This window comes from Anopheles arabiensis, chromosome X (genome assembly GCF_016920715.1).
Source record: "Anopheles arabiensis isolate DONGOLA chromosome X, AaraD3, whole genome shotgun sequence".
Lineage (NCBI taxonomy): Eukaryota > Metazoa > Arthropoda > Insecta > Diptera > Culicidae > Anopheles > Anopheles arabiensis.
Genome location: NC_053519.1, coordinates 1,936,766 through 2,080,944, shown reverse-complemented (window position 1 = coordinate 2,080,944; position 144,179 = coordinate 1,936,766). Strand labels below are relative to the sequence as shown.

At 46.1% G+C, this 144,179-nt stretch overlaps 1 protein-coding gene and 2 pseudogenes across 6 annotated transcripts; all 3 read right to left on the bottom strand.

Annotated features, from left to right (window-relative positions):
* Positions 1 to 34,676: 34,676 nt before the first annotated feature.
* Positions 34,677 to 36,063, bottom strand: LOC120905503 (annotated as a pseudogene).
* A 2,777-nt stretch (positions 36,064 to 38,840) lies between these two features.
* LOC120905493 lies at positions 38,841 to 39,813 on the bottom strand (annotated as a pseudogene).
* A 20,604-nt stretch (positions 39,814 to 60,417) lies between these two features.
* On the bottom strand, positions 60,418 to 114,413 carry LOC120906363 (carbonic anhydrase-related protein 10). 6 transcript variants are annotated; one of them, XM_040317969.1, is made up of 10 exons: positions 114,235 to 114,413; positions 107,424 to 107,428; positions 106,648 to 107,359; positions 85,287 to 85,334; positions 71,879 to 72,015; positions 67,689 to 67,880; positions 62,084 to 62,246; positions 61,782 to 61,936; positions 61,085 to 61,225; positions 60,418 to 60,857 (listed from the first exon to the last, which is right to left on the bottom strand). In XM_040317969.1, the coding sequence occupies exons 3-10, from the start codon at positions 106,706 to 106,708 to the stop codon at positions 60,729 to 60,731; spliced, it is 1,026 nt and encodes a 341-aa protein (XP_040173903.1). In that variant the 5' UTR covers positions 106,709 to 107,359; positions 107,424 to 107,428; positions 114,235 to 114,413; the 3' UTR covers positions 60,418 to 60,728. The 6 variants fall into 6 exon arrangements, with proteins under 6 accessions (XP_040173903.1, XP_040173900.1, XP_040173902.1 ...); XM_040317966.1 differs by having other exon boundaries at positions 106,648 to 107,428; XM_040317968.1 differs by lacking the exon at positions 107,424 to 107,428 and having other exon boundaries at positions 106,648 to 107,374.
* Positions 114,414 to 144,179: the final 29,766 nt, after the last annotated feature.

Sequence of the window (144,179 nt, the reverse complement as noted above, 5' to 3'; positions counted from 1 at the left end):
CGGTACACTATTCGAAAATCGGAAGAACTACAGATCAATACTTTGGTCTGATTGCATGCAAAGCAAACCAATATTCACAATCTATCATTTCACACAAGAAAGTGATTCACACAAAAACTTTAAAATCGACCATTTCTTGTTTTTACTCTAAATTTGCGAATATTGCGTTCTTTTCTTGTGAACCGGTTCATTAATTTTTTCACGTGAACTGAACTCTAATCTAAACACAGGCTTTTGAATTCGCTCAAATCGAACGGGTGAACTGCCATCGGGGAATGTTAGAGAGGCGCCATCCTCCTGCCGTCTATTCGTTAAAACTCGTTGCAATCGCCGGTTCATTAATTTTTTCACGTGAACTGAACGAACCGTACGGTTCTGGTTCATTTAGCACACCTCTAATCTAAACACAGGCCTTTGAACTCGCTCAAATCGAACGGGTGAACTGCCATCCCTCCTGCCCTCTATTCGTTAAAACTCGTTGCAATCGCCGGTTCATTAATTTTTTCACGTGAACTGAACGAACCGTACGGTTCTGGTTCATTTAGCACACCTCTAATCTAAACACAGGCCTTTGAACTCGCTCAAATCGAACGGGTGAACTGCCATCGGGGAATGTTAGAGAGGCGCCATCCTCCTGCCGTCTATTCGTTAAAACTCGTTGCAATCGCCGGTTCATTAATTTTTTCACGTGAACTGAACGAACCGTACGGTTCTGGTTCATTTAGCACACCTCTAATCTAAATAAAGGCTTTTGAACTCGCTCAAATCGAACGGGTGAACTGCCATCGGGGACTGGTAGAGAGGCGCCATCCTCCTGCCGTCTATTCGTTAAAACTCGTTGCAATCGCCGGTTCATTAATTTTTTCACGTGAACTGAACGAACCGTACGGTTCTGGTTCATTTAGCACACCTCTAATCTAAACACAGGCTTTTGAATTCGCTCAAATCGAACGGGTGAACTGCCATCGGGGAATGTTAGAGAGGCGCCATCCTCCTGCCGTCTATTCGTTAAAACTCGTTGCAATCGCCGGTTCATTAATTTTTTCACGTGAACTGAACGAACCGTACGGTTCTGGTTCATTTAGCACACCTCTAATCTAAATAAAGGCTTTTGAACTCGCTCAAATCGAACGGGTGAACTGCCATCGGGGACTGGTAGAGAGGCGCCATCCTCCTGCCGTCTATTCGTTAAAACTCGTTGCAATCGCCGGTTCATTAATTTTTTCACGTGAACTGAACGAACCGTACGGTTCTGGTTCATTTAGCACACCTCTAATCTAAACACAGGCTTTTGAATTCGCTCAAATCGAACGGGTGAACTGCCATCGGGGAATGTTAGAGAGGCGCCATCCTCCTGCCGTCTATTCGTTAAAACTCGTTGCAATCGCCGGTTCATTAATTTTTTCACGTGAACTGAACGAACCGTACGGTTCTGGTTCATTTAGCACACCTCTAATCTAAACACAGGCCTTTGAACTCGCTCAAATCGAACGGGTGAACTGCCATCGGGGACTGTTAGAGAGGCGCCATCGTCCTGCTGCTCGTTGCTGTTCCGGGAACACTGAAGACTCCGCCGAATGTGGTCGCACCAGGGGTCAGCACGGCGGCGCAAACAGTAGTTGTGCTCGTATGCTCACCGGAACGATCTATGTCTTGCTGTTGCGGCTGGCCGCTCTTGTTAAATAATACACCCAATTCACACCTTAATGCATCGATTCGCTTGGATAGCAACTATTTTATCTTTTAACAAATAACTTTATTACTGTATTAACTGAATTGCTTGTTCCGGGAACAGTGAAGATTCCGCCGAGAGCGATTGCTCGCCAACATGTTCTACGTTCGTGCTTGTTGACACCATCTTCGCTAGAAATTTCCGCTATCAGTGCTACCTGCTCTTTCCCATCGCGATGCAGATGTACTACTGCCGGTACCTATCGCAACACACATGTAACACAACACAGCGTAACTGCCACGGCAAATCCAGAGGACAGCGTGGGACACACCATAGTTATGTTCGCTACCTTTATGTTCACCGGAACGCTCGATGTGTTCGTCATTGCAACGTTGCTTTGATTTACTGCTCCTTGCCCTTTACTTCTTTCCACGATAACTAGGCGCTGCGTTATTTGTATTGCCATCCAGTAAGGTTATATTTAAAGAAACGGTTGTCAAACGTGTACCTCGACGTTCTAGCTAACTGTTTTTTAAACATCAATTTTTTTACGTGCAAACTGTAATAATGTAACATAATTATGACTATGCTTTAAAACATTGTAACAAATTGTAATCACTTGCCTGTGCGGCTCTATAGTCACATTCTGCTTGTAATTTGTGCGTTAGATTGTTGATTCCAACATCATTCTTAAGCGATGATGGGAAATCCCAAGCGCTTGATTGGTTTAACCTTCTCTTAGCTACGGGTTTTTCAGTGCCAATCCCTTTCCCCGGCCACTGCCAAAGACCGAAGGTGGTGCAACTGACCGGGCTTAATAATTGTTCCAAACGCGCGTACTACAACAGCTACCAGTTGTTGAACAATGGTCCCATTTACACACAAACTCATACCCGCTTCAGGGCTCTTTATTAGTGTGACAGAGATAGGCCAACGTTACCGCCCCACCCGCTCCCCGTTGTCCGTTTAGGGCATTGACGGCTATGCTTTCTTTTCCGCTTGTTGATTTCCCAACCCCGGTTATGGGTGGGAGGACGTGTGAAGCGAATACTACATTAGCCCGGGCAGTAGTACTGCTGCGGGTGCTACACCGGGCAGCGCAATAGAGCGAGATTCGGTCGTTTATTTAGCCAGTGTGTGCAGCCCGCTGGCCGCCCCGTACGCGTCGTACCATGGGGCATCATAAATATTTCACAAACACTGACCACAGCGCGTGCGAGCGGAGATGGGGAGGGGGATGGGGGGCTGTGTATAACAGTGTACAGGTTGAAAGTCAACCCGGTAGGCTCATAAATATAAGTGACCACCCATTGTGTATTGGTGTGGTGGTGTACTCTGGTGGTGGAGCATGAGTTCCTTTTCCCTTCACACAACATCGTTTAGACAAAGTTCCCGGACCCGGAACGCTTCCAAAGACGGTTGCTGCTGCCGAACACCCGACTCGATGGACTCGGTGGACAAGGGAGAGGGGGGGTGGGTAGGTGTGATGTCAGTATCAATGATCGGTGGCAATGATTAACGTTTAGTCCGGTAATTGTTCGCTTGTCTGTGACTCAGCAGTGCATGCATGTAGGTACGATTCCTTTCCCGGTCGGCGACCAGCGTGCGATGACACGAGTTCGGTTGTCAAATCGCCAACCAGGCAACCAACCAGGGCTTTTTTTATGACTGGTTTTATTTAGAAACCAAAACCCCCTTCCACCCTTATATTCGGTGCCCGCGAGGGCAGGCCGATCGATCGAAGCGGCGCCATGTTGCCAACTCCGAGATCAGGCCACTCGACCGGCGGATGAACCGGGAACAAGGCGTCGACAATTCGCCGCAGTTCTGCTGGAGCACGTTCCGGGGCTGAGCGGGCCCCCCTGGAACCAGTGGAAAACTTTCCGGTAAAAAGTTTCCGATTTCGTCCTCCCTGATTGTCAGCAAGAACCGGTCGAACGCCTCGTTCTTACTCAAACGAATAGCCTTCCGAAGGCTCTCCCTGGCAGCTTGAAGTTCCGTTAGGAGCTCTTGTTCCAGCGGAATGGTCCTCATCGCCGTTTGCTCCTTCCTGGAGAGTTCGTCGATCATCGACTGGATCGCCGGAGTCCACCAGTAAGCTGGCCGACCTGTGTGGTCCTGCGCTGGGAAGACCCGCGATATTGACTCGACGGGCGAAGCCCGTTACAGTCAGTGTTTTTTCAGCGAGCTGGAAGTCAAACTGACTGGTCTTCTGGTTGGCATTAAACTGCAGGACGTTCAACATTGTCGTTGCGTGCCTGAACACATGGGGGCGGCGATTCGGTGAGGGCCGCCACAAACGATGCACTTCGGGTCCTTCGTGCACGTTGCTGCGCGATGGTCGGCAGAGACCCGAACGGTCCTCATCCCGGCAATCCGCTGTGGTGTGGCCACGCTCCAGGCAGTGGAAACATGTCATGTCCTAAAACGGCGCACTGCAATAAATTATTCTCCACCAAATACATACTCTAAAGACGTCTGTTCTTCCTAAAGGTTTTATTACAACTCCTAATATCCCACCCTTTTTTTTACATTACGTGGGCCACCGACTCGACCGACCCTGCGCACCTGGGACAATCCGGGGACGGAGCGAACCCGAACACGTGCAGGAACTCGTGGACGAAGGCGTGTCCACTAAGAACCTGCGAGAGGTAGAAATCTACCTCTCCGTGCTTCCGTCCCGTCCACAGGTGCACGTCTGGCACTTGTCGGTGGGCCCAACGTAAGTAGCGGCTGGTGTTGTTCGCCGCCACGTCGTCCCACTGTTGCTGCCACAGCTGCAGCGATGTCTCCTTCTCCTCCTGGCGAATCGCCTCTCGACTGCTGTCCGGGCTGGGCTGCTGTCGATTGTAGCAGCGGGCGTCTTCCTTCGCCAGGAGGTGGTAGGGCAGTTCTCCGGCTAAAACTACCGCTACCTCGCAGCTCGTGGAGTGGAAGGCGCTCGTGATGCCCTGGGCCAGGGGGCGCTGCACGCGATCCAATATCCGCCTGCACCACTGCAAGTCCGTGGCGTCCGCCCAGACGGGTGCGCCGTAGCGGATAATGGACGCGGCCACTGCGGCGAGCAGCTTCCGCTTACTTACTTGGGGGCCACATCTCGACGTGTGGGCGCCACGATAGGTGGTCGTGTAGCATGACCCCCAAGTAACGAATCGACCGTTTCTAGTGCACTTCCAATCCGCAGATGTTAACCGGGATATTTCTATATCCGCTGCGCTTGCTGGAGATCATCAGCAGCTCCGTCTTCTCCGGAGCCAATGAGAGTCGATGCCGCACCATCCAGCTGTTGACCGCTGCCGCTGCTCCGCAATCGTCGCGGCGTGTTCTGGAGTTGTCCCCGCTGCCAGGATCGCAAGATCATCAGCGAATCCCACGATGGAGGCGCCCTCAGGGAGCTTTACGGCTAGCACGCCGTCGTACATGATGTTCCACAATGTGGGGCCCAATATGGACCCCTGTGGAACACCTGCCGATACTCGGCGGGTAACCGGCCCGTCCGCCGTGTCGTACGTGAGCTCCCTGTCGGCGAAGTAGTCCTGCAGTATGCCCTAATATCCCACCCTGATGGTGGCTTTCCGCTGGACTCTGCATCAACCGTCGACAATCCCAGCCTTAGTCGTAATGGGAGCGGCGTACCGCATCACCGACTCGGCCACATAAGCCAAAAACCCGGACATAGCCGTCCTTGGACTTTTGTAACGAGGCTCTGGACTAGTGATGTGCAGGTATGAAGCGCACCCACGACTCCGATCCAACTCCGACTATTGTTAGTTCGATTCCAACTCTGGCAAAATGGAACCGGACGACTCCCACTCCGGGCGACTCCCAACGACTCCGAATGATTCCGGATGACTCCGACTCCGGGCGACTCCGGGCGACTTCGGGCGACGGATTTTTGCCAACGTTACCCATCACTACTCTGGACCATTTCAGATAGTCGTGCACCAGGACACGCAGGTAGCGGATGCTATCGGATGACTGCACTTTCATTTCATTCTTGCAGAGGAATATTGCACGTTACTTTTCCGATTACTTCAATGATCTGGAACGTTGTACAGCTCCTGGGACATGTTCCGCTTGCCGCCTCGAATCGCGCGACTGAGCTTTGCTCTTGCCCCGTCCTGTGTTGTACTACTGGTACGCTGCGCTCCTCCAGAGGACACTCGTCAGCAGCATACAGACGAATCTATCTTGAGGCGAACATCAGAAGCTGTCCCGATGCGGGGTCCTGATGCAAGCAGCTGATTCGTTGCATCATCTCGTCGCAGGCTTTGAGCATAGCCGCGATCATACGCATAGTTCGTTGGTTATAGTTATAGTATACCACGAGAGAAAGTGTGGTTATAGTTGATTCGTAGTAATTATTCGTTTGCATACAAATTGACTGTTTTCGGGTGGTTATAAAAGACCATCAACATGTAGGCATGATCCTCCAATGATCTCTTCGAGCTGTGCCGTCATTACCAACAGCTCCAAAGCTAAGGGAGGCAGGTCTAGGTCGGACCTCCGCAAGTCTACAGAACAAGTTTGATTAATTCTTGTAAACGAACGAAAATTGAAACGCAGATGAAGACAATCTTTTACCACTGACGATGTTGTATTTGAGAACTAATCTTCAATGTTCCGGATAATACACTTGAATGAGCTCCGTTGAGCTTCTCAGCCTCGCTTGTTTTTATTAAATGAGGAAGCTGATAGAGTGCCGAAGATAGCGTGCCCAGACGGTACGTTAAAATTGAACTCCACCAATCCATTCCTTCTCTTCCTTTGTAAGCTAAGGAAACATGTTTTTCCAATTTTATTCCATAAATTAATTCTAAACAAATATGCGGTGGAAAAGTCCCCCCTACCCCTCCCAGGACACAAACATGCTCGAGCGCACTGAAGAAGAGAGAGACTGCGAATATCCCATATCATGATGTTTGCAATGTTCTATGGCGAAAGCGTCACCAACGCGCGCCACGTTACACGACGATCATGCGGAGAATCGGATAGCTCCCAGAGTTGTTTGCCTTCTATTGCACGCTTTCTTTGTTTGGGCTATTTTCATTTCCATCCTGGGGCTCGCCGCACCGGAAGTGCCATTCTCTCAGCACTGTTGCTCTGAGGCGCGTGGAAGTGTGTGTGTTTGTGCATTTTTAGTTGCATGGTTTGCCGGTAATAGTGGTATGGTAATAGTGAAACCACACACAGGATTGTGTTGCGCGAGTCGGGAAATGGCTGTGTGCTCCCACAGGGACGGCTGTATTTGTATGCAAATTTTTGTTCGTCTTTGTTTGCATTGCTGTGATTTTTAAAACGAGGACTCCCAGTTCGCCCTGTCTAGCTGTAACGGTTAGAGGTATTTTTGTTAAATAACTCATATTTTGAAATAGAATTGGTTGAAATTTCGGTAATGGTTAAATAGTACATAAACTGTGTTACATTTGATGTCAAAATAGCTCTGTTTTGTCACTGTTTCACGCTCTTTTCAAGTTCACATTTTCTGACCTGTATTCACCACTGCGCGTGCCAAGAGTGCAGGCACCAACTCAGCATCGCCGAGCCGCTCCAATAGCCCTCGCTGCCGTTGTCTACGCGCACCCCGGTTGCGTATCTCGCGCCTCCGCTGGAGTCTCCGTTCTTCCTCCGCCATGTCCTCGGGCGGGCCTGGAGCGGGGATTGGCTGTGTTGCTTCAGAAGCTGCCAAAGCAATTTGCTCTTCCCGCCAATCCACCTGAAGAACGGAGAAGATAATGATGGAATTTCAAATAAATGGTGGACACAATTTAAACTGTTATGTATAGATTGAAGTAACACAGAAAACTAAACTCTTTTATTCTATTCTATAGACTATTTAGATGCAACAACACAACGTTGTATACTATGATATCTAACAGAAGATACGCCTGGCAGCTTGCTGGATGCGGTCCCAGGCCTCGGCACTCTCCAGCAAACGGCTGCAAAGATCGTCCACATTGTCGTCCTTGAGCAGCTCGGCACGGAGGAGGTGATAGGGCAGTTCCCCACCTTTCCTTCTCTATGGGCTACTCCTACTCCCTGGACGTTTTATCTCCCTTATTTCTCTCAACCTTATATAGTGCCCACAATAGTAGTTGGAAAACATTTGCTCTCAACATTTTCGGTGGTAGCCGAGTGAAGCCGATTTTAATGATTCCAGATCTTCCCGATGTGTGGAAATGATGTACAAAAGCTAGACAGGTAGAATGTGCGTTGCCGTACGGTTCAATTGAGGTGTATTGTCTGTCATTTGCAGCAGTTTTCGTTTCACACACTTCATGCTTGTGATCATTCATACCACAGTCTGTGTGGCGAGGCACCCGTTAATTATGCAAAAAAAAAAATGAACGGAAAAAGATTGGTCCCTTCGTCGCTCGCTGCCTACGGCGTGCGTGCGAATGTCTCATTTCGTTTGTATGTGTCTGTGTTTGTGCGTGTATCTTCAAGCTTACGTTAACGACTTTAATGAAGGTTCCACTTGAAGTACCGCTTATGGAGTAGGTAGCACGCCCTCGCGCGCCTTCCCCGGAGATACTTGAGAAACAATCCTTTACGTGCGAGCGCTGCTCCGGTGCTGTATTGTTCGCTACTGGTCCTTCGAGCCGGATTTTTGAGCTCGGAGACATTCAGGTGCATCCCGTATGTTGCGAGTGCTTGAAATCACGTTGCGTCACAAACGCACATCACTTAGGCGTCCGTCTCACTTCAGCGCCTAGGGGAATTTAACTGATTTGTGTGGATTTGGTGTGTACTCCGGCCATGCTTAAATGTCTGGCAATGGCATTCAATGTTCGAGCGGGGTACGACTTTTGGAGTGTACCTCCATCACATTGCTCTCTCTCTCTCGCGTCGAAATTGTCAACGAATGACTTCCGTAGTGCGGTCCGCCGTTACATTGCTGTCCCATTTCGGTGGGATGGTTTGGACAGCGGGCGTACTTAGTATGGTTTCCGGTGGACGATCGAGTAGCTTGTCAAATTTGCCCTTCGTTCTTGCATTCTAAACAGACACATACACACCCACACACTTATGACGAATGTTGGTACGCGCGGGCTCGAAGTTACGAGCTGCCGGAAATACCCGGTGGGCCCGTTAACTTTTGACCCAGTAATGCTTCCCCCAGAAAGGTCATAATAATTCTGGGCCGTTTGCTGGCATGTCGGAAAAGTTGCGCAACCCTTCTAGGATCCATCCTAACCTCCAGCATGTGTGAGTGGGTCTTTAATTCAGCGTTGACTGTGTGCTTAACTGCAAGCACACTTTAAGCTGTAGTATGAAAACTAGTTTAACATTATTCTATATTTCCGTGATGAGATGTCTGTGTGTTGGTCCAGTCCGTTCCGAGCGATTGCGTTGGACGATCTTTTAAGCGAGATAGTGTATTGTGGGTAGGTGAACCGGCATACATCACGGTAACTGAGTCTCACCCATTTGTGAGTGTTTGTGCCCGTGTTCGCACGAAATTTGGTACCGGGCGGATGTGTGTCATGTGCATGAAACTTATCCTCGATTATCATTGCACCCAATGGTGCAATCTTCGGTCATCATTTCGGAACTCTGAATAAAATGATACGGCGGTGGGGGCCTGCACGACAAGCTTTCTGATAGTGTTAAATAATGATAGAAAAATTGTTAAGCGTGTGCACTGAGTTGAAATCGCCGTTGTCGAGAATTGCCTGCAATATATTTATTTGGTACTAAAGTAAAAGAACATTAAAATTTGTCTGGTCTCGGTCGTGTTCGCTCTCTACCTGATGGCCGCTTATTGTGCCAAACCCGACCTGCATTCACCCTTGTACTGTGGGTTGCGATATTACTCGATCTTTTGCATGCAACGCTAGTTTTCTCGATCTTATGTAAGCCTATCCTTCACATCATATAGTAGCGCCAATCTGCGCTTGGTGGGGAAATCGCTCCGGTTAATCCGTTCGCTTCGTGGCGCTGACAGGTCGTCTGTGAATATGTGTAGCTGTACAAAATAGCAGGCATTTGGAGAAGTAGCTCTGAAATACTATCCTGGGATTATCAGCGTTTGTGTTTCGAGAAGCAAACCCGTCCACCGTTTGTTTTGTTGTATATCAGTCAGTTCGTCATCCCGACCCAAAGTTGTCACGCCATACGTCTTGCATCATCATTGTACCTTGAATAAGTACTGGCGCCACAAATCCTAACGGGTCAAACAGGCTCATGATAGCTCTCAGGGCTATTAGTTTTAGTTGGTTTCTTGACTCGGTCGATGTGTGGTCTCTCTCTCTATATATTAATCCTACTTCTATCGCTTGTCGATTCCTCTTAACTCTGAATGGTTGGTTGCTCGCCCTATTTCGCCGGGCTATTGAATCCGGGCCTGTGCGTGTATGTGTTTTACCTTTTTCACCCTCTGCAACGTCTTTTATATCGTATCGTAACTATCAAAGTATTCGTCCGTAGATGTTTAGTTGATAATGGCAACTGACGCTTTGAGACGCTTTAACGTACTCTTCTGCATTTGCCAGTTCCCCAATTCACTGAAGGTGAATAACTCCCAAATTTTGATCGAGCAGACGCCACACGTATAATCCGGCAAATTAGGTTTTGGGTTGATCTCAAACGAAAGTACACGCTGAATCGCTGTTTACAATGATTCGTTTTATATGCAAAAACTGCTATTTTCCGGAGAATATGGCTCGAGGCAGATTCGGCACGTCGCCAAGCAGTCCATGCGTCTGACGTGATCTACGATATATTTTCATCATTTACAACTTTACCAATTAGCCTGATTTTTGTTTTGAGGTCGCTATTACTTTTCGTGAATTTTCATGTACCTTGCCTGTTTACAATTATCGCTTCGTAATAAGCCTGTATTAGAATGTTCTACGAAAGTACACGCTGAATCGCTGTTTACAATGATTCGTTTTGTATGCAAAAACTGCTATTTTCCGGAGAATATGGCTCGAGGCAGATTCGGCACGTCGCCAAGCAGTCCATGCGTCTGACGTGATCTACGATATATTTTCATCATTTACAACTTTACCAATTAGCCTGTTTTTGGTTTTGAGGTCGCTATTACTTTTCAAGAATTTCATGCACCTTGCCTGCTTACAAATTTTCGCTTCGTCTTTTTTTTAAATTCATCTAGTTCCTTATTGTAAGATCTTAAGCATCTACTTACGGAACTCGCACCTACCAGCGGGGGGTTACCACTACCGGACTCCCCCCCCCGCAGATCTGGACCATGCGGCACAACTGCACTGGGACACCCTTCGCCTGGAGCGCCTCGGCGATACTCTGCCAGCTGGCCGTGTTGAAGACGTTGCGGGGGTCCAAGGTGACAACCATGAGGCAGCGCTGGGTACGATTGTTGGTCCTGCCAAAGGACTTTGCCTCTCGTCCCGCGTCTACGACCTGCAGGATGGTCTGCAGAGTAGATCACCCTCGCCGGAATCCGAACTGCTGCTCCGACAGTACTTTCAGTTTCCTCGATATATTCGTTGAGCCGGTTCAACAGCAGCCGCTCCAAAGCCTTGCCCGTTGTTTCGAGCAGCCTGTATTAGAATGTTCTATGATATGTCCAAACTACTCGGACTATTGCACACAGGCTCTAGTTTTAAGATATGTATTTGTAAGTCAACTTAAGAGTGAATCGGTGATGAGCTATCGAGCTGCTTATATACCACATGGTTGCTAAGTGTTACTATGTGTTGCTATGTGTTATCCATTATCCCTGTGGTAACTAGGATCCATCATTCTATTTATTTTACGACAATTGCGTACATAATTTGTGATTTATAAATATTTTCCCTGCTGCCAATCCCAATCTTTACAATTTCGTTGCAAGGAAGGAGCTGTACTGAGCATACCATCCGAGGAGCGAAATGTTGCTAAAGCGTAGCGAAGTGCGTCGAGAAATTCTTGATTCACGTTCGGAAGTGAACAAACTGTTCGCGTCTGCTTTACGGTAACTTTTCAATTTGCGTAACTCCCGGTTCGGAAGCCACGACCGAATTCTGAAGAAGTACTTTCCAAAACGCAGTCCACCGCACACTTCCAAGGATGCTTGAATGTAGCCGGGGAGCTGTCTAAACGTACATTCACCGCTTACAGTGGTGACCGAGTAGTGCAGAGAGGGACATGGTTGGTCATCTAAATGCGTAGTTGCGAGTTGCATCGTTTGCAGTCCGCCAACTCACCACTACCAGCAACCACTCGGTAAGTGGCGGCCGAGTACTCGCCGATTGGTTTCAGCCCTTGCCTTTCGGGTTCGGGCTAAAAATTGAAATTCATGCATCATGTGCATGTGTATGGCACGGCGCGACGTCGTCGTTGCGTAGCGCTGCTCAAACCGATGAGCCTCCGGTCACCACAACCGTCCCTGTGTCGTGGCACTAGTATAAATGGAGCGACGGCACAGAGCACACCAGCAAGCGAGAGCGTCTGCCGATGCCGGTGCGAGTAACACTCATCATCTCTTCCCTTTGCCGTGCTACCTTTTTGCGCTCCATCAGCGTGCCGAGAGCCCTCGCTCTGTGTGTGTGTGTTTGTGTGTGTGTGTGTGTGTGTGTGTGTGTGTGTGTGGAAATGTGTAAATTATTCCCAAATGATTTGTTATTCAAATTTTTAGCCCATTGCTGGTGCAAAAGGATGTGTGTGCGGATGGATTTCATCGCCCTCTTCATTTACCAGTGCCACCAGCGAATACAACCTGCTTCTTCTCTCTCTTTCTCTATTTATACCTCTGTCTTGCTCTCTGTGCTGTGCAGTGATGTGTCGTTGGGAACTGGTTGCCCCCTCCGCACGGGTAGGTAGTGTCTGTGTGGTTGGGTGGATCATGCAGATTCGTGTGCGAAGGTGATTAGATAGTGATATAACCGGCGTCCGTCGTGTCGAGCGGTCGAGTTCCACTAGGACGGAGAAAGTGAGAGTGAGGGACAACTGGCAGGACGTCGTTTAGTTTAGGCTCAAATTAACATCTACACTTGTTTTATTACATGATGTGGTTTCTCGCCCCTTTCTCCCCTCCCCGTCCTGCCTTTGTCCTCATTTTTCGGCATGGTCGCAACGTGCCACGGAAGCCGTGGAAGAAGTGAGCTGTAAATTGAATTTGCCTAACGCTGCACTATGCTATTCTCTAGGCGGCTTTTCCGTTTCCGTCTTAGCGGGTTAAGTTGAAGCATAATCACCGACGGGGTACATACTCCCACATGGATGTGTATGTATGCATGTGGTGCCGAGTTGGATGACAAGGATTCAGCTAAATAAAACGCAACATGAACTGCACACTCGCAAACGGTGACATTTCTACAAAAAATACAAAAAATAAATAAACAGACATATCTGAAGTGGAGCATACCATGATATGTTGCCTAATATGTGCATTTTGAATCAACTACCTGCGGTGCCATCAGACTAAATAACCAGCTTCATTTAGTTAATAACTATTGTTGATGGGAACTAAAACTAAGGCGGATTAAATTTCTTGCCAAAACGATTTATTATAACAATGTAACGCGCCAAAAAATTGTCGGTTTTAAAAAGGGCTCGTTCCTATCTTGCGTCCCTTTTTAAACCTTTCCTTCGGTTACGCTTCGTGCCTTGTTCGTTTTTCGCCTACGCTCGTTTTAAACGTCCCGTTTATGACAGGTAGTTGGAGCTTAGGTGCGAGGTTCCAACATTGTCCCCGCAAGTGTACCACAGCTTATCTTATCTGCCTTTTGTAGCAGATTTACTGCTAACAGTAGGTCACATCTAACTTAGCATTGCCAAAAGCCAGGTAAAAAGACGTTAACCACCAGAAGCGCAAACGCATAGCCAGCAGCCAGGTAAAGAAACGTTAAACACCAGAAGCGTAAACGTTCTCGTGTTTTACCCCAGAACATAAATAAGGAAAACGCGCCACAGATAAGCAATTAAACTTCCGTAAAACTCAGGCATAAACAGGAAAACGTTCGCTACATCCACAATGCACGGATAGTTGATAAAACACAGGCACGCTAGGTATAATTTAAGAAACACCTGTAAAAACCCAAACCCGGAAAACCAAATGAAAGCTCACATTTGACAAACATCTGGTTGCCAAATGTGTCACAACTTTCACACCATCTTTCTTATAAATAAAGCTCGAATTGATGGCGAAGTCAGTTCACCTTCCATAGACACGTAGATCACTCGTGTTCTGGTGCATCTCACCAATTTGCAGATTCCGCCGAAGGCTCTGCTCATATTTGATAATCATTTTTGGTTATCAGCTGTTCAGTCAGTTGACCGATCAGCATTACCCTCATCGAAATAAAGTGCACGTTTGCACTAGTTCCACCCAACTTCTCCCACGGTGTCCGATTCCGCCTCGGTCATCAACTCGACGCGCAAGGTCCATCCAGTCCGCGATTCCGCCGACGTAAGCAAGTGCTTCTTTTCGGACTTAGCGTAAGTGTGAACAGGTTGACGTAACCGATACGCGACGAATGTGTTTACATTTTGGTGTCGCGTTCCGTACGATCCCCTTCCTCGTCCCACACCCTTTCACTGTGCTCCGCGCATTGACTCACCGAAACGGTTTGAGAAGCGCGGCCGAACCTACCACACTTTAATCACTTCGCGTTATTTTAGCCGTGGCTTCACTTCCTTGTTTGGCCTGTTTGATAAAACCGCGTGCATTTGTTTACATTCTGGCTCCTTATTGTAAAGTACCTCGTGGTATGCCGTGGTCCCGTGTGGTTTTCGTACAATTATTTTCCTGTGCTTATCAAAATCATCGCGTAAGTTACTATTGCAAGCCCTTGACTTGTGCACCGGAAATATGTGCACACGATTGCCGAGACGGTAGATCGTTTTTCGGCCCTTCCCTAGCAGAGAGTTTTGCAGTTTCCTCGCAACTGCTATGTGCGGTGGTACGGCGTTGCGGACTTCCAAGGTAACAACCATGAGGCAGCGCCGGTCACGGTTGTTCGTCCTGCCGAAGGACCTCTCGTGCCGCGTCTACGACCTGCTGGATGGCCTGCAGAGTAGATCGCCCTCGCCGGAATCCGAGCTGCTGCTCGGACAGTACCTTCAGTTTCCTCGATATATTCGTTGAGCCGGTTCAACAGCAGCCGCTCCAAAGCCTTGCCCGTGTTGTCGAGCAGCCTGTATTAGAATGTTCTATGATATGTCCAAACTACTCGGACTATTGCACACAGGCTCTAGTTTTAAGACATGAGGTAACAACCATGAGCCAGCGCCGGTCACGGTTGTTCGTCCTGCCGAAGGACTTTTCCTCTCGTCCCGCGTCTACGACCTGCTGGATGGCCTGCAGAGTAGATCGCCCTCGCCGGAATCCGAGCTGCTGCTCGGACAGTACCTTCAGTTTCCTCGATATATTCGTTGAGCCGGTTCAACAGCAGCCGCTCCAAAGCCTTGCCCGTGTTGTCGAGCAGACAAATCGGGCGAAAGGACGACGGTTCGCCCGGGGATTTGCCTTGCCTCGATTCTGCTGGATCTTCTCGTATAGCGCCTTATACGATATTCCCTCGGCTGGCTCGAGAATGAGCTGGTCCTGACGAGGGTGCGCTGGACGCCGTTACTCGTGCCGCAGCTGTTCACGGCGCTGTGCCTGTGTAGCATTTGGCTGCTGCTGGTGTTGTTGCTGCTGCTGCTGCTGCTGTTGATGCTGTTGATGCTGTTGCTGCTGTTGCTGCTGTTGCTGCTGCTGCGTGTCATCGGCCGGCCTTTTCGGCCTTCTCCGCCTGTATCATGAGATGCAGGCGAATCTCCTTCTCTTCATTGGTTTTGGCAGTCATGGACGTTCGTCCTGTGTCGATCTTTGATGACACTGCGGTCTTTTTTGGGACCGCTCCCAAACTGCAGTCGACGGACGGCTGCCGAGGTCTCAAGCTGCGATCCATTGTCACTCGCAAGGTTTTTTTTCTTTTTCATACGGCATTTCCTCCTCAACATCATCATGGTGGATGGTGTTGATATCCCTGTATCTGACCAAACGATTAGAACTGATGCGATCTGATTCCATCTGGTTTTATAATAGCCCACACTTTCATATCCACAATTGCACGCAATACATATTGCGAAATAACTTACCTCAAACATCAAATATTGCTTCAGTTTCGTCTGAAACTTTCTTCTCCTAGCGTTGATTTGTAATATTCCTTCAATTTAGTATTTAAAGACGTCTGCTCTTACTAAAGGTTTTATTACAACTAATTAATCCGTTATGCGTTCATAGACTACTGTGATCTACATAGAAGTTTGACAACGATTGCTAGATTACAACAGTACTCCATAATGCTGATTGCTGCTCCGGGACCAGGTAGATTAAGGGGCCACTTCACTTCACAAACACATGAACCATCCCTTGTGAATATTTCATACCTTGGAAGTATCTGCGCTACTTTTGCTCAATTCATTTAATTTCCCGCTGTGTTGCCAATTTACCGTCTTCATAAATTGAAGCTCGCAGAATTTCAAAACTAACGCGACTGTTGTGACAGCTTTGCTGTGGGTAACCCAATGCAATGTCACGCTTAACTGAGTAATGTCAAGATGCTTAGAAATATTTTTTTTTGTTTTTTTTTTTTTTTTTGCGCATAGAACCTTGCTCTCGATTCTAGCAATTATTAATCTACGCTTATTATTTGAATATCTATTTTTATACCACTTCCAGAGTGCACCGCGAAAGGATATTAAATACTCAAATCTGTGCACGAATGTCCTTGCTTGTGTGCGTTTGTGCGATGTTCGTTTGCAAACAAACAATTGCTAAGGACACAAATTCAGTTTTAATGATGTAGTCAGCATGCTGTGGAGGGAAAACATGGAGGGAAAAGCTTTGAAGCGAACAACACTCAGACACAGCATTGCACGTGTGTGTGTGCTATCGCTTTATGTTTGCAAAACACCGGATGAAGGTTTCTGAAGAAGTGAAGCGAATGCTTCGTTTGTGCTTCGTTTGTGTGCTTTGTGGCAACGTGTCTCTCACACAGGACATCTTCTGCCGCAAATAGACCGTCCACAGAGCGCAGCAGTTGCTAATACCGTGTGTGTGTGTGCTGCAAGCTTCGATCACATTCCAATCAACATTCCAAACAGGGGGAAAATAAAGTTTGTTTTTTGTTTACGTTTGAACGTTTGCCAACGAAGATGACAAACGTCCAATCGAAATGCGCTTACAATCGTGACGGTTCGTGTAGTAGTAACTTCCAGCCGGGAGCATGATTTATTTTAATCCACCTCGTTGTTTTCCCACTCTCATCGTTAATTTCCCCGTACAATGATTGGACACAGGTTCTTTCCCCCGTTTGTCTGGCGGTGTGCCGCAATAAAAAAAAAAAGGGAAATCCCATCAGTGAAAATGCAAAAAATAAAAAATAAACAAAAAATACATTTAACCACCCCCTCGCTACTGCCGCCACCTCTTGTATCAATAATGATACCAACCCTCATCCCACTGCCCGCACCCGAGTGACAGCGTGGCGGTGGTGGTGGTTATTTGGGCTAGATTTACATCTGTTGTGACCCTTCTCCGCATTTCTCTGCCCCCAATGCAACTTATCTTTGTCACCGCCGACAGTCAATATTGATAGTCAATTAATTATACCCTATTAGCCATCGTATCGGATGTCTTGACACACCCCTTAGCAATATGGGGGCAGGTGGGTGTGGGACGGGTTGGGTCCGATGTTAAGGGTGGAATGGGAGAAAGGGTATTGCTGCAAAGTGGCGCCCTTCCTCTCTCCGCACAGCATTATTGTAATTATTGATATAGGGTTTTCTCTCTTGCTCTCTCCCCTGTTGCCCCAAGCTCACCACGGTCAGCTTTCTTTATCGCTCCGATTGTGTCCATTGTTGTTGTTGCTGGGTTATAGTTGATCGATAATAATTTGTATAGTCCGGTGGGGTTTTTGCTGTGGTTGGCATTGGTGGGAGTGCAAACCACCGTTATGATGTAAATGATGAAAATGGTGTTTTTGATACTTATTTTCGTACCATTTGCTGAGTGATGATTCATATTTATTTACTTTAAGTTTATCGTTGCGCTGCACGGAAATGTGCCCGTGAAATAAGGCATTGATATTTTGATGGAAATTTCATTGAATGCTACGAATTTCCAATTGGCATTTTATAGCCAGCGAAAGCAGAAGTTTGCCGTTTGTTGTTCTATCTTTTCGCAGGTTCCAGGGGTTTACCTTTCAGAGATTCTCCATATCATGGGCTAATCTTCGTTGTAGCCGCACATGTTGGTAAGTCATTTTTTCTTCTTTTTCTCTCCATTGTCCATTCCAATTGCAATTTCGATGGTATTTCTTCCTGAGCTACATTTCTAATAATACTGATTAATACTAAACTAATATGATTAATATGTTTAATATGTTTATTGATCAATCCAACGGGATCTTGAAGATCCTACATGAATGTAATTTATGTTGGAGTGAGTGGTACAATCGTTTTTTTTTTTTGTGTAATACAAATATACCGTCCAGTGGCATTAATCGAATTGAATCAGCTCTCAGAATTTTTCATAGTTGTTCTCATTACGGGTTTGCGTTGAAAAAGGTTTTAAATATCAGTGACTAATTTGTTTACCATTACTAGCTAGCACAATATTATTAGCTCATTTTATTGTACAATTAAACTCACGACACGAACCACATAATGCTAAGAGTCTTGTCCTTTTGCAACTGTACCATCACCCGCTAACGGTGCCAATCGGTTTAACTGGCTGTTTATTTATTTATGCATTTATTTATGAAAGTTAGCAATCATAACAACGCCCAACTACCCCATCGGTGGGGTGTGCGGTCCATTGAAACGAACTACCGTGTTGCTTGCGGTGTGGATGAAGCTGTATTTACATACGGGTTGAGTTTTCCATTTTATTTCATTAATTAAGCAGACTGTCGCCACACTGCTTGTGCGCTCTCGGAGACGCTGGAGCCGAAAAACCAAACAAAAAAAAAAAGCACAAACACAAAAAACAAGGAGGTTAAGACTGACTGCTCGACGCGGTAATAAAGAGGCAAGAAAAAGCTAGTGACACTTTCTTAGCGTCTAGCACCCCACCTCGCACCCCTCGCACACACTGCGCCTGCCTGCAATGTCGCTTCGGGATCCACTTAATAGGCAACTAAAAACTTTGCGTTCGCGCTTTTAGCCACAGCAAAGACGATAAATTGCATGGCCCAAAAGGTAGTGGATGGGACGGTGATGCTGCTGCTGCTGCTGCTCCTGCTGCTGCTCCTGGGGTTGTGGGGTGGAAGGGAGTAGAAGGACTGACAAAAAATAGGTTCGGAAAGGGGGAATAGTTCGGCGGAGTTGAAAGTTAAATTTGTCTTTTAACAAACACACTCCCATCCCCATCGCCGCCAGTAGCTTCGGAACTCTGGCCCGCTGCAGTGTTTCGCTTCCTGTGGCTGCGCCAGAGTATTACCGGAAGCACGAAGTGCAGCTGCATATTGCTAACAGCACAGTGCGGGGTAGAGCAAAAAAAAAATAAAAAGGAAAAAGTAAACGGAACCAAGCTGCCAAGATGAGAGAAGAGCGAGAAGCGTAAACGGAGCGTAACGGAACGCTTGCTTCTTATGGCCCGGCGTTCGGCTGGAAAAGCTTCGGAAGAAAATCCCATCACCATTGGTGTGTGTGTGTGTGTGCGCATCCTGGTAAGGTGGGTGGGACGGCACACTGAGGGTTGTGAAAATTGTGGTTCAACTTTAGAGTCAAGTCCTCTGAACTTGCCGTTTGGTAATGGGTTGGGAAAGAGAGAGAGAGAGCGCGCGGTCTGCTCAGCATTTTCCTAATAGAGAGCCCCGGAAACGTCCTCTGTAGACCGAAGCTTGCGACGCAAAAAATCTGGTCGAATGAGAGTAGAAGGGCAAAAAGGGGAAGGTGTGATAAAAAGTAAACAAAACTTTTACACTGACAAAAAACAGACTGCTTTGCGCACGGGGGGAAAGAGAGGTAGACTTGGGTAGGTGACCTTTCCTGTCGAAGGATCGTTTTTGTCCCCCCCCCCACCCCACGGATGGATGGGGTATGCGGGCATTTCTGTAACTAGATGAGAAAAATAAAATAAAATAAAGGAAAGTGAAAGGGGCTTGAGGGGCGAACGCACCAACAGCCACGACTTTTTCGCCGCTCGATCGTCAGCTCATAGTCGGCATGACATTCTGACTTCGTCGTTGGCAGCGCACTGCTTCGCCCGATCCTCCTCCCAAAACTCCCAACTCGATTGCAATGCAAATAGTAAATGTGCAGCAACCGGCAGGAGAAGCGCAAGGCTCAGCACGAGTGGATCGAACGCCGTACAATCTGATTGGAAATTATACTTTCAATTTTCAATTCCACAGCCTGTACAGCGCGGTTGGTTGGCAATTTGTAGCCGCTGCCCGAGCACACCTTTGCGCCACGGCAGGAGTGTTTGGGTGTGACCAGGGCCAAGGGGTTTATTGCACGCCGGTGAAAGGACAAATAATTGCTGCAGGAACTTTGCTTTACGGCGGTGGGGACCTAATGGTGCTTGAAATTGATTCCCGAATTTATTGGAATTTTTTGATGCTATTTGAAAAAGTGCACTGGAATACTATTGGATTATAGTGCGCTTTCAGCTATTTAATGAGATTTTTTTTCTGTGACAAATTGTATGCAAGCGCTAAGCAAAACTACTCGATTGTTGCTTGTTATCAGTATTATAGCGTTGTAATTAGTAGCATACAATATTATAGCAAATCCTTTGTTGGGTTTCCTATTCAGGTTTTCTCAATTCTCAATTAATATAAGCATGGTCAATCATACCGAAACACACACAAAGTATGCCGAGATCGTGTAACGTTGCAAATTCTGCACTTTTCTGAAACTACTGCAAACACTACTTGCCATTTGTCTTACTGTTGCTACTTGTACAAATCATGGCTCTAACAATCATAGGGAAGAAGGTACAGGTTGGCTCAAACGGAGGAGTTCCGCCTTACAATACAGTGATTTGCATTTCCTTCATTTTAGCGAACTTTCTCGCTTCTTCAACTCAGCCCGTTGTGCTTTCTTTCATTCGGTTTTATCGCACTCCCCCCCCCCTCCTGCCGGAATGCTGCTGTGTGGTAACCAGCATCGGCTGTCTCGTGTTTTAAATGGAAGAAGTAAATGCTGCCTTAACACCCCGAGCGGTTTTGCATGCCTTCCCTGCGTTGTTTGTCCGTCTCACTTGTCTACCATCTTGCAGCAGATGGAATATTTTACCTCCTGTCCTCCCCGCTATCGGTCTTTTTATTTTGAGGTTAGGTTTTCCATTTTGCATTTTAATTGTTTAATTTTGCACAATTTGAGGACACCCAGAGCGCGCCCCATCCACCAGCACAAGCGCTGGTAAAATCCTCCCGAGCGTAACGGGATTCGTCGTCGTCGTCGTCGCCGCCGCCGCTCACAAACTCTACGGAGCAAAGGCGTTTTCGGGTATATGGCGGAATGTCGTAACGATGAGATAAGCAAGCGAGAACAATTCCCTGGCCTCCTTACCGAGGCATGGAAAAAGGGGAAGAAGGAGGGAGGGTCGCACAGAGCGAGAGCGAACGGCCAAAAACTTTAAATTGAGATTGATCTGTTTCGTTTAGCCGCAAATTTCCATTTTCTCGGTGTGACTTCACCCCCTTCGCACTTCTGGTGGGAGAAGGCTCGGTGCGGTATATTGAGACAGAGCAGAGCGGCGTACCCTTAGCGAGCTGAAGTGTGTGCATTCAATAGCGGGAACACACCGTCTCGTCGTCGTCTTCGTCGTCGTATGTGCGCCCTTGCCTCCTTCCGCTGTAACAATTCTTTTAGAGCAACTATGGAAAACGGCCCGCCCAAAACCCCTATAGGGGGTGGTTTGTGTTTGTCGTCTCTGCCTGCCTCGCGCACCATCATGCCCTGAGATTGCCTCGGCTGCTTACCTTTTCGATTGAATTAATCCCCTTCCTCTTCAGCTCTACAATGCTTCGCAAACGGAGCAGCGGCAGCCTCAGTGGTGACCTTCAATTTATGCAAATAAATCCATTATCCGGTTCAATCGGTACGTTTTTAACCCCAAACACACGAGGCTTTGAGTGAGATGGACTTTGTGCGGGGTGTTGCTGTATAGCATTATGTCTCCCAATTCTATTTCGCCAGCGGGTGGAAAATCGAAGAGTTGAATTATAACACTCCCTGCCGTCTATAGGAGAGACTTAGGAATGTAGGTATGTGCCTTTTAATCGACAGGCGATAACCTGCAAATTTTTCCATTTACAAAATCTCAGACTCCAATTATAATTATAACAATAATTGGTTTGCTTTTCATCAGTTTTTTTGCGAACCTGAGTTTTCGCTATAGGATCATTCATTCAAATACTTTTAACTTTAAAGAGGCCTGTACTAAGATCTTGGCAGATGATCATATCCTGATTCTTGCATCCATAATTCGATCAATCTTTTTGTCCAAGTTTTGGATCTACTAATATCAAAGCAAGTTTCAGTATTCTGGCTTAATCGAAAGCCACCTCTTCATCCATCTTTGGGGGCCTTCAAGATTCTAGTTAGTTTTTTGTATGGAGTTTGACAGTTGGAGGCTGAAATCATGTAAACAATCCATACAAAACCACACAAAAAACTAGCCTGCAATTTTCAGTCAAGAAAAATTTTAGCCTAAAAGCTAGAATTAGATTCGAGTACCTGCTCGAAAACACGGGTTTGTTTACATTTATCCCAAGGTGCATTTAAGAAATCAGGTGATCGAATCTGGAATCAAAGTGTATGTAGTCCAGGTGGTCTCATAGCATTTTTTATAACCAAATTTGAATATCACTTTTTGACAGAACGAGTGAAAACTTTTGCTCCAACGAGCTTTCTGGAGGCTTGACGAATACTCAAAACACTTACAATCTTTATTCAGAAGCAGAAGCGATAAAAATCAGCCTTGGGATAAGCCCACCTGTATATTATACTCCCTCAGATAGCTGCTCGAAAACTGCTATACAATGCAAACAGCTGACAGGCTGAAATTTCAGCCTACGAGCTTCAAACGGAAAGGGCCCCTTTATCAGACTTTCAGTTAAAGACCATATATGGCCGAATTTTTTCTTCTTCTTCTTGGTTTAGGACTGTCTTAGCTGCTTTGCTACCTGGTACCATATTGGTGTGCCCAAAGCAGGGGTCCTACGTTTGAGAGACCCGACCCATACGGGGCTTGAGCCTATGATTAAGCCACGGTGAATCGTGCAAATGTGCAAAATCAAATACTATCCTTTAAATTGCGCACCTATGGCTGGTTTTTAAATTATGTTTTAAACATTAGCTGCTGCCATACATAGTATGTGAAAGCTTTATTAGAATCAAATCGGCTACTATCAATCAATCAGAAAAAATAAATAAATTAAGCAAATCGTCCTTATGGCAGAGAGCAGATTACAACTTGTTACATTCTGGCACCGTTAATTTTTGTGATACTTCGCAAACAGTGAATGTTGTTTCGTTGTTTTTCCTGCTTTGCATGTTTGTTGTAAACTCTTTTGTGATTTTTTTGTTGCTGTTTATGGTCTTTTTCGCCGATTTCAATAAAAATCATTAATCGCCATTAATCGGTTTTTTGTATTTTTCGCTAACTGCTTTCCTTCAGTCATCGAAATGATGAGTGTGCTGATGAGGATGACAAATTTATGTCCGCTTGCATATCCCCTGGTTAGCCTCTCGCACACGCCCATCGCATGATGCGGCAGAATGCGAGTGACTTCTTCCGAGATTAATTTCTGCCGCGGTCCTGATCTCTTCCTTTCACCAAACGTATGCTGCTGACTCGCAATTACAGTTGGTCAGTATTGGGAGAGAAGGATACAAAAAAAGGAAGAAATAAAGAAACATTTACGTGATCATCAAACCACCACCCCCGGTACGCTTCGATCAATCAATCCGCGTGCACATTGGCATTGTTTGCGGTAAGCGGCAGAAGATGATGAAGGAGGAGGGAACGGGAGGGAAATGAATCAATGGGGACGAAAAAAAAAAACGAATGATCAAATCTGCGCGAGAGTGCGTGGGTGTGCGGTGCAGGAGGAGCTTTACAAGCCTCCCAACCGGAAGCTAGCGATGCAGCCATCACACCAGAATTCACCAAATTCTGTGTGTCTCTCTCTGTGTATGTGTGCTCGTTTTTTTGTCCCCCCCCCCCCCCCCCGAATGTGCCTTTGTGCGGGAAAATGTGTTGCGGTTTTGTGGTGCGGGAAACGCGGAAGCACGCTGGCTATTGCATTCCATTCCGGTCCCTAACCGGGGGAGAGAAATGACGCTGACGACGATGACGGACGGACGGTGTGTTGTGATTGGAAACTTCCCGCGTACAAATCGCAAACCGTCAAAATAATTAAAAAAAAAACAGGTACCGCCCGCGTCCGCTGAAAAACGGAAGCGGTCGAACAGGAAGTACGGAGGCGTGTGTGTGTGTGTGTGTGTGTGTGTGGCGAAAAACAGGGGCAATCAAAACAGTAGTAGTAACACGTGGAGCAATTTCATTAACGAGTCTCCCTTCCTCCTTAGTTGAAATGCGTATTGTTGTTGTTTTATTAAATTGATAGGGGTGATAGTGTTCGGGGTGCGTGATGGTTGGCCGGACAAAAAGGTTTTGTTTTTACTTCGCATCGCTTTTGAGGGTAGGAATGCGAATATTCACTCGATTGTTGCGGTGCGGCGGGGTTTTGCGCGTACTCTGATCGATGGATGATGGTTTGTAAATTTGACAATCTGCCTGTCAGTTAGGTTGGCGCCCCTTTTTTCGAGCAGTAATGGAGCGAGTTTTGGAAAATGAAAGAGAGCGACAGAGAGGAGAGGAGTAGCGTGATAGAAAGGAAAAAAACAAACGTTCGCTTTCGTCGGTAGAGGTGTGTTCCGTTAGTGAGGAAGTGAGCAAGAAGAGGCGCAGTTGGTGGAATCAATTTTCAGTGGAGAATAGTGGGGTTACACACACACACAGCAGCTGCAATGTGTGGTAGGAGGTACGCGCGCGCGCCCTCGACTGGTTAATCGGATTACGACGCTGAGCGTGTGTGCGTGTTGCAGAAAAGGAATTGGTAATCGTCTGGCAGACAATGTGTATTAGTAATGCACTCTTGCATGTACTCTCGTTTGACAGCTTACTGTGGCTAGTTTAATAGTAGTTGATATTGCCATTTTGAAATCATTTGCGTACCCATTTTACTTGCACATTCTTCATCGTTTATATTAGTACAGCTTCTATCTTAAGAAAATATTCCTACAGAGAAGAATTGGTTTCAATATGCTTTGTTTTAGCACTAAACAATGAATGAGTTATTATCTTTTTGCATGTCTTGAAGTACCATCCTGGAACCATCTGTCTACTAATGCGTGAGTCTTCACATATTAGATAAAAAATGCCAGAACTTTTACTTGGATATATGATAGAAAACAATGTGACGGTGCAACATATTGGAGGCGAAGTATAAAAAAAATGCTAGTAACTTGCCTCATCAGTTAGTCAGCGACAACAGAAGTTTGAGACACGCGTACGTACAAGTGAACAATCGGATAACATTTGGAATAATTCACTGTCTGCATACAGTCTGGGAGGTCTGTGAGGCCCCAAACAATAGTTAGGACATTGGTCCTATTGTAAGCGGTCAATTCCAGATACGTTCGGTTCTCCTGCTTCGGAAGGTAGTACCCTGGTACCAGCTGTTGGTGCCAGAGACCCTGGAACCAGCCGGGGATATCAGCGGAACTGGCCATATGCATGTCGCAGTTGCGCCCTGATGAGTAGTGTCGGTTTTTATCGAGCTACGTAAAGGATGCTAGAGATACCATTGTATTCGATGGAGTAAGACTCGTTTTGCATTGCTGAAGCTACATATCCAGGACGTTTTGGGTGTGGGTATGATTTATTCCAGATACATTCGGTTCTCCTGCTTCGGAAGGTAGTACCCTGGTACCAGCTGTTGGTGCCAGAGACCCTGGAACCAGCCGGGGATATCAGCGGAACTGGCCCTATGCATGTCGCAGTTGCGCCCTGATGAGTAGTGTCGGTTTTTATCGAGCTACGTAAAGGATGCTAGAGATACCATTGTATTCGATGGAGTAAGACTCGTTTTGCATTGCTGAAGCTACATATCCAGGACGTTTTGGGTGTGGGTATGATTTATTCCAGATACATTCGGTTCTCCTGCTTCGGAAGGTAGTACCCTGGTACCAGCTGTTGGTGCCAGAGACCCTGGAACCAGCCGGGGATATCAGCGGAACTGGCCCTATGCATGTCGCAGTTGCGTCCTAATGAGTAGTGTCGGTTTTTATCGAGCTATGTAAAGGATGCTAGAGATACCATTGTATTCGATGGAGTAAGTTGTGCCTTGATGAAGCTATATTGGTCGTCATGAGTGTGGGTATGATCCGTTCAGTACCTTTGTATGTTTTCCGATTTGTCACTACTTGCTTTCGTACAATTTGTCAAAACAACCTCAGAATAATATTGTGGCAAAGCTACTTCCGGCCTTCTCAAACCTTTGTTGGGATAAGAGGTTAAATTTACCATGATCGTCATTTTAAAATCTGCACACACAACATTACTTCGCTCTAACACTATCCGAATCGAGATCAAGATCGAGCTGTCGAAGCAAAACATGTGCAAAACGCGTGCTCTCGCAAGTGTGCACTAAGTGTGTTGAAAAACATCTCGCGAGCATTGTTTAATACTATCAACATTGGAAACTGTCCCGGAATATTGTGCAATGAACCTGATACTTAACAGGTAGCAAGGAAGCACTAAATCAATACTCTTGCCCTTGTGATAGTATTATATAATGTGATAAAAGATGTTCCTAAGAACTTATACTATTTCATACAATTTAAAGATACACAGACGATTCCAGGTGATGTTCTCAGACGAAATGGTGTGTCTGTTACGGGGTAGACATCGTTACCTGTTTGCCTAAAACAGCATATTGAAACAGGTTCGATTGTTCTGGTTTCAGCACAAGATGACACGGTTGCTTAAAATAGTGCAGTAAAATGATACATATATCTACTCAATCTTTTAAATTTTGTTTTAAGGGTTTATGCGCTACATTCCATATTGCATTGCTGCCAAACGTCTCATTTCCGCATCTTGAACACTCACGCCACTGTGTCAATTAAAATTCCGTTTTATTAAAATAGCGATTAGCGATTACGGGCTTTAAACAGAGGCTAGCTTGTTTAAGAACTAACTTAATCTTAATAATTGAAAACAATTTTTACAATAGTAACAACAAAAACATTTATTTAGTGCGGTTTAGTAATGCTCAATTCTCCGCTGAAGTTTGACCGGCCCCGCGTTTTAAAAAACGAATGTGAAACATGTTTCGATATTAAAATTCGGACCAATTGGATATGTTCATTAGATTTGATTTGATTTTGTTTTCATTTTCCAAAAAGATTACTCCTCCAGAAGCTCTTTGATGGAAGCTATCCATGATTGCTACCGATATATCGCAAGGAATAGGACTTGTCAATAAAATCACAACCGCTTTTTTACTTAGTTGAAAAAGCACAAGAGATTCTTCTAAAACCATTCGAATGAAATAGTGCAATTTGCAAAAGCAATTGTTTAATGCGTTAAAGAGAATTTTGAATTAAAATCCACCGATAAACTCAGACTGCCTACTCGATGCATGCGATGATCCAATAATTGATGGTCAACTGTTACTTTTGTAACTAAAAACATAATATTTCGACTAATTTCTAGTGATTTTTGGGTGATTATCCACCCACATTTTTACTTTCTTTGAGGTTGTTTATTTGTTTCCGATGCGCAGTGCCTTCCTTGTTGGTGGATGAATCTATAAACCTTTCAATTATCCTTCGATGAAATGGTGTCTTTGCGTAGGCCTTTTTTCCGCGATTGGTTCAACCTTCGAACCTTCTTTTCGTATTCTTCCTCTCCATTTGAATCGGAGTCCAGCATTTGATTCACTTGCTGCGTTGAGTTTGCACAGTAGTGTCATCTGGATAGGGTTTTTTTTGCACCAGCATTAATCACGTTACTGCTCTATGAGCCATCTTTTATTCCAGGCAGCATCGTGCGTCTGGTTCCAAAGTTTGCCCGCTCTATTGTCCAGTGGCGCCGCTGGTCGTGGCGCCATTTGTGCGGTGGCGCGCGCGCGTCACCGTGTCCGAAAATTGTGCCCCGCTTTTGGGACTCTTTTATAGTTTTGCGAAACTACCGAACACACACACACACACACACACACACACACACACACACACACACACACACACACACACACACACACACACAACAACGATAACAACTTCTCTGCCTCCAGCACTTTCTCCAAAGCAGAGCGCCCCTTTCAAACAAGAGCGAACTCAGAACCATGGCGACGATGCTGGTGATGCTGCTGATGATGATGGCGGCTGCCGTAATGGTGCGATGATTGGAAGCGGGTTTCTCACTACCCTCTACATTGCCGTTGACCCTTCTAGCAGCCGTTATTGAAGTTTTTAAAAACTTAACTTCCGGTTTGGCGGATCGGCAACCGGTCTCCTTCCCTCTTCTTTTCGCACTCCTCGCGTTGAAGGGTTTGGTAGTACCTTTTTGTGGTTGTATGCCCCGATTTTTCCACCCTCCCCCTGGCATTCCAAGCTCTGACCGTTTTTCCTGCCGCTTACGCCCGCCCTGTGACCCTTTGTCTCGGCCACTGTTTCAATAATAAATTTAATACTTTAAGTTTCTTTTATTCTGTCCAAACAGCAGTTGGCCGCTGCAATTGCAACAACCCTACCAAACCTCCGTTCGCGTTCAGTTACACGGCTTCCCTTCCCCAACCCCACCTTCGTTTTGTGTGCCGTGGCCGAGCACAGGGCAATATGCACTTCGAGTTTTTCGTCGTCAGTTTCAAGTTTCGAAGGATTGTTTTTTTTTTGCTGAAAAATAAATTTATGATTATTGCCGTCGGCCAACCTCTCTGTCCGCCCGCGCCCTCTCTACCCGGTCCATTGCGCTTGTAACTGCGTTTAGGGCTAGTAGTGATGTGGAACACGGTGCTGTGTCCGTGCTATCGGTCCGTTTGTGACAGTAAAAATATAAAACACTAATAACAACACAATCGGTTTTTGCCCAAACATGCTTGCTTGGGTATGTACCTAGGAGCGATGTGTTTCTAATTATGACACTGGCGCCCGTTTGCTGTGCGGCACCGCCAATCAACAGCAGCTAGGGCGGGAAGCACGAGAGAGGCAAGGGAGAAATAGTTTATGATGGTTTTCACTGTTTTTTTTTTAGTGAAGTGGGGTTGCAATTCGGCACAATGCATTTGGCTAGAGCGGGCGGATGCATGTTTGCGTTTCGGATTCCGTTGGTGGTGTGCGCACTGTCATAGGCATGTTTTACCACAATTTGAAATAATAATGAATTGCGCTGGTGGCAACTAATCTAAGGTTTTTGGGGTATGATGACAAATGAAGTAGTGCCAGCGATACTAAATGTAGTGCTAGTTGACTGTAGGTGGAGCTGCGACAGGCAGCTGTTTCCGTAACCAGGAATTACCGTGCTGTGATACGCTATTGTGGAAGGTTTTTTTTTGGTTGTATTAATTTTAATAAAAAAGAACAAATTGAAAACATTCGTCACTTCGAGGTATCTCTGAAAGCAGCTTGAACGACCCACAAAGTACGCTATATGATATGTCCGATTACTTCGTACTTCAGACGAATACAGGAATTATAAAAAGAGCTAGATTTATTGAAGTTAACTTAGAAATGAATCGTGCGGTGCTGCTCAACCTGCTGTCATACCCAACCCAAAGGTTACCACGATTTACCTTCCGTTATCCTGTGGCAAAGACAACTGGGATACAACGCTATGTGAACGCTCTTCGAACGCTTTCCTTCCAAAAATTGTGTGATGGGATCTCTTTTAGGATCTTCATGATTTCTTCGGGCGTTTGCAGAATCATGTCAATTGTTTGCATTAAGCATTACTTCTCCAAGTTTTCAGCTGGGTTTCAGCTGGGTAATAGTTGCTGCGATTGATAATTTGATGAATTTTCAATCCATATGAACCGTTTTGAACAACCACCTAAATTTCTAATGTCGCCATATTTCATTTTCTTCACTGATATTGCCGATGGAGCACTTCATGAACTTTCAGTACTGTTGGCGATAGTTTTACTTTTTTCAATAGACACAGTCGTAGATCTATAACTGTGTTTAGTTGTTATCCAGTTAATGAAACGACCACTTAAATTTCTAATATCAAAGGATGTTGATTTCGACCCCCTCTTTGAAGCGGTCCCCCGTCGTGTCCGTCTGTTTCGAGCGCTCCGAGCCGGCTAGATCGACGAGATGAAACTTTGAGCGCGTCACCACGGCCAGATCGTTCCGGGCGGTATGGTGCAGCGTGAGCGTGAAGATCGCTATCCAGTTAAGGAAACAACCACTTAAATTTCTAATTTCAAAGAATCCCGGGCGGTTGGTGCCGGCCGGCTTCTCCGCCAGCAGATCGAACACCTGGTCCTGGTATACCTTGATTAACAAGCAGGTGATCCCGATGTGAGCTGCTTTCTCCTGTCAACCGAAATTGGATATTTAGTGCTTATAGTTGATATCATGCTCTGCAGTGTGTTCTGGTCTTCAGTGTTCTTGGTTCTCCTGGCTATAGTTCTCACATTGCAGATGGGTTGCTCTTTTAGGATCTTCATGTTTTCTTCGGGCGTTTGCAGAATCATGTCAATTGTTTGCATTAAGCATTACTTCTCCAAGTTTTCAGCTGGGTTTCAGCTGGGTAATAGTTGCTGCGATTGATAATTTGATGAATTTTCAATCCATATGAACCGTTTTGAACAACCACTTAAATTTCTAATGTCGCCATATTTCATTTTCTTCACTGATATTGCCGATGGAGCACTTCATGAACTTTCAGTACTGTTGGCGATAGTTTTACTTTTTTCAATAGACACAGTCGTAGATCTGTAACTGTGTTTAGTTGCTATCCAGTTAATGAAACGGCCACTTAAATTTCGAATATCAAAGGATGTTGATTTCGACCCCCTCTTTGAAGCGGTCCCCCGTCGTGTCCGTCTGTTTCGAGCGCTCCGAGCCGGCTAGATCGACGAGATGAAACTTTGAGCGCGTCACCACGGCCAGATCGTACCGGGCGGTATGGTGCAGCGTGAGCGTGAAGATCGCTATCCAGTTAAGGAAACAACCACTTAAATTTCTAATTTCAAAGAGTCCCGGGCGGTTGGTGCCGGCCGGCTTCTCCGCCAGCAGATCGTACACCTGGTCCTGGTATACCTTGATGAACAAGCAGGTGATCCCGATGTGAGCTGCTTTCTCCTTGTCAACCGAAATTGGATATTTAGTGCCTATAGTTGATATCATGCTCTGCAGAGGGTTCGGGTCGTTAGTGTTCTTGGTTCTCCTGGCTATAGTTCTCACATTGCAGATGGGTTGCTCTTTTAGGATCTTCATGATTTCTTCGGGCGTTTGCAGAATCATGTCAATTGTTTGCATTAAGCATTACTTCTCCAAGTTTTCAGCTGGGTTTCAGCTGGGTAATAGTTGCTGCGATTGATAATTTGATGAATTTTCAATCCATATGAACCGTTTTGAACAACCACTTAAATTTCTAATGTCGCCATATTTCATTTTCTTCACTGATATTGCCGATGGAGCACTTCATGAACTTTCAGTACTGTTGGCGATAGTTTTACTTTTTTCAATAGACACAGTCGTAGATCTATAACTGTGTTTAGTTGCTATCCAGGTAATGAAACGACCACTTAAATTCTAATATCCAAGAGTCCGGGGCGGTTGGTGCCGGCCGGCTCCTCCGCCAGCAGATCGTACACCTGGTCCTGGTATACCTCGAGGAACAAGCAGGTGATCCCGATGTGAGCTACTTTCTCCTTGTCAACCGAAATTGGATATTTAGTGCTTATAGTTGATATCATGCTCTGCAGAGGGTTCGGGTCGTTAGTGTTCTTGGTTCTCCTGGCTATAGTTCTCACATTGCAGATGGGTTGCTCTTTTAGGATCTTCATGATTTCTTCGGGCGTTTGCAGAATCATGTCAATTGTTTGCATTAAGCATTAGGGTAACTGTACCTATAGTGGTGGTAGTACCAATAGTGGTGGTATTGCACTAAAATGCGGTTCATACCGCAAATTACAAGTAATTACGTTATTTACGTTAGTGTAAAATGTTCTTTAGCCTTTTACAAAGGTTTTAAAAGTTAAATGGGACCATTCCGTTATTTAAAGACCGAAAAATCCATTATTTTGTGAAATGTGTCAACATTTTTCCAAAATCCTTAGGATTTCATAACGAAACTCATTTTTCTGTTAACGTTCTAAATGACCACATAACCACGCAATTACCAGTTTTTCAACATAACTGTTATGAAAACTTATTGTTTTACTAAAATTATTTGCCTTTTGCCCATATTTATGCATTTTTAAGTGTTTTTCACCATAGTGCCATTATAGGTACACAAAACAGGCATGTTCCTATAGTGGTTATAGTTATAAAATCAATGAAAACAGCTTGTTTTAGATTTTTTCGAGGATATTTTTGACATGTCGTACTTTTTTCACTAAAATAAGCAACAGAAATGAGTTTTATGTTGGTAATTTACCAAAAAACAGGCCAAAATTCGCTTATATGGCTGAATAAAAATTGACTTCAAATCAATCACACTCTTCCGGGTGTAGGTTGACGACAGGTGTGATGCAGTACTTTTGTCAATAGTTTCATTGATCAAATCTATACATTTTTTTACGATCAAATTACGCAAGAAACCTATATTATGGCAGTAAGCCTTGCTATTCATACAAAAACAGCTTCGAAACTAAGTTTCATTGATATTATACACCGTTTTTGATGCATCTTTGTTTACCACCACTATAGGAACACAATACGACGACTATAGGAACCATACCACCATTATAGGTACAACGAAGCAGTCACAAAAATATGTATTTTTTCGTAAATTTGATGTATTTCATGATAAAAATGGTTGTGGTTGCGTAAATAAAACATATTCCAATTGGTATGTGTTAAAATATTCAGAAATTGTCCTTCCTGACACTTTAAATCCATTAAAACACATCGGCACCACTACAAATTGCACCACTATTGGTACATTTACCCTACTTCTCCAAGTTTTCAGCTGGGTTTCAGCTGGGTAATAGTTGCTGCGATTGATAATTTGATGAATTTTCAATCCATATGAACCGTTTTGAACAACCACTTAAATTTCTAATGTCGCCATATTTCATTTTCTTCACTGATATTGCCGATGGAGCACTTCATGAACTTTCAGTACTGTTGGCGATAGTTTTACTTTTTTCAATAGACACAGTCGTAGATGTATAACTGTGTTTAGTTGCTATCCAGTTAATGAAACGACCACTTAAATTTCTAATATCAAAGGATGTTGATTTCGACCCCCTCTTTGAAGCGGTCCCCCGTCGTGTCCGTCTGTTTCGAGCGCTCCGAGCCGGCTAGATCGACGAGATGAAACTTTGAGCGCGTCACCACGGCCAGATCGTACCGGGCGGTATGGTGCAGCGTGAGCGTGAAGATCGCTATCCAGTTAAGGAAACAACCACTTAAATTTCTAATTTCAAAGAGTCCCGGGCGGTTGGTGCCGGCCGGCTTCTCCGCCAGCAGATCGTACACCTGGTCCTGGTATACCTTGATGAACAAGCAGGTGATCCCGATGTGAGCTGCTTTCTCCTTGTCGACCGAAATTGGATATTTAGTGCTTATAGTTGATATCATGCTCTGCAGTGGGTTCTGGTCTTTAGTGTTCTTAGTTCTCTTAGCTATAGTTCTCTTATGCATATATTCATATATTCATATTTATTTGTCTACCTTTTGGTTACACAAATACTTAAATAATACGTATTACCTATGTTCTTAACCTATCAAAATTTACACAAATTATAAAAAATTTGAGAAAAATTTTTAGAAAATTAGAATTTAATAATTAAAAATTAAGGCAGCACGGGATTATGGAGGGTTCTGATGCGGGATCGGAAAGAGGATAAGGGAAGGTTGAAATCAAACATATAATATACACAGTTAAATCGACGAATTGCACGAAGAAGGGGGTCATTACGGCCCACTGCAGTTCGGCGGGAAGGGATCACTAGGGGAGGGCGGTTTCGAAGAACACGGTTAGGGGCGTAGAAAGGGATAGAAGAAAGAAGGGAAGGAGAATCAATATTACCAAGGAGTGATGCGGCAATAAAGGTGGATTGGGCATGGGAACGGCGGTTTTCCAATAGTTCCAGGCCAAGCTGCCGACACCTGCCCTCGTAAGGAGGTATGGGGGAGGACAATACTTGCACTTGGTACGGACATCATTAATAAAAATTATGAACAGCAAAGGACTTAGGACACTACCTTGCGGTACGCCTGCACTACATGAAAAGGGAGTCGAAAACATATCATTAAATTTAACACTATAGGAACGATCACATTGAAAAGAACGTAACCAAGATACAAAAAGATTATTTACGTCAAGTTGTGAAATTTTATTTAGAAGTAAGGAATGAGGAATACGATCAAATGCAGATTTGAAGTCAGTATAAATAGTATCAACTTGTTTAACTGACTCTAACTGGGATGATATGAAAGAGGTGAAGGACATAAGGTTAGTTGTTGTAGAACGGTTAGGAAAAAAGCCATGTTGCTGAGGGATAATAGTAGAAGAGGTGAGTTTAAACACATAGGTATGGATAATATGCTCAAATACCTTGGTAATTGCGCATTGTATTGAGATGCCACGGTAATTGCAAACGACAGACGGGCTACCTTTTTTGTGTATGGGAACTAGCCATGCTCGCTTCCACAATAAAGGGAATGAAGACGTGGACAAAGATAGGTGAAACAATTTTACCAATAGAGGGACAAACAGAGAAGGTGACTTTTTTAAAACCGAGGCTGGTATTCCATCCGGTACTGGGGAGAAGGATGGCTTAAGTTTTTTTAAGAGCTTCAGAGACTGTATTAACATTGACAATACCCTCAGCCCATGCGACGGAGTTTAAACCAGGCCATATACCCTCAGACTCTGTGAAAGGTTGACTCTCCGGTCTAGACAGACCATTAGTTATAGTTTGGTAAGTTTGGTGGTTCTTGAGTAATTTTTATTTTTTAAATTATTTTGTTGAAAGTCCAAACCACCAATCGCTAGGTTTTAGGAATTATTACCCTTAAAAGCTAAATCTACATTTAGATCCTGCTCGCGTAAACCTTTACAAGTCGCTGAAGCAGGAGATACAAACAGCGTTTCACCTCGATCTCGATATTAACCCAAAAATGAGCCAACTTTCAATCACCGTAACACAGTTACCTTGAGGTATGTAGCCAGATATATGATGTGTGTGAAAACCATCTCTAATAGCTCTAATAACCTCTTTCCCTGAACACGATCATCCCAGCGACGGTTGCAATCGCCTTAGCTGTATCCGGCCGGCAGATCCTCCGGACCATCTTTGGCGGTGTGCTGGCTTGCTGAGGATTGCTGAGGACTGCTGATTGCTGTCGTAATAGGATACGATTACTTTAGCTTATTAACAGCATGCTGGCCTTATATCCCAGCAAGAAAGGTTACCACAATATTTCTCAGTTCGGCACGACGTTAGCTGGATGAATTGTAGCATAACTTGTCTGCGTTACGATGCATACTTCGCTGTTGAGCTGCAGCCAGGATCCGAAAACTTTGGCAACTTATAACAATGGCAGGACTGTGAAACGGAAGTGCTGAATCGAAGGAAAGTGAAATGTGAAATAGTTCTATTATATCTATTTAAAATCCGTAATTTACAATTGTTTATACTATCACTAAAAGGAAAGGTTATTGTTTCATACTGATGCCAGAATCGTTCGATGAGCTTGCCTGCGACATCTTTGTAATGGTTGCTAAATTAAACGAATTGTTTGCCAAAATTGCCTGCGACATTCTTGCCATGTTTGCCATGTAATTAAACGTACTACTGTTCGCCGACTTTGCCTGCGACATCTTCACACTGTTCCGCAGATTCTCGTACTTTCGTTGGGTTTGCATGACTTGGTTTTTGATTTCGGACTCGAGCTCATCCAGCCGCTTCAGTGATTCGCGTGTCTTCATTATTGATTCGATCAGCCGCTTGCGTTGCTTGTGTTGGAAGAGCAACGTTTAGTAGGACATTTGATACAGCTTGACCGGAAACGAGTGGTACAGCATCTTTTCCTTCCCGCCCATTGAACTGTCCCAGCTCGGTAAAGTGCCGCAGAGAGTTGTTGCATACGGGACAGGTAGTGCCACGGTTTGTTTTCCCCATACACGTGCGGCACAGCACGTCCAGGCAGGATAGATGGTAGAACTTGGTGTCTTTATTCACCATCTGAGCGTTGCACAGGTTGCAGTGAATCCATTGCTGGGCGGACATGATGTATTTTGTTATCTTAAACACACTTTTTGGCACACAAAACTAGGGAATTGTTCTGGAACAATGCGGTCGGTATGGTTGTTTGACATTTGCCGTCTCGATAATTGCCTACTTGATTGTAAATTATTCCAATGGTATCTGCGCTTGTTCAATTACAGAAGTGTGCCATCAATTTCAAAACGGCCGTTAACCGTTCAAAACTTAAAGAAAATAATGCAATACAGTAAACGCCAGAGCCATTATTTTCAATTTAGCAAGAGACTCGACGAAGTCAACGGAACAGCCCTTTTGCCATCTTCTTCCCAATCTTGCCACTTTAAATATTATGATTATTATTGTATAACACGCCCCTTGCACACATCTCCTCATTACCGGCGGCCGTCTCGCTTCTCGCTATTTCACGCACACCCTGTGCCTCGATTAAAACACGGCCCGATAATGGCCGCTCTCGCTGTACATCCCCAGCTACGGCAACATCGTCGTTCGTTGTTTATGCGGATTATTGACATTTTACGGCACGCGGCCGTTTTACGCGGTGGGGGCAATATTTTGACATTCCGGTAATTCGATAATTGATTTTCTCACATTGCAGATGGGTTGCTCTTTTAGGATCTTCATGATTTCTTCGGGCGTTTGCAGAATCATGTCAATTGTTTGCATTAAGCATTCCTCGAGTTTTCCGCTGGGTTTCAGCTGAGTAATAGTTGCTGCGATTGATAATTTGATGAATTTTCAATCCATATGAACCGTTTTGAACAACCACTTAAATTTCTTACAGCGCCATATTTCATTTTCTTCACTGATATTGCCGATGGAGCTCTTCATGAACTTTCAGTACTGTTGGCGATAGTTTTACTTTTTTCAATAGACACAGTCGTAGATGTATAACTGTGTTTAGTTGCTATCCAGTTAATGAAACGACCACTTAAATTCTAATATCCAAGAGTCCGGGGCGGTTGGTGCCGGCCGGCTCCTCCGCCAGCAGATCGTACACCTGGTCCTGGTATACCTTGATGAACAAGCAGGTGATCCCGATGTGAGCTGCTTTCTCCTTGTCGACCGAAATTGGATATTTAGTGCTTATAGTTGATATCATGCTCTGCAGTGGGTTCTGGTCTTTAGTGTTCTTAGTTCTCTTAGCTATAGTTCTCTTATGCATATATTCATATATTCATATTTATTTGTCTACCTTTTGGTTACACAAATACTTAAATAATACGTATTACCTATGTTCTTAACCTATCAAAAATTTACACAAATTATAAAAAATTTGAGAAAAAAATTTAGAAAATTAGAATTTAATAATTAAAAATTAAGGCAGCACGGGATTATGGAGGGTTCTGATGCGGGATCGGAAAGAGGATAAGGGAAGGTTGAAATCAAACATATAATATACACAGTTAAATCGACGAATTGCACGAAGAAGGGGGTCATTACGGCCCACTGCAGTTCGGCGGGAAGGGATCACTAGGGGAGGGCGGTTTCGAAGAACACGGTTAGGGGCGTAGAAAGGGATAGAAGAAAGAAGGGAAGGAGAATCAATATTACCAAGGAGTGATGCGGCAATAAAGGTGGATTGGGCATGGGAACGGCGGTTTTCCAATAGTTCCAGGCCAAGCTGCCGACACCTGCCCTCGTAAGGAGGTATGGGGAGGACAATACTTGCACTTGGTACGGACATCATTAATAAAAATTATGAACAGCAAAGGACTTAGGACATACCTTGCGACGCCTGCACTACATGAAAAGGGAGTCGAAAACATATCATTAAATTTAACAATATAGGAACGATCACATTGAAAAGAACGTAACCAAGATACAAAAAGATTATTGACGTCAAGTTGTGAAATTTTATTTAGAAGTAAGGAATGAGGAATACGATCAAATGCAGATTTGAAGTCAGTATAAATAGTATCAACTTGTTTAACTGACTCTAACTGGGATGATACGAAAGAGGTGAAGGACATAAGGTTAGTTGTTGTAGAACGGTTAGGAAAAAAGCCATGTTGCTGAGGGATAATAGTAGAAGAGGTGAGTTTAAACACATAGGTATGGATAATATGCTCAAATACCTTGGTAATTGCGCATTGTATTGAGATGCCACGGTAATTGCAAACGACAGACGGGCTACCTTTTTTGTGTATGGGAACTAGCCATGCTCGCTTCCACAATAAAGGGAATGAAGACGTGGACAAAGATAGGTGAAACAATTTTACCAATAGAGGGACAAACAGAGAAGGTGACTTTTTTAAAACCGAGGCTGGTATTCCATCCGGTACTGGGGAGAAGGATGGCTTAAGTTTTTTAAGAGCTTCAGAGACTGTATTAACATTGACAATACCCTCAGCCCATGCGACGGAGTTTAAACCAGGCCATATACCCTCAGACTCTGTGAAAGGTTGACTCTCCGGTCTAGACAGACCATTAGTTATAGTTTGGTAAGTTTGGTGGTTCTTGAGTAATTTTTATTTTTTTAAATTATTTTGTTGAAAGTCCAAACCACCAATCGCTAGGTTTTAGGAATTATTACCCTTAAAAGCTAAATCTACATTTAGATCCTGCTCGCGTAAACCTTTACAAGTCGCTGAAGCAGGAGATACAAACAGCGTTTCACCTCGATCTCGATATTAACCCAAAAATGAGCCAACTTTCAATCACCGTAACACAGTTACCTTGAGGTATGTAGCCAGATATATGATGTGTGTGAAAACCATCTCTAATAGCTCTAATAACCTCTTTCCCTGAACACGATCATCCCAGCGACGGTTGCAATCGCCTTAGCTGTATCCGGCCGGCAGATCCTCCGGACCATCTTTGGCGGTGTGCTGGCTTGCTGAGGATTGCTGAGGACTGCTGATTGCTGTCGTAATAGGATACGATTACTTTAGCTTATTAACAGCATGCTGGCCTTATATCCCAGCAAGAAAGGTTACCACAATATTTCTCAGTTCGGCACGACGTTAGCTGGATGAATTGTAGCATAACTTGTCTGCGTTACGATGCATACTTCGCTGTTGAGCTGCAGCCAGGATCCGAAAACTTTGGCAACTTATAACAATGGCAGGACTGTGAAACGGAAGTGCTGAATCGAAGGAAAGTGAAATGTGAAATAGTTCTATTATATCTATTTAAAATCCGTAATTTACAATTGTTTATACTATCACTAAAAGGAAAGGTTATTGTTTCATACTGATGCCAGAATCGTTCGATGAGCTTGCCTGCGACATCTTTGTAATGGTTGCTAAATTAAACGAATTGTTTGCCAAAATTGCCTGCGACATTCTTGCCATGTTTGCCATGTAATTAAACGTACTACTGTTCGCCGACTTTGCCTGCGACATCTTCACACTGTTCCGCAGATTCTCGTACTTTCGTTGGGTTTGCATGACTTGGTTTTTGATTTCGGACTCGAGCTCATCCAGCCGCTTCAGTGATTCGCGTGTCTTCATTATTGATTCGATCAGCCGCTTGCGTTGCTTGTGTTGGAAGAGCAACGTTTAGTAGGACATTTGATACAGCTTGACCGGAAACGAGTGGTACAGCATCTTTTCCTTCCCGCCCATTGAACTGTCCCAGCTCGGTAAAGTGCCGCAGAGAGTTGTTGCATACGGGACAGGTAGTGCCACGGTTTGTTTTCCCCATACACGTGCGGCACAGCACGTCCAGGCAGGATAGATGGTAGAACTTGGTGTCTTTATTCACCATCTGAGCGTTGCACAGGTTGCAGTGAATCCATTGCTGGGCGGACATGATGTATTTTGTTATCTTAAACACACTTTTTGGCACACAAAACTAGGGAATTGTTCTGGAACAATGCGGTCGGTATGGTTGTTTGACATTTGCCGTCTCGATAATTGCCTACTTGATTGTAAATTATTCCAATGGTATCTGCGCTTGTTCAATTACAGAAGTGTGCCATCAATTTCAAAACGGCCGTTAACCGTTCAAAACTTAAAGAAAATAATGCAATACAGTAAACGCCAGAGCCATTATTTTCAATTTAGCAAGAGACTCGACGAAGTCAACGGAACAGCCCTTTTGCCATCTTCTTCCCAATCTTGCCACTTTAAATATTATGATTATTATTGTATAACACGCCCCTTGCACACATCTCCTCATTACCGGCGGCCGTCTCGCTTCTCGCTATTTCACGCACACCCTGTGCCTCGATTAAAACACGGCCCGATAATGGCCGCTCTCGCTGTACATCCCCAGCTACGGCAACATCGTCGTTCGTTGTTTATGCGGATTATTGACATTTTACGGCACGCGGCCGTTTTACGCGGTGGGGGCAATATTTTGACATTCCGGTAATTCGATAATTGATTTTCTCACATTGCAGATGGGTTGCTCTTTTAGGATCTTCATGATTTCTTCGGGCGTTTGCAGAATCATGTCAATTGTTTGCATTAAGCATTCCTCGAGTTTTCCGCTGGGTTTCAGCTGAGTAATAGTTGCTGCGATTGATAATTTGATGAATTTTCAATCCATATGAACCGTTTTGAACAACCACTTAAATTTCTTACAGCGCCATATTTCATTTTCTTCACTGATATTGCCGATGGAGCTCTTCATGAACTTTCAGTACTGTTGGCGATAGTTTTACTTTTTTCAATAGACACAGTCGTAGATCTATAACTGTGTTTAGTTGCTATCCAGTTAATGAAACGACCACTTAAATTCTAATATCCAAGAGTCCGGGGCGGTTGGTGCCGGCCGGCTCCTCCGCCAGCAGATCGTACACCTGGTCCTGGTATTCCTCGATGAACAAGCAGGCGATCCCAATGTGAGCTGTTTTTTCCTTGTCAACCGAAATTGGATATTTAGTGCCTATAGTTGATATCATGCTCTGCAGAGGGTTCGGGTCGTTAGTGTTCTTGGTTCTCCTGGCTATAGTTCTCACATTGCAGATGGGTTGCTCTTTTAGGATCTTCATGATTTCTTCGGGCGTTTGCAGAATCATGTCAATTGTTTGCATTAAGCATTACTTCTCCAAGTTTTCAGCTGGGCTTCCTTGTTCCATTTTTGAAAATGAAGGATGTGGTTTTAATTTGCGTATGACGTGTTTTTTCATATTGCATCGGGGGATCCTGCGGCACTATCGTCAAGTCTGCCGACTTGACAAATTGTTCATCCCATAGACCGTCGCCCTAAGCAAGGATTGACTATCCGGCTACGGGGTACTTAATTAGCATCGAAAGCCTGTATAGGCCGGCATGACCCGCTACCCTCAAAAGAAAGTTATTTGTTTCAGTTACTATCGAAAGACTTGAAATATAGACACGCGCGAAGCGTGAGTCGAAGAGTAACCACCAAATAAAGAAGACCAAATTGTGAACCGAATCAAACCTCCTCACTTCATGTGCTTCAGTGAAAGAATTAATCTCCTCTCATCCAACAGTCCACTGCAACCAAAGCTTGTGTTGGACTCTCCTCGCAGTCCAAACACATACTAGTGTTCATCGATGATAGTTTACATGCATGTTTTAGCCATCATTCAGGATTAGTTAAGATGAGTTGTATATTTTGAGATTTTTCTAATCTAGCACGTCGGGCAATGTTGATGATGTGATCATGTGAAAATTCCGAGTAGCGTCAACGCATTCCAGTAAACATGAGTCAATCAACATCAAGCAAGTGGAACGGTGGAATCTTCAAAGCGTCCCGTTGTCCCTCTTTTTACGATCTTACCTCCATGTGCAAGCAAAGTAAATTGATAAGCTTTTTTAATTATGTGTACCAGGGCAACATACGGCGCACGCAGTTACTCAGGCCCCCCTCAGTCGCGTAATTCTGCGGTTAACCTCCAAAAACTAGGGTAGCGATCACGCGGCTTCCCTCGCACACATGATCTGCATGACCGCGCAAGTCAAGCAAAAGGGGAAGTCTATTAATGCAAATTGCGTGTTTATTTGCGTGTAGTCGTGCTGAAACTGAGAAGCCTCCCCGGAGCGCTGGGAAACCGTCCACAGTGCGAGAGAGAGAGAGAGAGAGTGTGGGAGTACGCGCACGAACACACACACCCGCGTGATACGGATTTGTTTATCCCGGTGCTGCAGCGCCGCCCTTGTGCAAATCGGGCCCTTGTGCCACCACCCGTCGTCATGCTTCAGTGGGCAAATAGCCGAGAAAGAAAACACCGCAAGATGATGATAGCGGAACTTTTTCGCACTCCCCCCCCGTCTCCCCCCGATTCCTATCGCATTCTTTCTCTCAATCGAGCATAAAACACATATCAACTCCCCCCCCCCCCCCCCTATTCACCACTTGCTGCGTGGAAACAATCCGCTGCGGCCGCGTTTAATGCTTTATATATGCTGGCGTGTTATCCCCGTGCTAAGCCACATGTACACACATACACACTGCCAAATTGGATACTGGGTAGGCGTTGGGGGGGGGGGGAGGGTGGTTCATCGTCGTACCGTGCAACCCCAGCCCGAGCATCCTTTCTTCCTTCTGCCCCCCCTTCGCGCTTCCCCTTCGGTTGCGAAATTGGCAAAAGAAATGAAAAGAAATTAAAGAAGCAAGCAAAGTGAATGGGAAAACTTTTCTCCTTTCGCGCGGGCGGTCGTCCCTCTCGTGCTTTTCCTCCGCCTCGGCGTGTGCATGCGTTTGCCCCGGGAGGAGAAATAAACCGGGCTTAACCTCGTTGCCTCTGTGCCCTGGTGGTCCGGTTGGAACTGGCTGGCGGGTGTGTGTGTGTATATATGGAAATGTGTGTGTGTGTGTGTGTGTGTGTGTGTTAGGCGCGTAAGGGCCGGGAAAGGTGTAGTGCTGGTCGGGTCGGTGGGACGGGGCCCATAAAACGTAAAAGAAAAAGGGATAAAAACTTACGCCACAACTTCCCAACAGTTTCACACTCACGCTGTTTCGTTCACTCTATCTCTCCATTTCACTGTTCAGCTTCACGCGCACTTCGTCCAGATACAGTTGGCTGCAGCTTATATGGGACGGTTGATTTTTTTTTATTGTTTACTAATTTTACGAACTGTTTATTCCACACAGATAAGATTGCATTTCTCTTTATGGCAGATTGCTTGGCTGCTTCGCCGAACGACTAAAATTCTCAAACATCTGACGGCAGCAAATTAATAGAAACATAAAATATTTGTCTCTCTCAGATGAATGTCTTCCTGAGACATTTCATGTTTTATTTTGTGATCTAAAGTGGTTATTTTCTAAGACCTTCATTAGAAACGTGTATGCTAAAATGGAATGAAATTTTCGTTTTACTTCGCGATACTTACGCTTGGGCCGGCGTTTGGACCCTTTTTATTTATTATTATTTATTTACCAACAGATGTGTTTTGCAATTTCGAGGCTGAGACAAACTGAGTACTTAATCGCTATGCTACGCCAAATCCCTAATTTATTCCCCTATCATTTGCCTTGATCCGGTGTCGCCAAAATTGAAAATTAATAAAATTTTCACCTTGAATGCATTGTTCGTTAAATTCAAATTAAAGTGATTCGACCATGCATTGAATTGCCTTGCCATAGATAGTAACGGTTCGTTGTATCCATCTCATCGTTGTCTCTCACCAACCAGTTAGTTACGAGAGCGTAGAGGTCTCGAAGGCACGTATATGTTGTTCTTCTGTAAAAAGGACTAGGTCCTCTGAATTGGTAGCATTTTAAAGCAAGTCTTGTAAACTTCCGTCGTATTGCCTCTATTCTGTTAATCAATGTAGTGCAATTTGGGAACCAAAGTACTGAGCAGTACTTCACGCACGAGCGCACAGGACTGGTAAACAACGACTAAAGACATGAGACATCACTACATTTACGGAATTGTCGAAATATAAAACCTAGCTTCTTGTATGCCATTTTAACAGTGTTGTCAATGTGTAAACAGACATTTAAACCAGAGTCCAGTATAATACCTAGATCACAAACATCCTGACGACGATCTAACGCACTTCATAACAACGAATACTTTTAATTGATCGCTGTTTTAGTCTATGGAACGATAGAATTAAACATTTATCAAACCCATTCATAATATTTTGAAGGATAATGCAATCGCTAGGACTTTTGCTCGGTAAAACGTTTGACGTTATCAGCATACTTATCTGTGAATGGTAAGATGTATGCATGAAGCGTAGACGGTGCTGTGTCCCATGCTGGAGGAGAGCAACTGTAGCATTCCCAACCCGCGTCTCTGCGTGCGGTTTTCGGTAGGCTTTCGGAGGGAGGGTTCTGCCCGTGTTGAATGCTGGATGTATGCTGGCGACTAGGGGTAGTGGAAGACGGAAGTATTCTCACGTACGGTTTCTTTCAGCGTACACTCCCCCCAACTCCCTCCATTAGCTTTCTGTTCAGTTCCAGCGCGCGCAGTACCTCACGAGATATAGCTATGTGACTTGCATAATGCTCTCCGGGCTGGCAAAGATTGGCACAAGTCCGTTCTCTGGTGTCCGGTAGCGGCATACGGTGTAGAAGAGAAAGGGATGGGGAAAGGCAGTAAGGGAAGAAGATAAGGCGTCGAATATGTATGTGTGTGTATGGTAAAACTTTTTCGATCAACTTTGCGACCTGCTCTCCCGCCTGCTTCGTAATAGCGAGCAGTGTCCGTGCTGTTGCTTTTGGTGGATGTCCTTAAGCAACCCATCACAGAAAATATCTTAACACTAGAACCGCCGATGGGACTTTTTTGTCCCCCCATCGCACTCGAAAAAGGTGTGTTATTCCGCTTGCCGCCGTGACAAACCATTGAAGCTTTCTGACTTTTTTTTATTTTGAACGATCTTTCCAATGCGCTCATAAAAATAATTGTATCCCATATGGCTCTTTAAAAAAAATCATTTTTATCCTAGAACCGCCATATGGGACATTTATGGAAAATACGTAGTGGTGACTGGTATATCTGCTGTCAACGATTGACGGATGTGCTTCTGCAAGTTTGGCAGCACTGGGTAGAAAGTATGAAAGTATTTATAGCTATAAGCCTGTAAGTATTTATACTCCCAGCTTTTCGGGAAAGCACTGGCTATGATTGGGTTCGCCCGTCAAGCTAACAGCGTCGAAAGCTTGGTTGAGTCGCTGACCAGCGTCTGCGACGAGACGATGTCGCGGGTCAGTCCCAGCGCAGGACCACACAGGTCGGCCAGCTTACTGGTGGACTCCGGCGATCCAGTCGATGATCGACGAACTCTCCAGGAAGGAGCAAACGGCGATGAGGACCATTCCGCCGGAACAAGATCTCCTAATGGACCTCCAAGCTGCCAGGGAGAGCCTTCGGAAGGCTATTCGTGAGAGCAAGAACGAGGCGTTCGACCGGTTCTTGCTGTCGATCAGGGAGGACGAAACCGGAAACTTTTTCCGGAAAGTTTTCCACTGGTTCCAGGGGGGCCCGCTCAGCCCCGGAACGTGATCCAGCAGAACCGTGGCGAATTGGCGACGCCTTGTTCCCGGTTCATCCGCCGGTAGAGTAGCCTGATCTCGGAGATGGCAACATGTCGCCGCTTCGATCGATCGGCCTGACCGAGCTGGACCAGATAGCAGCCAGCATGCACCCGCGGAAAGCTCCTGGGCTTGATGGAGTACTGAACGCCGCTCTTACGGTAGCTCTCAGGCAGCAACCGGAGCAAATCACCGGGCGAACCGTCGTCCTTTCGCCCGATTTGCCTGCTTGATAACACGGGCAAGGCTTTGGAGCGGCTGCTATTGAACCGGCTCAACGAGCATATCGAGGATCCAGAGAGTCCGCAACTGTCCGAGCAGCAGTGCGGATTCCGGCGAGGGCGATCTACTCTGTAGGCCATACAGCAGGTCGTAGACGCGGGACGAGAGGCAAAGTCCTTCGGCAGGACGAACAACCGTGACCGGCGCTGCCTCATGGTTGTGGCCTTAGACGTCCGTAACGCGTTCAACACGGCCAGCTGGCAGAGTATCGCCGAGGCGCTCCAGGCGAAGGGTGTCCCAGTGCAGTTGTGTCGCATACTGCAGGACTACTTCGCCGACAGGGAGCTCGTGTACGACTCGGCGGACGGGTCGATTACACGCCTACTATCGGCAGGTGTTCCACAGGGGTCCATATTGGGCCCCACATTGTGGAACATCATGTACGACGGCGTGCTAGCCGTAAAGCTCCCTGAGGGCGCCTCCATCGTGGGATTCGCCGATGATCTTGCGATCCTGGCAGCGGGGACAACTCCAGAACACGCCACGGCGATAGCGGAGGAAGCAGTTGCAGCGGTGAATGGCTGGATGGTGCGGCATCATCTTTCTCTGGCGCCGGAGAAGACGGAGCTGCTGATGATCTCCAGCAAACGAAACGGATACCGAAACATCCCGATTAATGTCTGCGGAGTGGAAGTGCACTAGAAACGGTCGATTCGTTACTTGGGGGTCATGCTACACGACCACCTATCGTGGCGCCCACACGTCGAGATGGTCGCGGACAAGGCCCTCCGTGTGGTGCGAGCGTTGCGTGGCGTTATGCGCAATCACAGTGGCCCCCAAGTAAGTAAGCGGAAGCTGCTCGCCGCAGTGGCCGCGTCCATTATCCGCTACGGCGCACCCGTCTGGGCGGACGCCACGGACTTGCAGTGGTGCAGGCGGATATTGGATCGCGTACAGCGCCTCTTGGCCCAGGGCATCACGAGGGTTGAACCTGTAAGCAATAATTATCCGTAATATAATTATCATAAGGAGTTTATCACTAGAAGCTCTGTAATGTTATATTATTCTACAGAAATTGCTTTGATATCTTTGGTATGCGGTTCATATGATCACAATTCTATTGTTTCATTGATTGAGTTGCTAATAAAGCTTCATTATACCTAATTATAATGTTTATTCATTATCTATCCACAAGAAATCCTTAGGTAATAATAAACATGTCTAAATATTTACACATAACTAATGGGACAAAATTGTCCCATCTGGCGGTTCTAGTGAGGTTGAAAAGCCCGGTGGTTCTAGTGTTAAGCTTGCGCTGGAGAAGTCATGGAAGGAGGTGAGCTCGGACGAACGGTGCAGTGTAGTGTTAATGTTTGTAATCTGCCACGAAACTGTGCACGCTGACCAGTGTCGTGTGGTGAAATTCTCACTAAGCTGCTGCCGCTGCCAATCTTGCAGGGAGGGCAGCGAGGAGATTTTGCAATGGTGCAAGGGCTTTTGCGGTAGAGTTATTAGCATCTAGTGTCACACTTGACAGGGTCCGATTGACTCTCGACAGGACCGTTTCAATGTGGCTATACTCAACGTACTCAAACATATAGCAGGCAGATGTTATTATTTGTTTTTGGTTGTGAGAATTATTGTTTGCTTCCTGTATGTGTTGATGCTGATCTCTATTTAGTACGAAAAGATGATGGCATAAACAGCTGTTAGACAAGAATTATAGTTTTGGATTTCCGTTTGTGTTTCTTAATACATATCTTGGCAGTATGCTTGTGAGTTTGTGTTTCGTCAAATTTTTTTTTCCAACACACAACACAAACGGATGTCATAATACAAATCTTCCAATTTTGACAACTTGTCTTTACAATTTGTGTTTAATAATCGGGCCTAATGCCTCGCTGCGCGGCGGCATGACTGCGCGCGACGTCGACGCGCGGGGCTGCTCCTGCTCGTGCTGGTTCCGCTGCTGCTGTTGTTGCTGCTGCAGCTGCTGCGCAGAGGATCGGCGCGGCAACGGAGTTGGAGGTTGACGCAGACTAGCTGACGGTTGTCCGCCGCCAACATTTGCCGCCAGAAGAGAGTTGAGCACATCTCGGTCTCGCTGATGTGCGGCGGCGAGCTTCTTCATCTGCGCCTCATGCTTCTCTTCTCTGCGCTTTGCCTCCTCCTTCTCCTCCTGCAGCAGTTGGCACATGCCGGTTATCTGCTCCAGCAGGTGAGCATTTTGCTCCTTCATCTCGGAATTTTGTTCTTCTAGCCGTTGGATCGTTGCCTTGAGCAACTCGAGTTCCGGTGCCGGTGTTGCTGAGGCAGCTTTTGGCGGTGCAGTGGGCATGCTAATGCGTGTGGCGCTCTTACCCTAGGCAGCGCAACACGAGGCTCGGCCGCAAACAGCTTGGAACTAGGTGCCAAGCTGGTGCGGCAGTCCACCGACGTCGCCCTAGCACCCGAGCGGGTCGATCTCCCGGGTGCTTCCATCGCGATTTACCGACGTTCGCGATGGAGATATGCGGTAGAATAACCCTTGGGGGTCGAAATGACCCTGGGGGTCGATGTGACATCGGGGGGTCCGGATGACCCCAGGGATACTACGCCGCCTAGCTGATGTTCTTCCTGCTCGCTGCTGTTGTAAGCTGCTTCACAACCACTTTTTTTGACGAAAATGACCAAATTACTACCCCCCCTGGTGGGCGGAAATTTCAAATTTTGCCCCTTGGGCGGCCCCTGTCCGCGCGTGGAGTAACATCGATGGCTCGCTTGCGACCGTTTTCTTACTCAGCACCTGTATCATAGCGCGTAGCGCATGTGTACATATCTCCTCCCTCCTTAAACGTCGAGAGCGTCCTCGATCGACTTACCGACGTTTGCAGTGGGATGATGTTGTGAATAGCTTCGGTAGACATTTTCTTCTCTGCATGTTTGGTTTTGTGTTTGTAGATGCAAAATGCAGTTATAAGAAAGCCTGTTAGAACATCAATTAATATCCCTCCTGCAATTGTATGCGTGCGTAAGCGGAGTGTTATTGTATGGAGTTGATGTATGTTACTAATATGCATTGTGTGCAGATCTTGTATACTTGGCTTGCTTAGAGTTATTACTGTTTTGCTGCCAGTTAAGGGTAGGAAGTAGTCTTCTTGGTCTAACACATCAATATGCGCAGTAAATGTGCTATTTAAGATTTTTACGGTGCAATTGCCGGTTTCAATTAGTGTGGGTACTGCTATTATTTGGCTGTTTGAACATGAATCAATGACTGGCACTCCAAGGGTGGTATCGATTAGAATGACTCCTGGTTTCATTTCTCGTATTATCGTATGCTCGGAGCTCGTTGTTTATTTGTTGATGCAACATCGGTGGATCTTGCGATAATTACTGACCATCAGGCTATGTCAGGGGTCTCTAAACTACGGCCCGCGGGCCGCATGCGGCCCTCGAGAGCCTATAATGCGGCCCGCGGTGATGTTGCAAAGTAAATATATTATTAATGTCACAATTTTCATCAAATTTTTAATTTGTACCAAACCAAGCCAAAAATCAAGGTACTATAAAAGAAAATGCAGTGTTTTAAAAATATTCATTTAGTATTTTCATATAAAAACGAGATTTAAACGTTCTCATTACCAAAAGTAACGTCAAAATATGGCCCTCAACAACGTTATTTACGAAGCAATGCGGCCCGCGAATTGAAAAGTTAGGAGACCCCTGGGCTATGTGATACTAAGGTTGTGTGATGTGTGAGTCTGTTTAGTCCTATAAGTCTTTATTTCAAGAATAACTTTTTTGATACAAGAATATTAACGGAACGCTTTTAAAAAAGAACTAATTTTTATAGTCAAAAACCAAATTAAATTTTTATCTTTATTTAAACTGAACAATTCTGAGCGAGAAAAATGTTGCCGTGACATTTTTATAGCGGAATATATTAAAATTTTCCCAGAAGCATCGGAAAGTAACGAAATAAAAATTAATCTTTCCTTTCTGCGCAAAGAACTTAACACTTAGTCATCTTACTGCATACATCCTACGCAAAAAGTAATCTTACAGCCGCAGGAAAGTAACTCAGCGTCAAATTTCACTAGAGTTTAAGTAAAGAGATTATGAAAAAATAATAGGTACTGGAGCAAAATGGCTTTGTTGTTTCTCTTTTTATTTTTTTATTATAATCCTAATCACTAGAAATGATAGTGAAAGTATAAATTTCAATTAAAATCGAAACATTTCAAGCAAATAACCGCCAACGAAAATTTAAATTTATATTTCAATCGTTAAACGCCATATCTTATGCAATCCGCATACACGATATCGGGGTTTGCGTATGTGCTAAGCAATGACCTCACCTGACTATTGTACAACATTCCCGGGGCCTTCTCTACTCTGTAGCCTGTAAATTTAATATCTTATCTGCTCTTAGTGACTACCATGACGGGCAAAGGTTATTGTTGCATCACATCACATCGCCATCTCCCATGTACGAAAAAAATCGTAGCATTCCGAATCGCAACATTCTGGTTCTCACCCACCTTTGCAGGTCGCGTCTTGTCTCGCCGGGCTAAAGATTCCCTCCGTTAGGCTATTAAACAATCTCATGCCCGGAATGTAGCTCCAACAGTCGGTGGAAGGGCTCCAGTGGCTCTTTCACACCGCCATAAGCTATCTTAATTTCCGCCCACACTTGGGGGCTTGATTTCATCCATCATTTCACACCTAGTGTTACATCTCCTTCGACCGCCGCCTTCCGGTTTCGCTCCATACGACCTGTGCGGCCTTCCTTACAAAGAAGGAAGTCTGCTGTCCTTTGCTCCGTAATGTTCCTTGCCGGTACTGTTCCTTGCCCGTTCTCAGGTAAGGCTAAAAAGCGGGTCGGATTTCGTCTACACGAGCTCTAGCAGGGAAGCAAAAATAAAAGACAGAACGATGTGAGACGATCTGCTGCTCTCGTTGCTGAATGCTACAAAAAGTATAACAAGGCTTAATAGAAATCTTACCATGGGGCCACGCCTCTGCACACTCCTTGCCGCCATTGCCCGTGTGAACCAGGTGGCAAAGACATGGGGCATGAGAGGCGATGTGCACAGAGAGGTTCATGCATTTTATCTTTCATCTCGTTTTCAAGGCTTCTTGCAAACTTGCTTTCTCTCTCTCTCTCTATCTCGCGTTCCGCTCGGTTCGCACCTTGCAGGCTTAGCTTTAGGCAACTTTCCTTCACACGGGTGCCACATCCAGAACGCTCAGTGTGTTACTACTCCGTGGTGTGGGTGCGCAGGGTGGGTGTTTTCTCTCCCCTCTCGTCCAGCAGGATTGTTCAGCTTTGCTGCTTCTTCCCGTCCAATTTGTACATCAAAGATACGGTCACCGTCCCCGGCACCGGCGGTCGCTCACATCGGTTTTCGGCCGTCTCTGGGGTGAACTTTAAACACCTGCTCTGGCTACCAACACTGGTTTTGGTGGTGCTGTGTTTGGGAGGCTAAAATTAAGTCGAAAGCAGTCGGGCACAACCGACATTGTGTTGGTGTTTGTGGATAGTAGGTGACTGTAGTTTTGGGTGGCAAAAAAAAAAGTACACGGGAATTTACGGGAAAGAGGATGCAGGCGGAATTAAAATTCTTGCTTCTACCACCCCCCCCCCCCACCAGTGGTGTGATCCCCCAAAATGTGTGGTTTGAATGAGCGTGGGCATTTCCGTGAAGTTTTGTGCCAACTTTAAATGCAGCGTACGATGGAACGTCGGCTAGAGAAGGTTAATAAGAACAGCAACAACACACAATACAAAGCCCCCACTCACACCTACCCATCTGCTTCTTTCGAGTTTGCTGCTGGGGTATTATCGAAAAACTATCTTAAGCTACTTTGGTGCGATAATAACGCAAAACTGGGATTGGGGTGTGCCCGGGGAGTACTCGCCAGAAGAGATAGTTCCAGCTTGATAATGCTTAATCCCCTTTCTGCCAGGGCTTCCAACCCCTCGACGATTGCTTTTCCCGTGTGGGCATTGCGGTTTAGAGCGTAGTTCCATCTTTGTTTGGGTGTGTGTGTGTGTGTGTTCTAGTCTTAATCTCTGTCTCCCACACCACCGAGGAGTCCGTCTCGTTTTTATTGGGAAAGGAAGAAAGTCTCTTTGCACCTTAATGAAGGAACCTTTTTCCTGCATGGGGTGGGATCGGGTGGAACTGCGCTGCGATGGTGGTAGTCACGCCAACCGCACACACTTGGACAGGAAACTTTTGACGAGATAAAGAACTCTTTGTGGCGTGGGAGGGAGGGAGGGTGATCCAAGAGGTTATTCCAACTCTGTGAAGGCAGTTGTTGCTATATAGCGTGCGGTGTAAAGTCGTCGTCGTCGTCGTTGTCATCGTCGTCCTGTTGAAGTCCCGGTTGGAAGAACTGCACGGGAATGGGGGGGGGGGGGGGCAAACCGAAAACAGCAAAAAGCAATAAAACCCCTTCTCCCGGCGGGTACTCTTTCCTGTGGGCAGCTCTGGATGCCCGTTTTTATCTCGCTGCAGCCCCCGTGTGACCTGTGGCCGATTTGGTGACGATTGCTCGTGAAGATGCGGGTAGTGGCTAAACTTTTCATCCTGTGTAGGTGAACGAGTGGTTTTTGTTTTTTTTTGCGAATCTGCTTCATTGTCTGCAATGATTTTGATTGTCTCGAACCTGTTTTCTGTTCCCTGTGCAAAAATGCGCCTTGTTAAGACTCGTCTTACGTCTTAATATGAATGCTGTGTAATGCAAATAGCATATATTTGGGCGTTTTTAAGACGAATTCCATTTTTTTGTTCAAAAAAAGAAAAGCAATGTTTCCGCTTGACAAGAGCTAACTCACAGAACAATCGTGGACAGTTCCTCGGCACACTGCTTGGTCACCCGGGAGTTGCTAACCACTGCACCGTGTACGCATTAAACTTCATTCCTTGGCGTCATAAGCGTTGCCGGTCGCTCTACCTGAGCTTGAACTTGCATTTTTCTATTCGCTCGCTTGGAAACAGCACCAACCGATGCTGGTGGACGCCACTTGTGGGAGCGGAAACCACATCATTGGATAAGAAGTTTGCCAAGTGCGCTCCAGCTACTCATACAACAAAGCGGAACAACATCAGGTACTTTTTGCTCCCGTTCGTCTCCTGCTGCCCGTGTTTGCTTCCTTCCTTGTTTCATTTTAATGTTTCTCGCTTGGTATTTGCTTCCCTCTGTCGCTCTGCTCGACGGCGATGTGTCGGTTAGTCGGCATATGGCTGTGGGCAAGGCCAAGTTGATTCGCCACCAACTGTTGTGCTGCCCTCGTAAACCAGCTACGCGTTCTGTTTCGGCTCTGAAAGGTGAAGCGGATGTCCATGCGAACACTAAAATGAATGATGGCTGGGTAGTTTGTGGGGAGTTTGTTGCCGAAATCGTGATCCTTGGAGCCCATATAGTTAAACTTCATCTCGAGTTGAATCAACCTGATCATGAACCTACCGACGTTATGGTCCAGTTCGGATCTGGGATCCTAGCGGTCGTGTCAATTCCTATATACCTGTTTGTTGTGACCTGTGCTGCCAATGCTTAGGCCCTCATCGCTTCGGAAAGCTTTTGTTAGCCTCAAAAGCTTCTTGCCCATGCACGATGTACGTGTTCATCTGCACGATAAGCTAAGCTTCGTGAAGATGATCGCGAACATCACCAACATTTCCCAGCACGTTATCTGATTCATGTACAATGGTGACGACGTAGAAACAAGGCTGGACGTCTCTTTATCGTTTATTCTGGCCGTGGAGGAGGCTCTATTTGCCCTCGACTGCCTAATCTGCCTTGCACTGGGCTGGGTGGGACTCTTCTTGTTCAACCTCAACCTGCTCAACCATCGATCTGGAGCAGCCTGGCACACCTCCGACACAACCTAGCTCGAATCGTATCGCGACCAATCGCTTATGGCCAGTAGGGCATCCTGGGTTTTAGTATTGTTTTTTGAGAAAGTTTCTAGCCCGTGCTTCCTTCCGCCCAAACAGTCTGACCAAATTAGAGAGAGCGCTACCTGATGCTGTAGTCCTTCTTTTTAGCTTTTACTTGTTACCACACATTCCTCCCGGATGGATAAAACAATCATCCAACTGCTGGTGCAGCGCCATGTGCGCTGCATTAAACTCTGGGAGTTTCTCCTTCCCCTAGTTGTACCGCAACCAGGGGATGCTTACCTACCTGCGCACTCTTCTCCCCCTTGCAATAACAGTTTGTTAGGAAGTTGTCTTATTTACCGTCAATTTCAATTGCTTTTTTGTAATGAACCTTACCTTTTTCGCGCTGGCTGCTGTGTGCAGGGTGTTGTTTTGCAGCCGAGCTCAACAACAAGGAACGTGCCTTTAGGACACACACACACACACACACACATGGTCGGGGTTAAAGTGATGAGATGGTGAAACTTTCGTCTGCACTTACCCGGCACCGTATCACCTCGTTTTTATTTTTTATTTTAGTTTCCGGAGAGCGCATAAGAAGTGTATTGTTGGACTGTATCCGGTGTGGAGAGCATGCTGGTAGCGCACTGCTAGGATGGGATGGGTATAGTTTCGCAAAGCCAGTATTAAAGTTCATGATTAACTTAAGCGTTCTTGGTGGTGTGGTGTGGGTCGTAGTATGCTTGGTTTGCCGGGATAGGTGTGCCCAGACTGAGCAAACTGCATCGTACTGGCCGAGTGGTGCAATCCTTGTTCCCTATTCGGCTTCGTGTGTGTGTGTGTGTGCGTCGGTGTAATGATTTATTCGCTCCAATTTTTGCGCTCTGAAATCCAACACTGGGTGCAAAAATGGGTTTCGATGTTCATGTTGGACGATCCAACTGAGAAGTTTACATGCACAGACTAATCGAATTTTAAAGCAACAAATACTATCCTCTAGTGTGTAATTCTTAATTTTCCACTGCGCCTTTACGCCACTTTCTTTCTGGGGGATCATTCCTATGTAATTTATCCGTTTCGTGTTATTGCTAGTTAGGCTTACAAGTTGTCAGAGAATGTGGCAATCAGAAATATCTCCACATCTTGAAGAATGTAAGAAGGGTTTGAGATACTTCTTCCAACAGTAAACACATAAACTACATATTTTTTCAGCAGTTTCTGCGTTTTACATACCAACGTTGCTAAGAACAATTCTGGATTGTTTTCTTCATATACTACTACATGGACTACTAATCTTCGACTCCTATCAATGTACAAAAGGTCTCTTATCGAGATTCATTAATCGTGATGATGATCGCAGATTGGTTGTCGCAGAATATTGGAACTGTTCTCACTTTCGCAAATTCGGGACATCAACAATTCCACCTCATGGCCTCTTGAACACTTCCAGAAAGAGCTATAAATTTCGCTGCTCCTCCCCATCCAGCCTCAGGATCTCCTCCCCATTCAGCATCGGCGTATCCTGCTAATTTTACAGATTCTACTTCTATCGCAGCTCCTATCTAATTTTCTATCGGCAACATTACATTGTCTGTAAACAATTCCACCAATTGCCCTTTTTTCACATCACAAGGATATTTTGAAACTTCATTTGATTCTCCGCTATTCACTACAACGTGAAGACTGAATTCGAATGAGTTCCTTTCTGGTTGATACACACATATATCCTTTCGTAGCCTTAGAATATCATGCAAAAATAGCTCACGTTAGCTTCGAATCGAACCATCAAAGCAAGTACTGTATGAGTCGCAGATCAGGCTTCTTATGACTCCAAACTTCTTCATATGTCTATCATTCTGCAATAGGAGTTCTGTCTCCAATAGATTCGACATCACTTTTACCCTATTTTCTGCTGTTAAGTTGCTCTTATGAACTCTGCGAACTCTCTTGCAAATGACACTTATCGACAGAAGGTTCGTCACTAAATCTGGGACTCGCAGTACCTCATGTACATTGATGTTACCATCTGAGAGCCGTACCAGGTGCCAAAGCTGCTGCTGATGTTTGCAGTTTCCTGTTAGACGTTTGTCATCAGTTCGTTAACGTATTATTCTACACTAGCACAAGCAATTGGTTCTTCTAGCACCAAACCTATCTTCCTGGTCAATCCAGTATCTTGAAATGTTGTGGTTTCTTTCATACCGTCGCTGCATCCTCTGCGTCCTGGTCGATATACTGTAGTTGTACCTTTCCAGACTTTGACAGATCGTCGCCAACGCACGCATTTACACATCACTTCACACTACATGGCACGGCAAACTTGCTTCGCCAATCAAGATCATTCGCATCGCAAATTCCCAAGTCGAGTAGTTTGGTAAACTTTGTGTGTGTGTGTGTTTTCTTTCAGCAGTACACTTCGTCCATAGCATTGGACGCCCAGTGTTTGGTAAAGGGTACGTTCCTCCCCTAAAGCAGCATCGAGGTCTTTTGTGCATGCGACAAAAAAGGGGAATTTAAATGTTAGTGTTCCCGTTGGTTTCTTTCCTTTTGAACGCTCTCCGTAAACGAAAGATTGTTTAGTTGATTAGTTATTTTCCTGTTCTCGAAATAAAAGGGTAAAACGTAGGAGTTCAATAAATTAAAAAAAAACTGCAATCATAACAACAGTAAGAACAATATACGCTGGTAGTAGTTTTATCCACACGGCTTGTATTTTTCAGCTGCTGCTGCTCCTCTTCCATCCGCTCATTACACGTTTATTGACCAGTTTGGTTGCAGTTCAATCTAATTCGTCGTTTTAGCTAGTGCCCGTTCGGCTATTTTCCCACCCGCCAATTATTTACCCATCGTTACTATCGGGGTTACCTTTCCGGTTGGAAGTGCTCGCTTCCCGTTTAAGGGCTTCCTGATTTTAGCGCTCTTCTTCTGTTGCAGCCTGTTTTTTTTTTACTCGAAAAAAAGGCCCGGTTGATATTATATTAAGGAGAGTAGAGGAGATAGGTAGTTTTTCTTTTGCAAATGGCGTACCCTCATTGGTTGTTAGTTGCGTTGATGTTTGTTTTTGTTTGTTAGTACATTGTTTTTTGTTTTGTTTTTAGTTGTATAATACCAGAGTAAGTGTTTAGTAATATTTTTGTTTGTTTTTTTTTTCATTCGGTTACCATATTTTTATATGGGTTACTAAGGAGCTCTCCTGCTCTCGCTATGTTTCTCTGTTCCCTTTCTTGTCTGCCTGTCACAGCAGTTTCGCTGTGCTGCCGCTTCCTTAGCTCTCTGACAGGGCTAATCAACAGTCGGCAGCAAACACACTTCACTAGAAAGCCTCTTGCAGCATGGTGCGTTGCACACCGCGGACGCGCGCTAGATACTGCCGCCCTGTTTGAGTAACGCGACCAGCTGAGGAAAACAATTGCGTTTGGTAGCTGTTTGTGTTCACCTGCTGCTGTTACGGTTTTGCTTTGAAAGAATACTACAATCAATTCTATCCGCGCTTGTGGGAAGTAGACACCACCGGGGTGGCGCGTGTGACGTTTGTGCCAGTGACGTTTCGGTTTTACCCGCTGGAAGCACTCATAATATGACAAACATTTTCGTACAAAAATTAACGCACTTACACCGCGAGCAAACCCTACTTTTCCGGGTTTTCTTAGGTTTTTGCCCTTGCTTCTACACACACGTTGGTTTGGCATCGTTAGCGGATGTAAATGTGGTGGAGCAGGGGCGCTGGGTAAACGAACATCAATTGCTTCGGATTTGTTCACCATTGTCCGTGAAACATCCATGAAATTGACCAAAGGTAGGCAATGGAATCGTTAAAAGGATAGATTTGTTTGGTTTTGTTTCCTTTTTTTTGGAGCCTGCTGTTTGCTTTCATTGTTACCAACTATTGTTTACTTAGTTGTTCGTTCAAAGTATGCATTGCAATTAAAAACTAAACACTTACTTACCGAGCAAAACGACTTTTCTCACATAAAACCGTTTCTTTGATTGGATGCTTCTGCAGGCGCTAGATACGGTTCAACAGTAATTTGTCTACTTTACAAGATAGCATTTGTGGCGTACAATGTTTTACTCTTTCAGCACCGACTAGGTTCGGTGCGCATCCCTCCCCTGCGTTCTATTAGCATTGCGCTGCACCATCAAACCGAAAGAGAGCAAAACAATTTTAATAAATAAAAAACACGATACACAAACACTCAGCTGCTGCGGTGCCGTTTCAACACTAAATAGTGGCCAGCGCAGCAGGATTCGCTTACCAACCGCTATCTCTTTCTCGCTCGCTCGCTCGCTCTCTGTCTCTCTATCCTTCGCTTTAGCTCTCTCGTGGCTAGACTTTAAGTAATACTGCTTGATGGTATAAATATTAATCGCCTGTTTAGCTCATTCCACTCATTGCTATCGAGCCTGTTGCTTATTACACACACACACACACACACACACACACACACACACGCACATAGACACACGCATACACACATACATTCTCACACAGTTTTCGTAAGTTATTGCTTCTCGCTACGCACTGTGAAGGGGAGGGAGAGGATATATGTACAGGTGTGTATGTAAGCTGCTCCGTTCAATTTTCTAATATTGTTTCTAACACCAATTTTCTCTCTCTCTTTTGCTCTTTGCCTCTTTCTATCTCTCTCTTTCGCTCTCTCTCTCTCTCTCTCTCTCTCTCTCTCTCTCTTTCGCTCTCTCTCTATCTTACTCACGTAGTCATGGTATGTGTGGGTGTGTGTATATATGTGAATGTGTGCTATGCAAATACTGTTTTCGCTAAGTTTTCACTTGTTTTAGTAGTAGGGTGCAGTTTTGGGTTTTGAATACTATTTCTGATGCTGGCTACTATTTCCCCCCTCTGCGCTCGCTCCTTTTACCTTTCCTCTTCACCCTGTTATCTCTATTTTTGCGTATCGTTATATTTACACTTAAAAGGACCATGGAAGACGTCCTATGCCTTTCGACTGCGGTGTAGTACATTTGCGATCCCAGCATAAGCGTCGCTACGGAAACTGACAGTCCTTCAACGACCATAAACAACCACCAACCACCCACCACGTTATTAACTGAGAGAAATGGTGAGATGCGTGAGGATCCATCGGTTATATAGGGATCGGTAGGAAAAAATAAAAATAAACGCGAATTTGTCTATACTGATTGCAATAGTCTCTTTTAAGCGTTTATACTCGAGTACACTGTTACTACCGTACGCGGGTGTGTTTGGTGCTATTTACCGCTAACCATCCTCGATCGCCTGCCCAAATGTATGGTTCTATGTAGTTATCAGCTCGTTAATGTTTAGTGTGAGTGTTGGTGTGAATCCTTCCCGTCGACACCTCGTCGTGCACTTGTGCAGCAAACCGCCCACAGGTATGCAATCCGCACCGCAAAAGCCACTTCTTATCGTACTAGAAATGCGATTGACAACTGCTAACAAGATCCTGCCCTGACCGTCAGCTGTGTGACACCACCACCACCACCACCACCACCACGACACGCAGTGTTTACATTTTATTTGTGTTTTGTGTGTTGTGTGTGCGTGTGTGGGTATGTTATCTGTCATTGCCATCTTTTATCGTCTCCGTCATTATTGTCCACTGCAAAGAGGCCTCCGGCTTGACACCGCTCCTGTTGCGCCCTTTGTCTGCTACGTCTTCGGTTTTTACTGATTACAAGCAGCCCGTCTGCCAACCCTTTTCTCGGTGGCTTCTCAAAAACAAAACAAAAAAGAATCCCTGTTTCCTTTCGGCTTACCACACACACACACACGCACACGACCGATCTGACAGTTGACGGAGGGGGAACGAGCCAAATCTCCACAAATGGTTAGCTGTTTTGTTTTGTTTTTTTTAGTTGACCTTTTGCTTCATTTTTGTTACATAATTTTACGCCCATGCGTGCAGATGGAGTGTGGTAGTTTCTTGGAGATTCTAGGAAGCGGTGTGTTAGGGGTGGAAAAGATATATGGCGGTGTATATAACATCCCGTTTACACCTGCTTTTGCTATGGCTCCAGTTTGGCATCCCCCTTTCGTAGACAACATCATAAGAATAATTATTTGTTTTACAATTACGGCTGCTTTCGAAGCAATGGAGAGCGATCCAAGCGCGTCTTGTTGTTTGGTTGTTTTTTTTTTTTAATGTAGTGTAGCTTCATACACACTATCCCCACAAGCATTACAGGGGTTTTCAGGGATTCTCATACTTGTAGGAAATATTTTCATGACTCTTTCTTATACGAAATGAACTTTATGTGAACTCCATAGCATCCTTTTTTAGCAAATCCAATGAGTCTGTTCAAAAAGAGTGCCATAGAGTCCAATTCTGAACTTTATATAACATCTCCCGACGTAGCTGAAGGTCTAAAGTCATACATACTGATCCAATTATCATCATATATAGTTCATTTCCTATAAGAAAGATACAAGAAAGTATCCCACACTGCTATGAGAATCTCAGAAAACCTCTGTAGCGTAGCATTGGTGGTATGTGTGCCGAAGAAGAAGATGACTTTGTTTCGTGTTTGCTAGAGCTACACTTTTTTTCTCATTTGTTTAAGTGTATGGGTGTGTGTGTGTACGTGTTTATTAGTACTACAATATTCGCTAGTTGGAGAGTAGGCTTTGCTCTATTCATACGTGTATGTATATTTATAATTATATGTATATATATGCTTCTTTGTTCTGTTTTGTATATAGGCAATGGGTCAATTTTGTGCTTACGCCTTTGCTTCGCGCTACCTTTTGTCAACTAAATCCGCTCAATGCTCGCATCGGTGCGTGGGCACGGTCTTGGACTTGCGAAAAGAAATGATCGCTAGAGTGAAAAATAAGCCCCCCCCCCCCCCCCCCAAGAGCTGCAGCTCGCAGAAGCCGCGTTGGAACGGTGTCTGTTGAGAACCATAAACAAATATCAAACCCAACCACTCGCGGCCCCTGAAAGGTAGGCAACAGACGCAGCAGCAGCAGCAGCAGCATCAGCGGTAATTCGGTGTGAAGAGGCCACGCGCGCGCCCGCCCGCTTGGCGTGTGGTGTTCTTCTCGTGTCAGTCTCATCCTGCCGCCTAAACCGGTCGCCCGCACAGCACCCGGTTTTGGTTTTAGCCGGTGATGGCGGGCGGGCGGCTCTGGATCTGTCCGGCCTCGGAACGGACCCGCTGGTGCCACTATGGAAGCGAATGGAACACACTCTCGATGTCGGGCAGCCCCCGTTCGCGGCCCCGCGCCGATATCTCGGACGTCCAGCGGTTCGCCTTGTAGTACATGTCTTTGTACATCGTCGGGCAGCTCTGCGTCTGGTCGGGACGAAACGCAGGGAGAAAATGATGGAGAGCAGGAAATGAAAAGAAGTAAAAATGCAAGCGAAAAGAGATTAACATCACAGCACGCACAGCAGCACCGGGACGGTCACACACACACACACACACACGCGCAGCATGGGGAGCTAATTCGAACCGTTTCCTTGCGAGATTAATCCCGCCCGGGACTTTAATCGTAGGGCCTCCCCCCTGATCCCCCTTACCTTGCTGACGCCCGTGTTGGCGAAGTCGATGTTGGTCCGAACCGTGCGGTGATGTAGCGCCTGGAGCGGCCGCGCATTGTTGCCCAACGGTGCTTTGGGCGTTTGTTCCGAGCCCTGCATCAGCTTCCGGAGCGCGTACAGCTACGCGAAGAAGTGGCGTGGGAATGAAGTGAAGTAGTAGGTAGATAAAGAGAGAGATAGAGAGAGAGAGAGAGAGAGAGAGAGAGAGAGAGATAGAAAGAGAGAGAGAGAACGAGAGGTTATGAGGTTGTGCATTCTAGATACAACTGTGTTCAAAAGAACAGCACAGAGGCATTTTGATTCATAGAGTAAAAAAAAACTGTATTCCAACTGGATAAACTAAATTATTATTGGATGAACGTAATTCAATTGGATTCAACATAAATAACATAAGACTATATGTGACCATACATTGATGGTTAATTTCACTTGTTCTTGCTGAAACTTCCTTATTAGGATTTACATGTTTTGTTTATTTTCGAACGTTTGCGAACGGCGTTATTTTCAAGTTAATTACACAAACAAAAAGCAATTAAGACAAATTTTCAATTTACTCCGCTAATGTACTTAAATTTCGAAGCTACATCGCGGTTACAAATTTGAACATCACTGTGCATTGTGGGTGGCCTACCTTTCAGGCGGCAAACGTTCTCTCGCTCGCCCATCGCTTACTTACCTCCTGCTTGGTGATGTAGATGGGCTTATTGAGGATAATCCAGACCGTGCTTTCCCAGCAGCCGGGATGGGTGGTCGAACCCTCGTACGTCATGTACTGTTCCGTGTTCGGCAGCAGCGATCGCAGCGAGATATGCCGGATCGGTGTAGAAGATCCTAAACCCAAAAAAAAAAGAGGAAAAATGACGTGATACAGCTTTGGTGGTGGTACAGAGTGGTGGAGAAAGGGGCGTGTAATTGGTGTGTGTGTGTGTGTGTGTGTGTGTGCGCTGTGGTCGGAGTCTTCGGGCAGGCCGAGCTTACCTTTGTACAGGACTTTATTGAAGGCGCTGGTAATTATCCGCAGCTCCGGATTAGGCGTATCGCCGATCTGCAGCATTAGCGAAATGCCGACGATGCCCTGGGCCTTGTGCTGGGCCTCGGACATGTTGTGGTACAGCTCCTTGTTGAAACCGTACAGCTGGATCTGTGTGCGTGTGTGTGGTGTGTTGTGTGGGCACCGTTGTGGTCCACGGTACAGCACCACGGTGGACCAGGTCCAGCAAAGTCGATCGATCCCGCGAAGAGCATGTCGAAACAGTGTGAGTGAGAGAGGAAGAGAAAGAGTGAGGGTGTATGTGTGTTAAAGAATTGACGGCGCATGAGTGTGTGTGTGTGTGTGTGTGTGTGTGTGTGAAAAGATAATAAAAATGTAAAATGAAAACAGCTGCATCGGCAGGTTTTCCCATTGCCTCCGCCCGGAAGTTGATTGCGCCGGGAGCTATTGTGTGGCCCATCAGAGAAAGCGCTTTTGAAGTCGGGGTGGTGGCATGGGGAAATGGAAAGCATATGAAAAGAAGAAGAAGCAGAAAAAAAAGAACGAACAAAGCACCTTCCTACCAAGTGCCTTTCCCAGTCGTGTCGCCCTTTCCGTTGTAAAAAATCACCGCTCGTTGGAGAGCCGAGCCGTTCGTGGGTCCGTGTCGGCGGTGGTGGTGAAGAAATCAACGTTAGCGAAAGCGATAAAAAGCCACCGATAAGCGGGAAGTCATAATCGTTAAAACAGTTTTCTTTTTGCGCTCGGTCCAAAAACTGGCACACAAAAAAAAAAGAGCAGCAGCAAAATAGGACGAGAGGCAGGCGCCGCTGTTTTCCGAGTGGCGACGACCTGATGCACCGTGTTGTTATGCTCCAACTGGCAGGCAGTTGGGTGGACAAGGACTGGGGGAAAGAGAAACTACGACAGCGTCTGCGGAAAATGGCAGACATTAACTGCCGCCTTGCACGTCGCAGCATTCCTCCTCTTCTAGTCGTATCCTGTTTCTCCTGTTTTCACATTCCCATAAGCACGCAAAGCATATAGTGCCTCTAACACCGATCGCGTTATCGAACAAGATGACTGGCTTGCAGTAAATTACACATTATTAACATTGGGTATTGGCTTTCCCATCGTCCGTTTTCCGCAACATTTCCGGTCACTCAGAACGGGGCCCGTGCTTGGCTTCCGGGCTTTGAACTCTTTATGAGCTATCGGCGTTTTTTTTCGGCATGATATTGCTTTTTCGTTACACTTTAGACATTTGCATTTTAACATGAGGTTATATTATTTTAAATAATTCACACGAAAAGTTTGCTAACTGCTAGCTCCTTCTGAACAAAGCTTCACCAGAAGAACACTTCCTCTTGAGGGCATCAAAAAGCTGCTTAAAATCAATGCTATTCTTCGTTGACTTGTTTCCCTCCTATTTCCAACCATTTTTGAATGATCCAGTGGAAAGAGAAAGGCGTTGCAGAGGAAAACAATTTTAACCTTTCCTCGCTTTGCGTGTTCTACATGCAGCGCGGGAGCAATACAAACAACAACGCAAAATCACGATAAGAAACGTGCAACGTATGTGCAACACGCGACAATCACTTACAGCACACATACTTCTGCACGGGGGCCGGCTAATTCTTACCGTGTGTGTGTGTCACCGTGCCGCGGAGAATGTCATAATGGTGTGTCCCATCCCCCCCCCCCCGCGCGCGCACTCCCCGATACAGACCGACGTGCGGCATACCCTCTCTTTCTCTCCGCTTTTTTTTTTGCCGCCGGAAGCAGTGCCGGAAACGTGCGAACGTGAAACTTATTTACATAACGAGTTTATACGAGGGATGCCCGGGTTCCCCCCCTTGTGAGGAGGAAATCTGACGGGGTATCTTTAAAAGTTTCCTGCGCGACACCTAAACAAAGCGAAAACCGTGCACGAAGCGTCGCGCACCTCGCTTTGTTTGTAGGGGTTTTGGTGTGAGATAACGGGCTGCAGCGGATGCAGAAGATGGCAAAACCAGGGGCAACTGCAACGGCACACACAGGCACATACCACACGCCAGATAATGAAGCATGAGCAAACCTAGTGAGCGTTCGATTGCTTGCGTGCGTAACGTCAGAGGAAGACTAAAATGGAACAGCGGGCAGGTCAACCAATAATGCACACCAACATAAGAACAATGATAGGATGTGTGGTATAACAAACGCATCTAAAATGGAGTCCTTAGCGTTTGTTTATCTTTGGTATAATAGCAAGGTTGCAGCTGCTTTCCTACAACTCAGGCTCTCGTTTTAAGCTTCCTGAGAAATTCCTCTAATGTAGCTTAAATGTCTTAAGAGAACCCGGAACAAATCTAGTTATATAATACACAGTCATGCAGATCATCGTCTACGATCGAAATGTATGATACAGAGTTGTTTAAGATCTACTGTAATACATTGAGAAAGAACATTGTCTATTATAAATTACAATTAGAGAATCCCTGATAGTCGGTGGGATCGCGAATAATAGTCGTCAAAACAAACGACAAACGTAGATTTTTCGATGCCAAATTTTGTGGCTCTCCAACCCCGATTCGTTTATATTATTTATAAACTCTACTCTAGATTATATGTTTTGCTATAATCCAAATTTTGTTTTTAAATGCTGTTGTTGAAATTGTAAAAAAAGAACTGTAAATAAACTCCGAAGAAAAATAAACCTTTTTAATAAACTCAGCTTTGCTGTGATGCTCTAAAGCTTTTAACCCTGACAAACACGGTAAACAGCACCTCCTGTTAGATTGTAGCTGCTGCTGGCTCTTGCTCTAAAGCCATTAACTGTTGACCGGATCATTGTTCGCGCCTTCCTCACAAACACACCATCAACATAAATTACAAGATACGGGGCACAGTATGACCACGCAAAATTAGTCTCAACATCATAGCGCGCGTGGTCGCAGAACTACAAGCAGCTACAGCTTTTCTAAAAAAAAGCACACCATCGGCTCTTTTCAGAGCCACCGATTCAATTGCTTAAGAACTTTCTAAAAAAAAAAAACATCACATCGTAGGGCACCGTACTAAATAGTACATCGGAAGGAGTTTTCGAACCATGCAACAAGAAAACTAAAATACGATTCAACGGATCATGTAACATATATGACTCGGTTTAGGGATGAAGCTGATGATAATATTAGCATCAAAATGTGTATCTAAGCTATGTTTTTACAGTCCACAAGAAAACACCAATCAATGTTTGTTTCATAGCGAAGAATTGTGACTGTCTAAGCGTTTGTGACTTATAGAAGTTATAGAGGGCTTTTGCTTCGAGAAAATATAAGACATATGAGCAGCACACCACGAGCAGAACAGGAAGACAAGGTACTGCAGTACTATATCTGATCGCAAAGTACATTTTTAGATCTTCGGCATATATAATCATTGAAGATACTGGTAGAGTCAAACCAATATTGGGGCCCTTTCCGTTTGAAGTTCGTAGGCTGAAATTCCAGCATGTCAGCTGTTTGCATTGTATAGCAGTTTTCGAGCAGCTATCTAAATGGGTATAATATACAGGTGGGATTATCCCAAGATGTATGAATTTAGAATTCTGACTTTTATTGCTTCTGCTTCTGAAGGAAGATTTTAAGAGTGTTTTATGTATTCGTCAATCCTCCAGAAAGCTCGTTGGAGCAAAAGTTTTCACTCGTTCTGTCAAAAAGTGATATTTAAATTTGATTATAAAAAAATGCTATGAGACCACCTGGACTACATACACTTTGATTCTGGATTCCATCACCAGATCTCTTTAATGCACCTTGGGGTAAATGTAAACAACACCGTGTTTTCGAGCAGGTACTCGAATCTAATTCTAGCTTTGAGGCTAGAATAATCTAGACTGAAAATTGCAGGCTAGTTTTGTGTGTGGTTTTGTATGGAGTGTTGACATGATTTCAGCCTCCAACTGTCAAACTCCATACAAAAAGCTGACTAGAAACGTGAAGGGCCCCATTAACAGACCTAATTCTCTTTCCAGTGGTACATATTTCACATGAGAGACCTCTTACGAGATGCTTCCTTCAATCCTACCGATTAAGGTGCGATTGTGACGATCCATTGAACCAGCATGACAAAACAGTGAACGTTCCCTTCTAGATGTCATGTCATGTCATGAGTATCACGAGATTTTCACCAACGAAAACAATGAACATATCCGTGGTAGCTTGAGGCGCATTGCTGATAGTCAATAAAAGTGCGTCATGGCATGCTCAACGCGACATGTGAATTCTTGAGTCCAACGCGATACTCTGACTGACAAGCTTAGCTTGATGCCCCTTGATGCTTGATGCCACTGTTTCAGTCATCAACACTCATGACTGAAACGAAGCTCAAATCAGATCACGTACACAACTGAGATGATCAGTGACGAGATCATCTCAAACAGTTGGAGGATCAATCACATGCTTGGTGACATTTAGTTTAGCACCCAACTTTTGGTCACTCACTTGGTCACGACATGGTTGTCGGCGATAGTCGCGACATTCTTGGAATATACTTGGCGCGTGGGCTCTAGCAACAAAATGAGCATGCTTTCTCCCTCTATCTGTTTTGATTATCCGTCGGGTCAAACAGAGCGAGAAAACATGCTCATTTTGTTTCTTGGAACCACTCGCACGCACCGTCATATCTCCCATGACCATCGTGATGATCAGCGACAGAAAATGTCACAACCAAGTGATTGACCAAGAGTTGGTTGCACACAATGTCACCAAGCAGGTGATGGTCGTACCAACTGTTTGAGGCTCGCCTCTGATCTTCGCAGTAGAGCTCGTGACGTTGATATGATTTTGTTTCAGCCAGAATTTGTCATGACTATGCCAGTGACATTTTGCAAAACTGATCACAGCAAAAAAAAAAGTCGTGACATAGTGACTGAACCAAGCGATGGTCGCAAACATGTCATGAGCATGTATTAGTCACACCAACCGTTCTGAGTATCACCTTTGATTGTCACAATCGAGTACGTGACGTTGATATAGATTTTGATTCAGTCAGATTTTTTTATGACATTGATAGTGACATTTTGCAGCACTGGTCGTGTCAATCTGACGCACGAGAATGGGTCATACAATCCACTTGAAGGATGTTTCTACGGGTTTCTGAAGTAAGCAACAAAAGGGGTTTGTTAACCACTTGTCCTATTAACTGACAAAATGCGAAGTTGTTTCATCACACCTCGTCTGGTGAATCGTCTCCACTTTCGTTTTATTGCTACTTAGTTCAGACAAACATTTTCAGCATCGATTTCCACCGACTTCAAGGATTGGCAAAGGCATACGTCAAAAAGTATAAGTGTGAATAGAAAAAAAAAAACACATCTCTGTGCGCATTTCATAGCTGCAGGCGTGTTCCATCACAAAGCATGCCCTGCAAGCCCTGTACTATTTAGCCAGTAAACGCCCTCAGCGAAACAATCCGCGCACTCCCACTAAATAGCCTCCTTTAAGGCACTACTCCCAGCGAAGGAAGAATGCCACGAAACTGTGCGAACAAAAAGTCATAATAACGAGATAAACGTGCCGTGCCTGCAATGTGTTGTTACACAGAGGGAAGGAAACGCTGCAAACCCCAACTTACCTCACCGGGAAAGCTGTACCCGTGGATGTGATGCTCCGAGCCCTGGTTGTTGTCCGTGCCGTAGTGGAAGTAGATCTCCTCGAACTGGTACCGGTAGGCGAGCGGGCCGCTGGAAATATTTACATGCTGCTTGGTGTCCTTCTCCACCCGGAAGACCAGCGACTGGCCAGTGTTGTGCAGCGTGCCCGATATCTGCGTGGGGGTGGGGAGTGTACGAAGTGAACAAATGGATTGATGGGTGGTTAGTAAGGCTGGAAAAGGAGTTCTTCGAGTGAAACGTGAAATCTGCACCAGAATCAATATTGCAAAAAAAAGAAAAAAAGAAACAAAAACGGCGCGAAAACGGGGTTCAAGAACGCTTCTTCGGAGGTTGTGACGTTTCGCTCTGACGGCATCCAGTAACTCCATTTTTTTCCTGCCCACTTTTTGTTCGCCGTGCCCTGCTTACGTTTCCGTGTGTTTGTACCGTCTGTTTGGGAAGGTGTTGAGTGAAAAAATAAAATAATAAAGAGCCAGATTTCTTCCCCCCCCCCCCCTGCAGCAGAAGCAAGCAGCAGTCTCCTTCAGCTACCGAAAGGAAATAAAATCCGTGCAAACACCGGGTGACAGAGGGCGGCGCCGCGGCGCACAGATGGTTTCATCAAGCTAAAAGTTTTCAATCCACTCCTTACCTCGCACACACACACACACACACACACACCCACACACACCCACAGGACAATAATGATGGTGAGGAGCGATAAAAAGTTGGGGGGAGGAAAGTCGAGCGGGAACCGTTTTTATGGCGGTTGCTTTTATCCGAATGAGTGCTCATTTTCAGGTTGTTATGAATTTCATTTCATTGCTGAAATTTTATTATCATTGAATGCTGTTTTCATTCACCCGGGCATTTACCGCCACCCACTCCACCGCCCGTCTCGTGTAAAATGCCGAATCTGCCGCTGCTGGTTGTGTGCGACGGTGGCGCGGCGTTTTTTTTTTCTCTCTCACTTCATACTTTTCCCTTTTGTCATCGCAGCGTCTTTTGACGCCTTTTTTTCCGGTGTGACGCGCGTTTGCGTTGGTGCATGGCAAGGTCTCGCTGCTTCGGTGTTATTTCTGTGACGGTGTGACGATGATGCGATGCTTTTTTTTTTTGTCGTTGTTGGGTGATATTCAAACCATCCGTTGTCTATGCTTTGAAGGTGGCGGTAGCGAATCGAAGGCTTTGGAGGACGCGTCACGCTGTTCTGTTTATTGTTAATGTGTGTGTGTGTGTGTGTGTGTGTGAGGGCACGGATGGAGTCGGAACAGATTTTGCCAATTTTTCTGCGTGCGCGTTTCAACTAGAGTTGGGCAAAACGCACAAAAAAGCGGAACTGGGTCCGGATGATTCCAAAAAAATTCGGACCCAGTTCCGAAAGGGTCGGTTCAATTCGACAAGCCGACACCGCCCGGAATCGTCTGGAATCGTCTGGAATCGTCTGGAATCGTCTGGAATCGTCGGAATCGTGCGTAGTCGTTGGAACCGTCCGGAATCGTCTGGAATTGCCCAGAATTGATTGGAATCGCCCGGAATCGCCCGGAATCGCACGGAATCGTTTGGAATCGTCGGAATAGTTGGAATTCCATTTCACTTCATGTCATTTGTTCAGTGCATAACCTAATACAGATAGATACAAACAGTAACACAATAAGATATTGAGGAACTCTGGCTTAAATGTACGACAGACAGCATTAACATATGCGCGGCGGCCGGAACGTGAACTTGAATCGTCCGAAATCGACCGGAACAGTCGGAATCGACCGGAATCGTCCGTAATTGTGCGGAATCGCAACGTTTTCAAGCATCATACCGTAGTCTTGGCTTTGGCTAAGACAGATTCGGGAAGGGGCCCAGCAGTCTTGAGATAAAGTGTGAAACCCTGTAATAACATGTCCTTTATAGGTTCGATTCCTAAGCTCTTTTGATGCCAGGATACTAAGAGGTTTCATGAACGCTCCAAACATTTTCGGGAAGCCGTACTTGCCGGAGGAGCATGAAAAGCCATGGTGGAGGATGTGAAATATGTATTAAATGTGGCTTCTGACTACGATTCCGCACGATTCCGGACGACTTTGGTTGATTCCGGTGGATTTTTGATGATTCCAGATGATTGCGGGCGATTTCGGTCCATTACCGGCGATACCAGCCGATTCTGGTCGATTCCGACTGTTCTGACGATTCCGGACGATTACGACGATTCCGGACGATTCCAGACGATTCCAGACGATTCGAACGGCTCTGCACGATTCCAGACGATTCTAGACGATTCCGGACGATTCCGGCAGATTCTGGAAGATTCCGGACGATTCCGGTGGAACTAGCGATTCCTTCTCTCTGGAATCGGAATCATACTTGCGAACCCATCTCTAGTTTCGACGTGTTCCGCTGCGTGTGTGTGTTCCGCTCTTCCGCCGCCTGAAGGTAAGCTGCGTCGTCTTCGCGGCCGTGCGTAAAAGACTGATGTACGCTTCGCCGCGTCTGTGTGTGTGTGTGTGTGGTTTAATGCAGCTGTACTTCATTTTTCATGTCTGCCTGTTCTTCCTGTAATGTGTGTCTTTTTTTTTCCTCTCTCCTCGTTGTTGTGTGCAACCCATTTTCCACTCAGCTGCGATTGTCAATGAGAGAAAAAAAGCGAGCAAGCGGTGCTCTCGTCGGTGCTTCATTCTTCATCATCCGGGGGCGCCTTTGACGGCTCGCAGACGCCAAACAGGGCTTGACGCAAGGGTGGGTAAGGTGAGGAGGGGCGAACCAGAAGCGAACGGAAAAATGGAGCGAAACACATCCGGAATGTCTTCAGTGTGTAATAGAGGTGAGGACGTGAAGATTTAACCCAAGAAAAAGGGCAACGAAGGAAGAAAGAATGAAAAACCCCGTCTCCAAATACATAATCAAATTTACGCCAACTCCCCTAACGGTCCTTGCGAGCAGTGTGTGTGTGTGTGTGTGTTTGTGTGTACCTTACGGGGATTTTGTTGCTGCCACTGCTCGTACCGGACCCGCGGGTGTTACACACAACGTGGGAAACTTCCCCCCGGCCCCATTTGCGAACAGAAAGTTGGCCTGTACGCGCCTGTGTCGCCTGTGTTCCCCCCTCAATCTGGTTTTGCCAATCTTTGGAAATGGGGTAATTCAGTGTTGACTCTTTTTGGAGTACCAAAGCACGTGTTGTCGCTGTTGTGGAAGTGTGCAGCAAAAAAAAAAAAAAATACCCTACCCCAACGGGTATACTACGTGCACGAGTGGCCCACAATGTGTGTGTGTGTGAGAGAGTGATTCAATATTCTCAATCGATTTTATCGTATTTTTTTGTGGGCCCGAAGAAGTAAGGAGGGAAGAAACCAGCTAGAAAAGATTGAAGTAGGAACAAAAAAAAAAACACGTGGGCAAACGAGCTAAACTGGCTAAAGAGCAGGAACACTCTTCTATCGGCGCCAGGTAAGCGCACGATAAGAAACAGCTGGCACGGGTATCATCTTCTTTTGCAGATCTTCCCTCTCCTCCTCCTCCTCACTCGGTTTCAGGAAGGGCTGGGCTGTAAATCTCCTTTCACGCTTGTGCCAAGAGTCTGTCTTGAATGTGTCCCCCCCCGGGTGTCGCGGAACCCTGTCGACGTGTAGGCATTGCCGCCCGGATGTCGCGCTTTTTTTTTTTTTGTTGCACACTTCCCCCTTGAACTGTGCGTGTCGATAAGTCTGTTCGTGGAAGGGGCGGTGCGTTATCTGCGGTTTTTGTGAAAACGATAAACCGGCCTCGGGAAATGGGATTTTCTGTGTCACAGGTATATCATGCTTCTGGTGTCTTGCGGGGTTGCTTCAAATTGCGCGGCCGTCTGTAGTAGATCCATTTTCAAAAGTAAAGGAAGGAAGTATCGTCCTCCTTCCCCATTTTCACCTTCCCTCCCCATCGACACACCTTTATGGTCTCGTGTATGTGTAACAGTCATGCCATTTTTTCTTTTCAAAATCTTTTAGTAGTTTTTTTCTTCACTCTCTCTCATCCTGTTGCCCCTAATTTTGCTCCGTCATCAACCCGTCCAACAGGTGTCTATAAGGGTTTGAATGGATGTGCGTGCCTCTGTGTGTGTGTGTATCAAAGGCGTGTAGAGGAGTCGCTTTTAAATGCTTCATTGATGTTGGTGTCTATTTTTTTTGTTACTGCTACTCACCTTGTGCTTGTCGATGTGCAGTGACCGAAGGTAGGGATCGAACAGTAGCTTCTCCGGCTCCACGTTGATCGGCGACTGGCGGCGCCCTTTGTTGCACATGTTCCACTGCGGGTTGATTAGCCCCCAGAAGGCGGGTCCTGTGTGGTGGTATGATGGAGAAAAAAAAAGAGGAAAGCGAAGATAAGCGCAGGCACTCGTTAGCGACAGAAAAGGGAATGTTTTAATCAAAAGGATTTCTAAGGGAAAGCAAATTCTTGTAATTCTAGGCTTTCTCTTTAGTGCTGTATATTTAAAGTTTATTAATAAAATTGTGCTACTACCAGCTGGCCCGGTAAAACTAATTTGACCGAAAATGTGTTGTTGTTCTAAATATTAATTCAACCCTATCTCCAACTCTATCGGGTTGTGCCGTCACCAAAGTTAAAAATTAAGTTTCGTTTGAAAGTATCAGTAGTTATGTTAAAGTAGAAATGGTCAGACTATATATCAAATTGCCGAACCACGGCAAGGAGCGGTTCATTAGCTCCATGTAGTGTCCGTCTAGTTTCGTTTTGCAATAAGTTTCTGGAATGGAGTGGCCTCGAAGGTGCGTAAATATAATTTTTTTCTAGCAAAGGAGGCGTATCAAATTCATTATTTTAATGTTTTACCCCAAAAACGCTTTGGCCTCACATTAAAGCGGTGTTCAAGTGTTTGTAGCCCCAATAGAAGGCAGCGAGAACGATAACTAGGCATATTGTTTAATCTAGTGATGTGCTGTATGGAGTGCACCCACGACTCCGATCCGACTCCGTCTATTGTTAGTTCCGACTCCGGCAAAAAGGAAAATGGAACCACTTGATCCACCCGGAATCAGAGTCGTCCGGAGTCTTTCGGAGTCTTCCGGAGTCTTCCGGACTCCGACTCCGGGCGACTCCGGACGACTCCGGACGACTTCGAACGACTCCGGACGACTCCGAACGACTCCGAACGAATCCGACTCCAGGCGACTCCGGACGGCTCTTAACGACTCCAGACGACTCCAAACGACTCCAACTCCGGGCGACTCCGGCGACTTTGAACGACTCCGAACGACTCCAGGCGACTACGGGCGACTCTGGGCGACTCCGGGCGACTCTGATCGACTCCAGACGACTCCGGACGACTCCGGACGACTCCGACGACTCCGGACGACTCCGAACGACTCCGAACGTCTCCAGACGACTCCGATTCCGGGCGACTCCGGGCGACTCCGGGCGACTCCGGACGACTCCGGGCGGCTCCGGACGACTCCGGCTCCGGGCGACTCCGAGCGACTCCGAGCGACTCCGGACGACTCCAGACGACTCCGACTCCGGGCGACTCCTGAGGACTTCGGACGACTCCAGACGACTTCGGACGACTCCGGGTGACTCCGGACGACTCCGGACGACTCTGGCGACTCTGAACGACTCCAGACGACTCCGGGCGACTCTGGGCGACTCCGGGCGACTCTAGTCGACTTCAGACGACTCCGGACGACTCCGACGACTCCGGACGACTCCGAACGTCTCCAGACGACTCCGATTCCGGGCTACTCCGGGCGACTCCGGGCGACTCCGGACGACTCCGGACGGCTCCGGACGGCTCCGGACGGCTCCGGACGACTCCGACTCCGGGCGACTCCGAGCGACTCCGAGCGACTCCGGACGACTCCAGACGACTCCGACTCCGGGCGACTCCTGAGGACTTCGGACGACTCCGGACGACTCCGGGCGACTCCGGGCGACTCCGGACGACTCCGAACGACTCCGGATATTGCAGCGCGGACCTATCTTTCGGAGTCGATTCCGAATTTATCGGAGGCCAACTTACCCATCACTAGTTTAATCCCTTCCTAGGACCGCATTTTAAAGCAAGCCTGGTAAATTTCGTTGAAATGGTTGCTGAGGCAACACAATGCGGGAACCAATACACGGACCAGCAGTACTCCAGGCATGATCGTACAAGGCCCGTAAACAACGATTTCAGACATAAGGGGTCATTACATCCACGGGTTTGTCTGATAATGAAACCTAATAGTTTAAACGCCTTATTCAACGTGTTGTCAATGTGTACGTTAAATTTCATAGATGATATAGCAGCTTCCAGCATGGAATAGTTATTAACACTTTGACCAAGATAATCATTGAGCGTGCGAAATCATATGACACGGCGCTTGAATTGTTGGGATCACCTCGCGCTTCAATAACAGGTTTCAAACGCTTTAACATAGGTTTTCAACGAAGTTTTGGAGGCGTTGAGGGTTCAAATTCAACCATGATTTCTCCAGAGTGTTGAACAGTTTTTCACGGCTGGAGACGTCGCCTGTTTCGACTGATTGGTCTAGGAATAGACTCCACATCTTCATTAGGATTTAAGTATAGACTTTTAGAAGGGGCCATTTCAGTAGTGTGATACGCGATGCACGGAAGTAGGCAGTGGTTTTGTGAGATCGTGTGTTTAGTATCGTTGTCGTGCTGGAAAATACAATTTTATTGCAAACCCAACAATAAAATATAAAATATTCATTTTGAACATAGAAAATGCTACAATTTCTCAAAACAAAGCTTACTAAAACATCCAATGCAAGAAAAGTTACAGTGATGTTTATACACATTACAGGGTTTTCCAGGAGTTCTCATAGCTCTGGGGCGCTTTATTGACTCTTTCTTAATTGAAATGAACTTAATGTAATGGGGAATTGGACTCTATAGCACCCTTGTTGGACAAATCTAATAGGAATTTCGAAGGAGCCTGTCCAAAAAGGTTGCCATAGATTCCAATTTCCATCATATGAAGCTCACTTCCAATATGAAGGAGTCAAGGAAGTGTCCCACAACTATGAGAACCCCTGGAAAACCCTGTAACATTTTTAGTGCCAGACCATTTTTGTATCTGTTTCCCTGAGGACGTGGCCACACTGTATTGATAATCGTTATTTTGTATTTGTATTATCAAATTTTGATTATTTATTTTTACCAATTAATTTTTCTCGCAACCAGGGAACATCCAGGATACAAAACTGGCTATCATATATGATATCTTTGCCACTCATTGTGTACTTATTTTCACCCAGAACTATTAATTACTTATTTTATAAAATAATTACATTTTACTTTTCAAATCTTTTTGTTAATGTTTTATTCAATCTTCTTTCACAACGTCCTTTATATTAAGATTTATTGCTACCTCATGAGAGATCCTTAACCATAATTGACACGTAATCTGGATTACAATATCAATGGCAAGACATCCCAATGGATCGCTCCCGGGCTTAATTTGTGGAAATGTTCTGTTTAAAACAGAGAGCTTTGCTGTACAATTACATTAAAATTTAAAAATATGTGAAACATGCCAAGTCGTCCTCCTAACCTTCGTTGAATTTCTAACATCCCAAACAAAAAGTGCCTCTTGGTTCGATACAGCGCGACGGGTAACTTCTTCCTTCTTGGTTAAAACAATTTGCTAAGCAGAACACACGAACCTCGCCACTCGTACGCCCCCCCCACTCCGCCACAAATCTTCAGCTCAATCGATAAACATTTAACGAGATCATCGCTTACCGGTGGCGTGTACTTAAATGGGAAGAAGAGGAGAGCTCCGGCAGCGGCAACCCTTCGCCCCGGCGTGTTGCGCCTCTAACTTTAGCTTTAACTTTTCGGGGCTGGGCTGGTAAATAAAGTGCAGCCAGCAGAAGCAGCCCTAGCAGCAGTGTGTGTGGCAGGAGACGAAACGGCGCGGGCGAAACACAACTACACAGCAGTAAGCACACAAACCACACCAGGGTTTTCCTTCGCTTCGTCCCCCAACGCGAGTGAACAAGCCTCAGCAGCCGATGCAGAGAGGAAGCCCGGCGCGAGAGCGTGAATCGAAGAATAATTCCAAAGTTTTCGAATACCAAATTAAATTCCTTTACGGGCGAGCGTTCTTGAGCTGCTCCTGCCGGCGGCGGCCTGTGCCCCAAAGACAAGCGCGCGCGTCTCCTTCGCGGTGGATGGAATTGGATTTCACCGGTAGCGTTGTTTGCGCTCCTGCACCCTCCGTCCCCCTGCGTTCTATCCCTGCATCAGCAGGGCCAACGCACAAGCATCTCGTCAATACCGCACCGTGCACCACGAGCCGGTGCCGTTCGAGCATGGCTTCCCGGCGCTCTGCGTACAAATAAAGCCTTTGGTTTGTTTTTTCAGGTATTTAGCGGGCTTTGTGTGTTTATTTTAGAATCATTGCTCCGCACAATAATGATGAGGCTGATTACGGGGGAAATGGCTGGCGGGCGGCCGAGAGATGGTTTTTCAAATTTAATTCCTGCCTTTCTGCTAAAAATGTGTCTCTCTCGCGTCGTTTTGCGATGGCAATTTTCTTTGCCATTTTTTTACATGGTTCCGCTGCGGGTGTTTTCCGTCGTCTAAAGACGGACGATTTTCCATGATGCTCGCGGTAAAAGACCGCATTTTCCATCCCCATCCTGTCTTCAAAAGCAGATCGCGCCCAGGCGAAACAGCGAACGTAAGAATTCCGTGCGGGAATGCGGAGCGCGCTCGCTGTCTCCCAACGGGAGTGCACTTACCGGCGGGCTACGGTCAAAGGCAATTACACAGCACACGTTGCCATAGGTCCTGTTTTCCCCCTCCTCACAGGGCGAAGAAAAGGACAGGCGTGTGTGGGGAGTGGCATTCCTCTGCTCGGAAGCCAAAAGGATTTGGTTGCGCTTGTGTAAAATTCCTCAACCGCCACCGGGGGAGGGGGGGGGGGCGGAGGGAAAACTCCTTTTGAAATGAAAATGAAATCCTTCGCTTTGCTCGTTTCGGGATGAATCTCGATGGACGCCGGGGGTTTGGCGTGCTAGCAGAATGGAAATTTATCAATTCTATTTGTTTGTCTGCCCCTCCCCCCCCCGCCGGGCCGGCCGGGCTTTTTCCGAAATGTCTTTTTGACCGCGCGCCTGCCCGGAACGCGGGGCAAATTATATTCCTGTCGATGGTCTTCTAGCTCAGTTTTGAGGATTCATTCATTTGCAATTCGGCACAACTTCCTGCACCGCGCTGAGCGCAACGCGAACGCATTCGCCGGATGAGCATTGTTTGGGTTACGCCAGTAGAGCTGGCGTTCGAAATGCTTGAAGGCTTTTTTGTTGCTGTAGTATAAGGTTCGCAAGGCGAGGCTTGAATAGTATTTCATGTGCGGTCGCAAAATTAAATCCTGCGTGCGGCAAATTTGTTCATATGGTCGGCGAAAGTTGACTGGAAATTGCATAATACATCGCTGCTAGCATAGATATGCACTTCAAGCACTTCTTTGCGTGAACTTTGGGAAGGGTTGCTAAATTATTTTGACTTTTAGTGTCGAGAATGTTTTAAATTCCTTAAAATACTTTCATTGTTTTATTGAAATGATTAGAATGGAGACGCCCGGTGCTTTTTAAACACGGCGGTGATGTGGATCATGTTAGATTGTTTGTTTGATTGTTTATTGTATTTAAGTGATTGGCCAAACAAGCGGCCTTATCACTGAATTAGAACTAGAACTCAAATAACTAACACAAAGAGCAGGTTAGACGCAGTGTACAATGTCAAGACGGAGCAACAGAATCTTGTAGGTTGGTGCCAGTCGAATAAGGTGTAACGCTGATTAAATTTACGGGCCATCGCAGTCATAGGGTCGTTCTCGCTGTATGCACGTCTTGTAAGGTCAGTTCTTATTAGTATGTAGTTACGGAACACTCTAGGGGGGGGACATTTATATTGACTCTAGGCAATAATTCTGGTGAATCTATCTCACCGACAATAAGTTAGGGCATTATCACGTCTCTTAGCAAGTGTGTCCAAACAACAAACAACGAGTATGATACGATGGACGAGGGGTTACATTACGCCACGGAGTGAAGTGTAGGACAATACGTTTAACTCTCTTTTGGACAGCTTCTATCCTATTGGTCCATACACTAGAGAACGGACACCAAACTGTAGAACTAAACTCGAGGATAGAACGAACATAAGACTTATACAGAGTTAACAAGCAGTGCAGGTCATTGAGCTCTCTTGAATGTCGACGAATAAGTCCTAGCGTTTTGTTAGCTTTGTCTAAAATATCACAGTAATGTTGTCGGAAATCTAGTTTGCGATCCAGGGTGAGACTCCTAAATCCCTGACCGTATTGCACCGCGGTAGTTGTGTCCCTGATATGCTATAGTTATCGCTACCTTGTCGGACTAGCTATTCTAAAGAACAAGAGGAGTGGTCCCAAGTTGCTGCCCTGAGGAACGCCAGATGAACTCTCGAAAACGTTAGAGGAAACACCATCGATTTGTACGTAGTAGCTACGTCCAGAGATGTAGGACCTGAACCAATTCACCAGCGGAGTAGAGAGACCGATCCGGGCGAGCATAGCCAACGGTAAGCGATGGTTCACACGATCAAACGCAGCCATACGATCAGTGTATACTGCATCCATCCGAGCTCCGGAAGAAAAGGCTGCGTGGTAAACGTGCATCAGACCATGGTGGATTGCAACGCGGTGGCATTAAGCGCCAGTAGTGTTGTGTTAAATAGTTGCAATGCTGAGTTAACATCCGGAATACCTTCCAGGAAAGACCAGTCAGTAGATTGCAGCAGTTCTGCTAGACGGATAAAGTTAGTTCGCCTGTAGTTACGTGTGGCGGACTCACGACTTGGTGAGGTAGAACGCCAGGAACGAGCTGTATTGCCAGCACTAGTTAAGTGTAGTTCAACAGGAGGATGATGGACACCAACGGCAACCATGGGGAAAGTGCAGGAACGTTAGAATCATCGATGTTCCAGGCAAGATTGGGGAAGTTAAAGTCCCCGAATAGGGCAATGTTCTCACAATTGTCAGCGGGAAAAAGATACGCTAAAACATCAAAAGTCCATAGTTATTTTTCAGACATGCTTCTATGATTTTGGCAACGCTGACTTATGTCTTTCCTACACAAACTTTATTAAGAAACTATTAAACCCATTATAGTCTCTCGACTTACAAAAAAAATATGACAAAACATTGTCTGGCATTTTTATAAAGACCTGTTCAGATCGAATAGGTTACCTAGTTTTATTTCTAATAGAGTGCAATGTGGAACTTTTCGATTGTTATTTTAAGGTATGGGAGCATACTACACAATCTTGCAACTGTTGCTAAATGCACGTGTCTTGCATTCAATAGTTATTGACGTTAGAACTACAATGCTGAAAAATATATTGCACTATCACTGGGCCCAACATGGTCTGAGAAGAGAAAAATCTAAACATATTTAAAAATAAGGTTCCTGATCAAAAAGGTTATTAAGAATTTTGGAAAAAGATTATATTACAAAAGCCTGATCTAATGTCTTCAACAAATATGAATACTTTTTTACTTTTTGAGAAATTTCCGGCCAAACAGAATAATTCATGGACAAACAGAAACACAGCCATATTGGAATGTCCTGGTGATAACAAAATTAAAAAAAAACTCCTTAATAAATGAATTTCGCCTACTATCAAGAGTTATAATGGCTCAGTAAAGAACTTATCAGCTGTCATTACGGTGAGAAAGTATTAAAATTGTAACCTAGAGTGAACTGTTCTGAATTGTAACCTAGAGTGAACAATTTGGTAATAATTCAACCATTGGAAAAACAACAGAGGAAACTACTAAAATGCCTTTAAAATTGTATACTGGGGCCCTTTCCGTTTTAAGTTCGTAGGCTGCAATTTTAGCCTGTCAGCTGTTTGCATTGTATAACAGTTTTCGAGCAGCTATCTAACTGAGTATAATATACAGGTGGGCTTATCCCAAGGCTGATTTTTATCGCTTCTGCTTCTGAATAAAGATTGTAAGTGTTTTGAGTATTCGTCAAGCCTCCAGAAACCTCGTTTGAGCAAAAGTTTTCACTCGTTCTATCAAAAAGCAATGTACAAAATTGGTTATAAAAAAATGCTATGAGACCACCTGGACTACATACACTTTGATTATATAATGCATCACCTGATCTCTTTAATGCACCTTGGGATAAATGTAAACAAAACCGTGTTTTCAAGTAGCTACTCGAATCTAAATCTAACTTAAAACTAACTAGAATCGTGAAGGCCCCCACTATTGGAAAAAAAGCTAGATAAGACGGTATATAGGCTGTGCAAAATCTAATGAGAGGCATCGAAGGATAAGTCGTTGCATTCACCTGTACATCAACACTGTATTCTTTTTCTCTGTGTAATGTCAATGAAATTCCTTTCGTTTCGTTTCCATTATCATTTTTTATGTTGAATTTTGCTTGTTTCACAGCCTGCAGTAAGTGTTCAGATTCTAAACGAACAAGTCTTTATCGGCTTTCGATTTAAAATTAAATTAAAATTAAAATAAACAAAAAATTCAGTCGACCTAAAAAAATAATGAAAATGCTACATGGATAGCCCGAGCACTGCACTGGCAACATTGTGAAGGATTTAATTACAGGGTTTTCCAGGAGTTCTCATAGCTGTGGGACACTTTATTGATTATTTATTACGTGAAATGAACTTAATGGAATGGGAATTGGACACGTAGCACACTTGTTGGACGAATCTAGGTGGAATTTCCAAGGAGCCTGTCCAAAAACGGTGCTAGGAGTCCAATTTCCACCATTTAAAGTGAATTTCCAATAGCAAAAAGAGTCAAGGAAGTGTTCCACAACTATGAGAACCCCTGGAAAACCGTTCCAGTGTACTGTAATGGAGACGCCTAATACTTTTTGACAATCAGCATTTAAACTCTTAAATTTTAGCTATAAAATAAATAAATAACATTCTGACGATTCTAAACGAAAAACTAAAACCACTTTAAAGATCTGTTTCATTCTTGTCACCTCTTTAAGCGTAGTAAGAAATATTAAGGTGTAAAAAAGCACACACACACACAGACAAAGCAGACCTGCATGGCTGCCTCGTTGTGGGGCGGAGCACAACTTCGTCGGCCTCGATAATCCAATCTGGAACAATAAACCTTCAACACACCACCAGCTCCTTCTGCGCGTCCCAATAACGGAAAGAAAGAACGGAAGGAAAAAAAACTGCAAAGACACCGGCGATGGAAATCAGAACTTCCACACCCTCCGGCAGAAAGTGCTTAAGCAGAACAACAACTTATGCTAAGTGAAAACAAACATGTGTAGAGCGAAACGAGTTGGCCTCCTGCCTTGGCAGGGGAGGAAAGGTTGATGGAAAGGTGTGTGCACACACACATACCCATACACACACACTGGTAGGGCATTACAAGTACCAAAACCCTTGCATCGGTTGAGCAGAAACGGAACAAGAAAATTGGCAAAACAACGGCCGAAACGAGCGTCATCGAGCGTCGAGCGGCAGCAAAGACAGCGCTGAGATGTGAGGCGGGTGGTAGCGGAAGAGGGTATGAAAAACGGCTCAAACTGAAACCCACCTCTGGAAGGAGGAGAGTGCAGCGAGCGCCCGCGCGTTCGGGGCGTTTTGTTGATAAAGATGCCACCGGTACGATAATTTCATCGCAACCACAGCACACAAAGTAAACACACACACACACGCTGGCACACCGTCGCTCGACATGAGCATTTGAATGCAGGTGCCCAACCCCCTTTCCCTTGGCGCTGAAAGGCCAAACGCGATGAGCCCCAGTGGGGGGGCGAGTGTACCGATAAGCCTGGAGTGTGTTGAGAAGCGACCGAGGATAAAACACACCCTCTAACCCTAAACTTGAAAGAGGATTACGTGTGAGAATGTGTGTCTGTGTGTGTGTATGTATGTGTGTGGGAAGGAGCGGACTAGAGATTTTTTGTTTTTTGCTTCGGCGCGCTCAGTCGCTCCTTCTCGTCCTGTCGTGCTTTTAATGCATGAATCCATTGCATGCAGGGACTTGCAGCAGGCATTAACGTTTCCCGATGATTTGCCCCTGCCCCACACTATAAAAACCCACAAAGGTCACCCCTGTGAGAGATACCCTTCCCAACCACTCCACCCTGTCTGTGTGTATGTGCGCTGGACCGACCTTTGGAACATCACGAGCCCGCCGTAACACTGGAGCGGGCAAGCCCTGTAAGACATATTTGTGCTAGACATGCAAAATCCGTTTCCGATTCACTTGGCTAAAACCGAAGTTGCTAAAGGAAATCGAGGGTCATCGCGCAAACACACACTCGCCACACGGTGTTGCAACACTCTGCTTGGCACGGAAAAATAAAACCCCATTCAGTGCAAAAAGTAAACGGTTGCGCGGCGGTGGTGGAACGATCAAGATTGCAAAACGTGGGGACTCTCATTTTCGGGAGAGAGAGAGTGTGTGTGTGTGAGAGGGGTTGGCGGTGATGGTGGCTGTACCATTACCGCGGGCTACGACGGCTCTATCGCCCCAAGTACATGTGCGCGCACTCGAAATTGAAATGCACCATGCATGGCAAGGAAAAGTGTGCCGTTCGTCCTCGTCGTCGTCGTCGTCCTGCCGGTCGAAATTGCGCGCACAGTCCCACCACATACACTGGCACACACACGCGCGGCCAGCAAGTTTGAACCCATTAGTGTTAGTGGACACGTTTTGGTGGGCTGGGCTGTGTTGGGCTTGGGGGTGGGTTGGGTTGAGGTTGCGATTAGATAGTAGTGAGGCTACACAATTTTTCGGCAAGTGTGCAAACACGCTCTGTGGAATTCGGGGAACAATTCATTAGTTTATGTCAGTTTTTGGGCGGGTTTTCTTTTTTGTTGCTCTTCCTGCACAAACGCTCAATCCTGATTTCGAAACCAGTTTCTGGGAGCTCTGAATTGCAACGAGCCGGATTGCTGGGTTACAACAATGTTTAGGCCGGGAAATGCTTCAAGCGAGTAAAGACTTCGCATTGAAAAATGAAAACGCCCTAAATTTGAGTCATTTTTGCTTTCGTTGAAGCAATATAAAACAATTGGTTTTTTTGTTAGAAAGAATTGAATTTTTTCATTTCTCAAATGAAGCTTATTGGAATGTGATAATTGTTAACTCAATTGGCAACTAATTGGTAACTCAAATCAAGCAATAATAAGTTCACTGTAGGTAAATACTAGTTCATACTAGGTAAATTAATAGTTTGAAATCTCTGTTTTGTATCATAGGGTCGTTTCACGATACTAGCCAGCTTTTTTATATGGAGTTTGACAGTTTGGCGGCTGAAATCAGTTCAACACTCCTTACAAAACCATACACAAATCCTGAATCAAAGTGTGTATAAACCAGGTGGTCTCATAGCCTGTGTCTACAGCCAAATTTGAACGTCACTTTTTGACAGGACGGGTGAAAACTTTTGCTCAAACAGGCTTTATTTATAAACAGGCTCAAACAGGCTCAAACAGCCATATATACTATGCTATAAGTATATATATACTTCTGGCCAAGACTTGTCCTAACTATCGATCAGGGAAGAACAAGAGCGCACTTGGGAAAAGGACGTTACCAGCGGTATTCAGATTACTTTTTTTTCGTATCCATAGTATACTGCGATAGTTAGTACACCAATTGGTTAGTAGTACCAATTATAGACATACCAAAAATGGCATATTTTTGATGAAATGATGGTAAATTTTGATTTGCAGTCGTGAAATAATTTACATTTTGCACCAAAATTGAAGAATTGAATTTTAACTGAACTACTCAATTTATTTTATTTTTTTCCATACCAATATAACATCCACGGCATACTCCTCTACTTATTCTAACTGTACTCTACTTATTCTAATAGCACACTTGCCCAATAAGCCAAAACCCGTGGCCTCTTCAATGCAGAGCGTGGAAGCAAAATTGCCGATGGAATATAAAAAACAGGAAATTAAAAGCATTTGAAAATTCATATTAATCTGGTGTGCTTAAATAAATAAATACTGCGGAGAAAATGCAATTAATTCACTATTTTAACAGGTTTTGTAGTCTCATTATTTCGGTAATTGAATTTCCTTTCATTTTGGTTTGGATTAAGCAAAATTCCGATGAATATTTAATGTAAGCTAGCAAACAAAAAATCCCATTCGCGTTCACTCGATCTGTAACCCGGGATTTAGTGTGTAATAAAGCGCTTATTTGTGTATGTATTTATTTTTTCTGTTTCTTGATAAAAACAATTTGCCTGATTAATTTTCTAAGTTCGTTCTTAGAGCTAAATATACGTGGGTAGAAAAAAAAGATAAATCATGTATTGTTTATTTCATGAATTGTTGATTAGTTATGAGTGAGTTTGTCAAACGAACTGGGGCTGGTAGATGTAAAATAAAAGAAAGAAACCCTGGAACTGCTTGTTGTGTTTTGCCTTGCCTCCTTTACCTTATGCATAATGTATTTATGATAAAGTCAAACGAAAAGAAAACTCCTCTCTTTACTGTGCATGATGTGACGATTGAACGTATTCAGAATATAGTATCGATGATTCAATCTACTCAACCAAACGGGTCATTCTCTACGAAAGCGACAGAAAGAGTGAGAGAGAGTACCAGGAACGTTGGCACTGCTAGCAAGCGGGCAAGCCGCAAAAGTAAAAGCAATTCAATAGATCGGCAAGCAGTTGTTGTTGCTTACGACGACACTGGGAATGTGTAATTGACGATGTCGTCAGTCGACGGGCGCGTCCGGTCCGGGGGGGGGGGGGGGGGCAGAGCTTCGTCAAAGCAGGCGACAAATGGAGCCTTTTGTCGTTTCGGGTTATTTAACGGTTGGGTTATCGGTGAGCAGTGTCACCGGGGGGAAGGGGGGGGGGCGGCCAAGCTGCAGGAGATAGAGAAACGCACACTCGAACCAGTCATCCAAGTCAGCGGCAGACGACGAAACGGCAGTGTGTGTGTGTGTTTATTTGCCTTCGCCCTAGCGGGTGGCGAGTGAACCCGAATGGTGGGTGGGGAATGGTGTGTCGTTCACGCGACAGTTCCCGGATGCTGCTGGTGGGGACATGGTGCGCGCGGTACTCCGAAACCGTGTAGTACACACGCTGCGCCGTCCCGTGCGCGTCTCTGCGCCTGATTGTTAGGCAAACCTCTCTACACTAGTGACGACAGGCGAGTGACGTGAAGTACTGGCTATTATTTGCAGGTTTTTGATGGGCACCCGTTGTTTGGGTGTGCATCCCATGTAATAGGGGGGAGGGGGGGTAACAGCGGTGGTGCTGTGTGTGGGTATGTGTGGCGTGGAACGACCACTAAACAGCTCATCCTATCCAACTCGCTGGCAACAACAGGCGCACCCAAGCCGAGGAAACTGGCAACGGCAAGAGTGAGTTGTCATCACTGGCAGAGGCCGGTATTGGCAGCAGCTCGAAGCAGGCGGCAGAAAAGAGGTGTTCAAATTTTGAATAGCCGTGAAGGCGCAACCTAATCCTATTCTTATCACACAGCGACCCGGTGGGCCCTCATCCGGTGTTACGAAGCAATGAAGAATTGTGATGGCGATGAAAGCTTACCTGAAATACCGTCATATGTCCACCATTCCTCCCAGCTGGCTTCGATTTCTGAAAAGACAGAGACGAAAAGAACACACATTGCATCAATTGTCTGGATTGATAGCCAGTCCGTCCCGTTGCTTCTTGACCCGAAACGAAAATCGTTGAAACTTCTTTCCCAACGTTTGTTTGTGTGATAAAACTGAAGCTCGAAAAAAGGAAACATTCACACACAAAAAAACAACACACAATCATCCACGCTCTCTCCTTTCTGCACACTTCTCACGGAACCGTTTCACCTTGAATTACATGAATAAAATATTTTAATTCAATCAAGCTTCGTTCTCTCTCCCAGCCGCCGGGCAAAACACAGAAGCAGCGAACGGAACGAAATCACGCTCCAGTGTTTGCTGGCGCAGGGGCGGCCTACTGAGCAATGAGCAGCTGTTGGCCGCAACCACTGCAGCTTGGGAGGCAGGTGCAGCTGCTACGAAGCCCCAACATATGAGATCTTGTGAACAAACGTGTGAACAACGTGTACGGAGACGCCTTTGCTGCTTTGCGGGACGAAAATTCAGGCAGCTTTGTAATTGTACGGCACCTTCCGTTGCATTTGTTTCTGTGCACACACGATGCGCCAATTTGTTGAATAAATTTGTGTAAGATACTGTCTGTGCTTTCCTGTTGACAGTGCTGCCGAAAGCTGTTACCCAAGGCCTCTCTGTATACAGACTTTGTTACGAGGTTTGCATAACTTTTGGGAAATAATATACCTGCTCCAAGCCTTTAGCGTGCGGCCAGCGCCAGAAGTTATGCAATTTGTAGGTCAAAATTGCTTTTTTAAGATCTCACAAACACAATGCGCAAACAACGAGCAATACTTTCGCTGCTGGGTTTTGGAAGAGAGTTGCAAATTAAGCGTAACCTGACATAAAACTCGCCCAACCAGCTGCTTGGACCCATTCGCACAGCAGTAAGCCCGCTATCTCATGATACTTAAACATAAAACAAAATGCACATCATCATTAACGGTGCGCTGTAACTCGAACAAAGAGCTTAAAACAGCAATAGCGCTGGCAAAAGTTACTTCTTCCGCGCATATCGCGTCACACGCGCTAGCGAAACCACAGCAAACTAGTTTTCTTACCCATACCCCTTGCCCATCTCGGTGACCAGCGAGGTGTGCTGCTCATATTTCCCCGCGGCTGTGCAACCGAATGGGCGGGTTTGCTGTCTAACGCTTTCTTGAAATCTTTTATTCGTTCGTTTGCTTCATTAAGTGGTTGAAATCGCGAAGCAACGGAACGGCGGTGTACACTATCGCGCCCGCACCGATAAGCGGAGTCAAGTGTCGTCTCCTCCGCAAGCGTGTCCCAGCCCCGCGGATGATTCTTGACATCCGGCAGGAGCTGCTTGTGTGTGTGTGTGTGGCATGGATTTGAAGGCATTTTTTGCAGTTTCGTTCTTACAAGGCGAAGGAAACACAAAGCGCAAATAACATCTTCCATTGCGCCACCGGCGCTGGATAATGTTTCAATTCGAACGATGGTAAACGTTCTTCTTTCCCCCCCTTTTTTTTTGTTTCCTTGTGTGCCGACGACCTGCGGAGCAATCAAGAGCACGTGCAGCATTGGTGGCTGCAGAGTAGGCGACGAACCCTTAGAGATTTCGATAAGTGGCTGCGGGGTAAGGGATGGTGGGGCAAAAAATGGAAGAAACACGCTCTCTGGTCAAGCAGCGCCCTTTTCTTGCCCGTTATCATTGCTTTACCCCTGTCCTTCACCTGCTACCACTTGCGGTTTGATTTCAGGGGTTTTTAATGTTAATTTAATATAAAGCAATATTTTTACAATCGTCTTTACTTATTTTTATTTTACTTTTGAAAATTCCCAAAATAAGTAAAATCAAATATTAGGCCCTTGTCCCCTTTAAGACCGTAGGCTGAAATTTCAGCCTTTTAGATGTTTGCATTGTATAGCAGTTTTCGAGCAGCTATCAAAGTAGCTATAATATACAGGTGGCCTTATCCCAAAGTGTATGTATTTAGAGGTCTGATTTCTATCGCTTCTGCTGGGCGACATTGTGGGAGACATCTGTGAATCCCTGCGTACACATATTCAAAGTATTTGAACGTCCCTTTTTGACAGGAAGCGTGAAAACTTTTGCTCAAACAGGCTTTCCGATGACTTTACGACTACACAAACCACTCTTAAAACTCATTATATTCACTAAATGTTCTTCAAACACGCGAAATACTGCTAAATGTACGCTAAATCAAATCGATACAACATCTTCAATGAGGAGACTAACATCTGCTATGTATGTGTTGCTAAGAAAAACGATCCTTTCCCAAGGAAATTCATTTCTTCCGTTCTGTCAAATAGATTTTCCTATTCGGTAGTTACTAGTCACAATATATGGGACAAGACCACCTGGTCTACATATACCTTGATTCCAGATTCCATCGCCTGATCTCTTTTATGCACCTTGGGAAGCCTGAAAAACACGACCTTGTTTCGACAATTTTTTCGAGCAAGTGCTCGAATTTATTCTAGCTTTGAGGCTGAAAATCAAAGGTTAGTTTTGTATGTTTGCTGTGTTGACACGATTTCAGTCGCCAATTGTCAAACTCCATATAAAAAGCAGGCTATTATGTTGCATATACTTTTTAAGATAAGATAAGATAGATAAGCTAAATTGGAAGCATTGTTTATAATGACTTCTAACTGACTTGAAAAACCCTGACAAAAAAAAACTCCACTCTCCGTAGCATTCTTTTACTGGCAGTTCAAATTTGTCGCTGGATTCAATCACTTCGAGCCAGCCGGGAAAATCTATCTTTGCTTCTTCCGACTCTTCCCTGCCTCTCCCTTTCCCAGCGCATTTATCAGCTCTTACCAACGGTCGCCAGCGATCGGAAAATAACGACAGACGAGGAGCAAAACTGTGTCGCCAGCCGTGTCTTCTCAGCTTTCCTCGGGAAACGAACGCGCCACGTTGGCGAAATGACTCGCCCTCTCCCTCCCTTGACTCCCATCGAATACGCGTCATTGAATTGTCAATGTGTGAGAACCGATCCTGGATGATGGAGCTCGAGGGTGCTGGGGAGGCAAACTGGGTTGACGTGGAAATGATAGAACTTCATTCAACACAAACCAGATCCAGGGGAAGGGAAGCGGCCTGCAGTTTGCTCGAGAGTCACACACTATGTAAGTTATCCTTGTTTTTTTTTAACGTGTATTCTATCGTTCTATCTCAATCCGCGCTGGATAAGAAAAACAGAACATCCTCCTTTCCTTCCTCTACTGCCTCGCGCGCGCGCGCTCTCCATAAAATGGCATCATCACACTTAAACCTTTAGAAGAGCGCATAAGGGTGAAGCGGTAGGAATAGAGAGCAGCACAAAAATCGCAAGAAAGAAACAACAGAGCGATTGAGAAAAATTTATGGAGGGAAGAAATATTTCGGCGTCAAAATGTCTGGCGCCATGATTATTTTATTACGCTCCGTTCGCGGCTCCCGGCCCGCCCCGAGAAAGTCGCCCTCCGTCTGCTGCTCCTTCGCGTTGTAGCTATTTTGTTCCACCCTTCCTCCCATTTTTTTTTCTTCCACCGAGCCGAGAGTGGCGGCGAAGTGTCCATGACGCAGAGTAAGCAGACTGCTGCCACTATCTTTCTTTTCTCCACTGGCGAGCGCGCGCGCACACACACACAAAGCAAGCCGTAGTTTGGTGTATGTGTCTTAAGCAAAAGTAAAGCAAGGAGAAGAGCCTCACACAACTGAGCTCTCCCAACACCACCACTCATCTTTCTTGTTTTCTATCTTTGGCTCTCGGTTGTGGCTTTTTGTTTTGCGTGTTTTTTTTTTGTTGGCTGCTTCTCCTCTTCCATAGCGTCAATCAGCGTGCCCAAGACGTTCGTGCCGTGCCTGCAGGAAGTGCTTCAGTTTTTGGCAAAGTGATTTTTGCTTCACGTGCACCACCACACCCTCCAGCCCAATTACCGGGTGGATATTTTTCTACCGCCGTTCCTGTTTGGGTTTCTTGCCAATTTTCCGCCCACCGGCAGACCGTGTTGGGAAGGAACCGTGCAGAAAGAAAAGGGATAATTTTTTTTTGCTGCACGAAAACTGTGCGAACAAATGGGCGACGGTGCGGGAATGACGGGGGGCACCCATTAGATGGTGCGCTTTTACTCCGGACTAAGGCGGCGCGATCCGATGACGATGCCACACAGTGGGTCGCGCAAGAACAAATAACGTGGAAAGGAACAATAATACTAGTTTGTGGATAATGAAATTCTTTACTAAAGTACCTATGAATTGATTGCGAAAGCACAGATTATTCAAAAAGTGGATAATGACAATTAATTTTATATTTTTTATAGCCATTTTTTAAAAGTATGTGTGCCCTTTGAGCTTCTGTACCGAAGGAAAAACTCTGTAGAGTAATTATTTACGAAATTAGTAGCTTATCAACTGTTGTTTCATGATAGCTTTATTGTAACCCTTTTTAAACTCATGGTTTATTTTACCGTTTCGATTCTATCAGTGAAGCACAAGGTATCTTGACACAAGGTCCTAAGGTCACGAAAGAGTTACTGTGACCGCTAGACAGTCCCTAAGGTTGCGGGAAGGCCCTTAAATAATAAAATGTCCCTCACCAACTAGTGAAACTCCCTTGGCGACGGGAAACGCCTGCTGTCATCATGCTCATCATCAAAAGCCTTCCATAGTACGCGAAAAAAGCGCATATCTCAATGGTCCAGTTATTGGAGGAGCAATGTTTAGGTATTGATTTCACAATTTAATTTGTATTTTTTTTTTTTCAAACATTTTGTTGACTAGCCAGTTTAACGGTGGAATCTATACTGGAATTGAAATGTCAAATGCGAGGGATTTCTTATTTCTCCAAAAAGCGCTATTCTACGATACGCACAAAGGTGTACTAAGGAGTTTAGGATCAATCAGGACAGCAATCAGTTACTAATAGGCTCTTTTTCGATCCCAAGATAGGACAGTTCGTGACAGGTCCATAAATATGGAGAACCTATAAATGCACTTCATTCATTCATTCAGCAAGCCTTCATTCAACTAAGGAATATCCGGAGATTATTCAACCATCGAATATCTTTGGTTTGCAATGAACTGGCGCTACAGATATTGGGGTAATATCGTCTGGTACGCGCCTTACTGTCGCCGTTTTAGTGATTTTCTGGACCCATGCCGCCTACGATGTAGACTACTTTGTTTGGTGTCGGTATCATGGTGCATTTCTGCTCGGAGCACGAGGTTCTACCCAGCAACTACACAAGCAGACCTTTCGGCGTAGGCACAAAAGGACCGATTTTGATGGTTGGATCATTGCCTGCTATGGTGTTCTTGATGGTTTTTAAAGTTTTCTGCTTCTTAGTGTGGTCAAGCGTATGTATTTTTATTGAGTTATCGAGCAATCTGTTGTTTATTCATGTTCTGTTGAATGTTGTCATAAACTCATTTTAAACGAATACCCATCCGCGGTACAACGGGTCATTGTGTTAAAGGCTATCCCAAGGTTTTTTTTTTTGGGTTTTGCTCCAAAAATTGGTTGCATAAAAACTTTGGTGTTTGGTTCGTTCCCACGATTTATGAGGTGGTACCAGAATATTTTTCGTTCAATTGTATTAATGTCCAATACATTGTGGGAATGATCCAAAACTGTACCTAAAACAATTACGGGAATCAACCAATAAATTGTGGGAAACCCTTTATAAACATTCAGAACAAACATTATCTGTTCTATAGAAACTACATCACTAGATGCGCTTTACAGGGTTTTCCAGGGGTTCTCATACTTGTGGGACACCTTCTCGACTCTTTCGTATAGGAAGTGAACTTGATATGTTGGGAATTGCAGTCTATGGCACCCTTTTTGGACAAGCATCTTGGAAATTACTATTGGATTTGTCCAACAAGGATGCTATAGAGTCCAATTCCTGTTTTATTAAGTTCATTTCACTTAAGAAAGAGTCAATAAATGTAGAATGTTCCTGCTTCAGTGGGAAGCTTTCCTTATGCAGATCGTTTTGTGTCTCGATTGACCCGTTTCATCGATTGCTTCTTCCTCCAAAAGTTCTGAGCGCGGCAAACTCAAACGCAATGCTTGCACTAATCTTTAATATTTCGTTCTTGGAATCTTTGATGATTAAAAACACGAAATTAAAGCTAACACTACTGTCCTGTATTTTCCTATAAACCGTCAAGCATAACAGAAAATACCTGGGATATGCTAACTGCATTGGGAGGAGTGCATAGATTTATGTTGAGTATTGTTTGTTAGTGTTACGGCTGACAACTGATAGAAAACTGAAATTTTGCAACAACTAAAGAATATAATAGAACGACAGTGATCGGATTACACAGTATCGCTTTCTTTACATCCCAACTTAGCAATTAAGCCGATTCGATTTCCGAGTTTAAATTGAGTAATTTGTGTTTTTTTTTTTTGTGATCGTAAAACTTTTACTTTATTCCATCAAGCGCCCATTGTTGTGCGCTCAACAAAAACCGTATGTGTATGTGTGTGTGTGTGTGCACTTGCTTGTGTACACTCGGGTATTGATGAAGTACACGCGATATCTTCGCGTGTGCGCGCGCGCGCCTGTATCTGTCTGCCTTTGGAGGATTGTTTTATTTGCTGTTTAGTGATAAATTGAGAGTGTGAGATAAAGTCATACCCCTGCACCCATCCCCCGATGGTCCCGATTCCACAGGGCGGATGTTGCCAGTGTTTGGGGCGATTTTTTGTTTCAATTTATAAAACCCGCCGGCGAAAGAAAATCTCACGAAAAGAAAATCTTTGCCAAACCGGCGCCATCGGGCAAAATCAATGCCGCTGCGCTTTCGATCCAATTGCTCCCTGAACGGTGGAAGTTGCTGGGATGGTGAAACTTTCGCAACCAAGCGGGGAAAGATGTCGCTGCGCGATCGGTTCTCCCGTTGCTCGCTCGCATCCCCCCTTCCCAGGGAAACGGAGAAATAAATGGAGCAAACTGAGAGAGCGCACACAGCGGATGGGGCGGTGCGGGCCCCGTTGCCATGGATCATTGAAGTGTGCTGCTCGGGAAAAATAGTTGAGTCATAAATTGGCATCAAAACAGCAGAATCAGAGGAAGAAGAGCAACCAGCCAGCCCGGGGGAAAGCATTGAGGCGAACGATGGACACTTAAAAAAGGGAGGAAATAAAAAAGGAGCTGGGTGGGTGGGTGCTGCATCGCGATTTTCCGTGTTGCACAACGTAGCACCCGCCAAGGCTCGTACACTTTTGTTACCGGCGGCACCTTAATTGAGCGCGCAAATCAGTCCCGCCTGAAGTGGGCTGGCGGCCGAATGGTACATTCTTTCCTGCTTTCGTTGGAAATTATTTGCCACTTTCACTTCCGAAAGCATGCTCGATCGGAATTTTCTCTTTTATTATTATTGTTTTTTTGCTTTCTAACGGCCGTTTCAAATGACTGTTTTTGTCGCTCTTTTTTCCCCCCTCTGCATCACTATTTTGCGTTATGAATAATTAACATTTTTGCAAACGATTCGGTTTCTGTTTTTTGTTTCGGTTTTGTTGCCAAATCGAGCTGTCGGACGAGCTGTGCGCGAGTCAAAAATCACTGCGTGCAAAGTCTGCTTGGTGCCCGTGACCAGGATACGCGACCCAAAGGATAGCAATTGGTCGGCTGCCACCGGTGCCAGCGCGACGCTCTGGCAGTTGGCCAATTGGGTCCGCCCGGCACGATGCCGCTGGCACGCTAGGGCAAAATGTTGCCCGGGGAAAACACTCCACTCCTCCCGTGGCTACCCCGAGACTCCCGTGTCTTTATTCGGTTGGATGTATGGATTTTTTTTTTGTTTTTGCACTGCCGCATCCCTTCACTCCGAAACGTTCCTTTACTCTTCCGGATCGAAGCTTGACTGGCGCCAGAACTTCGCCCATCCCGCCATGAGAATGCGTGCGTCTGTTTGTGTTCCAGAAGCGACGGTGTCCTCCTTCGTGCCGCGGTCTCCTCCCCAGCGTTACAGCAGATTGATTCCCAGACTCACTGGTGCCACAGTGCTGCCGTTGGTTGGAGAAGAATAAAAGAACAAACTCCCATAAAGGGCAAACAGTGGCGGGGCTAAATAAGAGCAAAAATGGCTGAGTAAATCAGATATCGCTGCTGATGGTGGTGCTCTTCTGCTTCTTCCTCCCTCGTCCCACTTTACACATTTGATTGTACGGTGGAGTGATGTGTGGTTGCATCATCATCATCACATGTGCAGCGTGTGAGAGAGAACGGAAGCTGTGCAGCATGAAAAGAAAGAAAAAAACCATTCTTCGCACGATACTTGGTTGAGATAAGCAATTTTCCCTCTTATTGGCTTTTACATTTTTTGTTGTTTCCTATTCGATTCCAATCGATTCTTCTCGCGTGCTGACATGCTTTTTCCTACACAGAGTATGTGTGTGTGTGTGTTTCTGTGTGTAACACTCACAAGGATTGATGCATAATGTTGCTTTGCGGGAGGAAAGATGAAAAAAAAATGGGAAAAAATTGAAGAAGCAGCACAAAACAAAACAAAAAGTCTGATACACTGCACAAAACAGCTTAACCTTAACGATAACGATAAGCACGATCAGATCGCAGATTCGCCGCTCTGTGTAAGACACTTGTGGGCGGCGTGAGGTGCGCTGGCTTCGGGTGGGTGCGGATTGCATAAAAGGTAGAGGAGAGCGAGAGGGAGAGAGAGCGAGCCATCATTAAGCAATATTCATGGGCGACACGATCGAACACGAAGTGGTGCCACTCCAGAATGTGGCCGGCGGAGGACTAAAAATACAAAAATGGAATAAGAAGAAGAAGAACAGCAAGAAGAAGAAGTGTACTCCGCTTAAGAGCAACATTACATACTTGAGCGGTAACGATACAAAGGAGGCGAAAGCCGAAAGCAGAAGTATCTTCATCCTTGAAACGAAGGGAGGGTGGGAGCCGAGACACACCAGGCAAGCAACACCAAAAGAGAAAGAAGCGAAAAATTGTAGCCCCCCACCTCCGCCAACACTGTCCTAGAAGCGAGCTTTTATGTAACGTCGAGCACGGCGGGGGAGGAGGCCCCACTCGCTCGAGCAGCATCGAGAACGACTCGCACCAAGATTGAAATTAAGGATAAAGAAAACAGCGGCATACACTCCTCTCTCTCTCTCTCTGCTGCCGCTTATCTGGCCTGTCGTTGTGTCCGAACGGCGGTCGAATGGGGCGGCAAGCAACAAAAAAAAAAAACACTCCCAAACGAGGACAACACACACTCACACTAATCCGTCCAATAAATAGCAGTCGAAAAAATTACCATCCTCCCCCCCCACACACACACACACACATACACACACACACACACACACACACACACACACACACACACACACACACACACACACACACACACACACACACACACACACACACACACACACACACACACACACACACACACACACACACACACACACACACACACACACACACACACACACACACACACACACACACACACACACACACACACACACACACACACACACACACACACACACACACACACCCACTCGGCGCTAGTTTTTCTGATGATATATCCTTTTATCCAAAATGGGAGCCAATGTGGCGGGAGGGGGGGGTAGATAGCGCGCACCATAACGATAGCCAGCTCAACCCAACCGAGTCTCGTAAGTCTCTCCGCTCTGGGCCGGCTTGGCCCGCACTCCAATTACTGCGCACCACCCCCTCCCCCCCCCGCCGCTCTTCTCCCCCGAAAAGAGAGAGAGAGCTGTCGCCGAACGGAAAATGAATCACGGGCACACGACAACACAATCTTCGCTCGTTTCGCATTAGCCTTACTCCCACTGCCGCCCGGCCCGCCTGGAATATATGATAATGAAACACAACATTATCATGCAGCAATTTTCCTCCAGCACGCGGCTGCTGCTTGTGCAATGGGGGGTGGGGGTGGAGGCGGTTGGTAAAGGTATTTTGCTTTACCTCACCCCAAACCGTGCTTTCGCTGCTGCATTGCAAACGGTTCGAACAGCGCTGTTAACCAGGGCGAGGTGATCATGTTGTGAATTTACTTACACACGCTTTCCAAACCTTTCTGCTGCAGCACATCAAGCGTTTAGTGTGTGTATGGCAGTGGCGTTGCTTCGAAAAGCGAAAGCACACAGATGCACACACGGCATTACAAATAGTGTAAAGAATGGTGGGACGATTGGGTGCACAATTTTGCTCCACCGCGAAGACGTTTCGCGCATTTCGCTGGGTGCAGTCGCTAAAGTTTTGCGTGAAATACAATTCAAAAAGGAGCGTCGCAATGGGAGGCGATGGCTCGCAAGACAAAGAAGCCGATGGATGGAGTTCGATTCTTGCGCGGTTCTGTAAAGCTGTACGCTGCCAAGCAACGATGTTAGGCGTGTGTGGTTGTGGGAGCATGGGGCAGTACGGTCAGGCAAGGTAATTTATTTAACCACTCGTTAAATGAATACTGAGCGAAAGAAGTGACCTTATCTTTTTTCTGTTTTAAAATAAAATCACCTATTTCTGGTTTTATCATAACATTCCCTTTAATTGTAACTTACTTAATCCTTTTGTCCTTTATGTAACAACTGCTTAATTTCTTGTCTCCCTAAAGGCAAGTGAATTTCTGCAAATTCTGATTTTATTAGTTGAGCCATATATCATCAAATCTCATCAAACACCACAATGAAGCATTGGAACGGACATCTCAAAGATACTCTACCGGCAATAGCTCCAATACTATACGGAGAGCGTGAAGTTCGATAAGGCGTGATTCCCGGATGGCTCCAAGGTAAATGGCAAAACAGACTGTTAAGTATGTTATTGATGCTATTTCCTGTGCGCTGGAAGACATCGCTTCTTGACAAATGGGTACATGCTTTTCTCACAGATAGAATTAGTTGCAGCCTCGCACTTCTTTCATCGAAAGATTTAAAAAACAATATTTGCGGTCTCTTTCTGACAGTGGCTTCAATTTGACCATAGCCTGGATTCATACTCACAGTACAATAACTGGTAACGAACACGCTGACAGATGAGGGAAAGCAGGTTCGTACTTGATCGAAATACTTAAAGGTCCTATGTACCTGCAAGAAGTAATGGTATCACGGAATTTCTATATCGACTAGCAGATGATATTGGTCGCCTTTGTAATTCCATACTACCGAAGGTTTCGAGGTATGAAGGTTGAACTTCTTTTATCAGATCTATGTCACTACAGATTTCTAGCAACTATGGGTTAAACGCTCATCTCAAGCACATCGGCTTGTCCAGTAAAAAGGAGTGCCCATAGGGTATATGAAACCATGATTTTGGTAATATCAAATGTACGAAAACGCTAATTATCATTTTCTGTCAACAGTGAAAAAAGTATAACAGTTAAGAACTTATATAAAACTGATCTTTAATGCAGACATATGTATTTCAGTAAATAATTCAATAACAAACGAAAGAACGATATCGTTCAAGCGGATCCCTTTATTGCATTTTAGATTAGTCTGTAAATGGCTGTACAAAGGTGGACCAATTTGCTCCGTCCTACCATATCACGTCGAGCACAAGCTGAGTGTGAGGTTTGCTGCCCAGAGCGACGGATAACCTTTTCGCTCACCTCACATAGCCGCACGCAGGCTTACACAGGAAAAGTCTTTTATCTTAGGCGTACGGCAGAAGGCATCGTCAGAGGAGAAGTCGAATGTGCACCCAAGCAAGGCAAAGTATTTAACACTAAAGACCGTAGAGAATTCCTTCTACCCGTATGAACGCTTGCGTCTTTGGCGATTGGCGCACTGTGTGTCTGGAGCACCAAAGTTGCTGCTCAATAAAAATGTGCACACATACACATACATACCCACATAATTGCATTCGAGCTTAACAATGACTTGCCGAACGAAGACACACAGTGAATCTCGATCCGGTGTTGTGGTGATTGTGCTCGATATCTCTACTGATTGATTTCTAACGCCACATGAGCGGACGCACTCGCTAGCGCAATCGGTACGTGCTAGGGTTTTGTGTGCGGCAGAGGTTGTGCGCTCGATTCTCAATTGTTTACGCATTTTTCTCCATCAGAAAGACATTTTTCAATGTTGCAAATATGCTGTCTCGGATGCATTTTCTTGAACAGGAGAAAGAGAAGACCGATTTGTCGATAAAGGTTTGGCATGTACTGTAGCGGAAGTATGTGTGTTTGTGGGTGTGTGTGTGTGTGTGTCTTTCGCCTTCTCGTTTCCCCCCACACACACACACACACTTACTTCCACCCGTTGCTGCTGCTGCTTGATCCTTTTGGGGCATCCCAACTATTAATCTATCACAATATGAGATGAAGTATGTGCCAGCTTTTCTCTCCTGTGCGCCGCCTTTCTTGGGCTTCCCGAACGGGTTGCCTCTTGTTCCACGGGGATCCTTTCTCCCTATTCTTCCCCCTCATTCCATTCTCGAAGTATTCTTGTGTGTGTGTGTGTGTGCAGCGCCCGCGCGAGGCGCAAAGTGAAGTAATAAATTGATATCGTTTTCGAGAGTTCGCCGAGCGTTATTCATGTGTCTTTCCTCTTCCTTTCCAGCAGAGGCAGCAAGAATGTGTGATGTCGTACTCCATGTGTTTGTGCGCGGGTCCTGTGCCTGTGTGCTGCTTGGAGAGGAATGTTGAATGCCAATAATGGGGAAAATTGAACGCTTGCAGAAGCGAGCCCCGGCCGGGAGGAGGCGGACGACTACGGGGCTAAACAAAAACAACAAAGAAGCTGAAGGAACGCTTCTTCCGATCGATTGAATGTGGCCTGTGTCGGTATGGGAATTGGGAAATGGCTGCGGAAGAGGGACAGTATTTCCACCGCTAGTGTGGAGTACTTACGGACAGAAAGACACGATGTCATCACCTTTGTGTGGGTCTGTGTGTGTGTGTTCTGGTAGCGTGTTGGGTAAAATCAAACGGCGAAGAATTCAACCAGTTACGTTGTGAGGTAAAAAGCATCTTGTTAGCCCCACACATAGACACACAATCTCACCAAAATATTAATAATGTCTCCGCTGGGTCTCCCCGGCCGATGCAAAGCAATTATTGTCCTTGCCATATTTTCGCTCCTTTGTTTTTGTACCGCCGTATTGGATGCTGCCTGCTTTGTGTTGTCTTCCCTTCTGGGTCTGTGGGGGGGTGGTGGCGAGAGTCAAATTGAATTACCTTTTGTGTGAGCCATTTTTCGGATGGCACCGATGGTGGTGGTCCACCGTGGTGGCACGGATTTGTGGTGCAGGAAATGAAATAGAAGAAAGCGGCAGAGAGAGCGGGCCACCATCGCACTGCGGCCGTGCTAAGCCCAGCCATCGATCATCGCGGCATCGCGACCCAGCCCATCTCCCAACGGCCGAAAACGATTACCGGGGCTAAGTAATGGAGTTAATCCATCACCATTGAGTCGTCAGTGTCAATGCCGCGGCAGGGTGGAAATCCATTCCGAAACTGTCCTTGGGGCGATTTGATGCCCCCATTGCCACCACCACTGGTGGTGAAAGCGACGTGATGATGGAGGGTGATGGTTGGGTTTGTCTATCGCTCATCCCATTGAGCTTCAATGAGCCCGATGATATGAAAAAAGGCTATATAAGGTGCAGCCCGTGCGAAGTGACGTGGCGGGGAGGTATTTTTATGGTCGAGATTGTATTTCCGGATTGTAAACAGTGGCTTTTTTTGACTACGACATAATACGACGTATCGTTTTTTTTCGTTCTAAGCATATTTGTGTAGCAGGAGCATTATTGAATTGGTGTAAAGATGCGAGCCAAGCGATTGTCGAATTCTGGTCAAAACTACTGTGATCTTACCCAGAGCAGATTTTGTGGAGTCCATTGCTGGTATTCGTTAAATAGACATTTTTTTCCTCCACTAAACCTGCATACTTTTAGACACGAACTTCAATTTAAATAATCCAAAGATACCTGACGGTGGCTCAAGTTGGAGAAACCTTCAGCAAAAAATTCGATTTGCCGTTGGTGACATTAAAAACGCTGAGATTTTGAGAGTTATTTTACTACTTTACTCGATTTGCGTCGAGTCATTAAATTGGTCTCCATTTCTCATAGATATCTTCTTCTTTTTCTTCTTCTGTTTCTTCTTCTTCTTCTTCTTTGGCACAACAACCGTTGTCGGTCAAGGCCTGCCTGTACCCACTAGTGAAGTGAGCTTGGCTCTCAGTGACTTATTGTTACCTTAGCAGGATAGTCAAGTCCTACGTAAGGGGACACGGTCTATTCGGGGCTTGAACCCATGATGGGTATGTTGTTAAGTCGTACGAGTTGATGACTGTACCATCAGACCGGCGCTAATACATAAATGATTGTTTATATAGAAGTCTATTCAACAAAAATAATCGAGAAGGGCAGTCGAAATCGCAGCAGGGCGTGAAATCGTTCGACAAACTCTCGGTTATAACTTACAAATACGTCCATACAATTAAAACGTAATTCAAAAGATCTGGAATTTCTGAACAGATAATCAAGAAAAATGAAGTTGAAATGATCGTTTCTAATGTAACTTCATTGAAAAAACTCTTTTTTCAGGTTATTGATGCATTAAATTTATTTTTAATGGTGTTTAAATGATGTCAGTACTTAATTGTTCACAGCAGAAAATTGTATAAGACGTGCAAGAGCAAGTAGACGCTCTCATGGATAAAACTCTTCTACATGACAACTATCTATAGAACACTCTAAGCCGTTATTAGAAGTGGCAAAACACATTGTTCTTTACCGCATCCTAGATGTTTTTCAACGGCTTCAAATGGTTTATTTGTTTCAAGATGAAATTTCAGTTTCAACGCATGATTTGCAACACATAACAAAGAACTGTCAAACTCAATTCAGCTTGAATCGTGTTGAAAATCTTGCTGTAGAAATTAAAAATTATGTTGATGGAAATGAAATGTCAGATCGATGTGGAACAACATTTTGCATGCGGTGAATAACCATGTTTACATTCGAAAGTGACTTGGGGAAAACCCTGTATCAAGAGTTTTTTGCATAACATAACACGCAATATAATTTGAGTTGAGAAACCCTGTAAGGGGTACCTGTTAAGAGAAGTTTCACTGTAAATTATAGTTAAAAAAAGGTGATACAACATTTAAAAAAAAAAGAACACATTGGTAAGCCAAAAAGTGATGCAAACCCCAATTTTAAGAATGCATAGTTCATAACGCTGATTGATCATTTTTTGTAAAATAATACTATAAATAAATAATTAAATAACCTTTTGCATAGGGTATGCTCTATGACAATCGTACATGCTTTATTTATATTAATTATTCCAACAGCTTATTCCCCATTAAACTTATGCAAATCACGCAACAAAAAGTGCCTTTAAGCTATAAATCTTTGCTTAAAGAAACCAAATTAAAAGCTAGCAGTGCATGACATAGTGGGCTTCATCATCACCACCACCACCACCAACCTCATCTTTGTGCGTTTTTCGTGCAACCCAATTGCACAATGATTGTCATTAGCAATGGAGAGCAACCTCTCATTCGAAAGATGTGTTTGTTTTATATACTTTGCCCGATCTGTTTTCGCCATTCGCACCAGCGCAATCTTCTCCCAGCAAGCAAACCTTCCGAAAAAAAACACACATCGAACACGGATGATATCTGGCCCTGTGTTTTGCCGTTCGATTTCTCATCAGTTGGTTTCACGATGTGTGTGTGTGTGTGTGTGGGTGGAGGAGGCGACCAATCGACCAGTCGGACGGCCCGTGGAATGGATTGCAAATCAAAAATCACCACGTTTGCTGCTCACGGCTCAATCTCCCAACCTATTTCGACTGTGTGTGTGTGTGTGGCCCTAGATGCGTGGCATGCCGACTGTTAGAATGTGTACATGTGTGCGTGTGTGTGTGTGTGTGTGTTTATACGCGTCAATCAGGCTCGTTTGCAGATGAATTCTAATCAACTTTGTCCGTCATCGAGAGCATTCGGGACGGCACGGAGTCGTCGGACACGGATTCGGAGTGTCAGTGGTGGAGACCGACGCAAGCAGGGGCCTGTTTTTGGTGTGGTGTGGAGGGAAGCTAAATAAAATATCTACTCCCTTCACTACTGCTGCGTTGGCCGGTGGAAAACGCAGCCACCACGACCCGGATGTGTGCGTGAGCAGAGAAAAGATTGCATGTGGACGGGTGTGCACGCGGGGATGGAGGCAATCGGGTGGTTTGTATATGTCCATCCGACTTCCTCACTTCACGGCGGTCCTTCCCCTCCCCAGAGAGCGGAAGTGGGCTGTCATCGCGTTAGTGGATCGTACCGAAACGACCTCAACATCCGGCAGCGCAGCCAGCCCAGACTCGGCACGGACCACGCGTTCCCGGACGCGTCAAAAACGGAACTGCGCGGAACTGTGCCGCGGGAGGGGGAACGAAGGGTGGCGGAGCAGCACACCGGAAAGCAGCGACTCGCAAGTTTCCTCGAGGTTCCGGTCCGGTACCGGGAATCTCCATATTTAATGAATTTAGTGCGAGACACGAGCAACGGGAGGTTTTTCCGTTTTTATTCTGCCGGCACGCAAACCTGAACCCTGCTCCTCGTGTGTTGCGCACGCAAGGACACTATTTGCTGGGGTTGTGCGAGTGAGCAAAAACAAAAACAAAACACAGTGGTAGTGGTGGTGGTGGTAGTGGTGGCGGTGAGCCTATTAGTTTGGGCTATTTCATCCGTCAAATATCCGCCCGCCGGTTAACGAGCTGTTGACTGCGTGTAGATCACGTTCCGCCACTTGCCGACACGATTGCCATCTTTGTGGGGGAGAACGTGGGTGTGATGGAGGGAGTGGGACATGAAGAGGCAGGGAGATGTTTAACCAAACATATACACACACACACACACATACGTACGTCCCGAAGCAATCTGCTCAGTGGACGAGAGTGGTCACGGGCGAAACTCAACCCTGAACGGACCTGATGTTGCGTCCTCGTGTACGCTCCCGTGTCTTCTGCAAAAGTTCCGGACAAATATTCTGGCACGTACACACCGTGCCACTGTGTGTGTGTGTGTGTGTGTGTGTGTGTGAGAGAGAGAGAGAGAGAAGAGGAGGAGCAGGAGACAGGGCAGCTGGCACAACTTTGGGCTGAGGACATCCGGAAGCTTATGAAATTAAATCACCGCCAATGCACTGCGGGCAAAAGAAAGGTATCGCTTTGCTAGCGTCTGGTGCAGCTTAATAGGTGAGACACACACTGGGGTGAGACAGAGAGAGAGAGGGGGCTTGGTGGAAGTGTGAAGACACACACACACACGCGCGCGCGCATCGCCCAGGCACACTCGGACGGACCCTGGGACCCTGCTGTGTGCACAGTGTTTGTGCCCAGGCAAATAGGAACATGTTTTGTGCAAAAAGTATTCACAACTCGGCTGTCCGCGCTCGCTCTCCTCCTGCTGCTGGAACGCCAGCAGTACTACTGTTGCAGAAAGTTTTGCATACCATTCGGGCGCCCACTCGCTCAGCCACTCGCTCAGCCAGCACGGAATATTTGGGGCAGTTTAAAGGGATGGCTTCGCACTGGGCGCTTTAAAGTCACTTTTGTCAGTACAGTGACTGATATGTATGTGTGAATGTGTGTGTGTGTGCTGTTGAATCAAACTTGTTTCTTGCCATAACAATTAAGCGTCACAGTGACACATCGAAACAAAAATCATACAGTGTGAGGCACAGTGTGTCATTTACTACCGAACTAGATGAGTGACAGGTTTTACCTTCAATTTGAGTTTTTTTTTTATCGGTGATTCGCTTTGCAATTGACTGTCATTATCTATGAATATTACAAAAGATATTTAATGCCTAATTTTTACCGATTGTGCATACCTTTAGGCGTATTTTGCGGCGTTGACTTGAGGCGTTTGACATTTGGAGGCTGAAATCTCAAAGCTAGAATTAGATTCGAGTGCCTGCTCGAAAAATGGCAAAACAAGGTGGTGTTTACATTTATCCCAAGGTGTATTAAAGAGATCTGGTGATGGAATCTAGAATCAAAGTGTTTGTAGTCGAGGTGGTCTCATAGCATGTTTTTTACAACCAAATTTGAAAATCACTTTTTGACAAGATGGGTGACAACTTTTGTTCAAACAAGCTTTCTGGAGGCTTGACAAATACTCAAAACACTCTTAAAATCTTCATTCAGAAGCAGAAGCGATAAAAATCAGCCTTCCAAACTCATACACCTTGGGATAAGCCCACCTGTATATTATACTCAGTTAGATAGCTGCTCGAAAACTGTTTTACAATGCAAACAGCTGACAGGCTAAAATTTCAGCCTACGAACTTACAACGGAAAGGCCCCCAGTATCAGGAACTAAATTATGCACCAGAAAAAAAAACAGAAGATCCGGACATAGGTTATGTTACAGAGCAAAACAAATTGAACGTTCCTTGGATTAGCACAGAGTATCGCTTAACAATTTTAGGCATAATTTTCACCAACTCTCTAAGACTAACAATCCAGTTAAATTGGGATAAAACCACAGAAACGTTTGCACAACTAATATGGCATCACAAACATAGAGATATTAACCTGCACCAGAGACCAATGTTAGCAAAAACATTCTTAACCTGTAAGCTTTCGCCCCTCATTTGCTTTGTGAGTTCGTGTGGCCAAAAGGTGGACTAAGAGTCAGTATGAACCAACTTGGCCTATCCAAAGCTAAAGGAGGTCTAAATCTTATTCTACCAAATGTAAAGCTACCATCATTACTGATCAATAGACATCTAAAAAAAACTAAAGAATGCCCTTCGCTTCAAAATGAATGTCTAAAATAGACTCCAAACATTCAAGTAGTGAGCAAAATCTAATTCGAGCGTTGTCCTCAGTATCAGAATTAAGAACTTGAATGCCACAGATATATTTGAAGCTAATGAGTCTTGAAGAAAAATAATCATAATTCACAGAAAACAAAGAGATGCTCCAGGTGTCAGATAAACTTGAATTGAAATCATTGCTTGGTTAATTAGTAGATAAAAAGACTTCATTGTATTGAAAAAAAAAGGGTATCGCTCGCAATAAAACGCCTTAAGGTAGGCACACCGCATGGCAAACAATCAGTTTTAAAGATTCCAAACGATTTTTTGCGTGCATTTTCATGCGTAATTTTAGTCATTTCCGTGCCGTAAACATTTACAACTCTATCGAGAGTGGAGCAAGTGGGCAAAACACGTAAATCCGGTACAATACGGATCACACACACACACACCCCCCCTGATAGCGGTGGTGTAATATCCTCGACTGCCCTATTCGTACCGCTGTGCAACAAAGCAAACTGTGACTAGGTAGCGCTTTTGCCCAACGTGTTAAATTCATCAACCCTGGGGGGGGGGGGGGGAGGTCAACAAAGGATTTTGTAAAGGTTACAACACACCCCCTGCTCATCCCCTGCCCCTTTTTGGAGAGGTGTCTATCTCTCTCGCAATCTCGGGGCTATATAATTAAATCTACCCGAATTATGAGATTTTTATTAAAATTAATACTAATTAGAGAGAGAGGAGGTGGTGCTGGGCACAGGGCGAATGGGTGCTTATTTAGTTGTTGTAACCGGAAATCAGTGCGACCGAAGGGAAGGGAGGGACACAAATGTTCATTCTATTTTTGAAAAAAAAAAGGGAAACAACACAAACCTTTGGTGTGTCTTTGTGTAGCTGTGTACGTGTGGACAAAACCAAAACGAACCGTTTCACCGCTTATGATGAGGTTGGCAGTAGTACACATATTCCAGCACACGCATGCCAATAGCCAGTGGCTATCGGCTTGGGTATAGCTGACGTCTCCCTCTACCCCTCCCTGGTCACTCTGCCACACTCACGCTATGATACACTCTCGTCGAGTGTCGTACACAATCGGTTTGGTGTTGTGCGATTGGTGGTAGGAGGCGAAGGTTACGGGAAGGACGAGAGGCTTGAATGGCAATGCAAATTATGTTTCTGTGGTCAGTGAAATTTGCTCGGTTTGCCGCCCGCTCCCTGTCTCTCGCGTTCCCATTCCCTCCCGAAGCGCTTGGAAGCTGGTCGCGCGACCGTCATCAGCTCGTCGTGCAGTTTTGCGAACGCATTTTATCTGCCCCTAAAACCTCAACCCCGCCTGGGTGGGTGGTAGAGGGAAAGAGAAGCGGGTAACAATGGGAAGGTGCTGCTGGTGCTGTTGTTGCCTCTTTCTGTTGGGCCTTTTTTGTGCCGTAGACTTCGGAGGCGAATTTTCGATGAACAGGAAATGAATCTGGCTTTTCGGAGGCGCATGTGATTGCTGGACCAGCCGAGAGCGAAGGGAGGGCTGAGCAGGGCTGCAGGTGTTGCAGGGTTTCGACCCCCGTCCTCGGGTGTCTCTATCGCATGCGCTAGGAGCACAAACGCGACGGTGGATCGGTCGCTCGCCAATAGATTTCACCAGTTGAAAGCGGATGAACATTGATGATTGGAGCTGTTGTGGGGTGGGCTACTGCTGCTACTACTTCAACCGAAACTCCGACCGGATGTGAAGCTGATGCTGTGTGTGTGTGTATGCATGAGCTACAACCAGGGAACGTTCGGTACCGTTCATTCATTAGCAGCTCCAAACCATCAGCATAATCATCATCGGCAGGCAATCGTGTGCCTTTTTTTTTGGGTTGGGAGTTTGCAATGCTTGCTTCACCACGTGCAAAACTGGGTGTGCGATGCGTTCTTACACAGCACCAGGGTGCGCCCCATATTGTGTTCTTAAGACAGTGGTGTGTGAGTCAGACGAAAAAATAAAAAAAAGCAAAAAACACCACAAAGTCAAAATTGAAGCCGGATATTGGAAAATAAGCCCTCAAGGGGAGGATTGCGACACAGAGAGGGATGCTACTTCTGATTCCGGCAAGCTGACTGGATGAATGATTCCTCGCAGCAGGTGTGTGGCGGCGTGCTCTCTGCCTTTCCCGTGTGGTTGAACGATTTAGCTTTAAATATCATTTCGCCACGTTCTCAACCCTGCACTCCAATCGATACATTTCAACGTACCTGAGCGTACTTTAAGGGGGAATTTCTACAACCTCCCTCTTCAATTGCCACAGCACACACACACACACACAGCACAAACACATTCCGACCCAGGTTTATCGGTTAAACACTGTTTGCCGAAATGCTTTTGAGCGCAAACGGAGTGAAAAATCCTTTGCAAATGAAATACCTTGGCCTGTAATACCACCAACCTTTGATAGGGAAGTTCCACCAATCCCCAACTTCCCCGTCCGGAACATTCCTTCCGGGCCGCAGCTGCAATGAAAGGTGAAAGATAAAGTGCAGCAGCAGACGCAACTTACCGTGCCCGAGCGCTAGCAGGAAGCAAACGTTTAGGAAGATTCTCGGATGCATGACTGACATGGCTCGTTACACCTGGGGACGACGCCTCACTCGATGCTCTCGGTCGCACTATTTTTTTTTTTTATTTATGTTAGGTATGCACTCACTCACACTCGAATTCTGGATTTGCTTTGATTTCTGCCGCGCTCACGCCATCAGCAGCGCCAGCAGCAGCCAATTTCGTCCCCTGCTAGTAACACACCGTGGACACACATTTGCGTACTGCTGCATTCGAGCAATCACACCATTAAGACCGTACACATACACACACAGACACTTTATTAGCACTGGCACCTGGGGGGGCGGGGGGTTGGTTTTGAGTGTTTTCTGAGCCGTCTGGCGGCTGCTATTCAAATGCTCTGCCAGCAGCCCGTTGGAGCCCGTCGATCGTTACTCATATTTTGGCTGATTAGCTTTCAAACCGAATTGCGCTGTTCGCTCTGTAAAACGGAAATTTTGCCACACACACGCACACACACACGTTTGCATAACCCCTCGGGCGCAATCAATATTGGTGCAACACTTTCGGGTTTGTGAGCGGGGTGTGTTTACACCAACACTGGGTTTGGTTTGTCAGTAAGTCCATTTTGTCCTTTTAACTGAAGTTTTGGAGGGTTGTTTGTTCCTTAGAATTGTTTTTATACGTTCGTTAAAGATCACTTCAGCGTTAAGCTAAACAGGCAAAAACTTATGCAAGTTATTATTTTATTAGGAAATAAATTAAACCGAATATTACAGTTGCTGTTGGAAAAAAACAAAACGATTGTTCACTATTCTTGTTGTTAATGTGGAGATTTTCCATAAAAACTATAATTTTTGCTTAAAAAAGGCCAAATGACAGACGCGATGTATAACTTTCAGGAGCAATCTGCAGAAATGCTGCTAATAAAGAATTATGTGTTTAATCGAACTTTTCTTTCTTAAGCTCTTCAAATTCGGATGATTTTACGTTTGATCTTGATTTATCTGTTTTGTTCAGATCAAACTAGACACTCACGCAAACTTTATTTCGTACTTTTTTTGCAGATATGATTGCATAACCTTCAGGCGCATATCATTTGGAGAAAACAAATATTAAAAAAGTATTTATTGATTCAATTGATGATTCAATAAACATTCCACTCTAACATACTACCAGGAGTCACTCGGAACGAAGTTGCTCGTAGCTTAAACATTTATATCGAGAAAACGCAGGCGAAACCATTTCTTCCTGGCTCTCAAGTCGAATGCTTTTTCGAAAACAAAATCGAATAAGCAACATTGCATATCTTCAGGCGCTTTACAAACACTTGAAACGATGCTGACGAAAGCGACAATCCCGCAAACGCTCGCTCAGTAAGAAATCCGCCTGGTACGCTCTTCTACACCTGTTTGTTTTTTTGTTTTTGAATCTCATGCATAACACGTTGCATAACATTCAGGCGCAAACTGCAAGAAAGGTTTTGCTTGAAAATTACTGCAAACAGATATTTTTTTTTTACATTTTTCGTGCCGATTTAAACTCGTGCTGCTACGTGTTGTGATTTCACCAACCACTGCTCACTTCCATCGTTGAACTCTGGTCGCAAGAAATTAAAAATATCCCTTTTATGTTTTTCCTCCTAACACAGCTCAAAGTCTGCACATCTCACGTCAACGTTGTGCGACAAGAAAAAATACCTTCCACGTCCCAAAAGTGTGAAGTGCCACACACTCACATAAACAGTAATAAAAATAACAGAAACGGCAAAAATAAACACACACGTACTCGTCCACACGGGCGATATCATCCCGTGTACAAGTGCACACTCGCTGGACTATATTTTTGATTGCTTCATCCAGTGAGCACCCGCTCACACACAAACACACACACACAAACACAGACACATACAAACGCGGACGGGTCACACCGTTGACCGTTAAGCTACCGGTCTTAATTAATCATCTCAAATGTCACAATTCACTGGCGTGACACCGGGGCGACCGAAAGGGTTGAGCCGCTGCCGCTCCCGTTGCCCGGTTGCCAATCTTACCCGTGTTCCCCTCCGCCCACTAGCCGTATCCTTTTGCGGACTAGCGCGGAATTAGTCACGCACCCACCGTCATCCGCTGGACAGGTTCAGGTTGGCAAGGATAGAACGAGAGAGCTTACAAAAAAATGCCACGAGAATCAACCCGAGGCAAGAACAACCCTTCCGTCAAAATGTGCAACTGTGTTTTTTTCTCTTCCCTTTTTTATTATTACCTATGCAATACTTTGTTTTGCCCCTGCTCCAGTCGGTGGTAAACGTACACACACAAACACACACACACACACACACACACTAAAACTTAACGGTCACTCGGCACGAGTGGGATGAAATTTGATTTAATTTCTTTTTCCCAGCGTACCGCTTAAAAACACAAGCAGCCAAAACTCCCCTGGCCCTGGGACAATGACGCCCTACTTGGAGTGGAGGGGAAGGGGAGGAGGTGGAGCGAAAAGTGCAAGAAAAATGAAAACGTTTAACCTCTTCATCATAATTATCACTCAACATGATGGCGTGTGCGATGGGGAGCGCCGGTTGGCAAACCTGCCAGTTCATTATCACCTACTCTGCCATTTCCTCCCTCTCGACTGGTAGGTGTGTGTGTGTGTGTGTGTGGAAGGGGGTTTGAGCAAAATGCAAAGGTGGCAAAATTGCTGTCTTTACCTCGCCTCGGAGTTTTTGTTTTCTCTCTCCCCCCGCACCACAGCTCTCCTGCTTTATTTGCAATTCCCCCCAGCCGTAACCCACTGGTTGGGGGGGTTGGTTGGTTTTTAATTCTTCTGTTCATTATTTATTCTACTTCCGGGGACACCGGACCACACTGCCGCTGCCCCATAAATTGCCCCATCCAAAGCCCTCCTCCCCCTTTCCTCCTTGCCGTGCCTTTTCCCGTGCTGATACCGCAGCTGCGGCTGATCGTTGGGGCCTGTTGGGCTGCAGCAGCGCGAACCAACAAAAGTGTGCACGCGGCACGTTCCGGTGCTTTCGAGCAAACTCTCGCATAAAAGCACATCCCCGAGACGTTTCGCTCGGCACTTTCTTTCCCTTTCTCCACAAAAAAAAAATAAAATTCAAAAAAAACCCGCAAAAGAACATAGACGAGCAACCAAAATCAACTGAATAAAATCAGAGCGACCACGGGCTTTGTTTTTTGTTTTTGTGTTTTGACACTTGCATACGGCCCCCCAAAACGGTTGGGGTTTTTTTCTTTTCTTCTTTTTTTTTGGTGGTGGGGTGAACGTGAAAAATGCCCCGTGCTTTCCGTCATGAAAATAGTTCAAATATTTACTCAGCTCATCTTCCGCCCACCCACAATGCCTTCCCACGGTTTCTGAGTCTGTCTGTCTGCTCGAAAATGGCATGTACTTTTTTGCACACACACACACACACACCACGTGCTGAAAGGTGAGAAATGGGCAAACCAGAAGAGCACTTGAGTGCATATGGAATAAACAACGAGCGCAGGCACACACAGGCAGCAAACACAAACAACAACCACCAGGCGCACACTTCAAAATTCCTGGGCAGTACAAAAAAAAAGCACCAAACTGCACGCTGCAAAACCGGTTTGTGGGTGTGTGGGTGGGAAGTGAATAAAATAAACTGTTAATACCTTCGCCTTGTCACTTGCACTCAGCGTTCTGCATCAGCAAAAGGGTGAGGTGTGACTGAAATTATGGTGTTTGAGAAAAAGGCAGCAAAAACCTAATAAAAAAATGGAAAAAGGCAGCAAAAGGCGGGGAAAGTAATAAAGCAAAAAGTAGTAGAAAAAACTCCTCACTGATCCCTTCAATGTACGATGATCTTCATTGGCCACCGCACGAAATAGGGGCCGCAAGGACCTACACTATATGGTAGGCACGATTGGTTGCAGCTTCAAGCAGTTTCCAGTGTGTTGAAGTCGTGCGCTTTTTACGCGAAAGTGTGTAGCTACCAGCGCAACAACACCTTCCATTCGCACCTCTTCGTCTTGGGACATCGAAGTTGAAGCATCACAGCACTCAGTACGAACAGCATGCAAACGGGTTGGTGGGAAAAAAAATCCCAACCCGTGAAAGAGTTTATTATTACTTTCCCTTTCTCTGCGTTTTCCATTACGAATATCCTTTTTTTTTGGGGGGGGTTTTCTGTTTCACCCACTGCTGACTGCACGAATTATCTTCTCGGTGGCACAGGTTTCTCTTACTTTCGAGAGCACACCTGAGAGCACAAAGCTGAAGTGTGGGGAGGAGATTGAAGTAATTTCACACATGCTGCAATGTGTCCGAAGCTCGTTTTTTCCCCCCAACCCAACAGTGAAGGGATTTGAAAATAATTTCCACAAAACTCACACAACACACCTACGGACCTATGCTCTCATGTGTGTGTGTGTGTGTGTGCTTCGTTGTTATATGATTTCTGGAGTCCAAATCCGCACTCATCCGCCGGTGGATGTGCAAAGGGCGCACACATCATCCAGCGAAGGAAGCCGAGGGACTTTCCCACTTGTGTTGTGCCCCTGTCATACACAGTTCCGTTCGTTGTGGTTTTTTGCTTTGTTGTTCTTCCTTTTCGACATTTTTTTTTTTGCCCCACTACTTCCGGAAGTCGTGCGACCTGCTCTCCGGGCGTAATTCGTTAATGCAAAAATATGCGAAACAATGGAGAAATTTAATTAAGCATGGGACGGAGGACGCCCGTGCAGCAGTTGCTCGGGGCGGGCGGGCGGCCCTTATTGTCAACCTTTTTGCGGTGTCCAAACGAGCGTATTTTTTTCCCCTCCCTTTCCTTGCTGCTGTTGCGAATGGGTTCCCGTTCGCGCTGGCCGCTGCTCGTTACCGTGTGTGTTCGGTGTTGAACTTTCTTTTTTGTTCCTGTGGTACGTAGCGCTCAAAAATTCGTTCATTTGCGGTTGCATTTTTCATCGTGTGCCACGACGACGGACGCGTGCAATCTCCTGCTTTCATTTTCCCCCTCCCCAAATGCATCGGTATGTGTGTGTGTGTGTGTATGTGCGCCATATTTTTCACTCTCATTTGCTCTGCCTCGTTTGGCCGCTGTGTTTTCTTCCCGGCGAAACGCACCACGTGTAACAAGCGTAGCTGATGCCGCAGCAATTATGTGGTGGGCACTGGGTGGCATTTTCTAAACCTGTGTGTGTGCCTGTGGCTCCAATTAAAAGAATGTATTACTTTCCCAACATCCCCAGCTAACCGTATGCAAGCTTGGTTGTTTTTTTTTTTTCGCTTTTCTTCAAGCAGCCTTAAAGAAACAAAGCGATAAGGGAAGTAGGCGCTAATAGTTGCGTTAATTTTGAACACAATGCTTCACTTTTTTTTTAAACCAAAAACCCCTTTTTCTGTGTAGTTGCCCCCGTTCCGGCTGTCACCTCTTGGCTGGCGATGAAGTAGTGTTGGTGGGAAACAACACTGCACACGGTACACATCCGCCTGTCGGAATTAATTTCCATCGCGTTTAAAAGGTACGCTCGCGGTGTTTTTTGTTTTTTTTTTTTTTTTTTTTGGTTTCGCTCGCTCTCTTCGCTCGCCTGCAGACGGAAATTAAGTGCGATTGTGTAGTGCGAGAAATAATTGCGTCCCCGGGAGGAAATGGGAGGAAATTGACGGGTTGGCTTCACGAAACACTTCCGGTACAAACGATCCAGGCGCGCACTGGATCGACTGGACACGATAGCTTACACTGTGTTGCTTTCGTTTTTTTTTTTTGTTTTGTGCTTCATTATGTCACAGCATTTTGATACATGGTTTCAATTTATTTTACCTTTTCAAGCCGTGGCAACGTTTTCGTTAATAATTTTCATTCCGTGTGCTATCGTTTGAATAAATCTGAGCAAAACCTCGATCGGCAGTGTGCACAATAAAAGCGTTCATTTTACGCATGTGGCTGCGGAGGGGGTGATAGTGCCGTGCGTAAGCGCTAGGTTTTGGTGCACTGGCGATCGCGTGCACAGTTCGCAGCTTGATCCCGAGCGTGGGTGCGCGCGTGTGTACTTGAAAAAATTTGTACGGCTACGCTCTCTTTTCCCCAACGATCCTTTCGGGTATACTACACACATAATTGTACCAAACACTCAATAGTTTGAGTGCGCTAAGCACACATACTTCTGATGCATTTTTTCCTCTCGGTTTAAAATCCGTTTTATTGATTTCATCAAATTATTGACAGTCAATCAGAACAAAAGGATTTAATGAATTATTAAAATTGTTTAAAAACATCTTGAATATGTTTACACCTAATAATTGAACAAATTTTAATTTTTAATTCCATGTGTAGGCTACGAAGCGAATTAGCTGAGGCGTATAAAAAGGTGGATTACCACACTGACTGACAACCAAAGTGACCGGAACACAGTTGGTAGGTTTTATCATTTTTAGTCAGCTTGTTGTTCAAAAACACCAACTAACTGGTATATCAGTAAACTTTATATTAGATGCTTTTAGTTTAGCAAATACAGTGAAGCAATTATATCAATGTCACAGAAAATAATATTGTTATTTTACAGTTGTAACAGTTTTACTGTTATAGCTACACTTTGACTTAGGAAGCAACATTAAGTTACGATTTTTTTTCTAGCTATTTATATCGATCGTTCGCTGAATAATGTTACCATTATATGATAGCTTTTTATTATTTTATACAAAAATCGGTTCAATATGCAAAAATATCCAAAATAGCACTCAATGCCTTAATACACGCTTATCACGGTGTTGCTTGTTTATTTAGTTGGATCGCAATGCTATACCCAAAAGCACACAATTTCCCAAAAAAAAAATCTAAGGATAGGAAACAAATTATAAAAATGCGTTGTTGAAAAATAAAAAAAATAAAGCTTTTTTTAATCTAACACACTATCACTCACAAATCTTTGTTCAATTTTGGCCCTTTCTTATTGGAGCATTCAACTTGTCTTGCTCTCTATTCCATATATTCTTGGTAATGCTGTGTTAAAGAAAAAAAAATGGAATCTAGCCTTCTAATTACTACAATTAGTTCAACAAATATTCGACTCAAATGCATCAGATATAAATGTCTTCAAAGGTATCACACATTGAGACGTTTAATTACTTGGACACGATTGCTATTCCAGAAAAGTTTTGCACGAGATCTTCGGCACAAGTCTTGCGGTTTCTCAAAATTATAAATCACAAACTCTTCGGTCGAGATTCCAATCAAAACTACAGTCTGCACACTACACCTGGTGAGCAGACGTGTTAACAGAACCACAGAAACACATGCAGCACTACGATCGGGAGCGTGATCGGGCACAAGTCTTCCCGAACCCTGCCACTGCGATAGCTTTGATTGTAGAGGGCTCCACACTGGTGTTGATAGAAGTAGCAGCGCTCCCAATCACCACTCTGTCATCATTCACACCACTAACATCCTTACAAACGGTCCATGTATCTGCTTGTACGATCGTACAGCAGCAGCACGATCAACTGCGAACAGTAAATGTCACACGATAGTGCATTGGCCGATCAATTTGCGTGGGATAAAACGATCACCAATCCCACTCACACCACACACACATGCACCCACCCTTTCTGTTCGCCCGAAAGCACCGAGAGTGAGGCCCTCGGGACAGTGTATGTATCGCTCGTTCGAAATGTTTCGTCCGCCCTGGTCGCGTCCGGTGCGGTTAACGGCAATTTGCCAACTGACTGACAGCGGGTCGCTTGCAGCTGGTGCTAACGGTCGCGCTCGGCAACAAGCAACAACAAATGGAACAAATGGAACAACTCCTGGCAGTGGAGAGAGTGAGAACACTGCTGCTGCTCGTACCGGTCACGATACAGTAAGCCAGTGCAAGCACGCGTTATCATTTCGAGCAGGCTCGAACGCTGCTCGCCCTTCGGTTCGAGCAGCGACGGACGGAGAAGCACTGCTCGAAAGCGTTATTGCCATTCGGAATTTTGGCGCCTGCGCTGATGCCGTCCAGAAGAACCACCGTCATCGTGTGTACGGTTTCCCCTTTTTGTGTTGCGAGTCGGGTTCGGGATTTTTCTTCTTTTTTTCGTTTTTTCTTCGCAACTGGATGAAACATGAGCCGCCGCGTATTATCAGTTCGTTTGTTATCAATTTTGTCTGCTCGTAAGCACGGAGTTTCCACGCTGTAATACCACTGCCCGATCGCTTGACACACGAGCGCACTCCTCGTGCCCGAGAATCGTGTGATGACACGGAAAAGTATTCCACAAGATCGACCGAAAGATCCAGTCTGTGATGGGGAGTTAGTTTTTTTTCCCAACAATTTCATCCCTTTTCTCTCTTTTTAAAGAAACAACCGCTCGATTCGCGGTCCTCAGCTTGATTGTTGCACTCGGCAAATGGATAATCGATTCAAACGGACGGATTTCTCCTTGATTCGTTCTGACAACATTCGCCTCTCCAATGTGTTGCAATCGGGGGAGACATCTAAGAGGCCAGTAATTGGAAGTTAATTGGGTTGCCGACCGGTATCATTATCCTCCTTGCTTGTGCCACACGTACATGCCCCTCTCTTTCATCCGGATCATCCGGAAATCTCAACTCCTGCTGGGCCCACACTCATCTCGAACGATGATTGATCGACCATTCCAGTCCGGTCGGGCCAAACGACAGCATGTGTACAATACGTGGCTGGTGCAGACTACTACTACTGACCCTGCTCGCCTGGACCCAGCTCCTGCCCAACAGTGCAACAGCAGCGGAGGATGGCAGCCATGTGACGAGCCTGCTGGCACCTTCGCTCCAGTCGCAGCCGTCGCAGCGCAAGCGGTCCCCGTGCTACATGCGCTACCAGCCAGCCTTCATGCCGAACAAATCGATCGACTTCGAGAACCCGTCCGTGTTCGAGCTGCTCGCGAGCAACTACACCCGCGACCGGTCGCCGTTCTTCGAGCTGCTGCACCAGTGGCGCGACTGCATCGCGCTCTCCTACTGGATCAACAACGAGCCGAACACGCGCGGCTTCCGCGGCTACCTGAAGTTTACCTGCGGCGTGCACGAGCTGCTCCACATCAACCTGATGCACTGGCGGGTGTCGTCGGATCCGGACGACTTCTGCCTGTCGATGCTGCACGGCGAGCGGCCGCTCGAGCAGTACGGCTGTCCGACGCTGGCAATGTCGCAGGCGGTACCGATCACGCTGCAGGCGCACGTCGGCTCGATGGTGGTGCTGTCGCAGGAGACGCCGACCAGCTTCGACTATCTGCTGTTCCAGCGCGTCACCCGCTACTTGGACATGCTGAGCACGCTGCGCTACTTCGAGCTGCGGTACCACATCCCGAAGGGTGTGCTGCAGCCGCGCAACTACCACACCACCGTGCACTGGTTGCGGTGCGACTGCGACGCGATCATGGACAGTCTCGGCCAGCTGTACCAGTGTCTGGGGATCAGCCGGAAGCGGCCGGGACCGCCCGACTACGGGGCGCGCAGTGTCTCCGACGACATGCTGGTGATGGCGGCGATCGGCATCGGCGGTGGCGTCACCTTCTTTCTGCTGCTGAAGATACGTTTGATCTGCTAGAGGGCTTGGGAGGTGTGGGGCATTTCGCCTCAAGGGTGGGAGCAAGCTGTCAGCTGACATTGGTGCCGTTTGAGTGGGCCACTTTGAAGATGACGCCAATATCCCGAAGGACCTACTCTAGGCACACGCGTTGTCAAATAAATTAGGCCCAGTTTGTGGTTCCGCAAAAGAGGCTGAGCGTTCCGAAGGGGAATTTGCCTTTCTATAGCACCCGAAATGATCAATGGGACAGGCAGCGGTTGTAAGGTGTCGCGCGATACAAACCGGAACATTAATTTCAGCCCCGGGACGGATGTTCCTAACGCCTTCACGGGCGCACAATGACGCACAACCGCTGCTAATAGGCGTTCAGTTCAGCCACCACCACGACCGAAACGAGCTTGTGATTTTTTTTTTTATGTTGTTGCAAATTTATCATCCACTGTTCGCATCCTGCAAGGCCTTCTGTCCCTTTATCCTGTTATGCGGCATCCCAACCAGCACTCATCGTCTCTCCTCTAACAATGCTGGACGGTTCTAGGGCTGCTTCTTGTGAGTCGTTTATGGATTTACGTTATTGCGCCCAACGGGGTGGACACGCTTCCGGCAACGGTCCCGAAAGAGGCGATCAAGAAAATATAAACCTGCACCCAACCAAAGCGCTCTCTCGAAAATGTCCCATGCTTCCCCCGCGTGCCATCCATACAATGGAGCTTAAGGAAGAGCAAAACAACAGTACACAAACGCCGCTTTCACCGTGGGGTAGGGGGGACAATTTCAGCGCTGCAAACTTCAGCACGAAGCGTGGATGTAACAGTATCCTTTCGCGCTGCCCGCTGTTGTGTCCCCGGTTGCACTGTCATTCTCTGGCCGGTTCGGCCGGCGCCGCAAGAAGAGAATCATCTTCGTCATTGCTATCATTATGTGTGCGCCTCGGTGTGTGCCTGTGTTGTCCTCTGGGGCACAACAAAAAATGCTACAAAAAAAACCCAAAGAACCAAACACCAACGACCGACAAAAAACCAAATCCTTCCGAGCGCATCGTGGCAGACTGCATTGCCATTGCGCTGCATCCGCCGCCGGTTCTGAAATTCTAAACCATCTCGCACTCCCACCCCGTTCCTGACAGCGGTCCAGCGCCTTTCGGGGGAAAGTAGTACATAATGCTCTATTTCATTCTTTGTGTGTGTGTGTGTGTGTGTCGTAAGCCAATTTCATGAATAACAATTTTCCTTTCCGTTATGCAATCTTATCCCGCACCGTCCCTGGCCACGGCGTCTTGCTTCTTGACCCACACACGAGAATGCCCCGACAGCGTGGCGTGGGAAATTTGTTCCACCGGGTTGCCTTTCTGAAAGATGCACTGCTAACGCTCTGCTTTAGTGCTACTTGTCGGCTGGTGCTACTGTTTCATCGTTTTTTGTGTGGTGTTTTTTTTCCTTTCTCTCTTTCTTTCTCTCTCTCTCTCTCTCTATCTCACACACACACGTGCGTTCTGTTTCCTGTTTGCCAACACACAGGGAAACGGACTTCCATGGTCCCGCTCGGTACCAGGCTCCCGTAGGGGACAATCCATTTTATCTATAGCAAAACCGAAAGAACGAGGAGAAAAGGCCCTTTCTTTTACTTTCTCCCTCTCGCTCTCTCTCTCTCTTGCTCTCTCTTTTTTCTCTCTCCCTCGCTAGACAATAGTAGCCAACCTTTCGGAAAGACGTGACCGTGGATTGCATTCGTTTACGCGTAATTTCCTCACAATTAAAGAAACCATTGTGGGGCGATTAATGTTTGCCACTGGTTTGCTGTGCAGCTTGCCGACAGGTACGTACAGGCGCAGTGGTATGTCTTCGCCAAATGAGGGATGATGGGTTTTCGCTTAGATAGTAATTACTCTTTTACTATGTTTTCAGTAGAGCAGCGCGCCATGGTACGGTGAAGTGACATTTCCTTCGCTTAACTTAACTTGTTTATGATTTAGGAAAATGTTCCGGTGCATTTTGAGATCTGTGTTTACTTGCATTTAAAGCATTTGTTACATTCTGAATGTTGAACTTAATTTTTACCCCAATACAACTTTAAATAAAGTAGAGCAGCGATATTGATTAAATGTGAGTATATTATACTTATTTGTCCTGCATTCAGTTGCTCTAACTGTTCTGAGAGATGAACGAGTTGTATTTTTTCACCCAATTCTATCGTAGTTTTCAATGATTTATTTAGTCTTAATATCACATCGTCAAGTCGTTCGACTTAATAGCAAGCCCGTCGTGATATCTCCAGAACCTCTCAAGAATCTATGTGATCTTTAAATCCTATTAACTTCCTTGAGCCTGTCCGCAACATCCAGTAAATCGCAATAAACGTATGAAGTTCTTGCTTCATGAAAGTGAAAAAGACTGTCCTGAAAGGAATGATACTCTAAGAATTTAAAAATATAGAATGTCTGATAGCCAAATCTTCGTGATCTTGGCTTTTAGGACAGCAGGAGTAGAAACACAAGTAGGAGCACAAACAGCACCAGGTACAGGAACAGGAGCAGAAATAAGAGCAGGACCCAGGAATACCTGAGCTACCGATCACGTGGACAAATACTGTTTCAATTATGAATTGTTCTTGCTGCAGATGCGCACACGTGAAAGGTTAATTGTTTGCCGAGGAGCTCCGGCAGAAGGAAGTCCTGACGTGGTTGTGTCCTGCATACTGCAGAACTACTTCGCCGACAAGGAGCTTACTTCGACGGCCTGTTATCCGTAGAGTTCCCTGAGGATGTCTCCATTGTGGGAATCACCGATGATCTGTCATGGGAGCTGGCACGATACCGCAGCAGCGTTGGCGGAATATACTCGCGCGGTGATTAGTAACTAGCTGCAGCGACAACACTGTCCCTTGAGAAGACGGAAATCCTTATGATCTCTTATGGGCGTGATGAGTTGTTGGGTATCCCAATCAACATCGGAGGAGTCGAAGTGCGCTCGAATTGGAAGCTACCTGGGGATCACGCTGCATGACCACCTGTCCTGGCGCCGACAAACGCCGTCAGCTTGGGAGGTAGAACAGCGGATCGTCGACGCGAAATATCAAGTACTTGTTCAAAAATAGGTGGTATGAATTATTTGATTGATATTGCGAAAAAATGGAACAAATGGCTCGTATTTTTTGCCGAGAAATCACTTTCCGCAGAGTCTTTAGTGTTCCTGCAACCACAGCAGTATGTCATGTCACATATCTTGCCACAGAAATGTCAAATAGAGCCCGCAGAATGAGTCATTTCAAGGGCATAGTTCACTAAGATTTCCTTTTATTAGTAAATTTGCAGCGAATTGATTATTATAAAACAAATATAATTAAAGACTTCTAACAATATGTCGGCATCAAATTGCAATGATGGTGTTAATGAGAAAAAATGCTCTAGATATTAAACCACCATTCTCAACCGACCAAACACCCCGCATAAAGCATGTCCTTTCGAGCACTCCCGACATAATGAACACAAAACGGAGAAACTGAGAATTGACACGAATCGTTAAATCAACTGTCAGGGTTTTACGAAATCCTGGGAAACGAAACCTCAAAAACCCAACTCCCTCCTTACTCTCTCTCTCTTTCTCTCTCTCTCTCTCTCTCTCTCTCTCTCTCTCTCTCTCTCTCTCTCTCTCTCTCTCTCTCTCTCTCTCTCTCTGGAATTTCGATAAAACTCCACAACGACCACACACCCACACAGTGCGCTCATAAATATTCTTTTAATCGATTCGATTGACAGCCACCGGACGGAGGACTCTGGCCATGTGGTCATGTTCGAACGTCGTGTTATACCCGCAGCAGCACACCCGGCGCACACCATGTAGAGAATAATTCCAATTAATTACTCCACCAAAGATGAACCCCCATTCCAACGGGCAGCAACCCGGCGGAGGAGGGCGCTGGCTTACATTGTACTAACTGCCATTCGGTTTCATTTTCATCCGAACCGAACCTGCCCGACACTCGCCGCCTGAAAGGTAGGCAAACCCGCGCACAGGCATCCCGGATTCGGGCAAACCCGATGGCCCGATACCAGTAGCACAGCAGTTCAATCAAGCCAGTCATCACTGTCACACACTCCGCCAGCCCTCGGGTGGCCGGGTGCGGGTCCGCGAAAAAGGGTTTATCGCAGATTTGGCTAAATAATTCAACTCACCAGCACCGGGCCATTGCACGACACACTCGTGGTCCGGTTTGGCTCGGGGATTCATCCTCGATGGTGCTCGTGGTGTGTGTCTATCGATGGTTGCGAGATTAGCAAAAAAAAATAGGACAAACAGGCCACACTCTCGCATCGAGACTTCAGCCAGACATGCCACACTACACCGCCGCAAGCGCTTCACTACACGCTCTGGTAGTGTTTTCAATTTCTTGTGGGCTGTTTTTTATTTGCCCCACACACACACACACACACACACACACCCTCTCTCCTACTAACCGTTTCGCTAACCTCGATCCCGATTTTTTGGGGAACGGTTTAAAGCGATTTAGCAAAGCGGCACCGGCTATTCGCCCCAAGAGCCTGGAAGAGTGTGTCTGTGAGTATGTGTGTGCGTGTTTTCGGTTTTGCATTTTTGTGTTTTTGGAAGGGTGTGTGTGTGTGTGTGTGTGTGTGATTTTGCCTTATTCCCTGTGTCCACTGAATTTCATGTAGCTCTCGTACGATTTTTATCACTTTCCGACTTTCCAACCGCCGGTCTGGGTGTGGGAGGTGATCATTGGATGATTGGGTTTGTTTGTTTGTGTGTTTTTGCCCTTCCTCGGGCAAGCCGGGCACGGTGGGGACAAATCGAACCTGACACGGAGCTGTGGCCGAACGGTTTGGTACACATTCCTTGCTTCGCCACCCGCATCGTGTGCGGACATCATCATCATCGCCATCGTTTTGAACGCCCGGGGGAAAGAATGTGGCTGGAAATCGCTTCGTCCTGTCTGAGCTCCTCGACTTTCCTCCCTCCGCAGCACTTAACCGAAGGGCAATTTCTTGAATAAGTGTGCTGGCGCTGACTTCTGACCGGTTCTGTGGCCCAGTTCTTCCTCGTTTTAGGTCGCTTCCCCCCCAGTCTCTTTACGGGTCCGATCCTTCCCATTTCTCGCGCGTTCTGGACGTTCGTTATGATGGCTGTTCATGGGTGGTTGTTTTTTTTTTTTATTCGCTCACCAAATGCCCTGACCCTTTCATGCAAAACCGATCCCGGCGGTGGAAAGTACTGGGAGGGGGACCCACGACCACCTTCCCCCGACGGGCAACTGTGTTTGGTGATTCAATCACCATTACGGGGGCCACCGTTTTCCAAAAACGACTTGTGAGGGGGGTTTTTTTGCTATCGAGAAACGGAGAAAGTATTTAACATGGCGAGAGGACAGAAAAAAAAGAAGGCCAGACCGGACAAGTGTTGGTAGACGAGTTGGTTCGCACAAAAAAAAAACACACACACACATTCCCTTTGCATACTTTTGCATTCGAGTGACATGTGTGAGAGATGGGAACCGAACTGACCCAACAGGCTGTCCACGCTGTCTGGCGTCATTGCATTGTCACGTGATATAAATCGCATCGAGTGTCATCCGCTCTTGCTGCTGGGTGCATCGGATGTCTCGTCCATGGGGTTGGGGTACTGCGGAACACTGCCGGACTAGCCTGGACGGCGGGTAAAGCGCAAACTGTCAAAATATTTACCCTGTAGTGACCTCAACGTCAACTGACATCGGTTGCACACTGTCTCGCATTCGCTCCTTTTAATTCATTTTGCGTACTGCCAGCCCTGGCAGGGTGAAGCATGGGGCAGGTCGTTTCGTTTAAAATTTGCTCACAGAAGAGGGTTGGCTCGATCATCGTACACTTTTTGTTACGGTGGGTGTTTTTTGTATTTTTTTCTGCTGTGTTGGAAAACCACTTTCAGTTTACATTAATACTCGTTTGATTTCACACAAAGAAATGAATGTATCTAGTCTATCCTTCTTTTGTTTAGCTATAATAAAAAAATAATTAAAAACTAAGTAAACATGCGTCAGTCAAGAAGGAATAAACGGTTTGCTTCGTATTGGACAGTAGAGAAAACTTAAATTATCGCATCGATTTAAGTTTAGGAGTAATGCAAAAACTAAGCCTACTCTTGCAAGTCTTTGGAGCGGCTGCTATTAAATAGGTTGAACGATTCCGGCGAGAACGATCGACACTGATGACCAACCAGCAAGTAGTGGACGCGGGAGGCCAGGTCAAGTCCTTTAGTAGAATCAGAAAAAGGTAGAAGGTAGTTGGTAGCTGATAGATGGAAGCTGGTAGGCCGTTCCCGCTGCTGAAGGGCTGTGTTTCCGCATCCCTACGGAACGCATTTAGCACGACAGTGCATCGCCGTGGCGCTCCAGGCGAAGGGAGTCCCTATGCAGTTGCAAAAGCAAAGCGATCGCGAGAGCACTACTGAGCATAGTTCTGATAGGTTCGTATTAGTGACGGACAAAATGGGTCTAGTTGGTGTTTCCCAAAGCGCGTATTGCTTCTCGAAACCCTAAGAAATTGGTGCTCTCTCGTTACGCTCTTCTTGGCTCGTAAATGCAGACTTTTGTATACTTCAATATTTGGCAATGGCTCAGCCGCACGAATGAGACTCAAACCTGTGGCCAGCGACCCTGTAACTCACGCACATTCTTCCACGCATATTTCAAACGGAATCCTTATGCTCTGTTTTACGTCCGGTCTCAGTGGCCGGAAGAAAAACAGAACGTAAATACTTTAGCACAATACAACTTTATTTCCTACTACGACGCAAGTCACACGATACACACGAGACAGGTGCATAACGTCCGTTCACCTCGGTGGTTACAGGCAAGAGACCGTGAGTGTTCCTCTAACGACACGCACATCAACGCATCGTCCTGTTGGCTCGCGTGAGATACCGTTCGGGAGCCGTTCGGAATCGGGATCGGGATCGATTGATAACGCAGCTAATCTGTCAACGTGATCGGGTGGCTGCCTCCGGCTCCAAAACTCTGCATCCGTGCGTATCCGGATCTGACTGCTATCGCCAAGTCGCACATCCTGCTGGAATGAATGGCTAATTCAGGTTGGAATACAATAATATGTTTATGAGCCATTTTAATACTAAACGAACTGAATATTCCATTATTGCATCATTTGAATTGTATTTATATATTTACAGAGATACTGCCTGTGAGTGAGGCCACACTCGCCTGTTAATATCCCAACTTCAGTATAAGCTTTACTGCTAACATTCTTCTGCAAGCATTTATTCCTTCCAGTAACCTTATCCCTGGTATACTCGGTTAAACGTATGTTCAGATTTTCGTGCATCACTTTCCCTCATTACAAGCGTTCCAATTCGCATTAGGGTTTTCGCGCAATATATCCAGCACCTGTCCCACCATGTTTGGCTCCTGTGCCTTTCTCTGATTATTCGTTCGTTTCGGGTCCAACTCCCGCTGTTCTGTAGCATCTTTCGTTGCCGTTCGTTTGGGCGAAAAAGTCGCTTCTGCCTGGTACGACAGTGATATGTTTGTATGTGCGCGCGCCCACAGTGACTGGTGAGCAGAGATAGTTTCATTCAATTAGCAGGCGCGTCGCCCCTAAAAACAAGAGGACGGCGCGCGGGCTCGTTAATTTGGCAAGTTGTGCAGGCGATAATTTTATAATGAAATTGAATGTATGTGTGCATGTGTGACGGTGTGTGTGTGTGCCGGACCGTGTTTCGAACTCGCTGTTTCCCGTGTGTCGGGTGTATCGATGGCGTGTCGCCGCGCTGGTTATATCGATATCCACACGTGCACGCCCTGTGAAAATGGAACCACTGAAAGCCGAAAGGTCATCATCGATGACTTGCTGTACCTGTGTGTATGTGTGGAGTTGTACGCGCTGTTGATTGCGCTGATCGCCGGTGTTCTTTTGCCAAAGTTTTTTTTCCGTATGTCGCGCTTGCAAACGGACGCTCGTGCGTGTGAAGAACAGTTTTTACAAGACTCGGTGTGTCGGTTATTCTCAACAAGGGGTTCAGTTGTTCGCAAGCGTCCATCGCTCTGCTAAGTGTTGCGATGCAACCGATTCTTTCTACCCAGAGATCAATTAAAACGTTTTTTAGCCGAAATTAGAAATGTGTATAATTTATTAATATTCCGCAAGGTGGTGCTAAAAAATCACGTGCGTATGCTCGGGTGCACGAAGGAATCTCCTCGTCATCCTGCTGCGCCGGTCACTCCCCCTTAGGGCTTCGGTTCGTGCCGTCGCTGGTCGGTTTTCGATAAACCGATTGATTTCGAAGCGACCGGCAGCGCCCTCTATCGCGTGACCCGTGCAAGGAGGCTTTTGCATTTGAATTGACGGTTGACGGCGTCAACAACTAAGTATCTTTCGAAAAGTCAAACGTACAAACCCACTATTTTATCACAATGACGGACGTTTCGGCCAAAACTGAAAAGACTCGGGTCCCTACTTCCGAACGCGGTAGAGTTGGACGGAGCAAAGACGGACAAAGACAACGGTGTCGCCACAGAGGAGGAGGTCCGTCACCATCTCCATCACCACCGTGGGCGAACCGACAGAATCGTCGAACGAGGACGACAAGGAGAATAATGAAGAGGGCGGTGCTATTCACAGGGTAGCCGAGGCCACCAAGAGGAAAGCCACCGGCGCAAAGGCCGACGATGCGGTGGCCGTGGAGGTTGGCGGTGCCGAGTATACGACGCCCGCGAAGAAGGCCAAACTAGACGACAAAGGAAGCTTCCACCTAGAATCGTAATACAAACCTTACTCTACATTATCATCATCGTAAATACGCCTCGTTTCAAACCTTCATACATTCAATAAACTATTCTGTTCAAATTATTACGTTCCTCCATACCATGCGAGACTACACTTTCACAACAATGCCATTATCATGTTCACATCCGCGGCTATGGTTGGTCAAACATTTGCACCTGAGGTTTGGTCCATCCAGGAAGAAATCAAGTGAACTCGTAGATGAACCGTGAATCGCCTCCACAAAATCACAACAGATTATAGGCCTAGTTCATTGAACAGAGTAAAGATCAATAGAAAAAACAGTTTTCTCTGTTTATCAGTGACATTTCGACGGTGGGCCAGGACGGCAAACATTTCGATAAACTGGATAGTCTTTCCAACTACTCAAGCTCCGGAAAACTTGCGCCGAAACCGGACAATGACTTCATCCAGAGACTGTAATGACATATATACAGAGCAGAACGCGGATCGAACGATGAATATGTGGGCGAATGACAGAATCTTGGAGACGCAGTACCGAAGCGAGCATTACGTTCGAGGACAAAACTGTGACATTGGTCATGATTGAAAATTGGGACCGCAACATGAATCGTTCAGGCAGCGCTTTATTGCCAGCGGACAATCCAAACGATCACGAAACGATTGTTCAGAAGGCGGTGGCAGGCACTTGTATAATTGACTCAGCTAAACCTTAAAGGCAGACTGTGGATGAAATAAATGATTTAAATAAATACTGCTGTTAGTGGAAGTTACGGCGGCGGCGAAGATAGTGATGTAAGTGTCCACGATGACAGTGGTGGTATCGGAAGTGGTCCAAGGTGGTCCGTAAAGAATGGGAGAAGCGAGTCCGGGATCATCCGGGATCATCCCTGACACTTCCATTTTCACCAGAGCTAAACGGTGTATCTGAGCAGATGACCCGAACGTTGGATGAATGAGCACAGTGCATGATATCGTATGGAAATATTGATCGAGGCTTATGAGCTGAGGCTCTGCAACACGCCGCATTTATTGTGTACGGACAACCAGGCTCCAGAAGAAATTTGGACGGAAGCGAAACCAGAACTTGCATCAAATAAATTGATGAAGAAAACGAATCTGACCCTCTCATCAAGCAGAATATGAAATAGTATGAATAGAATAACTGAAACTGAATTGAAATGGAGACTGTACTTAAAAATGGCATTACTTTATGTTAGATGAAAGAATGCAGCCAGCTGCTCGCGTGCTCTCTCTGCAGTAAGCCGCTCTTACTGCAGTTGACGAGCCGTGAGTGCCTGAGAGCGATCGGTCGGGGTGGATCGTTCGGCTGCTGCGCGAAGAGCAGAGGACACTTCGCATCGGGGCAGCGCGGCGTACACAAGTTAGCAATAAAGCATCCGTTAAGTTTATAACTGTATTTATGTTCGTGTGTGTATTGTCCATTGTCGCATATATCACTAACGGACGTAAAACTTTATTGTAACTGGAAGACGATCATGTTTTTAAAGTGAACATTTGCTAAAGGGAATAAAAAAACCCTATCAGACTAAATGTAGTTCAAAATGATGAAAACTGAGTTTCAACATGAAAAACCATGGCAAAACACTAAATTTGAAGAAAACACCAAATGGATTTCGGTGAACGGAGTCCATGGCATTTGGCCGATTATCTTATCTAAGAACTGGAACAGTTCAACCTCTTTGCACAGTTGGTCTGCTGGTTAACTAGAGCATCAAAGAGAACCTTGTTGAAGCAACGGATGCAGCCATTCACTCACGAGCTCTCTCCGTAGTAAGAGTTGTTTCCTCGAGCTGTGAGTGTTTGGAAGTGCGTTCGTTTAAAAAGGAACAATACAGCAAGATTAATACTATAACCTTTTGCAAAGTACAGACGGGTTTCACATGAGCTGAATGTTTTGGATTACAACTGTTGAAAAAAGAGAGCGGTAGCGACTCCTATCCCCTCCCTGTTTTCTATTCCATTACTGGTTCTATTCGTTTTGTTTTCTCGTCCTACATGTATCCATTTGTATGCTTTCAATTTTCCGCTCTTAATTGATGTTGAGATTATTGTTCCTATTTGTCATCGGCAGACTCTGAAACTCCCCATCACAGGTTGCATACCGGTAGAGGTTGAGAAGGCCTCACTCTCTAATCGTTGCAAGGCTCTGTATGTGGAAACAGCTGGACAAGTGAGTGCGCGGTTCGCACATAGACATACTATATAAGCAATCAAAGCGTTAAACTACTCCAAACATGTAGTCAGCGTAAAAGCGCCCAGTTAGATATTCTTGAAGTATTCTTGCTGGACTTACAGTGTTTTACTTACAGAATTTACACGAATCAATCGGAACACACAAACTTTCTCGTCGATTCGCTGTTACGATAAAACTCGCTTGCAGAAAAATTGGAAAGAAATCGCTTAGCGTGCTTGGGTTCTCTTTTTACCCACTTTGGAAGGTGCCTTTGCCCTTTGCAGCAAAGAGGTGCTATCCTCCTCTTGTGAAACTCGCAGAACCTTCAACCTTTTGAACCCATAATAGCATGATGGGCACTTTTCTTCCCAATCCCAACAAAAGCCGTTCCACTCCCATCATGTAAAAGGTAGGTGGCCGAATGTGGGAAGCAGTGGTGTGGGCGAAGGGATAAGGAAAGAAATTGCTCATCCAGACCCACACGCACACATAAACTCGTAGGATCCGAATAGCTGGAGGCACTTAAGGATCACCGCAGAACCTCCGCCTCCACAACTCCCCCTATACTTCGCGCGATTGTGCTGTGCTGTTGACACTGATTTTGCGCGCCCACCGCTCGAGTGCCTCTCGCATGGCAGCAATCCGATACCGACACCGCGCAAAATTGACAAATAAAACGATGAAAAAAGCATCCCTACACACATTGACACACACACACACGCACCCCGTGGCCAGTCTTTGGGAAACCGCAATCCTTCGACCATCGCAACAGCGGGCGCTCATGGGCGGGCCGCAGGGAGAGCAGCAATAGATAGCGGGTGATCGATAAATGTTTAATCTGTTTAATGGAATTTGTGTTCCATGGCGGTGGTTGTTTTCATCGGCCTGTGGCCGGCATGTAGCCTTTTTACAGCCCTTTTTTGACGTGCGTCTCCTCCGTGTGTGTGTGAGTGTCTGTTTGTGGTTTTGATGCGCATCGGACGGTAGTTGATTTTTATCGGCATATAGCCCCACCGGAAACAGGAAGCGAACGTTCGCGACTCTCCTTTATTTTCCCTCCCTGTTTCCCTTCTCCCTTCCTGCCACTCGAATTCACTTTCAGCGAACCAAACAAACAAAAACCAACCCCACAGGACAGGATGCGCCTCTTCGTGGCTGCTCCCTGTCCATCGTTGAAGTTGCTAGAATTGGTGAGAGAAAAAAAATACTCGGTCAGGGTTCGGTGAATTGATTTGCCCGAAAGAAAAAAAAAAAAAAAACGAGTCATAACCTCAAAGGAAAGTCAAATGCACAACGCTTCCCATTTTTTCTGCTTCTTACTCGTCCCTGTGTGTCGTCACGGTTCAAATCGAGACCACTCACTTCCTTTCTCCGAGTTTCTTTTACCCCGCTTTCTCCCAGAAAGGATGCGGTGGCAGTCGTGATTGATGTCCGATAGGTTTACCTTTCCACTGTGCACAGCACAAGCTTCACGGGTAGTCGGTTTTCGTCGATTGAGGGCACGCGATGGACTCTCTACTTAATTGAGTATCCTTTCAGCGCTCGGCTTGGCGGAAGAAAATAAAGAAGAAAAAAAAGCACACACGCTCCTTGAGATGGTTCAATACATTTCGAGATGCTTGACGTGTTTAACCCGCCGTAAGGCACAAACCCCTACAGTGGGAAAGTGGGAACATTGGCAAAAGAACACCGGTGATAATCAACAGCACGAACAACTTGCGCACCCACGCACACACAAATGCAGGACGTCAACGATGATGACTGTTGACACGTCTGAATGTTGTCGAGGAATATTGACAACCGCACCTGTCGTAACAAAGGCGAGTTGAAGATTAAAAACAGGTGCGCTTATCGATTAAATCGATTAATTGATTGACGATGCCATGAAAAACCAAGCGATTGACTGAGTCAGAAAAGAAATATTCGGAGTGGACAAGGTTTGCGCGCCAGTTCAACAATCGAAGATCAGGAATACGGATCACATCATCTGTGCGTATATCGTCCCACATCCTTCACGAAGAAAGTGTAACGCGTTGAAGGAGCTTGGTCACACGGAAGAGTCGTTACAATCAAAGAGACTTTATTGTTGCATCTTCTTATACTTCTAAATTATTCTACTATTCTTTAAGACTATACATGGCCTTGTTTAATCTGCATACTCTGCTCGTATCATCTTCAAACCCTTCGGATTGCATTACATATATTTCTTCGTCAATGTTTCCTTGAAGACACGATGTAAATGCGTTCATCTGGTCGATATTCATACCGCTTTGAGCAGCTATAGTGATTAACTACCGCAATAACTCATGTATCGGGCAGAAAATTAGAGAAAAAAAGTAATTATAAATTTTGGTATATAAAGGTTGCTCAAGCTAGAGCCAAATCAGATTCAAACAGAAAGCGAAAGTGTTAAGAACTTTATTCGATAACATGCGGCATAATCTGAATCTCATCAAGGGACGATCCCCCTTTCTGTCGCATAGACTCCCGAGGTAGCGAGGAGCACTAGCCGAAAGGTTTGGAGGATTCCCCCGTAGATGCCGAATCCTTTGCCCGGCGGAGCCTTCGGCCGCAACAGCCATCTTCTGTGTGTTTTCTTTTAAACTCCTATTTCATTTAAATGGCTTTACGACCAGCTGAAAGATCGACCAATTTCCAGGTCTAATTCATTGATTGATTTGCAATGCGTCATCGCAGACTTCTAGCCTTTCTACTCTACAATCTATCGTTACATATAAAACAAAATCTTCGCTCTTGATAAGATGAGGTGTTCGAAGCAATCGTGGCGTGTTTATTGTACAGCCTCAGCCCAAGTTCATAGTGCTCGATCAATATTTCCATACGATATCATGCACCGTGCTCGTTTAATCAACGTTCGATTCATTCGCTCAGATACACCGTTTAGCTCTGGTGAAAATGGAAGTGTCAGGGATGATCCCGGATGATCCCGGACTCGCTTCTCCCATTCTTTACGGACCACCTTGGACCACTTCCGATACCACCACTGTCATCGTGGACACTTACATCACTATCTCCGCCGTCGCCGTAACTTCCACTAACAGCAGTATTTATTTAAATCATTTATTTCATCCACAGTCTGCCTTTAAGGTTTAGCTGAGTCAATTATACAAGTGCCTGCCACCGCCTTCTGTACAATCGTTTCGTGATCGTTTGGATTGTCCGCTGGCAATACAGCTCTGCCGCAACGATTCATGTTGCGGCCCCAATTTTCAATCATGACCAATGTCACAGTTTTGTCCTCGAACGTAATGCTCGCTTCGGTACTGCGTCTCCAAGATTCTGTCATTCGCCCACATATTCATCGTTCGATCCGCGTTCTGCTCTGTATATATGTCATTACAGTCTCTGGATGAAGTCATTGTCCGGTTTCGGCGCAAGTTTTCCGGAGCTTGAGTAGTTGGAAAGACTATCCAGTTTATCGAAATGTTTGCCGTCCTGGCCCACCGTCGAAATGTCACTGATAAACAGAGAAAACTGTTTTTTCTATTGATCTTTACTCTGTTCAATGAACTAGGCCTATAATCTGTTGTGATTTTGTGGAGGCGATTCACGGTTCATCTACGAGTTCACTTGATTTCTTCCTGGATGGACCAAACCTCAGGTGCAAATGTTTGACCAACCATAGCCGCGGATGTGAACATGATAATGGCATTGTTGTGAAAGTGTAGTCTCGCATGGTATGGAGGAACGTAATAATTTGAACAGAATAGTTTATTGAATGTATGAAGGTTTGAAACGAGGCGTATTTACGATGATGATAATGTAGAGTAAGGTTTGTATTACGATTCTAGGTGGAAGCTTCCTTTGTCGTCTAGTTTGGCCTTCTTCGCGGGCGTCGTATACTCGGCACCGCCAACCTCCACGGCCACCGCATCGTCGGCCTTTGCGCCGGTGGCTTTCCTCTTGGTGGCCTCGGCTACCCTGTGAATAGCACCGCCCTCTTCATTATTCTCCTTGTCGTCCTCGTTCGACGATTCTGTCGGTTCGCCCACGGTGGTGATGGAGATGGTGACGGACCTCCTCCTCTGTGGCGACACCGTGGTCTTTGTCCGTCTTTGCTCCGTCGGACTCTACCGCGTTCGGAAGTAGGGACCCGAGTCTTTTCAGTTTTGGCCGAAACGTCCGTCATTGTGATAAAATAGTGGGTTTGTACGTTTGACTTTTCGAAAGATACTTAGTTGTTGACGCCGTCAACCGTCAATTCAAATGCAAAAGCCTCCTTGCACGGGTCACGCGATAGAGGGCGCTGCCGGTCGCTTCGAAATCAATCGGTTTATCGAAAACCGACCAGCGACGGCACGAACCGAAGCCCTAAGGGGGAATGACCGGCGCAGCAGGATGACGAGCAGATTCCTTCGTGCACCCGAGCATACGCACGTGATTTTTTAGCACCACCTTGCGGAATATTAATAAATTATACACATTTCTAATTTCGGCTAAAAAACGTTTTAATTGATCTCTGGGTAGAAAGAATCGGTTGCATCGCAACACTTAGCAGAGCGATGGACGCTTGCGAACAACTGAACCCCTTGTTGAGAATAACCGACACACCGAGTCTTGTAAAAACTGTTCTTCACACGCACGAGCGTCCGTTTGCAAGCGCGACATACGGAAAAAAAAACTTTGGCAAAAGAACACCGGCGATCAGCGCAATCAACAGCGCGTACAACTCCACACATACACACAGGTACAGCAAGTCATCGATGATGACCTTTCGGCTTTCAGTGGTTCCATTTTCACAGGGCGTGCACGTGTGGATATCGATATAACCAGCGCGGCGACACGCCATCGATACACCCGACACACGGGAAACAGCGAGTTCGAAACACGGTCCGGCACACACACACACACCGTCACACATACACACATACATTCAATTTCATTATAAGATTATCGCCTGCACAACTTGCCAAATTAACGAGCCCGCGCGCCGTCCTCTTGTTTTTAGGGGCGACGCGCCTGCTAATTGAATGAAACTATCTCTGCTCACCAGTCACTGTGGGCGCGCGCACATACAAACATATCACTGTCGTACCAGGCAGAAGCGACTTTTTCGCCCAAACGAACGGCAACGAAAGATGCTACAGAACAGCGGGAGTTGGACCCGAAACGAACGAATAATCAGAGAAAGGCACAGGAGCCAAACACGGTGGGACAGGTGCTGGATATATTGCGCGAAAAACCTAATGCGAATTGGAACGCTTGTAATGAGGGAAAGTGATGCGCGAAAATCTGAACATACGTTTAACCGAGTATACCAGGGATAAGGTTACTGGAAGGAATAAATGCTTGCAGAAGAATGTTAGCAGTAAAGCTTATACTGAAGTTGGGATATTAACAGGCGAGTGTGGCCTCACTCACAGGCAGTATCTCTGTAAATATATAAATACAATTCAAATGATGCAATAATGGAATATTCAGTTCGTTTAGTTTTAAAATGGCTCATAAACATATTATTGTATTCCAACCTGAATTAGCCATTCATTCCAGCAGGATGTGCGACTTGGCGATAGCAGTCAGATCCGGATACGCACGGATGCAGAGTTTTGGAGCCGGACGCAGCCACCAGATCACGTTGTCAGATTGGCTGCGTTATCAATCGATCTCGATCTTCCCGAACGGCTCCCGAACGGTATCTCACGCGAGCCAATAGGACGATGCGTTGATGTGCGTGTTGGCAGAGGAACACTCACGGGCTATGCACCTGTCTCGTGTGTATCGTGTTACTTGCATCGTAGTAGGAAATAAAGTTGTATTGTGCTAAAGTATTTACGTTCTGTTTTATTCTGGCCACCGAGACCAGACGTAAAACAGAGCATACGGTAATACAGAACAGAGGTTTGAGTCTCATTCGTGACTCGTGACGTCTGAGCCATTTGAAGAATATTGAACATGAAAATAAGAAGTTTTCTCTTTATAGATATGTAGGAGAGCTGCAAAAAATACAATAACTGTGAAACTAAGCATGCAATTGAAAAAAAACATGTAGTTTATACATTGTTTTGTTGTTGTGTGACTATTGATGTATACAAAAATCTGCATTTACGTGCCAAGAAGAGCGTAACGAGAGAGCACACATTTCGTAGGGTTTCTAGAAGCAATACGCGCTTTGGGGAACACCAAGTAGTGATTAGTACTTCGGAGCGACTTTCACGAACCCATCAGAACAATGTGTAACAGATTTAATATGACCGCCGAGTGCTTTGCCTTTGATTGGTCGTTCCATAACGCCACGATAAGGGAACGACTCCGTTTTGTATGGTTCTTGGTTTTCTGAGTGAGTTTGTTTTCGATTAATGTGCCTACCGCCCTATTAACGAATTTAGTGCCATTTTGTGAAAACAGACTTCTGAACTGTATGAGACTTTAAATAGTCGGGTAATTTATTGTTTAAAAAAATCCACTTAGCTTCTGAATTGGTTCATTATTTAGTTCGAACCCTACAGTTTTATTGATTAAAAAGTCGACAAAATCTGTTCCACACCGCACCCAGTGTGCGGTATTTCGAGTACCGGCCGATCGCCGCGAATTCGATTGCTCGTGGCTGTGTGGAATTGTTGCGCAGATTTATGAGAAGCTGCGTCGGTATTTGTTGGTGGTGGTTGGTGGTGGTGGTGGTGGTAGCAGCCGCCGGAGGTCACCATGCTTACCACACGTCCCTGTGATGAGTGTGTCGGTGTTTGTGTGGTGCCCGCGGCAACGTGTGCTCCAATGTGCACACAGATGCACAAATTAAACTAATATAAATCTTCACAATGAACAGCGGCGGCAGGGGCACCCCTGCGCAAAATGGCAAACGATTGCAATCAGGAACAGGTGAGTGTGTGTGTGTGTGGGTGTGCCAAGGTTTGTAGTACAGGTGTCCCACAGTGGGTGCACTGTCGGTGATTGCCTTCTTAGCGGCTTTACGCCGTTCTGCACACACGCGCCCCTGTCGTTCGCCTTCCTGTTCGCCATCAGTGTCCGGAGGAGGAGATCCGCGTGCCATCCAGGGCAGCAGTCGCTGATGAAGGTGTCTGAACAAGAGCAGGAGACAATTCGAAACCTGTTCCCAAAATCCAAACGCTTCGCGTTCGAGTGGCGGGTCCGTCGCCTCCCACCTGCCGCCAGCTCTGATGAGCAAGGTGTGGCAAAAGAACTCATTTCTCCAACCCCCCATCGCACTCCAATAAATGGCACAGAGAAGGAGCCGAACCCTCCCGCACCGTCGCCGTGAGTCGTTTGAGACAATTCGCACCGCAACCGGCAGAGGACGCTCAAGAGGACTTCTTGAGCGCGGTCGGGTGGTTCGGCGCGCGCGCGCTCCCGATGCAGCATGCAGCTGTCAACCGCACATATGGACGAACCTGGTTTCCCGGTGTCCTGTGTGCATGTGTGTGTGTGTGTGTGTGTGTGCCGGATGTACGCCCAAATGAAACGAGTTTCGGTGCGAGCTCTGCGTCCAAGTGCAGCCACTTCAGGGCCACCTGGCTCAAGGGTGTACCTTCAATGGGGCGAGCACTTGAGCGAGCGAGGGGCATTTCCACCGAGAAGCAGCATCCGCTGGAAGTCGTGTTTGGCCCTTTCGCTGCCATTTGCCGTGACACACACACACACACACACACTCAGAGAGATACAGTCACACAGAAACACATGCACCCCGGTGGTCGTGGTGCAAACGAACGTGGCAAAGTGCAGAGCTTTTTGCAGAAGGAAGGGGCACACGCGGTGACAAATCACTGTGTGCCGCTCGCAGGCACCACCGGCAAGTTGGCAACCGGTGACAAATAATTGTAACTTCTTCAACCCAACCCAGCCGGTCGATGGTGGGGTGGAGGGATGGGAGTTAGCAACGTCTTAAGATGCTCTCTCGTCCGCAAAGCGTAGTGTGGCCACTTGGCCCGGTGTTTGCCGGAACTTGGCACTGTCGCCAGAATCTCCCTCCCCCCGGGGACTTCTCGGTGAGAGAGGAAGCAGGAGGAGGAGGTGTTTTCAGGCCCTTGCACTATCTTTGTCACAGGGCGAAGAAGTCGGTGCACACGGACACACAGCTTCACAACGATGGATGATGGCCCGGCCGGCCCACTTCTGCCCCACTCCAATCCAATCGATCATCCATTTCGGGTGCAGCCGGCGAAGGCGCACTGCTGTCACCTCGTGCGCAAACACACGAGCTCGCCCTGCCCGCCGGCCATTCGGAAGAATCGATTTTTAATCACAACCTTCCTGCGCTCCGTTCGCACAGCCGCGCACACCTTTCGCTGCTTGCATACCCTGGCAGTAGTGATGCTATTATCAACCGGTGCTGCAGACGCACCGCGTCTCAGGAGGGTGCCCTAAAAAACCCACCCCACCCAAGCTCCAATGAGTGTGGGGCTGTGTGTGTGTGTGTGCAGCCATCCATCAATTGATTTCCGTTCCGGTTGGGCGCCCTCGACGCCCCACGACAAGCACATCTTCGGTCGGGAGGGGGCAGTCCATTTTACGGCAGTGGTGCAGGCGGGTCGAAACCTGGACTGAGGACGACTTTTGTCGTAAGTCAGCACTTTTTAATATGCATAACCGAAGAAAGTGACGCTAATAAATTATTCATCAGAAATCCCGCTGGAGCGGCTCCGTGCCCGCGTGCGTGTGCATCACGACTCCACCAGGAAGTGTGCGCTTGCTTGCTTGGTGTTTTTTCTTTGTTTCCTCTTTGTATTCCTGTAACTGGATACAGGGTTTTCCACGAGTTCTTATAGCCGTGGGACACTTAATGTACTCTTTCTAACGTGAAATGAACCTTATGTAATGGGAATTGGACTCTATAGCACTCTTGTTGAACAAATCCAATAGGAAATACCAATAGGAGCTGTTCAAAAAGGGTGCCATAGAGTCCAATTTCCACCATATGAAGTTCACTTCCAGTAGGAAAGAGTCAAGGAAGTGTCCCACGACTATGAGAACCCCTGGAAAACCCTGTAAGATACTGCAGCGGAGAACTCGAGGGGAAAGGGAACTTCCCTGGAGGTACACCGACGTGCAAATCGTGCGGTTTGGCTCCTTGCCCCAACTTTTAGCCGCAAGGCTAAGTTAGTGCCTTTGTCGTTTGAGATTGAGAACTTCATCAACATCCTCATCATCATCATCATCATCGTCGTCGTCGACGTTGGAGTGTCGTTTGGTTGTTTGTTCGGAGACATACGAGGGGGGGGGGGGGGGGTTAGTGTGTCTCCACGGCACACCGGAGCAGCGCTCGGCGTTTCGGATGATGACAGAAAATTTGCATGATGGTTCTGCTGCTGGATGCTCCAGACAATGTGCCGCCGCCGTCCTGCATCGATGCGATATGAGACTTTCGCACCCTGGTGTGGCTGGCTGGCTGGGATATGACCGGCATTCGGGACAGTGGAAAATTAGTGCCACACTGTCCGAGCTTCGGGGTGCGAGACAGTAACTGGGCCGCGCTGCCCAGAAGCAGCAGGAACTAGAATGCCTCCATCAACCAGGGCGTGCGCGTTTGAGCGATCGATGACGGTATGTGCAACGCTGTGGCACCACTAGCATCCTCCCCTCCCCCCCCGGCACTTTGCTTAATCCGTGCAATGAACGGTGTTTGCCACCGTAATATACGCTTTCCTTCAAGAGCTTAAGCCGAGGAGCGTTCATAACGGTCTCGTTTTTCTTTCTTTCTTTTTATTTTAACAAAAATCCAATCAAAATAGAAGCGCATTATGCGAACAGGACCAAACTCTAGCAGCCCACCGCCCATGCCTGTATCACGCGCCAACACACACACACATATACACAGAGATACATTAGAACCTAAGTGGATCATAGTGCAGTAGGCAAGCTTTAGTGCTTAAACTTCACCGTCACGGGATGTTGTATGGCTACTGGGTGTGTGTGTGTGTGTCTGTGTGGTGTACGGGATGAGGATAAATATTTATTATACTGCCTCGGTGCGATAAAACAACGTGCATTGGAGCATTTGCGAGCCCAAAATTTCCCTCCCAACACACACAGAGAGAACTCGGTGAAAGAAAGCACTCGTGCAGCGGCTGAGAAAGCCCTTCGGGGGGGGGGGGGGGAGGAGCACCTTTTTGCCCCTGGCGCGTGTACCACCCGGTGGTCCTCAACTTATTAAATCAACTTCATCCCGATGCAAGCAGCTTGAAATCTTCACAATAATCACCCGACCCAGCCGAGAGAGTGTACCCCAGGGAATGCATAGCGGCCGCCCCATCATTCTCGGGTTGAAACGTGTGTGTGTGTGTTTGAAAGATTGCTATGTGTAGTAGAATGTGTGCGTTTCACGGTCCGTCAAAAGTAACCCCCCCAAAAACCGTACGAGCCTGCATCATTGCGCGCGGGGTGCGGTAATTAGACACAATTTGCCGTAACCGCAGGACGTGTGTTAAGCGCACGGCATACCTTTCAGGCGCCCGCTCGCCAAACACACTCGGCACGGCACGGCGGGTGGCGGCAAGGCAAAACTTTGCCTGTTCTTTTGCTAAATCGCAACGGGTACACCGGGTTTTGCGGGTGCGTCCAAATATGAGCAGTTGCCAAAAGTGATTGCGATAAAGTGCCCAATTATTATAACCCCGAACACTCACCGTGCACACAACTGGGCTGGGGTAGTGTTTGAAAACTCGCGAAGCCGCTCACTGTTGGGGCACTTGTGTGCGCCTCACGTCTGCACAGTGGGTGCAGTGAGGAACATTGTGCAGCAAAGAAAATAGAAAGGAAAACAATTGGTAAAGTGTTTTCAATTTTATTTTGATGCTAGAATCATTTTATATGGAGAGCTTGATTTGTAGGGTAAGATGAGTACCTGCTAGTTAAAAACTGTTGATGAAATGGGTGCCTTTAAGAACAACAATTTAGACACTCTGTCGATGAAACAGACAAACACTCGTGACTTAAAGGCATTTTGACATTCAATTTATTTAATTGTTTAATTTGCGCACCACCTGTTCATCGACTTCAAGGCGGCCTACGACACCATAGACCGGAGGGAGCTATGGAGCATCATGCAGCTATACCACTTTCCTGGGAAGTTGATCCGGCTGTTAGAGGCCACCATGAACAGGGTGCAGTGCAAGGTGAGAGTATCAAACTTGACATCGGAATCGTTCGAATCTCACAGGGGTCTGAGGCACTGTAGACCGACTCTCTTGTCTGCTCTTCAACATCGTACTGGAAGGTGTCATTCGAAGTGCGGGTCTAGACAACGACATCCGTGGCACGATCCTCAATCCTCCAATTTCTTGGATTCGCGAATGACATCGATATCATCGGCAAGACAACAGCGAAGGTGTGTGAGGCGTACACCCGACTCAAACGCGAAGCAGCAAGTATTGGATTGGAAATCAAGGCGACGCAGCCGAAGTCCCTGCTTGCCGGAGACTCAGACCATCTGGGAAGCAGTATATTAGTCGACGGCGACAACCTCGAGGTAGTACAGGAGTTTTTCTATCTTGGGATGGTCGTTCCTTCGGATAATGATATCAGCAACGAAATCCGGAGACGCATTGTGCAGGGTAATCGGACATACTACAGCCTTCACCAACTGCTGAGATCCAGAATATGTCGAGACCGCACGAAATGTAAGATATATCGCACATGGATTCGTCTGGGTGACCCGCTATGGATACAAGTCTTGTACCATTAGAGCGGAGGATGCAAGCAAAGGAGCATGGAGCGTGGAGGAGAAGGATGAACCACGAGCTGAGCTGAGCTGGCGAACCGACCATCCTGACGATGGCGCAGGCTGGTAGGATACGATAGCTAGGGACTTGTTATGGGGATACCAGACTCATGCCCCAGAAGGTGTTAGACAACGATCCCCAGTTCGGCATAAGTCGCAGGGTAGCACAGCGAGATCGATGACTAGATCAGGTGAAGCGAGACCTGTCGGAGATCAGGTGTCTACATGGATGGGAAGCTGCAGCTAGGGACCGAGCGTCCTGGAGAATTGTTGTTGACCGGGCCATGTCAAATCGACGTGCTCTATTGTGAGCAGGCCAACAAGAGAGAGAGAGAGAGAGAGAGAGAGAGAGAGAGAGAGAGAGAGAGAATTGTTTAATATCATACTTATAGACAAAAAATTGAGAATGTTAAACAAACAAGCTCTTTGGAAGAACAACCGATCAGATGCAACGGAAAAGCACAAAGTATGCTCGCATGCAAGAGACGTATATAAAATATATAATAAAAATATATAAAATTATTCCCACACATGTCCGCACCGTGTCTCAGCGTGCTTTCCCATCGAACAACACGTAACGTGCGTGTAATTACCACAACCTGGATGGGGAGAAGCCGAGGTTTCACTTACCTACCGAGGGTAAGGTTTCGTTCCCCCCCATTCCAGTTGTTGCTTCGGTTGTGCGCACACACACACACACACGCACATACGCACACACAATCCAAACACATAACGTGTCCTAATTTTAAGCGTAATTGAATAATGACAGCTACTAATACCGTGTTATTGTATTTAATTTACATGTTTGCATAGGTCCCTCGGTGCGCTCCCCTCCCCGTTTTCTCTGCCAGGGTTGCCGTCGAGGGTGCTGATACGTTTCGGATACTCGGGTACAGCAAGGCGAGGGAATTCCCCATCTCCTTCCGCTCTTAAAGCCCGGTTTGGCTACCGTGCACCGGACCGGGGACCCTTTCCGAAAGCGAGCGAGCCAACGTCCGACCGACCGACCGGTAGATAAGTACCGGCAAAGCCCAAACCGTCCGCTCCAACGGGGGATGGGGGAGACCGTGGATGCCGCCGAGGGAGTTTTTCCGTATCATGAATATCAATTAACAAACATTTTACGGTACGGTTATCTGGGTTCCCGGGCACATCCTCCGCTTCTTCCTGGGGCGTCGAGGATCGCCCGACCTCTGCCGCACTTTCTAGCCCTGCCCCTGCCCAGCTAGTCCGGTCGGTGGTACGTATTGTGTAGTACGAGCATAATATGCCAGACAATCGCTCTCACAATCTCTTTACCGTGGGTGGGAGTGTGTGTGTGTGTGTGTGTACAGGGGATGTGTTGGGAAGGGAGAGCTGAGAGGCCAACACACTATCGCACCCATTTTAATCGCTCACACACGTTGCTTAGCTCAGCTCACATACACACACACACACACACGAAGAGCTTCCTGCAGACGATATGGCGCACTACGAAATGAGGGTAAAAGTTGAAACTTTAATAAATTCTTTCCACCCCTTCAAGCCCACCATTTGACACGCCCTGTGGGGATGGAGGAGGTGTTGTTGGGCCGTCGGTCTCCGTGTTTGATGCCCCGCTGAGATTTTACGAGGTGCGACATGCTCGAAACATCGGGCCACAGTGCCGCCCCGTGTCGTGTCCGTGTCATTGCATACCTTCCCGGCGCATCCGAGCGATTTTCGGTTTTACATTCTTTGCCTACGGAGGGCAAAGCAGTACACAGACACAAAAACACACACCAAAAAAACCCCTGGGATGCAGATGATGATGACGGTGTACTTGTTCTCTCTTTCGCTCTCTTTCTCTCCAGCACCGTGCTCCGTGTCTTGGGCTGCAAAAGCCCCCAAAAACACTGCTTCCGCCTTCTCTCCACCGAGCAGCAAAGGGCGCAACAACAAAAAGCTTTAATTATTCATAAATTTATCTAAAGTAATTAATCTACATTTGCACCGTGCGAGCGAACACCACACCAACCATGAGCCGAGCGGGTGTTGATGTGTATGTATGTGTGTGTGTGTGTGTGTGTGTGTTGGAATATTTGCTGCTGTTTTGTGCTGTCTCGATGCAATGGTCGTCTCCCCAGTGGCTGCGGGATGCATTAAATTGAGCGTTTTGGGGCGTGAGCGAAGAAGCAGGAGCGGTGACAGTGGCAGACACGCTCATCCATTTTTGTCGCACCGACAACTTCGACCGGCCGAAGTAGAGGGAGGGGGGGAGGGGGTAGGGGCATTCGCAGGCCGCAGGGTGCGGGGGAGGTAAAGCGATTGCATTTGCCCCCCCCCCCTTGGCAGGCTGCCCCATTGTTGATCACCCTTTTCTTTTTTGTCACCTTCACGAACCCGGCGTTTCGTTGGCTGCCGGCGCCCCTGGAAGGTAGACTAGCCGCATTGCACAAGCGTTGTTCCGCATGTGTAATAAAAGCGGGGTAGTGTGTGGCGTCATTTGACTGGCGGACAAACTTTCTCTCCCGGTTTTTGGTAAATTTCGGGTTTGGCTTCAACAAAGCGCACACACACACACACAAACGGGCTTTAGGATTGGTAATGGTTTGAAGAAAAAAAGAAAATAGCATCCAGTCAAACAGTTTCGTTCCAGAGGCGAAAACATGCCAGAGTGTGTTCGGAGGAGAGGAGAAAAAAACAAGAATAACGCCCGCTTTGCTGCTCTGCCCCTTCCGTGATGCGTTTGAACATGAAAACCGGATCTTCAACACCCGCCTTCCTTCTCCTTCGGGCACCACCACCTACACCACCATTTCCTTTTCCTCGCTTCGCGTTGGTTCTCCGTTTCGGCCCATTACCGGTCGCATAAATGGGGTCCCCCTCCCCCCCCCCCGGCTCCTTGTGCCTCGGTGCACGTCTTCCGAGTGTCGTTACCGTTCTCTTATCGCACCGAGATTGTTTACAAGGACCGACGGGGCCAGAGATGGACGAGTAAAAACCTATACCAACCTCTTGCCCCCTTCGTTGGTTCGTACCCTGGGCGTGTGTTTGCCGCTCGAAGAAAGAAAGAGAGCGACAGAAGTGAAGTACTTGACTTGACGGATTGTTAGCCGCAAAACTGTGCAATGACAACGTTTAATAACATCCTGGAATTCTGTTTTCGCTGTTTGGTGTGTTTTTTTCATTCCCTAAATGTGTGTGTGTGTGTGAGTGCAGCTGAAACCTCACAGCACCATCCACTCCACCATTTTAAACACCCATTGTGTGGCTGTGTTGCGCAAACAGGAACCGCTGACGAAAGAGAGAGAGAGAGAGAGAGAAAGAACGGGGAACCGTGCGCCTGAATGGTAGGCAACGTGCCCGACGTAAACGCGCGATAATGGGCCCTAGTGGTCCCGGTGGCCGTCCGTCCTCGGTGGTGCTGTAATGCTTTCATCTTCCTCCCCTTCCTCTTCCTCTGCCTCCATTGCTTTCCTCCCTTTTTGGTCCGTTTGTTCCCGATCGAAGGAAAAAAAAAGGAAAAACACCCACATATCTCCTTAAGGCCATAGCCAGCGCTGTGTTGTGTGTGTGTGTTCCCGAAACATGTCCTTCCTTTTTGTGTTATTCTCCTCTTCTATTCCCTTTCCTTTTCCCTTACCTTTCATCTGCTCGCTTGCATGTGCTTCCACGTGCAGCAGCACACTCCAAGCCGCACGCTGTTCCGCAACCTCATCGTCGTTACTTGCTCGATTGCATCGTCCGATGGTGGGGAGGGTGTTTTGGACTTCGGTCGGTTAAACGGGGCGTCGATTACCATCCCGTGCGCGCCCGTTTGCTGTGGCAAAACCCGACACGGTACCGCACGGACGATGTCGTCGTCGTCGTCGTCGTGGCTCGTTATCAGGCACAATTGACTGTAAAGAAATGGTTTTGCCGAGAATTCGCCCGCCCGCCCCTGCTCCTCCGCGCACCACACCATTGTGCGGGTGGGTGTGACATTGTGTGCAGCTTGCGGTGTGGTAAGCATCTTGCCCCCCCCAGTATCTGCCGTTTACCCGGGGTGTTAAATTTCTACCCATTGTTGGTGGTGTTTTTTCTTCTTCGTTTTACAAGCAGCTACGATTCAATAAAGCAGAAAAGGATATTACTAGCGGGAGAGGAAGGGGAAGGAGAAGCTGGTTTAAAAAAAAACCGCTCCCTGACAACCGACCGAGTCCGTTTGTCAGCGTAGAATGACAAAAAAAATGGCGCTAGCACACGGAATAAGTGAGCGTTTAGTGAGCGGTGAGCTGCTGCTTTCGGCAAAGGATTAGGATCGACCTTGCCCGTTTGTTGCCTGTTGGGTTCATCCCACCCCTTGCGCAGCTCAGATCTTACACGGAGTCTTTCATTCATTTTTTTTTTTTTTGCTACATGAAATTGAAACACTCGCGTGGGAAAGAATACAAACAGCCCAACAGCAAGGAGCACTGGCACTGGATCACAAAAGCGATAATGTGTCGCGCGTGAGGATATTCATCTTTCGGCTGAGAGCGCCTCGACGCCCGCCAAAGAGTGATGATGTAAGGCGTGTTGCCTTTTTAGCAGCTCGCTGACTGACTGCCCTTGGGGTAGAATTGAAGGACGGGAATGCGATAAAAAATGAATCTCCGAACAAGAAATCACAACAAATCACAAACAGCAAACAGATGGAGAAGAAAATGAAAAGGAAATGCAAAAAAAATACACCCAAGATGCGTGCACCTTATCGAAGATGAGAAAAGTTCCGGGACACGGCCCCGGTTTCCGATGTGTTGACAGGGGATCACCGAGCGAGGAGAGGGAGAAAAAAAAACAAGACACAAACATTTCTACTCTCCCACCGCCGTCCAAGGTTGGCGCCGTGACCGTGATAAAGAAGCAAACATTTGCCAACTAAATCAAAGCCGAAAAGGGAAGTGACGAGAACGTAATGAACCTTCAAAAAGCGGCGGACAGCGCACGACGCAACTCAGCGGTGGAAGAGGGAGGAGGCAACGGGACTCCAATTCGTCATCGTAAACCTCCGGCGGCACTTGTGGAATCGGGAGCTCGGGTGTGATTAATTACCATCAAAGTTTTTCTTTTCGCTCTTGATGGCTTGAGGGCGGCAGGAGGGATGGAGGGTGGGTTGCTGGGAGGGATGTCATGACATTGCTTTGCCGCGGCGCTGGCCTCTCCCAACCGCTAAGATAACAACCTGGTGAGGTAATCAGTCATTTGTCATCAAACCCGAGACACCCCAGCGTGACGCCGGATCATGGACCTGTCCGGGCCTCTCCGAAGGTTGTAGAAAGAGGGGTGGTGGGGAAGGAGGAGGAGTTTTTTTTCATCCCATCTCAATGATGACCCTGCTTCCTTGCGGGAGGCGTCCCATGTCGAGCTGCGGTTTGTA

Bases quoted from the DNA above. Each gene is read 5' to 3' on its own strand.
- LOC120906363 (XM_040317966.1), bottom strand. From the start codon at position 106,708: ATGTCAGTCATGCATCCGAGAATCTTCCTAAACGTTTGCTTCCTGCTA. The intron at 67,881-71,878 runs GTGAGTAGCAGT...ACCCCCACGCAG, and splicing joins TGCACATCGACAAGCACAAG to ATATCGGGCACGCTGCACAA. The intron at 60,858-61,084 runs GTAAGGGGGATC...CGTCCCGACCAG, and splicing joins CCAACACGGGCGTCAGCAAG to ACGCAGAGCTGCCCGACGAT.